Here is a 123,778-nt window from a genome sequence, read left to right on the forward strand (position 1 = left end):
AACTGTCCTTTGTAATATGATTTGTGCAAATCTCTCTAGTCTCTCCTTCCAAGTAATCCAGAAAATTTATATCCCAGATCAGCCACTAAATTTCAGATTCTATTCTTCTTCCTTGAGTTTAAAAGCTTCTATTTATAAGCTCTCCTTTCAACTAGGTGCTTCTGATGTACAAGTTATCCTCATATTGTTGATTCCTAGTATGAATGCCTCCCGGTATCACTCACTCTAATCTATCTGAAATTCTTCTATCCTATTTATGTCATTTTCCATCATGAGTGTATATGTATTTTCGAAACTGAACTTAGATCAAAACCACAAATTTGTTTCTATTTGAATCAATTATACTTCTGAAGGTAATCTGTATCTAGTTTTGTATTTCCTTTACTTTCACCTTTTCTTAATCCCTTTTGTACATTCTCCTCCTCCAGAAGGATATGCTCCAGGTAGCTATGAAAAAGCAAGAATGCGTTTTGCTCATGCAGAAACTCTCCTTCCCTTTTCATGCTTAATCGGGCTCTTTCTTGAAGAATCTGGTGAGTGTTAGTACAGTAGAATCATAGAATAGTTGTTGGCTCCTACTCTGTTTTTTTTTTTTTTTTTGATTGCTGCAGAGTTTGAACTGATACAAAGAGAGAAAAGCTTGGAACTCCCTCCTAAGCCTCCTAAAAATAGAAACTGGCGGGGAAGTATCGTGGCTCCTTTTGCTGGAAATAACATGTTAATCCTTTACAGCTGCCAATCGGACAACTCAAGCAAGTACTTTGTGCAAGTGCTACATAATGAACGCCCCATTGCATTGCCAGTAAGTGTTTCTGGATTCATATTATGGTGAATATGAAATGTTTGGTCCTTGCTTTGCAATTCGTCTTCTCTAATTACTAGGACCTGGAGAATTTTCACGTATCTTTTAATTTTTTTACAAAAGGCTTCGTTGGCAGCCTAGTCCCTGTTGCTGACTAGTGCTATTGTTCCAATCATTCATCTGATTTGATCATGTAAAAGCAGTGAACTTACAAGTTCATAAACCACCTTTTATTCTTTCTAATTGTGGGAAATACACAAACCCACCGGTACTTGTGAAACAGTTTGTGTAAGGGTTGCTCTAAGACAAGAATGCCAGTGTAAGCTTTCATTTTGGCTTTTTCTTTGCGTGTTCTCTTTTTTTTTTTTTTTTTTTTTTTTTTTTTTTTGCATATTGATAAGTTTTTCTAAAAGCATGACTAGGAGCTCACACTACTTAGAGAAATCACTTGTTAATATGCTGCTAACTAGTGTTACAGGTGACTTGTACTTTGTTCCCTTTGGGAAGTTTGGTGGGTTGTTGATTACTTGCTACTTTTGCTCATTTTAATTTGATGCTCCTCTCTTCTGTTAGGGTTGTAATGGTTCAAGTTTTTGTCCACTCGAAGTACTTAAGGTACTATTTTCACATTTCACCAGATGTTTCAATTTAGTCAGACATGGGCTATCTCTTAAGTCTGTAACCATTCTAACTCTTCTCTACAGGAAAGAATAGCTGCTCCTCACTTGAAACACGACTACAAAATGCTTTGCAACATAAAGGAACAGGCACAGAATTCTGCTTCCAGTAAGTTATCGCAAATACTTAGTTGGCTTTTGTCGCTGTGGAATGCTGGTTCATCAGCCAAGAAAGTGGAGTTATAGTTTCTCACTAGTTTCTCTTTTTCTTTTTTTCTTCCCCTTTTTGATGCCTGGCTGGTTGTGCCTTCTTATTAGCATGATTCAATCATTAGACCAGCAGATGGTCCTGGCAGGGTTAGGGGTAACTCAGTAAATAACTAGTTGATTTTTGGAGGTCTAAAGTAGGTAGCAAAGAAGGAACATAATCACTGAAAATCCTGATTAGTGTTACTTTGTCTGTTTTCTCATATATGAGAAATTTGTGTAATGACCAATTTCCCCAGAGTTTGTCATATGGCCTTTGATTTGGCTGGTCGGCTCTTGCTCAACGTAGTTTAACATAGATTTTGCCACAACCTCAACATAAATATGACGCACTCAAGCTTGGTCATTACTCATTAATCCAGTTTTAGTGAATCTCTTAGCTATAATAATATCATAAATATGGAAGTGCTTCTTTCCCAAGGATTGCAGCCAAATAGCATCGGGATGTGCTGTATGACCCATTTTTGCTAAGGAAAATCTTCTCAGATTCCTCTCAATTCCAAGCGTCTTCCATATTCCTTACCAAATTTGCGGCATCACTCTATTCCCCTAGAGATTTCCATTTAATTGACCGTTTTTAATCGAAAAACATTACAGTTCTTTCAGTTTGGGTTAAAAATCTTCCAAGTACTAATTTTATTTGGCAAAAAAATAAACAATTTTTTAGGTAAAACTTGACAAATGATGAGATAGGAAATTTGAACTTTTCATGAATTATCGGGTACTGACATAAAATTAAAAAAAGAATTAAAAACTAATAAACAACTTACACGCATTGCCAAAAAAATATAGTCAATTAAAGCAAAATAAAGAAGTGATTGTTATAAAATAAAACTAAACTTCAAATTTAAAGGTGAAGAATACTAACTTTTGTTTTTATATTACTTTCTGTTGTATTCCAATACAAACTAGCTCCTCTACATATATAAAAGGAAAAAGACTTCTAGGACAAGTCATAAAACTTAATGACCAAACTAACTTTGTGGCCAAGTTATCAACTTGGTGTCGAAGTAAAATGGACATACAATATAATATTTACAACACTCTCCCTTGAATGTCCATTAACAGATGATGTGCCTTATTAAAACTTTATTTAGGAAAAATCCTGTGGGAAAAAGTCCTAGTGAAGAAAAAAGCTAGTAATACGCTTTGAGAGCTGCCTCATTAAAAACCTTGTCAGAAAAACCCAATGGGACAAAACCTCGATTAAGGAAAAAAGAGTACCACACGTATTTCACTCCCCCTGACGAAGACCAAAATTTAGATGTCGGAGTCTTCGCATTCCAATCTTGAATATCATCTTCTCAAGAGTTGAAGTTGGTAAAGATTTGGTGAACAAATCTGCAGGATTTTCACTTGAACGGATTTGTTGCACATCAATATCACCATTCCTCTGGAGATCGTGTGTGAAGAAAAACTTTGGTGATATATGCTTCGTTCTATCTCCTTTTATGAAGCCTCCCTTTAATTGAGCTATGCATGCAGCATTGTCTTCATATAATACTGTGGGTATTTTTATATCACACTTCAAGCCACATCTTTCTATAATGAAATGTATGATTGATCTCAACCACTCACATTCTCTACTTGCTTCATGAATAGCTATTATTTCAGCATGATTCGAAGAAGTGGCAACAATGGACTGCTATGTAGATCGTCATGATATAGCAGTACCTCCGCATGTAAACAGATAGCCTATTTGAGATCGAGCTTTATGTGGATCAGATGAATAACCTGCATCTGTATAACCAACAAGATCTGTACTACCTTTGTTAGCATAAAACAGACCCATATCTTTAGTTCCCTTCAGATATCGCAATATATGCTTAACTCTGTTCCATGTCTTCGTGTAGGAGAAGAGCTATATCTTGCTAGCAAATTAACAGAGAACGCTATGCCAGGTCTTATAACATTAGCAAGATGCATAATTGCACCAATGGCACTAAGATGTGGTACATGTGGTACTTCAGGACCAAGAAGCTCTTCATTTTCTTCTTGAGGTCGGAACAGATCTTTACTCACTTCAAGTGAGCGAACAACCATTGGAGTACTTAACGGATGCACATTGTCCATGAAAAATCGTTTTAAAACTTTTTCGGTATAAACAGATTGATGGATAAAGATCCCGTCTGCTAAATGTTTACTTGCAAATCAAGACAAAGTTTTGTTTTTGCGAGATCTTTCATCTCAATTTCTTTCTTTAAATACTCAATTGCCTTTTGGAGCTCTTCTGGAGTTCCAATTAGGTTTATGTCATCAACATAAACAACAAGTATAACGAACCCTGATTTTGTTTTCTTAATAAAAACACATGGACAAATGGCATCATTTATATATCCTTCATTTATCAAGTACTCACTTAGGCGATTATACCACAGGCGCCCTGATTGTTTTAAACCATAGAATGATCTTTGTAATCTGATTGAATATATCTCCCGAGACTTTGAACTAATTGCTTCAGACATTTTAAATCCTTCAGGAATTTTCATATAGATTTCATTATCAAGTGAGCCATAAAGTAAGCTGTAACCACATCCATCAGATATATTTCAAGGTTTTCATGTACAGCTAAACTGATGAGATATCGAAATGTTATGCCATCCATAACGGGTGAATATGTTGCTTCATAGTCGATACCAGGTCTTTGAGAGAATCCTTGTGCAACAAGGCGTGCCTTGTATCTCACAATTTCATTTCTCTCATTCCTTTTCCGCATAAAGACCCATTTGTGGCCAACTGGTTTTACACCATTAGGTGTTGGACTACCGGTCCAAAAACCTCACTTTTGGCAAGTGAATTCAATTCTGATTGAACTGCCTCTTGCTATTTTGGCCAATCATATCTTCGTCGACATTCTTCGACAAATTGAGATTCCTGATCCTCAATGTCTTTCATAATATTCAGTGCAATATTATATGCAAAAACGCTATTCACCATAATCTTCGATCGATTTAAATCTATCCCATCACCAGAAGAACTCAATGATAGTTCTTTACTCACTTGAGTCTCGGGTTCCCTAATATCTTCAGGAGTATCAGGATTAACCAGATCTTGAATATCTTCATGATATTCTTTCGTAGTGTTATTCTGAACATTTTCGTGTTTTTTTTCTAGAATTTGTATCCTTAGAACGCAATGGCCTACCACGCTTCAGGAGTGTATGAGATTTAGAGGATATGACACTAGTAGATTGTCCCTTTGGGACATCAATTCGGATAGGCACATTCTCTGCAGGGATATGTGACTTAGTTATTCTTTTCAAATCAGTGAATGCGTCTGGCATTTGATTTGCTATTTTTTGCAAGTGAATGATCTTCTGGATCTCATGTTCACATATAAGGGCACGTGGATCAAAATGAGATAGTGATGAAACTTTCCACGCAATTTCTCTTTTAATTTCTTTTCCATCTCCCCCTAATTGTGGGAAGTTTGTTTCATCAAATCGATAATCTGCAAATCGAGCAGTGAATAAATCTCCCATTGATGGCTCAAGATAGCGAATAATAGAGGGTGATTCAAACCCAACATATATTTCTAACCTTCTTTGGGGGCCCATCTTAGTGCGTTGTGGTGGTGCTACCAGCACATATACAGCACAACCAAAGATTCGAAGGTGAGCAATATTTGGTTCATGACCAAATACTAATTGTGACGGGGAGTATTTATTATAATGAGTCGGTCTGAGACGAATAAGAAATGTTGCATGTAAGATAGCATGACCCCAAACGGTAGTGGGAAACCGTGTTTTCATAAGTAGTGGTCTTGCTATCAATTGTAGTTGTCTAATAAATGACTCAACAAGGCCATTTTGGGTATGAACATGAGCTATAGGATGTTCAACTTTTATCCCAACTGACAAACAATAATCATCAAAAGATTGAGACGTAAATTCTCCGGCATTATTAAGGCGTATAGCCTTAATGGGATAATCCCAAAACTGTGCCCTTAAGCGTATTATTTGTGCCAATAATTTCACAAATGCCAGGTTGCGAGACGATAAGAGGCACACATGAGACCATCTTGAAGATGCGTCTATTAGGACCATAAAATATCTGAATGACCCACAAGGTGGATGAATAGGTCCAAATATATCCCCATGTATATGCTCTAGAAAGGTAGGGGATTCAATGTCAACTTTCATTAGAGATGGCTTAGCTATCAATTTACCCTGAGAACAAGCGGCACATGAAAATTCACCACTTTCAAGGATCTTCAGATTCTTAAGTGGATGCCCATTTGAATTTTCAATAATTCGTCTCATCATTATTGATCCAGGGTGACCTATTTGGTCATGCCAAAGCAAAAAAGTACTTGAATCATTAAACTTTTTATTTACGATCGAGTGTGCTTCAATTGTACTAATTTCTGCATAATACAGGCCAGAAGACAAAGTTGGTAGTTTTTCCAAAACATATTTCTGGCCGGAGACATTCTTTATAATGACAAGATATTCATCATTTATTTCGTTTAATGTCTCAACATGATACCCATTACAGCGGATATCTTTGAAACTTAACAAGTTTCTAGGGGATTTAGAAGAGAATAATGCATCTTCTATAACAAGTTTCGTCCCATTAGGCAGAAATATAGTAGCTCTTCCGGAGCCTTCTATCAATTTCGAATTGCCAGAAATTGTATTAACATTTCCCTTTTTCCTAAGCAAGTGAGAAAAGTATTTCTCATATTTGAATAGGCATGCGTTGTTCCACTATCCATCACACAAATATCTTCATGTTTGGTCATTGATCCAAACAATATTTGAGAAATTTCCATATATTCTTCAAAATGAAAGAATAAACAAAGTGAACATTAAAACAGATATTATTATTAAACAAAGCATTACACAAACTTTATTTACATAACTATAGAAACATAACTATTATAGCTACTAGTAACAACATGGATGAAAATATCTAAACTATTACAGATCCATCACCGATCAGATGATCTATTTTTCCTTCAGGGAATTCAAAGAAATCTGCCACATCTAGATGCATGGGCTCAACATTATCTTCAGAAATAAAATTTGCTTCGGCATTCTTTTCTGCCTTTTTGAGGGAGGCTTGATAAAGCTCAAATAGATGCTTTGGCGTACGGCAGGTACGTGACCAGTGCCCCTTTCCTCCACATCGGTAGCATTTATTTTCTGAATCTTTCTTTTGCACAGCTTCATGCTTTTCATCCTTCTTTTACACTACTGGTGGTGAAGGGTATTATTTGGTGCAAGTCGAGAATCGTGATTAAAATTTCTTCCTCGACCACGGCCATGACCACAATTGGGGCCACGACCTCCTCCACACCTAGAATGGCAAAAATTTGCCTCATTCACTTCGGAGAATGGGGCAGTACCAGTAGGTCGGCTTTTATGATTTTTCATTAATAGTTCATTATGTTGTTCAACCACTAGAAGATGTGAAATTAGTTCAGAATATTTCTTGAACCTCATCTCTCGATATTGCTGCTGCAGGAGCATACTCGAGGCAGGAAAAGTGGAGAATGTTTTCTCCAGCATATCATGATCAGTAATATTTTCACCACATAATTTCAACTGAGAAACTATTTTAAACATGGCAGAATTATACGCATAGATAGTTTTAAAATCTTGTAGCCTTAAATGGATCCAATCAAAATGTGCTTGTGGAAGTACGACCATCTTCAGGTGGCCATATCTATCTTTCAAATTATTTCACAGCGTAAGAGGATCTTTAACAGTGAGATATTCCAATTTCAAGTTCTCATCAAGACGATGGCGGAGGAATATCATTGCCTTGGCACGGTCTTGATTTGATGCCTGATTTTTATCTTTGATGGTGTCTGCCAGACCCATTGCATCAAGGTGAATCTCGGCATCAAAAACCAAGATAGATAGCTATTACCGGATATATCCAAGGCAACAAATTCACGTTTAGAAAGATTCTCCATTAATTAAGAAAAAAGAAAATCAATACCTTCGAGGCTTTTAAAGTATTTGCTCGAGATGGCAGAATTTCGTGCTGATAACGTGTTATAAAATAAAACTAAACTTCAAATTAAAAAGGCAAAAGATACAGGGAGAGAGAGATAGGGAACAATAGTACTATTACTTTTGTTTCTACTAACTTTTGTTTGTATATTACTTTCTGTTGTATTCCAATACAAACAAGCTCCTCTATATATATAAAAGGAAAAAAGCTTCTAGGACAAGTCATAAAACTTAATGACCAAACTAACTTTGTGGCCAAGTTATCTACTTGGTGGTCAAGTTATCAACTTTTTTGTGTCCAATTAAAATGGACATACAATATAATATTTACAACAGTGATCAACTTTTCTTTTGTAGGTTTGCAAAAGGCCAGTTGCAAGTTTGAAATATGAGAGAAAGTGATTCTAAAATTGGAGAGGCGCGTTTTAGGAAATACAGGCAGGGGTATACATGGATCAGATTGGTTCGGGTTTTTCAAATATCAGATCAAATCATTTTGTCAGGTTTTTAAATTTATAAATCAAACCAGATCAATAAAAGTTGGGTCTTTTAACGTAGGGTTGTCTCAGATTTTTCGGTTTTCTCAGATTTTTTGAGTTTTTTCGGGCAAAGTCTTTATACAAAACAAATAACTTGTGCTTCAAATATATTTTTAGTCCTAATAAGATACAACTATCTAATTTAAAAAAAAAAAAGAAACTAAACCAAAATGTGAGATTAGTTATGACATTGCACTAAACTATTCAACAAAGAAAATAATGAAATAGCATAAAACAAATATTGCTAATTAATCAGGCATAATAAAAATGATCATAATCTAAAAGTACTAAGTCATGCAAAATTAAATACAGCTAGTTAGTATTAACTACATACTAAATATTAAATAAAAAATAAAATTAAGTTATGTATTTTCAATGTCTAAATTAATGCAAAATCGAAGAATATATATCCAACATTATTGTCATTTCTAGTGTTAGAATTGAATTTCTTTTGTTATCATTAGTATTGGTTTATTTTTTATTGGCTTTATTTGAGTTACTAACATCCATGAGTTATAAAACTTATTGGACCATGCAAAATTCTAAGTCTTAGCTTGAAATAATATGTAAAAGGACAAAAACTATGAAAAAGTTAAAGAAATATGTGTAAATTACATTACAAATAAATATTCTTAAAATTTGTATACATATAATGTCGGGTTGGTTTGGTTCGGTTTGACTTTTTTTAGTTAAAACCAAACCAAACCAAACTAATTATGATTAGTTTTTTTCTTTCCAATACCAAACCAAGTCAAACCAAACCACTAGTCGGATTTTTTCTTGGTTTGACTCGAGTTATCGGTTTGTCGGTTTTCTTTGTACACTTCTAGGCCGAAGTATGAGGAGTGATTCTAGAATTGGAGTGTCCAAATAAGCGTACAACGTCATTTACAATCCAGCTTGGGAATATTCTTTCCCAAGAACATTCATGCAACAATGAAATTGAAAACTTAGCTAAGTTATGAGCTACAACATTGAAACTTCTAGGAATTTTTACAAACACAACATGATCTAGATAGGAAGACAATTTTCAAATATCTTCACAAGCTACATCCACATCCCAGGTACCCCACACGTTTTTCTTCAATATATCGACGACCCCTTTCATATTAGAAAAGATATAACGTTTCCTCCATCCATTTTGTATCGCTTTTTTCCAAGGCTTGTCTAATTGTAAACGCTTCAACAATCATAGACTCCCCAACGAATTGAATCGGGGATCCACGGGCATGAAGCAACCCACCTTTGCTATACATAGCAACCAATCCAATGCCTACTTTCTTCGATTCAACCTGCAACCTTGCATCAACAAATAAACAAATCCCATATTTGGGCACTATTAGTTGATATTCATGAATTTTTTGTAAATTACCCTTTGAAGAATCAACCTGCATTATTTCAAGAAATTCATTATACTCAAATAAAGCTTTTGCTATAATGTCTGGAGGGTCAGTTAATTCATTATTAAAACACCAGGCATTTCTAGACTTCCATCTATGCCACATTATCATTACCGTCAAACTCAAAACACTAGTAGAATCAGAACATTTTTTGCCATACTAATCTTATCATTCCACCACAAGGAGAAGTCAGTAATGTTGTCAAGATCGTTCTAGTTAATAGGGCTCATTTTCTAAATTATTTAAGAATCATGACACTTGAAAAGGATGGCACGAGCAGTTGCCTTATGCTTTATTGGGATACCGCACCACGGCCAGAACTTCAACAGAAGCAACCCCATATCTACTGGTGTATGGTACTGAAGCGGTCATACCCGCCGAGATCGAGATACCTTCGCTGAGAATTATCCAAGAAGCAGAATTGGGTAATGCAGAATGGGTCTGAGCTCAATATGAGCAACTCGCTTTGATTGATGAAAAGAGGATAGTTACCGTATGCAATGGTCAACTATCCCGACAAAGGATGGCAAGAGCCTTCAACAAACGAGTCAGAACTCAACTTTTTCAAATCGAGCAAATGATACTCAAAAGAATTTTCCCACATCAAGACGAATTCAAAGGGAAATTCGCCCCCAACTGGCAAGGCCCCTATGTGGTCCGCAAAGTACTCTCCGGAGGAGCAGTAGTACTAGCAGAAATGGACGGACAAGAGTGGCCAAAGCCGATCAACTCAAACGCAATCAAGCGTTACTATGCATAAAGACAACTTTCTCAGTTTGTAATAGTACCTTTTTCTTGTAATCGTTATGTTATTTGCTTGTATTAGCTATTTTCTTTTGCTTGTAATCGTTTTGTAATAGATAGGAAAAATGAAACAACTTTGTATTATAAACTACGCAATGACCTGACTTCCCCATAGTGGAATACGGAGGCAGTCCATTGGGACCCAGTCGCATTATTAGTAAAACCAAAACTCATTTACTTTATCCCGAACTACATTTGACCTGATTCTTGGTGCGACAGGATACGTAAGCGCTCTTTGAGCTCGGTCGCACCAAAAGGAAAACCCAATAAACCCCTAGAAAGCCTTAGAGATAGGATTTCACAAAGGATGCAAGGATTGCCACACGCCCAACTGGGGCAGAATTCTTTTTGAGAAGATCTCAAAAAAATTCACGCCGCCAATCCACTACGAAGAGTCAGCCAACCCAGTGTTTCAAACTTGAGCAGAAATTTTGAGAAGATCTCAAAATTTCTCACTTGTTCAATATTGAAAATTGGGGCAGAAATTTTGAGGCGGCCCAAATTTTCCACGACTTAGAAGATTTGGCACGAGAGTTCGCCGATTAAGCTTGCAACTGGGGCAGAATTTTTGAGAAAGATCTCAAAAATTCCACACAAGGAAGCGTAGAACCCCCAGTCACAGAGGAAGGGATCCCCCTCATTCAAAAGCACATGTCATGACAATTAATCTTACAGTTTTCAAAAGAACAATGCGTTTATTTCCCTATAAATAGACATCCATATGTTTAGCTTTTACAAAAAAATGAGTTTCTGCATAATGAAAATAAATTCATTTTTTCAAATACCGGAGCCGAAGGGGTTTCGAGTCCAGAGAGTTGAAGATGCAATAGCGCCGCCACACGAATCAACTTTAATAGAAAAAAACTAACCTATTTCTGATGCAGGTCCCTAGGACATCAGAAGGACGATCCTTTTTCTAACTTTGTTTCATGTGCAGGAAATAGTTCACCAAAGGAAGGTCAAAACCGCTGCTGAAACCAGGGTTTTAGGAAAATGACGTACCCATAAGGGCAAATATCCGGCCATGAGGGCTAAAAGAATTTTGCCACAAGGGTAAACATCCGGCCACAAGGGCTAAAAAGGATTTAATTGCCACAAGGGCAAATGTCCGGCCACAAGGTCTAAAAGGATTTAATTGCCACAAGGGCTACAAAAAACATAAACGCCATAAGGGCAAATATCCGACCGAAGGGGTCATAGTAAAAAAACACAGTGTATTTGACCACGAGGGTCACAGCCGACATAAAGGTCGAAAGAAAGATGATTTAGCCGAAGGGGCCATATTTTTCATACATTCATATTTTCTTATTTGCCATGAGGGCCATTTGCATATTTCTTCTCTGTTGCAGTGAGGGCCATTCATATTTTCTTATTTGTCGTGAGGATCACTCATATTTTTTTATTTTCCATGAGGGACATTTGCATATTTCTTTCATGTCACCATGAGGGCCATTCATATTTTTTTATTTGCCATGAGAGCCATTTGCATATTTCTTTTCTGTCGCCGTGAGGGTCATTCATATTTTCTTATTTGCCATGAGGGCTATTTGCATATTTATTCTTTGTTGTCGTAAGGGCCATTCATATTTTCTTATTTGTCATGAGGCCACTTGCATATTTCTTCTCTGTTACCGTGAGGGTCATTCAGATTTTCTTATTTTCCATAAGGGCCATTTGCATATTCTTCTCTGTTGCTGTGAGGGCCATTCATATTTTCTTATTTGCCATGAGGGTCATTTGCATATTTCTTCTCTGTTGTCGCGAGGGTCTTTTTCTTTTCTGTTGCCAAGAGGGCCATTCATACAAACATCTACCGTGAGGGCCATTATTACACCCCGTAATTTCGTATGTTGAGATTCGAGCTACCTTTCAGGAGGTATGTGAGCTTATATGTGTTTGACTTATAGTTATAAGGATTTAAGTTCATATAGTAAGCTATGAAAGGATTGAAGGGCAAGTGAATTAAGGAAATCAAATTTGTTGGAACTTGGAAGAAAATTTGAGGGGAAATTTTCGCCCAACTTGGAGAAAGAATATCTTTTAGTAGATGAGGAGTTTTGAAGCAAAATGAAAGCCAAAACAATAAAGTTTGTCGTGTCTAGTTTCCAGTGCAACAAACCGCTCGTCGATACGGCATCGAAGTGGAGAATTATAGACGTTACAAGTTAGGCTGATAGAGCAGAAATGCTACTACAGTAATCGGGCTGCTACAGTAACCGAATTGCTACAGTACTGTACAGTGACCCGACCCGAATTTGACCCACTATTTAAGGATCAAATCTGATCCTAAACCTCATTTTTCAGCCAAGATTCTCCAAATATTTCCCAAATCTCCTAGAAAATTCTCCCAACTTCCATCCATTAGATTTTAACGCAAATTAAGGGAAATCCCCGAATTTAAGTTCGTACAACACATAGCTGTGATTATAATATCGAATTGCGGCGAAACATGGCTTGGATTCAAGGTGGTAATCGAAGATATTGCAATTCTAGCGGGTGAAAGGTATGAATCTTTCCTTATTATTATTGATTTAAGCTTATCTACGGAGGAAAAGTTACTAAATGAGCGTATAATGAATTTATGGGTCGAGAAATTGGATAAAACATCGTGTGGGATGTTTATGGAATATTTTGGTGTTGATAATATTATTGTTGATATTTGTATTGTTGTTGTTGTTGTTGGCTGCTGAATTGAGATTTTGGGCTAGGCATATAAATAGAGGAGATGCTGCCTAAATTTCGGCAGATTCTAGGAAGATTTATTTGGAGGCTTAGGATAAGTATATAACAACGAGCCTAACAATAGAATGAATGGTTTTATATCTAGATTTCAAGACAGAAGGTACGTTGGAAAGTCGAGAAGCCAGCTTCCAGATATGTTAAGGCTCGTCCCTTTCTTTCAAAGGCATGATTCCTATGTTTTGATTTCATACATGACATCCATAATATTTTACTCCTAAAAATGCCAGAAGTCAATAGTTTCTGAAGAATCTTACGATGACTCCAATCCTAGAGATTTTCAAGCCTAAGGTTCTAGATGATTTCAGGACGTGACTGAGCGTGCTATATAACATATGGCCTCAGCTTATGTCTGAGCGTGCTATATAACATATGGCCTCAGCTCCTAGGGGTCGTGACAGAAGTGGTATCAGAGCAATTCGTCCTAGGGGTTGTCTGCAAAGTCGTGTCCAGTAGAGTCTTGTTTATGGTGTGAAGCGCGACACATTTATAAACAGGAGGCTACAGGACATCTAGGATGGTTATCTTTCTTTCTTATCTTAGATCGTGCCGTAGAGCTATGTCATAGGTTATGAAATCCCAGGTCCTAACCCGGATGTCTTGATTATTGGTAAGTGATTGCTTATTTGGTTTTAAGGTTATTAGTAAGGATTGATGCTCGTATCAGAAAGGTATGTTTTCTGTCTATTGGTGTTAATATCTGAGAAGAATTTGGTATAGTTGAACTATGGATCGTTTGTATTTCTGCGGTTGCCCTGTGTGGCATTGGACTTGCTTTCTGAGCTGTGTGCAGGTTTGGGATAGTAAGAATTACAAGGGAAGCTCTGTTAAAAAAATCTCTCAAAGCTAAATCATGTAAGTATGTGTACCTTGCAGAAGTAAGGGAAATGGGATATGGAAGGGGACGTAAGGGATGACGATGCTACAAGTTCAAAAGAATGGGTACTGAGATAAAGAAAAAAAAGGTATTAGCGGTGGAATTGTGTCCTAAGGGCATTGCGGTTTATACGAGGGAAGAAGAGAAAAGCGCAGGTGATAAAGGTTATAGGATTGTCTATGGTAAGATGTGATAACCAAGAAGCGAATAAGGAAGAGAGAAAGAGTACGACAAAATAAGTCAAGAGAGATAACAAGAAGGACAAGGTAAATATACGAGATATATAGAACAAAGTGATGATATCGCGAAAAAAAAGGGAAAGTTTTGAATAAGAATGGAAGAGTGGATATTGACTTTGACGTTGAGGTAAGTTTCGTCTTAATTTAACATTCGAGGATGAATGTTTTTAAAGGGGGAAGGATGTTACACCCATAGTTTCGTATGTTGAGATTCGAGCTACCTTTCAGGAGGTATATGAGATTATATGTGTTTAACTTATGGTTATAAGGATTTAAGTTCATATAGTTAGCTATGAAAGGATTGAAGGGCAAGTGAATTAAGGCAATTAAATTTGTTGGAACTTGGAAGAAAATATGAGGGGAAATTTTGGCCCAACTTGGAAAAAGAATATCTTTTAGTAGATGAGGAGTTTTGAAGCAAAGTGAAAGCCTAAAATAAAGTTTGTCGTGTCTAGTTTCCAGTGCAACAAACCGCTCATCGATACGGCATTGAAGTGGAGAATTATGGACGTTACAAGTTAGGCTGATAGAGCAGAAATGCTGCTACAGTAACTGTTACAGTAACCCGACCCGAACAGTACTGTTACGTTACAAGTTCGTACAACACATAGCTGCGATTATATAACATATGGCCTCAGCTTATGTCTGAGCGTGCTATATAACATATGGCCTCAGCTTATGCCTGAGCGTGCTATATAACATATGGCCTCAGCTTATGTCTGAGCGTGCTATATAACATATGGCCTCAGCTTATGTCTGAGCGTGCTATATAACATATGGCCTCAGCTTATGTCTGAGCGTACTATATAACATATGGCCTCAGCTTATGTTATGGATCATTCAAAGTGAGATGTGATAGTGGTGATGATTATGGTAGTGATGAAGATCCTTATTATCCAAATGAACCCAGCAAATAAACGGATTCCGAAGACTCTATTCCTAGAAAGTGTAGGGATATTCATATCCTTGACCTCTTAAGTCCCGAAGAGGCATCCATAAGTTTTAAGTTTTCATAATGATGTCTAAATCCCGAAGGGGACATTCATAAGGTTTTCTCTCTCCTATGCATTTTACATTTAAATTTGGAGTCTCGAAGGAGACAAATGAAAAGGGGAAGAAGTTCCCATTTTTAAGAAAAGGGAAGAAGTTCCCGTTTTGAACTGAAAGTTGCTCCAAAGGGAGTCTTTTGACGGTTTCTAAAGATTTTCATGCATTTTCATATTTACATACATGCACGACATCATTTCATGGGGAAGGGGAAAAAGGCTAAGGCGTTATATACGCAAACCACCTGATCAGCTGGTAAACGATGATTATGATGCCCGAAGGGGCCATTATGCTATGATGCCCGCAGGGGCTGCGAGCAGGGTGAAGGCATGCATTATATATATATATATACACATACTCATGCTGCATCAAAAGTTCATATGCACATACATGTTTATCAGAGTTGGTTACAGGTACAGATTGAGCATGTTACACTTTTATCATCCGAGTCGAGATATATTGTTTCAGTTCTGCCTTACATACTCGGTACATTGTTCGTACTGACGTCCCTTTGCCTGGGGGCGCTGCGTTTCATGCCACGCAGGTGTATACAGATGAGTAAAATACATTAGCTATAGGATGTTCCCAGGCTATCAACTGGATTGGTGAGCTCCATCTCAGGTCGGAGTGTTGCCGAGTCAGAGTACTTATGTTATGGTATCTCGTGTATGTTAGAGACTTTTGCAGGCAGTGTCCTGTGGATAGTACGTCGAGGTGTCGACAGTTGTGTAAAGCGACCATATAGGTCGATGTGTTTTTATGCTTTATTTTTAAAGATTTTATTGTGACTAAAGACTTTCTTTGAATTAACGATAAGGGAGAAGTCTCTGATTTGACGAAAGAGTTTTATTGAAAAGTTTATTTTTACCTGACGAAAGCGTCATTTCGTAGATTAAAGGTTCACAAAAAGTTGTGACTCTTGGATGGAATAGTAGTATGGCAGTCTGCCGAGTAGGGTCTTGGGTGTCAGTCGCGGCCCTCCGGTTTAGGTCGTGACAGCCATTTCATACAAACACTGCCATGAAGGCCATTTTATATAACATACCGAGAGGGCCATTCATACAAACACTGTTGTGAGGGCCATTTCATACAACATGCCGACAGGACCATTCATACAAACACTTCCATGAAGGCCATTTCATACAAAAATGTTGAGAGGGTCATTCATACAAGCTACCAGATATAATCAAGATGGTAAAGCGATGTAAATCTGGTCAAATGATCGCAGTATTTGCTCCAAGAGGTAAAATGATGTAAATCCGGTCAGATAGCCACAATATTCGTCATCAGAACCAACCAACGTTACTCAGTAGGTGGAAGCAGATTTACAACCGCCAAATGAAGCAAGCTGATCAAATCAAATCCAAACAGATGCAGAGCAAACGTGGAATTTTTTCTTACGCAACCGGTCGAGGTAGGGTTCCTATGAGAGTCAAGCTCTCCGGCCAACACTTGGAAGATCGTTCTGCCCTACTCAGCCACACAAGAATACTTATTTTCTTATATGTTTTGTTTGTTTTTCTTTTATTCTGCAACCGGTCGGACACACACCAACACACACATAAAGGCAGTCCCGCATAAGGGATATCATTTTCCTCCGATCAAGTCGAACTACAAGTGATTTGATTCCTAAAAACAAGGATATATATATATATATATACGGACTAAATACCAGAGATTCAGTCACACTCCGACCAATCACAACAGACTTCCAGTTTGATAACCAGGAGATCCGAGATTTCCTTAAATTTGCTTTTAGAAGTCATAATTCAGTCGAACTACAAGTGGCCTAAATTCTCATGAAACTTGAGATATGTAGGAAAACCAGAAATCAGGGTTCGGCCATATATTTGAAAATCACATAAAACTGAGAGGCGGAATGAGCTGGGTCAGTCAAAAATCATGGTTAGTCAATTTTGTTGCTCACTGATGGCCTTACAGGTCCCAAACACCGAAGGGGCAATTGTTAACACCTAATTTTTGACCTCCCATAATTTATTTTAATTACCCAGAGTTCTTGGGTATTAAACAGAGCGAAATATGTATTTTTAGAAGTGAAAATGATTTTATAAAAATTATTCAGATAATATTTTACCATTTTATTTGGTAAAATAATTTCTAAAATATTATAAATCATTTAGAAATTATTTTACATATTTTTATATGTTATTGTACAATCATGATATGTTTGATATGTCTAACCAAGAGAAAAGCAATTTACAACAATTATTTATTTAATTGTCTAAATGGGAAAATTGTCAATTAGCAAATATTTTTAGGGAAAATACATAACCCCCCCCCCCCCAACGTATACTCGGATTAATTATGATGCACCCAACCTTTGCGGGCGACCAATGACCCCCCTGGCCTTATTTTTTCTGTATTTTTGTACCATTTTTGGCTGATGTGGCATCAAAAAAAAATTGAGGCGCGTTTTTGTTAAATTTATTCTTTTTTTCCTTTATTTAATTACAAAATTCAGAATAATATAAGCCCCACCCCCACTCCCACCCCACACCCTCGCTTTCTTCTTCATTTTTTCTCATCTCTCCCATATTTTTCTCTAAAGAAAAAACTAAACAAAAGCCTCCCCATCTCCCTAAAAAGCTATCACGAGCTCATCCCACTTCCACCACTGCCGGAGCTTCGACACGGATTTTGATGTTGCTGCTCGTTTGACATCAGCATTGACTAGTGATACTATAATTTCAGGGAGAAATAGAAGTTTTATGGAAGTGGATCTTGAAATTTTTGATCAGTTGAATTTATAATTTTCATAGAAATATCAATACAAACAAGGTTAGGATGAGAGATATCAACATGATTCAAGATTGACCGGAAAAAATGAAAGTTCGCCGAAAAAAATGGAAGCTCGTCGGAAACAATGGTCCTCGTCGGAAATAATGGTCTGCGCTGAAATTATGCAAATTGATGTGTTGGTGACGATAAAGAGGAAAGAGAGAATAAAGTTTGAGAAAGAATAGGGGAAAATAAGAAAAAGAGTAAAGAAAACCTATAAGGGAAAAGAGCGGTAGATTGTGTGTGTCCATGGCAGTTTTGTGCCATTGATGAGAAGAAAGAATGAAGAAAGAGCAGAAAAGTTGAAAGTTAAAGTGGGACCCACATAAATTTCCTTTTATCTTAAAAATAAAAGATCTTATATATTTATTAATTATTGTAAGGAATAATTATTTATTAAGAATTAAAATTTAAAATTAAATTTAGAAGATTTTTTACGTGGCGCTAACGTGGCACTGACGTGGCGCCGATGTGGCGGAGAGTGTGCAACACTCTCCACTGTGCAACTGGGCATCAAATTTTGATTGTGCCACGTCAGCCAAAAAGGGGTACAAAAATACAGAAAAAAAGGCCAGAGGGGTAATAGGTCGCCCGCAAAGGTTGGGTATGTCATAATTAATCCGAGTATACGTTGGGGGGGGGGGGGTATTTTCCCAATATTTTTACTCTGTTTAATTTAAGGAATTTGATTGATTAAAATAATTAATCGTTTTACTCCTTCAATATCAATTTTTACATATTCAATTATTAGAGTTTAATCACAATTAATTGAGTATTTAATTGTGATTAATTCTATAAATTGATTACTATATGAAAAATAATGGCTACAATTGAAATGATTAATTGTTAGTTCAAATATGACCTTAATTGAAATAACAAAATTCATTGGTATAAGTTAATTAAGGTCATTAGCCTTTGATTTGTTTGATTATGTCAATTATGGCCTTAATTTAAATAGCCAAACTCATGGTACTAGCTTAATTAAGGACATTCCTGCAAATTAGCTCCTAATTTGGTCAATTGATTATTATCAGGTCATAATTGAAATGTTCAATTAATGGGCATTACTTTAATTTTGATCATCTGTTAAATATTTGCATGCATGCCCTCCCCATATACAGGTATACATAGATATACACTTGTGTATATGTATACACATATGTACGTCTACATATGTGTATAGGACCAGGCCCTTTCCCCTTTATTTAAAATCTGGGCCGAGACCAACCTAAAAGGGCATGACCCGACCCAGATCAACGCATAACAGGGAAAACCCCCCTCAATTTCCTCATTTTGCAAAACCAAACACACCATGTACTCATCTCTCTCTCTCTCTCTCTCCCTCTCCCTCTTCCACCTCCTCATACCTTAAACGCTGCCTCTCTCTCTCCTCGTCATCATCGCTAAAAATGGCAAAGCCTCAGGCGCATCATGCTTTTACAGATCTGTGTGACCGAGAAAGGTAAAGCATTGAATGCTTCCGTCATTTCTCACCTAATCCAACCTAAACAGGGCATAAGTAACCTTTTCCTTTGCTTTTTATTCAAATTAACGGTCAAAACTCTGTGAATCCTCAATGGATTTTGTTTGTATTTGTTTAAAATTGTGAATTTTGATTGGTTCTTAAAGAACCTTTTGGGTCGAATCTGGCCTTTGATATGTCTGTTTGACTCAATCTCGACCCTTCGATACTCGAATGTGAAGAAGAAATCCAATTTTGTGGATTTGTCGCACATCGGTTCCAATCTGGGGTTTGAAGATTTTGGGGTTCTATAAATAAGAGCCCCAATCCTCATTGTTGAAGAGACCTTGACTGAATATTCATACACATTCACTCATATACTCGAAATACCTAAATTTCTAGGCAATTTGCTTTGAGATTTTAAGAGTTTGAGTTTAGTAAAATTTTAAAATTATTTTCTTTTCTTGTTCTTGTGTGGGTTCTGTGATTTCGAGAATTTGAGGTGAAGCACTGAAGTTTCCAAGTCCAAATCTCCTCTACGGCTGCACACACAAAAGGTAATTCTTTGTTCCTTTCATTTTTTCTGCATTTTTTAGTTTAAGTTGTCTGCATTTATGCGTTTATGTGCTAGTTTAGTTAAGTGTGTTTTTTGCATTAGTTTAACCTAATGTGATTTAATAGTTAAGCTTGTTTTATATGTTAGTTTTTTTAGCTTAGTTTATTTAGTCCTATATATTATCTTAGCTTAGTCTTATTCAGTTAAATATGTCTTATGTGTTAATGTAGCCTATTCTGTTAAGCATGATTTAGCTATTAATTTAGCCTGTTTTAGTTAAGCATGCCTTTAGGTGTTATTTTGGCTTAGTTTGTCTATGCTAAGCATGTATTATATGTTTTTCTCTAGTTGATCATGATTTATATGTTGTCTTGTTAGAACTACTTAAGTTGATTATTCTGTAGTGGAATTTAGATGTTGCTGGCTTTGAATCTAGTTGCAAAGTACATGTTAGGCTAGTCCTTGTCTATTATTTGCTTAAGTATAGTCTTGTTATTGGTTCTACTGGTTCATTAATGTGAGTGATGTGGTGCTATGGTTTGATCAAATGAGCTAATAATGCTATAAATGGATTAAATGTGCTAGTATTAAATATTCAGCCTGTTTTGCATAATGTCCTGACCCATTAAAAGTTGATCATGTTTTTGCTTCTAGACTTTTGTTACTTCCTTCTGGTTAAATGGGAACTGATGTTATATGTCTCCATACTGTATACTAGAGATCCTGTTTTAACTTGCTTGTTATTCTAAATGTGAGTCTAATGATCTGTGGCCATGCAATCTGATGTATGTTAAACTTGGTCAATGTGGCTAAAGTATACTAGACAAGGCATAAGTCTCCCTACTTGACACTATGATTAATATATTTCACCCTTTTGTCTATCTTAACTAGCATGTGAATGGGTTTTGACTGTTTTAAAACACATCTATACTTGTTTAAGTCAAGTTTGGAGTCATTTGTAACGTATGGTGTCTAACGTATTGAACTGGTTTCTCAATGACATATAATTTGAACCAAGATATTATTTACTTCCAAAACGTATTGCTAACCTTATAGTAGGACCTCTATGTTTGCTACCTTAAAACTACATCTTTTGAGACTAAAAGGACATATTAGTTGATTTGATAGTGAACCAGACCCTTTGTATGCTCCCCTAGTGACTTTGTTTCTTAAGTTATGAGACTTGTGCCATTAACTATTGTTGGTTGTTGTATTATAAGTCTCAGACTGTGTTTAAGAGAGTTTAAGCATGTTAGATCTAGCGTTAGCATATGTGAGCTTGTATTGATACTCTGTGAAGCTTGTAAATGAATGCTTGAGATGCCATGTTCATAAGATGTGCAAAGTATGTATATTGTGTGACATCAGTGCTAAAAATCTAAACTTGTTTACCCCTTCACTTGATGATATTCTAGGGAGTAGTTCAGAGCATATCTTCATGAGATGCCTGTTTGCATTTACCATCGTCATGACACTATTACAATATGATTTGGTTTTAACTTGGTTTTCGCCAAAACAAAGAGGGTTTAATTTGACTTAAATTGTTGTCAAATGAAACTGCCTTGGTTTTGATTAGTATTAGGGCTCGTATGTTGTTGTGTACTGATCCTATGTGTTGCTTGTTTTCACTTTGATCTTCTTATGCCTGCATAAGATTTTTCTTAGTGTTAAGTGTCTTGGCATGATTGCTTTTTCCTGTTTCTTCCCTTGCATGGTTGAATTTTCTGTGGTATACAAAGGGGATACACTCATGTAAACAAAATATATTCAACCCTATATATCTATCCCAGTATATATGCGATGGTATATCTAGTGTATATTAAGTGTATCATCCTAGACAGTTAATTTGTCTATAAATCTTGTTAATTTTGGGCCTTTCCCTTCTTCTATTTACCGGGGCCCTGACCAAGTGTTGAATGTGATTTTGTTGGGCCCAAGTTTATTCGCTCCCATGAAATAAATCATCTGGCCCTTGATTATTTCTCTGTTGTTGCTTGATTTGGGCTTGAACATTTTCTCTAAGTGTCCTATTTATTGTATTATGTGCTAATTTGGTTTATGTGCTTAATTTATTTAAGTATGAGATTACAGGCCTTAGTCTTGAAACACATACTAATTTTTATCCTTTTGTTGTTCTATGTGAATCCCACATGGGCCACTTGTGCCTTATCTTTGCATTGAAACCTGGTTGGGCCAGACGCCCAACATCATTTCTTTGATCGAGTCCGGGTAACATGAAAGGGAAGTTAATATTGTTCGAAGGCCCAGTCATTGGTGAAAACGACATGAAGGCCCAATTATGGGTGAAAATAGTAACTGGTGGGCTTAGGTAGGCCCACCAGCCTAAACCCTTCTTTTTTATATACATTCATTTTATGTGAAAATTGTATTTGTAAAAAAATTCTTGATAATTATTGAAACCCATGTGAATGTTTAGAACTTAGGGAATGATTAGATAATTTAGGAAAGTCGCCCAAAAAATTGATTTCTAAAGAGTAAAAATCATTTTTTCTTTTTTGACTTAATCACAGTTTTTAAAGGTTCAAACCTGTTTCAACAAATCACGATAAAGTACAAGAATAAAGAGAAAAATGAGATTTGATTGAGTTAAATGGGTTTAAGTTAAATAAAACAAATGTGTTCTTTTTCCAACTGTTAAAAGACAGATTCTGGGCCTTAAGCCCATAACTTGAAATTGAAATTGTTAGCAAATGGTATTTGACAAAAAAACTGCCTTTGAAAATTGGACTCTAAAATACTTGCAAATTTTATACACTTGAAGGACAATTTTTGGACCTGAAATGAGTTTTTGACAGCTTGAGAATTGGAATTGATATAATTTTTGAAAAAGGAAAGATCTTTGGGCTTGGAAGCCCAACACTAAATTTGGACCGAAAGAAATTGACTTATTGGACCAGTTAAAATCTTTTTACCCGATTTTTCTATAATAAATTAGGTGGCGATTTTAAAATATTAAAATTCAATTAGAGTACCAACAATCTCTTAGTAGTTTTTATGCGCCGGCATAAAAGTGAACTGTAACAGGTGGTGCCTGCAATCAGAAAAAATAGGGAGACAAGTATAAGTGTTAAGCTTTATGTGGTAAATGAGCTCCTTTGAATCTGTGTTGATCTGTATGGGAAGCAAATGTTTCATGAAGTTCAATTGGAGTCCATGTAGAAAAGCCAACGCTTCAGTCTCTAGTGTCGATGTTGTGGGTAGGTTACCCGCAAAGCCCGTTATCCAGTGTCCATGGGAGTCTCGTATGACTCCTCCAATTCCATGAAGCCCTTTGTCATGATTAAAAGCTGCATCTGTATTCAATTTGTAAAATCCTAAAGGAGGGGGCAAGCAATTAATACGGGAAATTTCGTAATATGACCCTTTTTATTAATTATGAGCTAGGTGACAGTATTCTGCTGCCATGTTGCAGATAATATTTGTGTTAGTCATTGCATTTGAATGAGAAAAAATATTATCATTACGTGTTTTCCATATATGCCAAATTGCAAAAAAAAATGAGAGTACTGTTAGGCATATCATAGGGAAAATGTTCTAGGTTTGCTGCCTATAAATTCTTAAAGAGACCGATGCATGTCAGTTGCATGGCCAAGTAGAGCAGCAATTTTCTGAAGTAAACCTAACTCCCCCCAACAGTGTAAAGACATTGATAAAGAATATGATGAACAGTTCTATTTCACCTTTAGAGCAGTGGGTGCATAAGTTACTTTGTAAAATGTGCAATCTGTGCAAGCGTGCATTCGTGGGCAAGCGTGCATTCGTGGGCAAGCGATTGTGAGAACAAAGCCAAATAAAGTACTTAATCTTCTTAGGAACAGCAAATTGCCATATCCACCTAAAGTTGTTGTAAGTAGATGGGTGTTGATCAAGAGAGGTATAACAAGACTTTACCGAGAAAGTAAGATCTTTAGTAAGTCCCCATACAAGAGTATCACATCTTGAAGGAAATTTTGGAAGATAGTAACTAACCACTGATCTTTGGATAAAAGGGAGCTCAGAACCATAATTACTTGAATATATTGATCAATTTGAGGTATTATCTTAAAATGAAACCTGCTATTGCATTAAAAACCCTCACATTGATAGCAATTGCAGTAGGTGTGTCCCTCTGCAAGGAACTCCAAACGGTCCACTAAGTTTGGCAAATACAACTTGAGAAAATTCTCCAGAACAAAATACGCAATTGTAGTAGGTGTGTCCCTGTGCAAGGAATTCCAAATGGTCCACTAAGTTTGGGCCACACAACTTGAGAAATTTCTCCAAAACAAAATACGCGTTTTCTACCAAATTCAACTTATACAAAAAGTAAAAGCAGCTAAGCCAAGAGGGTAGCTGCTTTTTCTCCCTCAGTTTCATCTCTTTTTCGTTTCTTCCCCTTCACTCCCATCTTCCCTGTTGCTGTTTTCGAAACATGTATAGCATACTTGATATTTGGTCTAGTGTCTGCTTCAAGATCCATGCAGTTGTATATCAGCTGTGAGATCTTAGATGCAGTTTCAGGATCAACTTCTTTGAAGCTTTCATAGACCAAACTTTCTTTGCCAAGTTCAGACGGATGTAAAATTGCATGCTCAATGTCGTTTTTGGCTATCAGCTCCAGCAGCAGGAGACCAAATATAAAAACATCAGATTTCATCGTCGGCTTACCTGTATTGATACAGAAAAACTAACATAAACTGCTTCTACTACAGAAAAGAAGATAAATTATGTAAAAAAAAAAAATGCTTATAATATTAACAACAAATACTAGAAAATTTACTCAAGAGCCAAAATTCTTAATTCATGAGTACTTATTTTCATTAGCGCTTTTCTGTTTCAGCCAGAAACCTAGAAATATGAGGTTACTGGCAGAGTCAACTGAGGATTAATGCACAGTATGTATAGGAACAAGGCATCACAAGACGTCTTTAGTATTTAACCGGGATATAACGAACCACAACCAAAATCAACTTGTAACTTGTAAGAGAGACAAGATGCTAGGGATGAAATGAAGGAGGCTTCAATATGGAGTAATGAAATCACCGAAGAAAAACAATGGTGCTAGGACTCTTAAAAATGTCCACGTGTGCGTGTCGGATGCTCCAAAAGTAGTGCATTTTTTAAAGGATCTAACATGGTGGCTGCAACAATTTTTGGAGAGTCCGAGCAACATAGAAGAAGTAGTATTTTATGATATCGGGAATAAAGGATGCAAGAAATCAGATTTTAAGGACGTTAGACAATTGCTCCTCGATGACTCAAGTAACAAATATGTTTTCATGCTTATGTTTTGGATAGCGATTTTAACAACTAGATTAAGGCATTGAGAAGAAAAAAATACAAAGAAATGAAAAGAAAAATGGTGGGCTCTAATTGAGGAAACCTAGACCTAAAAAAGCACGGTAAACATCATAGATGATGAAGCGTGAGCAAACATGCCTGTGTCTGGAGGTCCCCGGCTGACAAAAAAGTATACTTTTATATTTATTTCCTTCACCCAAAGCAATGTAATAACTCGTAAAAAATGTTCAAATATATTTAAGAGAAATAGGAAGTAGAGAAGACGAACAAGGGCTCAAACTCAACCTCATCCATCATAATGCATGATACATTAATACTGCCAACTACCACCCCCTTTTCATGCAACCATACAAAGAGGTCTGCAAGTTGAATTGCCACGTTTATCCGGTCGTCCCACCCAAAGTCATCTAACAAACAAGGGGAAAAAAAGAAAGTAAAAGAGTACGTTAAAAAGCACAGAAAAGTCACAGTGAATAATAGTCTGAGATGACTCAGATACCAGTAGGAAGCACATCAGACAAGACTCTGGTAAATTTTCCTTCATAGACAGCTGCAAGCCTTGTGTCACAATACAATGTAGATAATTTTGCCAAATTTGGATGCGTATTTGCATTTTTGTTTGTGAATAACTCAATCTCATTCTACAAAAGAACCCTTGACATCATTCAGCACAAGAACAAAAAGAAAAAAAAAATAGAAACCAAATTCAGCCATACAAAATAGCAAACATACACAAAAATAATGGGGACGGTAAATCTGTATATCTCTGTAAGGAAGGACAAAATCTCATGTCTTAACAGATGCTGATCGTTTTTCAGATCCTTCACCAATAATGCCATGGAAAAATCTTCCGTGGAGAGTCTTCTGGATAAATATATCACTATCCTTGTTGAAATGTGTAATCTGTTACAACTCGGAGTAGCTGCAAAGCCTCACCCCACCAACCATCTTTGTCTCAATTTGGAAGTTGAAGCTGCATGCATTTTGGCAAATAGACAAGGTCAAAACAAGTGTAGCCACATCATCCCAAGCAAGTTTGTTTGATTTAGGTACACAATTTTACTTGAATAGAAAGGGCCACACAATTATCATCAATCTTGTCAAAGGTAAAATAACATCAAACAACCTTTTGTTTTCGATTATAATTTTGAATTCCTAATCACTACACTTTGTTTGGATGGTTGTTACGTATTGTTTCATAATATATTGTATTGTGTTGTATTGTATCATAATTGTACTGTATTGTTTAGATGAATCCAATGTTTGGATAGATTGTATCTTTTCCCATCGTTACATAATTTTAGACATCAACATGTTGAAGAACCTACAAGAAAAGTAGGGTACAGTGTAGAGCTATCATAAATAGGTATATATGATGAAGGATAAAATATGATTCTTAGATATAAAAGTAAAAACAAAATGAGAAAAAATAAATAAGGTAACCACGTTACATAAAATGAGACTTTTCGTTGTTACAATAAAATTAAAGTAACAATGAAAACAAACATCTATATCTATATATTATTAAATACAGGATAGTTTTAGGACAAAAAATAGTTAGATTAGTTATTAATTAGTTACTCCATTAGTTTTTTTTTTAATTTAAAAAAGTGAACAGTTGGTTTTTAAGTATTGGTCTTGAAGACCACGTTTCTGCATTTCCTTCAAACTTTGGATTTTTTTTTATTGTAAAATTTAAACTAACGGTTTGCAAAATTTAAAAAAATCTTATCTGAATTAATATATTTTTTTTAAACAGTTATATATTGAAGACATGTGAATACTTCGGAATTAACAGAGCAATTAAAAGTGAGTATCTGTGTACAATGAACAAGGTTTTTTTTTTTTTTGGCTCCTTCTTAATAGCAAGTAATCTTTTTTTGTTCAATTCCTTAATTGCCATTAACCCACGTTTTTTGGCTCTTCTTTATAGCAAGTAATAGGTTCTATGTTTGAATTTAAAACAACCTCAAAAAAGTTGGACTCTTCTGAAACAATTGATACCAACGTTCTAAACCAACCAAACCTGCACACCACCAAAAACTTATCCCACATGCATGTCCCTTCTCCCATTACACTTCTCATCACGGTTTTATAACTTCTGCTCACGGTTTAAAATTGGAACTGCTTTATGGTTACTTAATCCGATAGACAGATTGAGAGTCACTTATCTGTCTTACATATTTGTAGTTTTTGTACGGGTTTCAAAGAGTGTAGAAAATTTATTTTCTCATGGTTGGAGTTTGTTTTGCAGTTGTCTTCAGAACTCTGGTTCCCCTTTTCTTTTTTCGTTTTCTGGCTTTTGGATTTAGATGAACAAATATGTTTTGCTATTGAATTAGGTAAGCTTAGGAGAGAAGAGAAAAGATCACTTTTGCATCCAAGTTCTCACTTCTTGTATTATCATTTTTGGCTAAGAAATATACTCGGTCTCGGAGATCTGATCATTATTGTGATTTTATTACTTTCCATTTACATTATTAACTTAGATAAATATCATTGCTTGTATCCCTCATAAGAAAAACAACTGCACCCCGAGCTCATTCGAGAGAGTCTCCGGATTGAATATGACCAACTTGTCTTTAAACCCGTAAAAACAAATCTCTAACTTCGTTTTTTGGTAGCTAACGGTTTTACCGGAAAACAAACTTGTTTATCGATTTAAGTTCCACCATATCACAAAAAATAGATTCAAGTTGTTTGCAACAAATTTTAATATGCGAAAATAAATTATAACCACAAACAAAATATGAAGAAACATATATTTTATTAATAAATATTGCGGGTACAAAATCTGTTTACTCCCTTGATTCTTCTCTCTTAATATTTCTCCATAATTCGAGGGCCGTTAGTAGCTATTTCTCGAACGTAGGATGATTTAGATTTGGATATGTAGACTTTCTTGGGATGTATTTGATCTCCATGAAAGGATATTGTGGATCTTCTTGAAGTATTTGGTTGTCAAAAAATATCCGGCCACATATTGACCTCTTCTTGAATACCCATGAGTTTATGGGATATCTGAGATCTTGATCTCTTTGTAAAATACCAAGAGTTTATGGGATATTTGAGATGTCTTTTCAAGGGAATGTGTGTCCCTTTATATAGGCTTAATCTAGGGTTTACGGTAGAGTAGCCTCCAAGAAATTCTAATGGACATTAGAGTTTGAAGATGGATTAGACTTGTCTTGTAGAGTTCTATTTCAAATACGGTAAAATTTCGATGTCTACAAATGCCCCTTACTTCAAATCTTGTCGAGGGTTCGCCGAAATCGAAGACACGATTTGAAGTAACAGTAAAGATGACAACAATCCCTCACTATACTTCTTTAATTTTCCTTCTCCAATTCGGAATGTGAAGGTCAATGCTCCAATTAATTTTTTTTTTTTTGAAGCATTCCGTTTTGATTTTTTTTTTTTTATTTGCAGTCTTTTGGCCTTTGCTTTGTAAGACTAAATACACTCACTCTGAAAAGGGATTGAAATCATCTCCCTTTTCATCAGAAGAGTAGCACTAAATCCAAGTAGAACAAACTTGTTTGGACTTTAATATGCACATGAGCTTAATTGAAACCCAATTCCCACAAACTCGAATAGACTAACTTTACCGAAAATCAGTCTTCTTAGATTACACCGGTCAGAGTTGCCTCCGATCACTTGCGTCCATTCTTGCGTTTTTGTGATTTTCATTTGAGAGAAGAGATGGAGGGCAGATTTGGTCCCACTAGGCATGCCAATTTGTTTGCAACAAATTTTAATATGCGGAAATAAATTATAACCACAAAAAAATTTGAAGAAACATATATTTTATTGATAAATATTGCGGGTACAAAATCTGTTTACTCCCTTGATTCTTCTCTCTTAATATTTCTTCGTAATTCGAGGGTCGTTAGTAGTTTATTTCTCGAACGTAGGATGATTTGGATTTGGATTTGTGGACTTTCTTGGGATGTATTTAATCTCCATGAAAGGATATTTTGAATCTTCTTGAAGTATTTGGTTGTCAAGAAATATCCGGCCACATATTGACCTCTTCTTGAATACCCATGAGTTTATGGATATCTGAGATCTTGATCTCTTTGTAAATACCAAGAGTTTATAGGATATTTGAGATGTCTTTTCAAGGGAATGTGTGTCCCTTTATATAGGCTTAATCTAGGGTTTAGGGTAGAGTAGCCTCCAAGAAACCCTAATGGATATTAGAGTTTTAAGATGGATTGGACTTGTCTTGTAGAGTTCTATTTCAAATACGTTAAAATTTCGATGTCTACATTTGTTTGCAACAAATTTTAATATGCGGAAATAAATTATAACCACAAACAAAATATGAAGAAACATATATTTTATTGATAAATATTGCGGGTACAAAATCTGTTTACTCCCTTGATTCTTCTCTCTTAATATTTCTCCGTAATTCGAGGGCAGTTAGTAGCTATTTCTCGAACGTAGGATAATTTGGATTTGGATATGTGGACTTTCTTGGGATGTATTTGATCTCCATGAAAGGATATTGTGGATCTTCTTGAAGTATTTGGTTGTCAAGAAATATCCAGCCACATATTGACCTCTTCTTGAATACCCATGAGTTTATGGGATATCTGAGATCTTGATCTCTTTGTAAATACCAAGAGTTTATGGGATATTTGAGATGTCTTTTCAAGGGAATGTGTGTCCCTTTATATAGGCTTAATCTAGGGTTTAGGGTAAAGTAGCCTCCACGAAACCTAATGGACATTAGAGTTTGAAGATGGATTGGACTTGTCTTGTAGAGTTCTATTTCAAATACGGTAAAATATCAATGTCTACAAATGCCCCTTACTTCAAATCTTGTCGGGGGGTTGATATGCTCAAATTACACCTATTATTGGAGTAAAGTGGACGTTGTCAAATATAGTAACCCAAACAAGGTTGGGGTCGAATCCCACAGGGAATATGGAGAGAAAAGGGTACTAATTGTATGCGAAACAAGTCTTTAAAGGCTTTAATCCTATTCCGAATGTTTTGAAAAGAAATTTGGTTTGTATTCGCTATTTTGAAGTGTTTGGAATTTGTTTGGATTTGGAGAACCAAAGTTGTGTCCCCGCGATGATTAGATGTTATGCTATGGGTGTCAATATGATATATTTTTAATGGGTCGGAGTTATGTATGCACTTAATCTCTAATGCACTTTCTAATAGTTTCCAATAGTTACAAAGTATTTCTTTTCATGATTTTCCCAAATACAGAAAAGTTGTAAATAAGATTGATTAAATATGCCGAGTAGAACTCACCTTATCCCTAAGCGAGTCCATTAAACGAGGGTTAGCGCCTCGAGTCCTTGTTATATTATTTCGAATCACACCCTAGTTCATCTTTCCAAATAACCTAGGGTTTGTGCATGAACAAGTGTTTGCAACCACTAATGAACAATGAATCTGAGAAATAATAAAACACATCACAACCCATTATATATATATATATATATATATATATATATATATATATATATATATACAATGTTAGACACCCATTACATAGCACCCATCATTTTGGGTTCACAACTTTGATTAAAGAAACTACTCACACATTATGGTCTCAAAAGTAGTAAGCAATAAATGAAATATAAAGCTTACAAAGTGTAATAAAGATGATGGATAATGGAATCTTGTTGTCTTCACTAAGCTCCAAAAGGGGAGTATTCAATGCTCACCCACCAATGGAACTTTGTTCACGTGGTTCTATTAAAAATCTGCTGCCAAAAATAACCTAAAATGTTCTTTAAATAGGCTCCAAAAAACGCACAGCAGCAACTGACAAAATTTCCCCCGATGGCAAGATCGATAGATCGTCGATCGTTCGACGATCCGTCGATTTCTCCATCCTTTGTACCTTCAGCCATGTGTTCCATTCGACGGTGTCGTCGACCAGTTCGACGCTCCGTCGAGTATTCCGTCTTTCTCTTCTCTTGTTGAGAGATCCTGCTTTACGACACAAACGACGAATTGTCGATCAGTTCGACGCTTTGTCGATGCCTCCGTCCTTCGTCGTCTTCAACTTTGTCATCACTAGAAAATCGAGCTTATCGACGCTTCAAAGGACAGTTCGTCGGCTGATCGACGGAACGTCGATTCTTCATTTCTGGCCAATTTTTCTTTTGTTCTTTGCTTTTTGCTTTTGGGCCATTGTTTTTCTAAAACACAACAAAACATATTAACGAGAACCAGACTTACTTGAAAACAACCAAAATTCATAGTAAAAAGGCGCCGAATGTGCCACAAATCTGCGACACATCAATACCCCCAACTTAGGATCTTTGCTTGTCCTCAAGCAAGTCAGACAAAACAACCACAAAATAAAATTACAACTATGCTAAAAATAAAGTAAAAGTGACTATACAATGGTGCTTGCTCATCGCTACCGGCATGTGCATTTTTCAAATCAACTCCCTCTTTCCTCATTCACAAACAGGGTTCTTTCAAAACAAACTTATTAGAATTAACCATGACGCTTCAATTGATGACATCACATTATTAGAAGCATTTATGCGTGCGAGTATTCACCATTATGCCCTCACTTAGATTAGAGAATGTCCCACACAGAATTTTACAATAAGAATCGGGACAATGATGGATGAGAATAGAAAGCACTCGCGCTCACAAAGAAGTTCATGATTTACAAGTGCAGATACTATATGCTTGCCTTTAATTTCAATGCCTAACACTTTCGGATGGTTCAGTTGTGATCACTATAGGACTTGTTCTTGGGTTATAATGTAGGCTCGGGGACGGGTAGGATACTCATTTGGGAATTAGTGACTCATCCTCCTCGACACTACAGATTTTGGCCTTTCTTCTCATGCCCAATCTCTTCATTCTTCAACTCATGACTAAGATGTGATTTTACTCTTACTAGAATTTACAATCTTTTTATGAGATATTATTATTATTATTATTATTATTATTATTATTATAAAACTATATATATACATATATAGACATATATATATATACATGATTTTTTTTATAAACTTTTCTCAAATTTAATCCGCTATCACATCCAGTTCTCGACTATGCAACTCACACACCCCCAGCTTTAGGCTCTTGGCCTTTACTTCACACATATACCACCCCCAGCTTAGGCGATTTGCCTCTTTTCTCTAATAGTGTCAAGGAGGGAATGAGTGCAAAGATGGAATGAATTCATGAAGTGGGGAAAAGGTTTGTTACAGCTAATCAAGAGAAAAAGTCAAAGGCTCAACGTGGGAACTAGTGATATTCATATAGAACGGGTTTTGGGCTTTTTAAGGCTGACGTGACTATTTAGAAGGAAAGCCTATGATCACTTCACAACCGACTATCCTAAGCAATATAGCACGACCTACCAGGCAAGTTCTGGATCCACATATGCTAACAATGAACACAAGAAGTTCTCACACTCACAATGGCATAAGGATTTGAACACTCAATTTAGCCACACTCTAATATCTATTATGTCACAAAAATAACCATACATGTCAATTCATTACAACCTGAGATACTCAATAAACTTTCGGAGGGGTCAATTTCAAATCAATCCATTTTCAAGTTCACAAATATCCTTTTTCGTTCAAAATTCATGCCAAAAGTTCACAATGCAACAACCATGAAAGTCACAATTACTTTAAATAAAATTTAACAAATGTATACTGCAAAGTACATCAGATTGCCCCACCTCCAGCAAAAAGAGGATACATTGTCCCCAATGCATCAAAAAATCATACCATCACCCTATGGTGGTGGGGCCGACCTGAAATGCTCTAATCCTGTTGTTTCTGCTGAGGTGTCTCCTCCGCAGCAGTGCGAATGGGGGCCCTCTCTATTGTTGGCTCAGTGGACTGAAGCGGTGGAGCTAACTGGCTCTGTGGCTGCAGGTCCTGAGGAGCTATCGTGATCGGCCTGACTGGTGCTGGGATAGCACTATTGCTGGAAGATGCGTCGGTGAACCTCATGTCCAGGCACGACCACCGAATACCCTCCTGAAGCTCGAGGTCGTCATCCTCATTGTCCTCATCCTCATCCTCATCATCAGCCAATTTGATAGGCCTCTTTCTGTTGTGACTCTCCTTAGGCTCATCCTCAGTCACCAAGTCAACTACTCGGATCAAATCGGAAATGTTGGCAATTGGTGCAGGTGGTGTCGGGTCATCCACAATAACCTGCTCTCTCGTCCGAAGGGCCGCAATCTCAGCTCGGAGCTGGTCAAGCTCGGTCTTCAAATCTCCCGAAGTACCAGACTCACTCTTCTTCTCAATAGTGAGTATCTGCATCTCTAAACTGTGAAGTCGTGCATTGACCCTAGCATGATGCCTCTCCACGGCCTCCTGAAGAGGCTCCAACTCCGGTGCAATCTCTTTCCGGACAAACCTACCCAAATACTGTAATATCTGGGTCACCTGCTGATCAGCACGCTCTGCCTTGATTGCAAACTCTCTGAAGTTGGCTCTGTTGAGGACAAAGAGATCCTCGGAAGCTGATGCTGTGGTTGACGGAGGAATAGGAGATGCAGATGGAACAGCAGGCCGAGGTAGCGCCTCAGAAGAAGGGGTAGCATCAGCTACAAATGGTGTGGAGGCCTCTGTTGTAGACAGTCCTTCCGTGCCTATATCAACTGTGCCCTGAGGGACTGAATCAATGACATGCTCAGCCTGCTCACCCATGAGATCTAGCAATGAAGTATTGGTGGCCTGAGATGTACGGAGGGTCTCATCCCTACTCCGGGTGATATCACACACCTTTGTTGCCGGGAGAGTAGCTGCAAATGTCTCAATGTGCCTCACCTGGGCCAACCTACATAATTGTGTGATAAGGCACGGGAATATTAAGGTTGTCGCCTCCTGTGGTGCGCATGCCCGAATGGCTCTACTGATCAGATCACCCAAGTTCATTGGGTACCTGGATAGCATAGCAACCACAACCATTGCTCTGTCCGGCGTGACTATGTTATCTGCTCCCGTGGGCAGAACCAGATATATGACAAAATTCCACCAAAATTTAGCTTCCAAGCTGATATCTGCCTTATGGATTTTGGCAGCCAAGTTTCTCACCCATGGGGCACCCATGGGGCCTGGTCCGCCGGCCCTCTAGCCATCACTGTCGCAAACCATTCCCGTGCAGATTGCTCATCCCTTCTTTCAAACTTATCATCATATCCCACTGTGGTCGGTGCCACGAAGTCATCACCAAAATAAAACCTGTTGATTGTGCGAGCTGAGATGTCAACATGGATACCCCGAACATACACTATGTCTAATGGAGGGGCGGCTTTCAAAGCTCTCTTGTTCTTGTGGAGCTGCTTGAGCATTACTCTGTAAGTAGCGTAGAATTCCCGAACCGTGGTCGGGCAATAATCCCCTGGAGGCTGTGTGAATGCCTCAAGATGATAGTGCTGGATGAGATCGGTAATCCGAGGGTAGCTCTCTAAGCCGCTCATACTGATTTGTTCTTCTTCTTGAATATTTCTCCTCGGATTACCCTCGCTAACTGTAGTGGCCCCTTTTATATAGTACTTTCGGCGCCCTTCATAGGGGAAGCGGATTGCAACTATCTCCATCTTTTGCAGCCGCAGCCGCTCTTGCTCCTCATCTGAATTTCGCTTAGGAGCGGCTGGTTGTTCTGTTGCTGCATCGCTAGAATCAGCGGATGTGGAGAATGAAGTCCCCTCTGTAGACTGAGAGGAGAGTAAAGTGGGTGATTCATCTTGGGGCGTGGTGGTCTGTGCCCTCGATCTAGTCGTTGGGACTACCGCTTAACGGTCAGAGTCACAGGGTTCATCCCTAAGAGTAAGAGTTATTTGACCCCGACCTCGGCTTTTTCTGGGACCACTACCTCGCTTGACTGGATTCTTTGGAGGCATACCTGAGAAAAAAACACACTTCATTGTTAAGACAACCATAGAAACATAACAGAATCAGACAAAAGTACAAGACATGCAATAATGTTAAAGCTGCCAGTGGTCCGTCGATGTGCTACAAGAGTCGTCGAACAGATCGACGGAGCGTCGAAGTTCCCGTCGAATTGATCGACGAGCCGTCGATCTCTTGTTAGCCAATAAAATTTTTGACTAAAAGACGGTGAGAAAGACGCCCCGTCGATCGATTCGACAGGCCGTCGATCTCTTGTTAGCCACTGAAAATTTCAACTGAAAGACGGTGGGAAAGACCCCCCGTCGATCGATTCGACGGGTCGTCGAATCCACCATCGATGATGTTTTGGTTAAAAACTTTTGATAAGGCTCATTCGATGTTGAGTAGGATGGTCCGTCGATTGAATTGACGGGCCGTCGAACTGAGCGTCGAATGTTTTCGCATGCTAAAACTACAGATCCCATACACTTCTTTGGCCGATGTGTCAATCGTCACGTATTTTAGGGTTACTAAGACTTCACCCCGTGTTGGCTTGGGTTAGACTAGGGAAAACACTTGACGGGCAAAACAACACGAAGGTCGTAATGCCCTCCAAGCCATCATGACACACAATGCCATACTTTGGCATTTCATCGAACAGTTGGTGGGCAAAACAACAACAACCTCATGAATGAGGTGTGTTTGTCGTAATACCCTCCGACTCGGCTAAAGATCAATGACCCAATCAACCACAAACAAACCAACAAACCACCCCCAGCAAAAAATATGAGCATACCAGGCGAAAATAAAATGATGCAAAAACAAGAAAAACAATCAAAATTAAGCAAAACAAGCCATGAAATGCAAAAACAAACAACATAAGGGAGCACACAATCCAGTAAGTCACATACCTGAAAATAGAATGAATATGATTTCAACTTTCTAGAATGGAAAAACTCCCGAAGAAGCACACACACAGAGGGATAGAGTAGTAGGGCAGGGGGAAAGTGGCGGTAGTGGGGTGGTTAAGGAAGGGGGAATTGGGTGGGGTTGGGGTAACAGTTATGGCAAAAGGAGGAGAGGTGGAGACAGGGAGAGAGAGAGAGAGAGAGGGGGAGGGAGAGAGAGACGTTATATATAAAAAATAAGAAGCAGTGCAACGGTAAAAAGACGGAACGTCGAATAATTCGACGCTCCGTCGAATGAACACCCCCTCCGTCGAATGAACACCCCCTCCGTCGAGTTTTTTTTTTTTATATATATATATATATATATAAATGAAAAAGAGAGAAGAACGCCCGTCGAACTGACCGTCGATCAGTTCGACGGAGCGTCAAACCTGTCGTCGAACTGCCATTATTTCCAGCGACCAATATTTCAGGCGATCCACTCGACGGTGCATTCGACATTTCGTCGATCAGATCGACGGTCCGTCGAATATGTCGTGTAACTGCTGTCCTAGCAATTTCTGGGTTCAACACTTAGGTTCCTCAACACATCAACAAACATTAAAACAGCACAACAACAAAAAGCAACGGAATGAATAATAAAAATATTACGAAAATGCACATGGGTTGCCTCCCAAGAAGCGCATAATTTAACGTCGTGGCACGACGTAATACCGCTTTTGATGCTAAGGTCCGGTGCCATGTTTCAACCGGTGAGCATCAACAATCTTGTCTCCATCAACCATCCAATGGTAGTGCTTTACCCGATGGCCATTTACCCTGAAAGTACGCGTCTCATCGTCGGACTGTAACTCCATTGACCCATTGGGTGACACACTCACCAAAGTAAAAGGGCCGGACCACTTGGATTTAAACTTGCTCGGAAAGAGCTTCAACCTTGAATTGAACAGCAACATCGAATCACCCGGTTGAAAATCTCGCTTCAGAAGTTTGACATCATGCTTCATCCTTTCTTTGTACAAACTCGCACTCTCATAGGCATGATACCGAAACTCATCCATTTCATTCATTTGAAACAACCGCAGCTTGGTTGCTTCGTCCCAATTCATGTTCAATTATTTTAATGCCCACAAAGTCTTGTGTTCAAGTTCAACAGGTAGATGACAAGCTTTACCGAACAACAACCGATAAGGAGAAGTACCAATGGGTGTCTTGAACGCTGTTCTATAAGCCCAGAGAGCATCATCAAGCTTAGATGACCAATCAGTTCGGTTTGCATTAACCGTCTTGGCTAAAATGCTCTTTATCTCCCGATTGGAGACTTCGACTTGCCCACTAGTTTTGGGGTGATAAGGAGTTGCCACCCTGTGCTGCACTCCATATTTCTCCAAGAGATTAGCGAATTGCTTGTTGCAAAAGTGAGTGCCACCATCACTAATGATTGCCCTTGGAATGCCAAACCTTGTGAATATGTTTCTTTTGAGAAATTTGGTGACACTTTTGCCATCATTGTTAGGCAATGCTACAGCTTCAACCCACTTGGACACATAGTCAACCGCAACAAGGATGTATCGCATACCACGAGAAATCACAAATGGGCCCATGAAGTTGATGCCCCACACATCAAATAGCTCAACCTCCATGACAAAATTCATTGGCATTTCGTGCTTCCTCCTAATTGACCCTTGGCGTTGACATTGGTCACACGATTTCACCATCAAATTTGCATCATGATAAAGGGTAGGCCAATAATAGTCACATTCAAACACTTTAGCTGCAGTGTGGTTCCCACTGTGATAACCCCCCACAGGAAAGTCGTGGCAAGCTTTCAAGATTTCCATGGCCTCGGATTCGGCCACACATCGCCGAATGATGTTGTCGGCACAAGTTTGGAATAAATAGGGTTCATCCCAATAGTATTAACGACTATCTCTCAAGAATTTCTTCTTTTGATAAGCCTTGATATCGTCGGGGATAAGACCCGTCACCAAGAAGTTGGCGATATCTGCATACCAAGAGGCAACCTCACAAGATACAGCCAAGAGCCTCTCATCGGGGAAAACATCATTTAACTCAAGATTTCCACTTGGCCTCCCAGCTTCCTCAAGTCTAGATAGATGATCCGCAACTTGGTTTTCATAACCTTTTCGATCTTTAACCTCAAAGTCAAACTCTTGCAACAACAATACCCAACGAATCAACCGTGGCTTTGCATCTTTCTTTGTCATCAAATATCTCAAGGCCGCATGATCCGTATGAACAACCACTTTGGATCCAAGTAGATAGGCCCGAAACTTCTCAAACGTGTAGACAATGGCTAGAAGCTCTTGCTCGGTGACGGTATAATTCATTTGAGCTCCATTGAGGGTCTTGCTAGCATAATAAATTGGATTCATGATTTTGTTGTGCCTTTGCCCAAGCACCGCACCAATAGTAAATCCGCTTGCATCACACATGAGCTCAAATGGCATTGACCAATCCGGAGATACAATAATTGGAATAGAGGTGAGCATTTCCTTCAACTCATTAAATGCCTTAAGGCACTTCTCATCAAATGCAAACTTAGCTTCTTTTTCAAGAAGCTTACACATCGGGTTGGCGATCTTAGAGAAATCTTTGATGAACCGCCGATAGAAACCGACATGTTCCAAGAAGCTACGAACCCCTTTGACAGAGATTGGTGGAGGGAGCTTGGCTATAACATCAACTTTTGCTCGGTCTACCTCGATACCCTTCTCGGAAATCCTATGGCCAAGGACAATCCCTTCTGTCACCATCAAATGACATTTCTCCCAATTAAGTACAAAGTTGGTTTCTTCACACCGCTTCAATACCTTACCGAGATTGGCAAGACATTCGTCAAAAGAGTCACCAACAACAGAAAAATCATCCACGAAGACTTCCAAGAAATCTTCCACCATATCTGAGAAAATAGACATCATACACCGTTGGAAAGTAGCTAGGGCATTGCACAAGCCAAAAGGCATGCGGCTGAAAGCAAAAGTGCCATAAGGACAAGTGAAAGTGGTTTTCTCCTGGTCCTCTAATGCAATGTTAATTTGGTTGTACCCCGAGTACCCATCCAAAAAGCAATAATAAGCTTTTCCGGCTAGCCGATCAAGCATTTGATCAATAAAAGGCATAGGGAAGTGGTCTTTACAAGTCGCGGTGTTTATCTTGCGATAGTCTATACACACTCTCCATCCGGTAACTATCCTTGTAGGAATCAACTCATTCTTGGAGTTAGGGACAACAGTGATGCCCCCCTTCTTTGGCACACATTGCACCGGACTAACCCATGGACTATTTGCAATTGGGTATACAACACCCGTATCCAACCATTTGATTATCTCTTTCTTGACCACTTCTTGCATAGGAGGATTTAGCCTCCTTTGATGCTCTACACTTGATGAACTATCCTCCTCAAGTTCGATTCTATGTTCACAAATACCGGAGGGAATTCCCCTAATATCTGCAATAGTCCACCCAATAGATCTTCGATAAGCCCGCAACACTTCAAACACCTTTTGAGTTTGTTCCTCACTTAACAAAGATGAGAGAATAACCGGTAAAGTATTATCTGGGCCGAGAAAAACATACTTCAAATGAGAGGGAAGTAGCTTGAGCTCAAGTTTTGGAGGCTCAATAATCGAAGGCTTAGTCGGAGGAGTGGTTCTTTTATCAAGATCAAGAGATAATTTCTTCGGCTCATAAGAGTACGAACCCCGGCCAATGAGAGAATTAACTATCTCAATATACCCCTTCATGTCATCCGCCTCGAAGTTCACCAAAATAGCCGAAAGTGTTTCGTCAAAGTGCTCCTCCTCTAACTTATGATCCACTGCTTCGTCTATCACATCGAAAGAATCAATGACCGAAATGCTCCCATAAGCACTAGGCAATTTTAACCCCTTGCTAGCTTGGAAAGTTACCTCTTCATCATTGATCCAGAATTTTATTTCATTCTTTTCTGAGTCCATTAGGGCTTTCCCGGTGGCAAGAAATGGCCTTCCCAAGATAATTGGGACTTCTTTGTCAACCGCACAATCAAGGATGACAAAATCTGTCGATAATAAGAATTCCCCCACTTTAACAAGGATGTCATCAACAACCCCTACCGGTCTTTTGATGGTTCTATTGGCCATTTGGAGACGCATGCTCGTTGGTCTAGGTGTTCCCAATCCGGCTTGCTTATATATGGCTAGTGGCATCAAATTAATACTAGCCCCATTGTCACATAAAGCACGAGCAAAATCATGATGACCGATGGTGCAAGGGATAGTGAAAGCCCCGGGATCTCCCTTCTTTTCAACCTTTGATGACGTAATAATAGCGCTCACACGGTGAGTGACTCCCACCGTATCATGCTTGATTGGCCTTTTCTTTGTCAACAAATCTTTCAAGTATTTAGAAAATCCCGGCATTTCTTGGAATGCATCAAGAAATGGGATATTCATTGACAACCCTTTCCATAGAAGCTTGGCACTTGGCATCCTCCATTCTTTTTATCAATCTTTGTGGGAACGGGGGAGGAGACTTATATGTTTGAGTCAAGGGTTTAATTGCCCCCATGACCTTGCTCTTTTGGGTGCTACCACCAGTAGTTTCTTCACTACTTGGCTCCTCGTCACCCTTGAGAACAATAGGGTGTGCTTCCTTCTCTTTCTCAACAAGAATAGGCACTTCAATTGGTGCCTCCATTTCTTCTTCAACTTCTTCCTCAATAACCTCATCAACAATCGGCTCGACAATGATAGGTTCAATCACTCTCTGATTTACCGCATTAAGGATATTTCCGTTTCTAGTAGAAATAGCTTTGCACGAGGCAATGTGATCACCTCCACTACCTCTTGGGTTCGGAATTGTGTCGCTAAGAAGGCCCCCTCTTTGTGGTGGATCTCGCATTTGTGACTCAAGTTTATGAATCGAAGCGGTGTGAGAGCCTACCACTTCGGTCAAATTCTCCATCTTCTTGTCACTCTTATGCTGGTTGTCCAGTATCCTTTCAAGCATAGATTCCATTCGAGAAGTCCCTTGATCATTGGAAGGACCTTCTCGCCAATTTTGAGAGTTAGACGTACGACCCTTTGGTGGAACATAGGCATTGGAATTCCGATTACCATAATTCTTTTGGTTGTAATCCCTCCTGTCCGAACCACCATATTCATTTCGATCATATTGATTGCTCTGTTGTTGGGGTCTCTATTGCTTTTGATAACCCCCTTGAGAGTGATCGATATAATTTGCATCCTCACGTTGTGGCTGCCCCTCTAGATAAGCTTCTTCCAAGACTTGGTACATCCCGGGTGCATGAGATGGCATCTCTTCGACAACATTCACACTTTTAGCTTCTTTCTCCGTAAGCCTCTTTGACAACAAATCCGCGGTGGTTTGTAATTGAGCAAAAGCATGATCTCGCTCATGATTTTCTTTGGCCATCGCAGCAGCAGAGGGACTACCATATGACAGGATTTCACTATCACTTGAGGGCCAAGCTTGATTATGGGTGGTGAGCTTATCGAGCAACCTGGTGATGCTGACAAATGATTTGTCCATGAAGCATCCCCCAGCTGCAGTGTTGACAGCAATTTGATTCATTGTATCGAACCCCTTGTAGAACTTCTCGGTGAGAATAGCATCCGGAAACCCATGAGTTGGAGATTGAGCTAGATAGTACTTGAAACGCTCCCATGCTGAATATAATTGTTCCCCCGGAAGTTATTTGAACTCAAAGATCTTATCCCGAAGCTCAGCCTTTTTTCTTGGTGGGAACCATTTCTTCAAAAATGTATTGGCTAACTCGCTCCAGGTATGAATAGAATTGCTGGGGAGCTTTTCATACCATTCTCTTGCTTGGCCAGCCAAGGAATATTTAAAGACTCGTAACCGAAGTGCATCAGCAGAAACAGCACCTTGGGATTGTTAAGCACACACATGCAAGAAGTTCTTCAAATGTCGAAGTGGACAATCCTCCGAAGAATTTCGGAAATAACCTTCAAGTTTCAACAGCTGATAGATAGAACTATCAATTTTGAAAGTAACATTTCGAGTTCTAGGGGGAACCACAGTAGAAGCATAATCAGCTTCATTGATGAATTCCGCAAATATATTTTCATCTTCATCCTCTTCTGGTGCAGGTGGGTTCACTTGGAGTCCACCTTGGTTTCCTTGATTCCGATTCTGTCTTCCTGCCATGTTCACCTGGTTCACCACAACAACAAACAAGGTGTAATGGAATAGAAAAAGTTTTAAAGAAGATACACAACAATCAGTAATTTTTAAACCGTATTCCCCGGCAACGGCGCCAAAATTTGATACGCTCAAATTACACCTATTAATGGCGTAAAGCGGACGTTGTCAAATATAGTAACCCAAACAAGGTTGGGGTCGAATACCACAGTGAATATGGAGAGAAAAGGGTACTAATTGTATGCGAAACTAGTTTTTAAAGGCTTTAATCCTATTACGAATGTTTTGAAAAGAGATTTGGTTTGTATTCGCTATTTTGAAGTGTTTGGAATTAGTTTGGATTTGGAGAACCAAAGTTGTGTCCCCGCGATGATTAGATGTTATGATATGGGTGTCAATATGATATATTTCTAATAGGTCGGATTTATGTATGCACTTAATCTCTAATGCACTTTCTAATATTTTCCAATAGTTAGAAAGTGTTTCTTTTCATGATTTTCCCAAATGGAGAGAAGTTGTAAATAAGATTGATTAAATATGTCAAGTAGAACTCATCTTATCCCTAAGCGAGTCCATTAAACGAGGGTTAGCGCCTCGAGTCCTTGTTATATTATTTCGAATCACACCCTAGTTCATCTTTCCAAATAAACTAGGGTTTGTGCATGAACAAGTGTTTGCAACCACTAATGAACAATGAATATGAGAAATAATAAAACACATCACAACCCATTATATATATATATATATATATATATATACAATGTTAGACACCCATTACATAGCACCCATCATTTTGGAATCACAACTTTGATTAAAGAAACTACTCACACATTATGGTCTCAAAAGTAGTAAGCAATAAATGAAATATAAAGCTTACAAAGTGTAATAAAGATGATGGATAATGGAATCTTGTTGTCTTCACTAAGCTCCAAAAGGGGAGTATTCAATGCTCACCCACCAATGGAACTTTGTTCACGTGGTTCTATTAAAAATCTGCTGCCAAAAATAACCTAAAATGTTCTTTAAATAGGCTCCAAAAAACGCACAGCAGCAACTGACAAAATTTCCCCCGATAGCAAGATCGACGGACCGTCGATCGTTCGACGATCCGTCGATTTCTCCGTCCTTTGTACCTTCAACCATGTGTTCCATTCGACGGTGTCGTCGACCAGTTCGACGCTCCGTCGAGTATTCCGTCTTTCTCTCCTCTTGTTGAGAGATCCTGCTTTACGACACAAACAACGAATCGTCGATCAGTTCGACGCTTCGTCGATGCCTCCGTCCTTCGTCGTCTTCAACTTTGTCATCACTGGAAAATCGAGCTTATCGACGCTTCAAAGGACGGTTCGTCGGCTGATCGACGGAACGCCGATTCTTCATTTCTGGCCAATTTTTCTTTTGTTCTTTGCTTTTTGCTTTTGGGCCATTGTTTTCCTAAAACATAACAAAGCATATTAACGAGAATCAGACTTACTAGAAAACAACCAAAATTCATAGTAAAAAGACGTCGAATGTGCCACAAATCCGCGGCACATCAGGGGTTTGCCGAAATCAAAGACGCGATTTGAAGTAACAGTAAAGATGACAACAGTCCCTCACCATACTTCTTTAATTTTCCTTCTCCAATTCGGAATGTGAAGGTCAATGCTCCAATTCGTTATTATTTTTTTGAAGCATTCCGTTTTGATTCTTTTTTTTTTTTTTTTTGCAGTCTTTTGGCCTTTGCTTTGTAAGACTGAATACTTTACACTTACTCTGAAAAGGGATTGAAATCATCTCCCTTTTCATCAGAAGAGTAGCACTAAATCCAAGTAGAACAAACCTGTTTGGACTTTAATATGCACATGAGCTTAATTGAAACCCAATTCCCACAAACCCGAATAGACTAACTTTATCGAAAATCAGTCTTCTTAGATTACACCGGTCAGAGTTGCCCCCGATCACTTGCGTCCATTCTTGTGGTTTCGCGATTTTCATTTGAGAGAAGAGATGAAGGGCAGATTTGGTCCCACTGGGCGTGCCAATTTGTTTGCAACAAATTTTAATATGCGGAAATAAATTATAACCACAAACAAAATATGAAGAAACATATATTTTATTGATAAATATTGCCGGTACAAAATCTGTTTACTCCGTTGATTCTTCTCTCTTAATATTTCTCCGTAATTCGAGAGCCGTTAGTAGCTTATTTCTCGAACGTAGGATGATTTGGATTTGGATATGTGGACTTTCTTGGGATGTATTTGATCTCCATGAAAGGATATTGTGAATCTTCTTGAAGTATTTGGTTGTCAAGAAATATCCGGTCACATATTGACCTCTTCTTGAATACCCATGAGTTTATAGGATATCTGAGAGATGTCTTTTCAAGGGAATGTGTGTCCCTTCATATAGGCTTAATCTAGTGTTTAGGGTAGAGTAGCCTCCAAGAAACCCTAATGGACATTAGAGTTTGAAAATGGATTGGACTTGTCTTGTAGAGTTCTATTTCAAATACGGTAAAATTTCGATGTCTACACAAGCATTTCATCAACTCCGAATAAGAAATCACAGCTCAAAAAATTAAAGCTCACATGCAATAATACTAGGTTTTGACAATTTTTCTTCCGGATTTGAAGCTCAAATGAAACAAGAAGGATTAATTTCAGCTTAGTAAAATCGACAAGTCAGATTTTGAATACCAATCCGTTTTAGAACTCAAACATTGATTTAACAAAGAACAATGATAAATTATGAAGGTTGCATAAAAATTACATTGCAAAATAACCAAATATATAATATACATCTACTATGTGTTGTTGTTGTTACATCTGCTATGCGTATAATATACATATTAGTGTATTGACTTTGTATAATGAAGTTTGGCCAACGGTACATATATGTAAGCTTCCCTATATATTATGTGCATATTTTGTTGCTGTATTAAATATCTCTTTGGTGATTGATTCTGGCCCATATAATAACAACAAATGGGCCACTTATTGCAATCTAATTTTGGGCCTAGTTCGTTTCACAGTTTGCAGGCTTTGAGCTCTGCAGAATTTGGGCTGTATGGGTATTAAAGGAAAATCACACAAATACAACTTTCAAAATGGTAATTAAAAAGATTATAACTATTTTCTAAAAATTACATAAATGCAATTTATTCAAAATTTTAACTTTTTAATTACAAAATACAACTTTTTACATTCCTAAAATATCGATAATACTTAATTTTAGGAGTTACAACCATTAATGCATATCCACTTTTTACTTTCTCTTCCCTTATCCCCCCCCCCCCTGCCCCCCCCCCCCCCCAAAAAAAAAACCCCCCAACCCCAAAAAAAACAATCTATGAAAAGGAAATGAGATAGAATCTAATTTTCCAAATAAACAAAACAAATCAACGTCAAATCCCATATTCCATCTATTGTTTAAAAAACAAATCTTTCATTTCCTCCTCTTTATTCTTGTTTTTTTATTTTCACTTAATGACTGGTGCAATTATTTTTTTTGTGACTAAAAGAAATTGTTTGAATTCATTAATATTAAGAAAATTACATGAAAAGATATGGTATATGAAAATATACCTAAAAAGGTATATAGTATATTCAAATTGAAAAATTTAACTGAAAAGATGATAACAAAATATTTGTGGATATAATAGTAGAAATTAGTATACTTAAGTTTGTATATTATATATAGTATGTAATATAGTGATACCTTTGGTGTATATAGTATATAATATTACAATATGCCTAATATATGAATATATTACTATGCGTGCCAAACAATTCTACTCTACAATAACATATACTATACAATATACAATATATAGATGGAATAATACATATACTTGTTCAAAAGATTATACAATATATATCAGATACAATAATATACTTGTTCATGAATTAACTTTTTTTTTTTGGTTAAAATTTATGAATTATCTTGCTAGTAGATTGTGCGGGAGCTTTTCTAGGTAAGCAATTATTATGATTTTATATGCATTTAATTATGTTATCACTAATATAGGGTATCTCCTTAGCTTTAGCTTTATATTCATAGCAATAATCTCCTTGTTTTTAGCTTTAAGTTGCATAATTTTTAATATCTAAATTAGTTGTATATTACATAATTAACTCTTATATATCTTGTATTTATGAAAGTTCCCCAGTATTGAACGGGGTCATTTGCACTTTAATCCCTCTTATCTGTTGGTCTTTAATTTTGTGACCTCACGGCAAACAATTTTCCGCGAGGCATAAATTTATATTTTCATATCATAATATCCCACAAATTATTTCTCGCGCATTTAAAGAACTTATGCGGGCATAAGTTTGATTGCTAAGGCCAAAAATTAAAGACCAACCCATTTGAAGGACAAAATTTAAAACTAGCCCATTTGAAGGACAAATCGTGCAATTTCTTCGTTTCAATTTTTTTTTCTTCTCAAATGGTTGATTTACTCAAATGTCTCCTTTTTAGGGCATCACCTAAATTTTGTCCCTATTTTTAAAAGTTGTGCAAATATAGCTTTTGAACTAACAAAACATTAAACTATCGTCTAATGTCTATAAAATTTTAGACTATTATCTAACGTTTTCTCATAAGATTTTCAATCTGCTCAAAGGGAATTTGAGATCTTTGTCCAAAAAGTTCATAAATTGCAAGAGAAATAAAAAGAGTGTCACTTACTAAACAATTGTATTAAAAAGGGACAACCTGCAATTGTTTTTTTTTTTTTGGTTCTGGTATCGATACTCCCATCTCTAGGGGTGTACAAAGTAAACCGAGAAACCGCACCAAACCGATAAACCGAGTCAAACCGAGAAAAAAACCCGATTAGTGGTTTGGTGTTGAAAAAAAAAACCCGACAATAATTGGTTTGGTTTGGTTTTAGCTGAAAAAAGTCAAACCGAACCGAACCGAACCGAACCAAACCAAACCAATCCGACATTATATGTATTCAATTTTTAAAATATTTTATACATAAAAATATTTATTTGTAATCTAATTTATAAATATTTCTTAAATTTTTTCGTATTTTTTTATTTATTTATTATCATATTATTCAAGCTTGAACTTAGAATTTTGAATGTCAATAAGTTTTATATCCTATGGATGTTAATAACTCAAATAAAGTCCAAACCAAAACCAACTCAACACTAATGCTAACAAAAGAAATTCAATTTACCACTAGGAATGATAATAATGTTGGATATCTATTCTTTAATTTTGCATAACTAGTTTACAGAGTGAAAATACATAACTTAAGTTTTTTTTATTTGTTATGTAATTTGTACTTATTAGTTGTACTTATTTTAGCTGCTTTTGGCTGCTTTTGGCTGCTTTTGGCTGTATTTCAGTTGTATCTTGCATTTTTGAAATACAGTGAAATATAGCGAAATACAGAGAAATACAAAACACGTTAGAGTATATTTAGGCTCTATTTTTGGAACATATTTTTTAAAAAAAAATTCTGGGAGAAAAAATAGTCTATATTTTTGGAACATAATATTCTTTTCCTTTTTAAATAGTAAGTCAAATTAAATCAATCATATTTCACACAAATCACTGAAGAGTAAAATCAGACCCTATTTATGGAACATTTAAAATATATATATATATATATATTATGGGATTCAATTTAAACCTTCCCATAAATCACGCATAACGGTTGTTCTTCCATAAAAGCTTACGTATCTCTCTCAACTTTTATCACTGAAAAATATACATTGAAATATAATGAAATATGGTTAATTGTTTAAGAAATATAAAGTTGTAGTATGCGTATATACAATGGAATACAATGAAATATATCAAAAACTGTTTCATAAATTAGAAATACAAAATGCAGAAATACATTGAAATACAGCGAAATACAAAAGTCGTGAAAACAAAGTGTAGTAAAAATCGGCTCTATATTTGGAACATTCACTATATTTACACCAAAAAAAAGATAAATACATTGAAATACAGCGAAATAATATACTAAAATATACTATTTGTTAATACATAGAAATACATTGAAATATATACTGAAACATTTTATCAAACACTTGGTGGGCATGAAGCTTCACAACTCTCATCAATGGTGTTCTCATGGGAAAGAAGCGAGTCGTCTCAGATTGCTACAAAAAGGATGTTATCCGAAGATAAAAACTTTCAATTGGACTAGTTAAAGGTGTGGGATGACTTGAGTGGATGTAAATTCTGATAGCTCATATCTACTAAGTCCATCAACTGTTTTGAACTCAAATTTACCTCAAACTTTTCCCAACAATCTCTAGATCTTTCTATCTTTGATAGAAGTCCAGCAACTAGAACAACAAAAAGAGGAAGGCCTTGGCACTTTTCTGCAATTATGTATCCAATTTCAATTAGTTCTTCTAACAGACAACTTTCTTTTGGGGATATCTTCAACTGGAGCAATTCCCAACATTCTTCTTTTGAGAGGAATCGAAGGAGATGAACGCCATCGCAATTAACTTGTGAAGCCACGTCTTGGAATCTGCTTGTGAAAACAGGGGTGAGGGAGAAAATAAATTTGGTAGGTGAGAGAAAATCAATTTAAAAGACTAGGTGATGGAACGGAGAGAGAAAGAGGGGTGAGGAAGAAAATAGATTTAATAGGTGAGAGAAAAATATTTGAAAAAAAAATTGTGGGTAAGTGGGAGAAAGATACTTATTTTTAGGGAAATACACTGCAGTTACAAAAACAAGTTATAGATGGTAATTTGATAAATAATTAAGCGACCAAATATAATTAAAAAAAAAGATAGTTATTACTAATAAATAAATCTTAGAGCTGGTTATGGGCTGTAAAAATTCCAATAAATTAGACCCTTAACCAACTCCAAAATTGATCGTATTTGAGGTGTAGTATTCTCATATCTTTTTTGGTAATCATAGGTAATTAAGTAATAAATGATTCTCATACTTATGCCCGCTCACACAATATATGGTTGAAATTGAAAGAAAAAAATGAATATTTGAAGATGCTGTAAAAACGTATTAGAAAGTTAAATTTTTGTTTAGACACGAATTTCACTTAAAAGAACGTTACTAGTGAAAATTATTACTATTTACTTGAAAATTTGCGAGACCATATTATTTAAGGATTTGATACGTAAAAAGAACATATTTCATTTAATTTAGCCCTTTCATGCTTACTATAACTAGTTATTTCGATTTTCTATTAGTGGCTTTAACTATAACCTCAGCTCTATTTATTGGTCTGAGCAAGATACGACTTAAAGTGGGTCGCCCACTTTTTGGTTTCGGCCAAACACTTTTTCTTGCTGGTCAACTTTCTACGAAAAAGCGATGCAAGAACGTATTCTTTTATCTAAGCTTCTTCCTGTGCATTAGCTCCCCCATCGTAGATGATTCAGCCACCCCGATGCCACGAAATGATCGAGAACTATGACGACGAGGTACGTACCTGAATATAATTATCACATAGTTGTGCTCCCTCCCTTTATAGCTAACAATTATACTAAATATTATACCATAGAAAACCCCTGTGATATATACAGTTGTAGACAATAAAATTCGCGTCGAGAAAATAATAATCAAGACAGGAAAATATCACAACAATCGTATTATTTGATTTCAAATATGAGTGTTACAATCTCTATGATTCCTCTGATTTTTCTTTACAAATATAAATTCAAGGGCTTTTGAGCTTGATCCTGAATTTAATGGATTTGATTTTGACTTGTACTTAAATTCAAGGGCCTTTGAGCTTGATCTTGAATTTGGTAGTCTTGATCTTGAACTTGTATTTGAATTCAAGGGCCTGAAGCTTGATCTTGAATATGGATTTGATTTTGACTTGAATTGATTCATCACGAACACTTTGATGACCACCACGAACAATAATTCTCAGACGAACAAGTGAATTTGATCTTGAACACCTTGGTATTTAATTTGCCTTTGTTGACTTTGATCGTGAGCCCCTTGCTATTTGATTTGCCTTCGTTCTTGATCTTCGGGTAAATAAAACTTGTGGACGAGTGGTTGAATGCTTGCAGCTTGTAGAAAACTTGTAGCGTTTGATCCACGAGCTCCCTCTGGCTTCTTGTTCTGAATTCTGGTCCCTTTTTTGAATTATGAGGCCCCCATTTATAGTTGTAGGATGGAGGAGTTGTGATAAGGACGGACTCCTTTCGTCCAATTAGATTTAAGTTGACATGGCAATATTTGATTGGTCGGAACATGTCACTTGTACACGCGACACATCTTCATTTGCCTTTGATTTGACTAGGCATGCTGCATCATTCTAACACGTGGCGTGATCCTATTGGCTCCTTCATTTGACTTGGCGTACCATGTCATTTGACACGTGGCACCAAAGTGGGCCTCTAGAATAAGATGACATTTTGGGCTTGACAAAGTGGGCTCATCATTTTTAGCCCAAATTAATGAACTAGCCCAGTAAAATTGGACCATTTTAATTAAATTCATATTTGTTGGATTTAAATAATTAATCCAATTATATTAATCTACAATATTTATTTGGACTAATATATCTTGAATTTAATATAATCATAATTTCTTGCGGATTTAAATTCAATAAAATTTTGTTGTCCACAAATGGCCCCTACTTCAAGACTTGTTGAGTACATGCTATACAAACTAGACTTGAAGTATGAATTTATTTGGACAAGACTAACTTGAAGTATGAATTTATTTGGACATGCATCCTCCGTATGGTATCCTTGAGTTCTCATGATTTTAAGAAATTTCATACACCATGTCTTGTTAATTGAGCAGGTTTAAAATTGTCTCATACAATTTACGTCTTAGGCTTTGCCTCCCAAGAAGCTACTTTGGAGTTGCGTCATTTTTTATTTGCCATGGATGTCAAACAGCATTCTTTTCTCAATGATGTCAAACTATACTATAACTTGTCCAACTCCAAATAGATTAGAAGACTTCCACCGCCCTACAGTGACGTTTTCAACTAGGACAATAACTCTACCAATTTGATTTTAACTCGGAGAAGGAAATGACCTCCCATACAGCTCTATAAAAAGACGTTCTCTCCAATTTGCGAATACCAACTTTGCTCCGCTGTTCATCTTTTGAGAGGTAATTATTTTTTTCAGCGTTTTCTTTCGGTGCCTTATTTCTTATCCCTTTTTTTTTTAGATCAAAATGACAAGTTCTTGTTCAAGGGAACGACTCATAAATGAAGAAGGTGTAAAGGCGTAAAGGGATGGATACTCGTCATTGCCTTAAGACAGTAAGGTAATATCACGGTGCAAAGGGATGTGTTCTTCTTCAATAATGATGGAGTATCCATAACGACGGAATGCCCATATCGATGGAGTGCCCTTATTGACGGAATGCCCTTATCGGTGGAATGTCCATATCAACAGCTTGCCCTTATGATGGAATGTTCATATCGACGGAGTACCCTTATCAACGAAATATCAAAGGACAAATCCACGACGCCAAATATCCATATCGACGGAACAACAATAGATAAATCCACGATGCCAAATATCCATATCGACGGAATATCAAAAAGACAAATTCACGATGCCAAATGTCCATATCAACGGAGTATCAAAAGACAAATCCACAAAATAATCAGCTTGGAGTGCGAGGGATTAACATTGCCTCCGACACCTTGAGACTGACAAGTAGAGCTTTCTTTTAATGATATATCTATGAAGCAATCAGCTGTGCGAGAGATTAACATTGCCTCCGACACCTTAAGATTGACAAGTTTGGCTCCTTTTATTGATGAATCCGCAAAAAGGCTAGCTTAAGGTGCAAAAAGATATAATTGTCCACCTTAAGACTAAAAATTCAGAAGGCCTCAGCTTGAAAACTATACTTAGGGAACTTTGAATACTTCAACTTGCTACGTGGTGGATTTGAAACTTCAACTTGCGGACACGGTGGATTTGAAACTTCAACTTGCGGACACGGTGGATTTGAAACTTCAACTTGAAGTTTGTCCGATTTGAAGAATTCAACTTGCAGATGTAGTGTCACGACCCAGCCCCGTGGGTCGCGACTGGCACCCTACCTGGGTACCCAGACCGAATCAGACATTCATTTTCAAATCCAAACTTATTTCATAATTTTTCGAAATCATATCGAACATAATTGATATCAAATATGTCTTAAGCGGTCGTGCCAAATCAAAATATCGTATCAAATACAAACTGAGCGGCGGAATGGACATCGCCGGTCAAAAGTGCAAATATAAGCATAAGGGTCATTTGGGGCCAGCATAACAAACAGACCGCCTTAAGACCAGAAAAAGGAATCAGACAAACATACATAGGACCCTCGCCCCACATATATGACTACAGGCCTCTACGAACTCAAAACAAAGACATATGGCGAGACAGGGCCCCGCCGTACCCAAATAGTCAAATATACCGAATATATACAAAGCAAAAAGAGTCTGTACCAAAAGTGGACTCCGGATCAAATAGGAGTACTCCGGAATAGCAAGAAGTGAAGCCTACTGCGGAGGATCACCGATATCTGCACCTGCGGGCATAAAACGCAGCCCCCGAAGAAAGGGGGTTAGTACGAAATATGTACTGAGTATGTAAAGCACGGAGTATAGAAATATGGATCAAAACCGAAAGCAAATCAAATGTCAAAGTGGAGTACAAATGGGTAGATCAAAATCTATATCGAAATCATATACGTATACATAATGCAATGAATCATGCAAACGCTTAGGAACGTGGTCGCCACTCCGACGCTGGCGCCACACACAGCATAACACCAGAAGGTTTCAAATCTCCGTACATCCCCGAACACAAGCATAATCATAGGTGAGCGTATCGCATCACGAGCCATATCACAGCATAATTCCAAACGGAACCCGGCCCTATGGCGAAGCCTCGGGAACCGTAACACAACATACGGCCGAATTATCATAAGGCGCACGAATCAAAACCGGCCCGGGAACCGGTGAACGAAGTCATAATAAGGCACGAGCGGAGTCGTGAGCAAACCAATGCAATTCGTACTTCAAAATAGTTTTCCAAAACGAAGTAAACCCATAAGTCATATCATAATGCAAAATAGTCGGATACTTAGCCGATATAAAGTTTCATTTCACAAAACATTTCCAAATAGTACGTATAGCTCAAAACGTAACTTAGCGTATCGTAATATTCAAAATACATCTCATAGGAGGGAGTTTCACAATCGAAAGTATCGTATCCAACTTTATTCACAAAGATAGCCCAATAAGGCAAATAGGGCGTTTCAGGGTAGCGGGCCCACCTCGAGTCAAAGTGAGGTGGCGAACTTATCTTTACGAACATTTATATGCCAAAGGTCATACATGGTCATTTCTAGGTTACCCGACCACATTTCGATAGGTTTCGGACGAGTGGTGGCATTCTAGCCAAAATAGAGCCCTTAGGCTTCAATCGAATTGAATGAATAGTAACTTTTCTGTGGATCGGGTTTCGAGGAGCAGAAATGCTCCGGAAGTTCTCATATTCGCCTAACATACTAAGATATGCCAAATAAAGGAGTGGGAAGCTTTACATACCTCACAGACGTCGTATGCTCTTCCAAAAGTCCAGTCCCGTTTCGTCAAAAATCTGCAAATGGTCAAAGTTACCAATTGAGATTCTTAGGCTTAAAAATGCCTTTAACTCCAATTTTGCCTACCGAAATTTCGGCAGCATTTCCCCTATAAATCTAACATCCCGAGGCTTAGCTCGGCTCAAAATACATCAACCACAACAGCCCACACGTCAACAAACAACACAAACACCAATCAAACCATTCTAGCTTCAAAGTTCTACTTTGTTATCTAAGTTGGCAACTTTCATTCAAACTTTCAAAACTCCAATTCTAAATCTACATAATTGTATTCATTTCCACATTCAAACTTATACAATCACATCCTAACTACAATCCAAGCCATACACGAAATTACACCAAAATCCATCATTTTCCAGAATTCTTTAAAATATTAAAATTCACGACGAACATTCTAATTCACGTCGTTTCATTCCGAATTCATTAACATCATAATAACTTCACATCTAAAGTCTCTAGCACCCAAAATATACAATGATATACATAGTGATACCAAGGGTATACGCTTTCCGATAATATCCAAAAATCATTTTTCAACGCCAATTTCATTCATCAATTAATCATTTACGACATAAGGGTCACAACAACACATTATACCAACTTAACCAAGATCAATTCACATCAATTTTCCTCTCTATGGCTCACGGCCAATACACACTATACACACACACCCACGGCTTTCTATTTATATCAAAATTACGGGATTCTCGTCTATTTCCAATCCTTAACATATTCATATCAATTCTAGAACATTAAAAGGGCAAAATTCTCACCTTTTCTTGAAACCCCGACTTGCCGCAAACGTAGTTCTTGTGCCCAACTAATTATACCCCGTTGAAGAGGGTCTTGAGCACTTCACAACTATGGGAAGAACAAGAATTTTTGATTACTACAAAGCTTGGAATTTTTTTCTTTCTCCTTTTTCTCTAGCTACGGCCGAGAGCTCTATTTGGTTGGTGTTCTTCAATTTGATTTTTGATCTTGAAAATTCTAAGTGTGTAGTGATATTTATCCACATAATTGATCATGTGCATAGCACATGATCACTAAGGAAGAGGCTTGGGCCTATAGACATGGCCGGCCACTTCCATTGTTTGGGCCTCAATTTTGGGTCATAATTTTCCTTGGCCCAATTAGTTAAAGTCTCGTTTTGTAATTCCCGAAACTAATTTCCGAAATTCCAAATTTATTCTCGGCCTTCCCCGAGGTCTTAACATTAAAGATTCCACAACCAACATAGTCACATTTACTAAAATCAAATTATGTCCTTCTAACACCCAAGTCGTAATTATTTCTCGATTTCCAATTATACGAAAACACGGGACATAACATTCTCCCCCCCTTAAGAACATTCGTCCCCGAATGTTAGATTAATCTTATAAGGTCTTATGATCAAGGCAGGAGTGTCCCTTTTTAATAATGACATACATAATTCATTTTATCAATCCACACAACAAACTGAAAAAAGAAATTAGATTACCTGTGGATGTCGGAAACAAGTGGGGATATTTCTTCTTCATCTCGTCCTCCGCCTCCCAAGTCATCTCCTCCCGATTATTGTTGCGCCACAGGACTTTGACGGAGGGCACTTCTTTAGTGCGTAGTCTCCGCACCTGTCGATCCAGAATAGCTACAGGCTGCTCGTCATAAGATAACTGCTCCGTCACCTGAATGTCATCTACTGGGAATATCCTGGCAGGATCACCAATACATTTCCGCAACATAGACACATGAAACACCGGGTGTACGGCCTCCAAGTCGGATGGTAAGTCTAGCTCATAGGCGACCTCGCCTATCTTTCGCACGATCTGATACGGCCCAATGTACCGGGGGCTCAACTTACCCTTTTTACCGAATCTCATGACACCCTTCATGGCCGACACCTTCAGGAATACCCAGTCGCCAATCCGGAACTCTAACGGTCGACGTCGTCTATCTGCATAAGCTTTCTGTCGACTCTGAGCAGCCAATAATCGTTCTCGAATAAGCTTTACCTTATCTACAGCCTCCTGGATCACATCTGGCCCAATCAACTTAGTCTCGCCCACGTCAAACCAGCCAATAGGAGACCTGCATCTCCTGCCATAAAGGGCCTCGTACGGAGCCATCTGAATGCTGGAGTGATAACTGTTATTATAGGCAAACTCAATAAGCGGCAAATGATCATCCCAGCTGCCCCTGAAATCAATAACGCAGGCCCGCAACATATCTTCGAGCGTCTGAATAGTGCGCTCGGCCTGCCCGTCGGACTGAGGGTGAAAAGCTGTACTGAGACTCACCTGAGTCCCTAATCCCTCCTGAAATGACCTCCAGAAATTTGCTGTAAACTGGGTACCTCGGTCAGTAATAATAGATATAGGGACTCCGTGAAGTCTGACTATCTCTCTGATATACAATCTGGCATAGTCCTCAGCCGAATAAGTAGTCCGAACCGGAAGGAAATGGGCTGATTTCGTCAGCCTGTCAACAACAACCCAGATAGAGTCGTACCTGCGTGGAGTGCGCGGTAATCCAACAACGAAATCCATATTAATCATCTCCCATTTCCAGGCTGGAATTTCCATCTCCTGCAATAATCCACCGGGCTTCTGATGCTTGATCTTAACTTGCTGGCAGTTCGGGCACTGACTAACAAACTCAGCAATATCTTTCTTCATGCCGTCCCACCAATACAAACACCTGAGGTCCCGATACATTTTAGTGGAACCAGGATGAACAGAATACCGTGCATTATGGGCCTCGCCCATAATCTGCCGCCGTAAGCCCGCAACGTCTGGTACACAGAATCTGCCGTCATATAATAATACCCCGTCAGGCGAGATCTCAAACTGAGTCTTTGCTTTATTAAGGGCCACATCTCTGTACTGCATCAAAAGAGGATCCTCAAACTGGCGCTGCTTTACCTCCTGAATAATAGATGACTCAGCAACTGGACGAACAGAAATCCCAGAATCTCCAGAATCCACCAAACGAACTCCGAGGCTGGCCAGCTGATGAATATCGCGAACCAAATCCCTCTTATCAGATGGAACATCAGCCAGACTGCCTACGGACTTGCGGCTAAGCGCATCAACTACCACGTTGGCTTTCCCTGGGTGGTACAGAATATTGACGTCGTAATCCTTTAGTAACTCAAGCCATCTCCGATGTCGCAAATTTAGCTCCTTCTGCTTAAAAATATACTGGAGACTCTTATGGTCCGTATAGATATCCACATGGACCCCATATAAATAATGCCGCCAAATCTTCAAGGCATGAATCACCGCGGCCAACTCAAGATCATAAGTGGGATAGTTCTTCTCGTGCGGTCTGAGCTGCCGGGAAGCATAGGCTATGACTCGACCGTGCTGCATCAATACACATCCTATCCCAATACCAGAGGCGTCACAATAGACAACATACCCGTCAGATCCCTCTGGAAGAGCCAAAACTGGTGCTGTAATCAATCTCTCCTTCAGCATCTGAAAGCTGCGCTCGCAGGCATCCGACCACTGGAATTTCGCCGCTTTCTGGGTAAGCCTCGTCAGTGGTGCTGCAGTAGAAGAGAAATCCTCCACGAACCTGCGATAATACCCAGCCAATCCCAGAAAACTGCGCACCTCTGTCGGTGTAGTAGGCCTGGGCCAATTCTGCACAGCCTCAATCTTCTGCGTGTCGACCCGAATACCGTCTGCGCCGACAATATGGCCCAAGAATGCTACAGAAGTTAACCAGAACTCACACTTAGAGAATTTAGCATATAACTTCTGCTGACGGAGAATGCCAAGTACCGTCCTCAAATGATCTGAATGCTCCTCGGCTGATCGCGAGTAAATCAAGATATCATCAATAAACACAATAACAAACATATCCAGAAAAGGCCGAAATACCCGGTTCATCAGATCCATAAATACTGCTGGAGCATTAGTCATCCCGAAAGACATAACTCTGAACTCATAATGCCCGTACCGGGTCCTGAAAGTAGACTTCGGGATATCTGACTCCCGTACTCGCACCTGATGATAACCAGAACGCAGATCTATCTTTGAAAAATATCTAGCACCCTGCAGCTGGTCAAAGAAATCATCAATCCGGGGGAGGGGATATTTATTCTTAATAGTCACCTAATTCAGCTGCCGGTAGTCAATACACATCCGCAACGACCCATCCTTCTTTCTGACAAACAATACCGGCGCTCCCCAGGGTGATGTGCTGGGCCTGACAAAACCCTTATCCAGCAAATCTTTCAGCTGCTCCTTCAACTCCTTCAACTCAGCTGGTGCCATTCTGTACGGAGGAATAGATATAGGCTGCGTATCCGGCATCAACTCGATAGCAAAATCAATCTCCCGCTCAGGCGGAAGGCCAGGAAGCTCGTCAGGAAAAACATCTGGAAACTCACTGACGACCGGAACGGACTGAAGGGTAGGTACCTCCGCGGCAGTATCGTGCACACGAACCAAATGATAGATATACCCCTTCTGGATCATCTTCTTAGCCTTGAGGTATGAAATAAACTTACCCCTCGGCGATGCTGTAGATCCGAACCACTCTATGACTGGTTCCCCTGGAAACTGAAAACGGACTACCTTTTTCTGGCAGTTGACATTAGCATAACAGGAAGACAACCAGTCCATGCCCATAATGACGTCAAACTCGAGCATGTCTAACTCTACCAAATCAGCCTTAGTGCTACGATCATAAATGGTCACAGAACAATCCCTATAGATTTGTCTCGCTACAATAAAATCCCCAACTGGCGTAGCTACCTCAAATGGCTCTATAGGCTCAGACACTATCCCAATCTTACTAGCAACGAGCGGGGAAATATATGATAAAGTAGAGCCAGGGTCAATCAATGCATATACAGATTTGGAGAAAACCAGCAATGTACCTGTGACGACATTTGGCGAAGCCTCCTGATCCTGGCGGCTGGCCAAAGCATATATGCGGTTCGAGGGACCGCTAGAACCTGAAGCGCCACCGCGGCCTCGACCGCGTCCTGCCGGTGCTTAAATACCTCGCCTTCCAGGGCGTGCAACTGATGGAGCAGAAGAAGAACCGGCGGCTGACCCTGTCTGCTGAGCAGCACTACCAGAACCGCTAGCCAAAGGACAATCTCTCATAAAGTGGCCCTGACCACCACACGAAAAGCAAGCTCCAGTCGCTCGATAACACTCCCCGGGATGAGACTTCCCGCAATGAGGACAACGGGGTCTGGGTGGTCTGGCCTGGCTGGGACCCCTGGGTACCTGTGAACCTGCCACTCTGGAGCTCTGACCGGCCCCAGACGGTCCTATACTATCGAATCTCCGGCTGCCTGACTGAGTTCTCCGGCCGGACGAAGGAAAATGCCTATCTGACTGCTGCTGCTGAGGCTGTCCGCCTCGATAATCTCCAGAATAACCTGCGGACCTAGCCCTCTTGGGCAGCCTCCTATCTCGATCTCTGCCAGCAGGATCAGACCTGCGACGGTCCTCCATACCCATCGCATAGGCCTGAAGTCGGGCAATGTCCATGTCTGCCTGCAATGACACTGCCATACAGCTATCAACCAAATACCGGTCCAATCCCATAACATATCTGTACATCCGATCGGACATATCTGCTACCACGGCCGGTGCATATCGGGCCAGAGAATCAAACTCAAGGTTATACTCGCGAACACTCCGACCCCTCTGCTGCAGACGTAAGAATCGATCAGCCCGCGCCCGCCGTAACTCTGGGGGCAAAAAGTGGCGGGTGACTGCTGTCACAAACTGATCCCAAGTGGCTGGAGGGGCACCCTCTCCCCTAGAAAGCTCCCAAGTCTCGTACCAGTGGGTAGCCACATCTCGAAGCCTGTGCAAAGCCAGCTCAACTGACTCGGTCTCTGAAGCCCTGACCAAGTCCAGTGAGCGTCGCATGCCCCGAATAAAGTCATGGGGGTCCTCATCGGGCTTAGACCCGAAGAACTCTGGAGGGCCACATAGCAAAAACTCCCGAACTCTCAGGCTGTCCCGCCTGTCATCGTCATCGTCGTCCCTCCGCCCGCGTCTGCGAGCCTGTCCTGCCACCAAGGTAGTCAACAACTGTACAACCTCCCTCAAGGTCCTATCCTCCGCCCCTGGTTGAGGAGCTGGAGTCTCGGGTGTGGGTACACGGACCTCTGGAGCTGCTGAAGGTCCTGCTCCAGGCTGTACTAGTGGGGGTGTAGCAGACCCCTCAGAATGAGGCACATCCTCAGGCAAATCATAAACACGAGCCCGGGTAGCTCGCTGTGCCTGGCTAGTCTCTTCAATCCTCGCCTTGCCCTTCTGGGCCGCCGTTGCCTTCTTCGGAGGCATCACTGCAAACACAAAGGTGAGTCAGATCAAAATCATCCTAATAGCACAGCTCTATCGCACGATCTAAGATTCCAAAGAAAGTAACATCCTAAATGCCCTGTAGCTCCATGTTTATAGATGTGGTGCACAACACATCGATAAACAAGACTCTACGAGACACGGCCTGTAGACATTCCGAGGACAAACCGCTCTGATACCACTTTTGTCACGACCCAGCCCCGTGGGCCGCGACTGGCACCCTACCTGGGTACCCAGACCGAATCACACATTCATTTTCAAATACAAACTTATTTCATAATTTTTCGAAATCATATCGAACATAATTGATATCAAATATGTCTTAAGCGGTCGTGCCAAATCAAAATATCGTATCAAATACAAACTGAGCGGCGGAATGGACATCGCCGGTCAAAAGTGCAAATATAAGCATAAGGGCCATTTGGGGCCAGCATAACAAACAGACCGCCTTAAGACCAGAAAACGGAATCAGACAAACATACATAGGACCCTCGCCCCACATATATGACTACACGCCTCTACGAACTCAAAACAAAGACATATGGCGAGACAGGGCCCCGCCGTACCCAAATAGTCAAATATACCGAATATATACAAAGCAAAAAGAGTCTGTACCAAAAGTGGACTCCGGATCAAATAGGATTACTCCGGAATAGCAAGAAGTGAAGCCTACTGCGGAGGATCACCGATATCTGCACCTGCGGGCATAAAACGCAGCCCCCGAAGAAAGGGGGTTAGTACGAAATATGTACTGAGTATGTAAAGCACGGAGTATAGAAATATGGATCAAAACCGAAAGCAAATCAAATGTCAAAGTGGAGTACAAATGGGTAGATCAAAATCTATATCGAAATCATATACGTATACATAATGCAATGACTCATGCAAACACTTAGGAACGTGGTCACCACTCCGACGCTGGCGCCACACACAGCATAACACCAGAAGGTTTCAAATCTCCGTACATCCCCGAACACAAGCATAATCATAGGTGAGCGTATCGCATCACGAGCCATATCACAGCATAATTCCAAACGGAACCCGGCCCTATGGCGAAGCCTCGGGAACCGTAACACAGCATACGGCCGAATTATCATAAGGCGCACGAATCAAAACCGGCCCGGGAACCGGTGAACGAAGTCATAATAAGGCACGAGCGGAGTCGTGAGCAAACCAATGCAATTCGTACTTCAAAATAGTTTTCCAAAACGAAGTAAACCCATAAGTCATATCATAATGCAAAATAGTCGGATACTTAGCCGATATAAACTTTCATTTCACAAAACATTTCCAAATAGTACGTATAGCTCAAAACGTAACTTAGCGTATCGTAATATTCAAAATACATCTCGTAGGAGGGAGTTTCACAATCGAAAGTATCGTATCCAACTTTATTCACAAAGATAGCCCAATAAGGCAAATAGGGCGTTTCAGGGTAGCGGGCCCACCTCGAGTCAAAGTGAGGTGGCGAACTTATCCTTACGAACATTTATATGCCAAAGGTCATACATGGTCGTTTCTAGGTTACCCGACCACATTTCGATAGGTTTCGGACGAGTGGTGGCATTCTAGCCAAAATAGAGCCCTTAGGCTTCAATCGAATTGAATGAATAGTAACTTTTCTGTGGATCGGGTTTCGAGGAGCAGAAATGCTCCGGAAGTTCTCATATTCGCCTAACATACTAAGATATGCCAAATAAAGGAGTGGGAAGCTTTACATACCTCACAGACGTCGTATGCTCTTCCAAAAGTCCAGTCCCGTTTCGTCAAAAATCTGCAAATGGTCAAAGTTACCAATTGAGATTCTTAGGCTTAAAAATGCCTTTAACTCCAATTTTGCCTACCGAAATTTCGGCAGCATTTCCCCTATAAATCTAACATCCCCGAGGCTTAGCTCGGCTCAAAATACATCAACCACAACAGCCCACACGTCAACAAACAACACAAACAACAATCAAACCATTCTAGCTTCAAAGTTGTACTTTGTTATCTAAGTTGGCAATTTTCATTCAAACTTTCAAAACTCCAATTCTAAATCTACATAATTGTATTCATTTCCACATTCAAACTTATACAATCACATCCTAACTACAATCCAAGCCATACACGAAATTACACCAAAATCCATCATTTTCCAGAATTCTTTAAAATATTAAAATTCACGACGAACATTCTAATTCACGTCGTTTCATTCCGAATTCATTAACATCATAATAACTTCACATCTAAAGTCTCTAGCACCTAAAATATACAATGATATACATAGTGATACCAAGGGTATACACTTTCCGATAATATCCAAAAATCATTTTTCAACGCCAATTTCATTCATCAATTAATCATTTACGACATAAGGGTCACAACAACACATTATACCAACTTAACCAAGATCAATTCACATCAATTTTCCTCTCTATGGCTCACGGCCAATACACACTATACACACACACCCACGGCTTTCTATTTATATCAAAATTACGGGATTCTCGTCTATTTCCAATCCTTAACATATTCATATCAATTCTAGAACATTAAAGGGGCAAAATTCTCACCTTTTCTTGAAACCCCGACTTGCCGCAAACGTAGTTCTTGTGCCCAACTAATTATACCCCATTGAAGAGGGTCTTGAGCACTTCACAACTATGGGAAGAACAAGAATTTTTGATTACTACAAAGCTTGGAATTTTTTTCTTTCTCCTTTTTCTCTAGCTACGGCCGAGAGCTCTATTTGGTTGGTGTTCTTCAATTTGATTTTTGATCTTGAAAATTCTAAGTGTGTAGTGATATTTATCCACATAATTGATCATGTGCATATGCTAAGGAAGAGGCTTGGGCCTATAGACATGGCCGGCCACTTCCATTGTTTGGGCCTCAATTTTGGGTCATAATTTTCCTTGGCCCAATTAGTTAAAGTCTCGTTTTGTAATTCCCGAAACTAATTTCCGAAATTCCAAATTTATTCTCGGCCTTCCCCGAGGTCTTAACATTAAAGATTCCACAACCAACATAGTCACATTTACTAAAATCAAATTATGTCCTTCTAACACCCAAGTCGTAATTATTTCTCGATTTCCAATTATACGAAAACACGGGACATAACATGTAGTGGCTTTGGACTTCAACTTGAAGACCTGGTAGATTTGAGGACTCGAACTTGCTGATTTGAGGACTTCAACTTGTTGATTTGGCAACTTGCTAAGAGATTACAGTCATCCCATCGGAGAAACCCATTAGCCATGCAGTTTTTCCCCCATCGAACAGTCAATATTTGGTGAAGGTTCAAATTTCAACGAAATAACGCCTGTATATATGATCTGCATGTGCCTTGGTAAAGACCGCCTCTTGCGAGATTTTCAACCTAGCATATATTTTTTTGTTTGGGGCCGTGCATAGTTTATACCCTTGCAAGCCATGAGTAACATGAAGTTTATACTCGTATGTCAAGGAGTGTTTTAACTTGAAGGTTTAGCTCGACTTGAAAAGCTTTGCAACTTGAAGATTTAGCTCAAATTTGAGGAGCTTCACAATTTCAAGATTTAGCTCGAATTTGATGAGCTTCGTGATTTGAAAATTTGGCTCCTAATTTGATGAGCTTCGTGACTTAAATATTTAACTCAAACTTGAGGAGCTTTGTGACATGAGATTTAGCTCGAATTTGAGGAGCTTCTCGATTTCAAGATTTAGCTCAAATTTGAGGAGCTTTGCCACTTGCGATTTAACTCGAATTTGAGGAGCTTTGCAATTTCAAGATCTAGCTCACAATTTGATGAGCTTTTTGACTTGAAGATTTAGCTCAAATTTGAAGAGCTTCGTGGCAGGTAGTTTCAGCTCGTGTATCAAGGAGCATTATAACTTGCAGTTTGGGCTCATGCGTCGAGGAGCATCGTACCTTGCAGTTTAGGCTCCTGCGATGAGGAGCATTGCAACTTGTAGTTTAGGCTCATGCGATGAGGAGAATTTTAACTTGCAGTTTAGGCTCGTGCGATGAGGATCATGGTAACATACTAAGACTCTTCTGTTTCATCTTCAGATTCACACTTTTCCCCACTATGGAGTTGTTCTATATCTTCATCTTTGCGAGGTTCAAAGATCGGCCAACCATTGATATCTACTTGTAGCCATGCTCAATTCCATATCATGTGCACAGGTCACCAACTCTTCAAATGTATTGGGATTTATTCCTTGCAAGATGTAGTGAAGACCCCAATTCATGCCTTGAATGCACATTCAATGCTAGAAGATTCACTAAGGCTATCTTTGCAGTTGAGGCTCAAGCTCCTCCAGTGATTGATGAAGTCAATAACTAGCTCAACTTTGTGTTGGCAGGCTTTTGTGATTGAACGAACTGCTTGACAAGATAATCTCCATAAGTCCCAGCTGTCACGACCGGACTAGGGGCCATGACGGGTACACAGAGCTAACTACCGAGCACCACTCAATAAGCTAATCATCATACCCAACCTGAACATGCATAATCTCCAAGGAAACACATACATATATATATATATATATATATATATATATATATATATATATATATAAGCCCTCACGACTGCAATAATGATATACAAAAATATACAATGATGTATCCATGAGACAACAACTACCCACACATACATATCTACGAGCCTCTACTAGAGTACGGAGACATAAGGACGGGACAGGACCCCGTCATGCTCGAATATGTACACAAAATAATATATATATATATATATATATATATATATATATATAAACTGCACCTCCGGAGTAGGGAAGTGTTCCTGTGCAAGCTGATCTGGCTCCTACGAATCTGTACCGTCCCTCTGTCTACCTGTGGGCATGAACACAGCATCCAAAAAGAAAAGGACATCAGTACGAACAATGTACTGAGTATGTCTTGCATACACGATAACATAATAAGGAAATGTAGAAAGCATAAGAGGAAAAAGATAACAGTAATTGCTTGCCTCTTGAGGCGGAATCATACATGCTTACTTTTTACCTTTATAACATATCACACATACATACATGAGCTACCTGAATCAATAACCTCATTAGCCCGTGTCCGGGGTAATCACGTCACGCCGCCCACTAGTGGTGTCATGTTCGGCCACATAGGCACGGTGTAATCATAAGCCGCTCGCCTTAGCGGTGTCATGTCCGACCATCTAGGCACGATGTAATCTCATCATTATACGCTTATCATAAGACATGCATAAGAACTCAAGTAAAAGCTACAACTTTATCGGGGTGACATAAGGTTAAGAACCCCCGATTCAATTATGGAGTAGTCATGGTCATCATGCCTCACCTTGAAGGAACTAGCATTATAAGGTGAGCCTAACAACAATGAATGACATCAAGGAACCATATAAGGATCATTAGCTTCATAAGACTATCATATCATAAGCTTTAGAGTCTCTAGACTTAGATTCGCCATCATCATTGCCATATTCATAACATATCTCTTATATTTGTCTCATGAGAAGCTCTTGATAATCATAGACTTATAGTTTACGGAATATAAGAGAGTTATGGAAAGATAAAGGAAGTCATATTGTAAGGATCATGCCTTAGAAAAAGAAGGGACTAGCCTTACATACCTTTTCGTCTCCTTAACTCTATCAACTAAATGGTTTCCTTCGAAGCTGGTGATTCTACATTCAAAAGAATTCATACTGAGATTAGATAATCGATAATATACAAAAGTTTAAGCTAAGCGACTAAAAACTATTGAAAATTGGGCAGCATTTCCTTTGTTTCTACAACTTTCTCCATATAATAAATAACAACTCCCAAACATCAACAACGACATCCACAATATCGTAATCAATGATCTTCACCGAGCTATACATCATTCAATTCTCACAATTCTATTTCAAAGTCATCCATAACCATAGCTACAATATAACACCATATTCATCCTCATATAATGCTTCTTTAACATCATTTATAACAAGATCATACTCACAACATGTCAAGAACTATAATTCAAGTCAAGTCATAATTCAAGAATATTACTATTTTCATATTTGCACTCTATATCCTCCTTCCTTCCATAATCTAAGTCTTTTAACCTCTCAATACTCTTAATAGCATGAATTGAACATAAAACTTACCTTTGATGCTGTAGGAATAAACTTTGGATGAAGATTCTTCACTTAAAGAAACTCCAACTTTAATTTAAAAGGAAATCTTGGCTTCCACAAACCCTAGTGGGCATCCACACCCTTGATTCTACTAATTTATGATGATTATTCTTTAATTCCTCTTGCATTTGTGATAATATGACATGGAGAATATTCTAGAGCTTTCAGGACTGACAGAAAAAGTGAAATCTGAAAATTGTGGAATAGGGTCGTGTATTTATAGCTGGGACTGGAAGATTCCAGATCGGTGGTTCGACGGTCGGGTCGACGGGCACGTCGACGTGTCGACGGTTCATCGAATTGCTCCATTGACATGCCTCTGCAGATCAGAAGTTGCAGAGTCATATTGACAGCGGAGAGCGACGGCCCGTCGACGTATCTCGTCGATCTGCTTCTGCAGGTCAGAATTTGTAGAACATAGTGACGGTGCATATTGACGGTCCGTCGGCATGATCGACAGTCCATCAATAATACCTGATGTGTGCAGACTTCCCTGAATCTGCTCAGCTGGGTCAGTTCAATCCGTTCATCTTCTAATCCTGCAATAGGCCTGGAATACCTGCTAGTACCTCCATACACGGGGTAAAAATACTTAGCATCTCAAATCTCGGGTACAAATCTCCATTTCAAGGCATACTCAACTAAGGAGCCGTAAGTTTTTTTCTTACAATAGAAATGAGAGGTGTAACATTCTCCCCCCCCCCCCCCCCTCCCAAAGAATATTCGTCCCCGAATGTTAAGTTCTCGGGGATTCTATAGAGATTTTGCGAGTTTTTCCTATAATATGGCACTACCACCCTGTCACAACAACCCACAATAGCATCACCTCAGTGGCTACAACACAATGGAAAGAAAATGTGGCCACACACGACCAAAAGTATTTAAAACAAAGCATTACATACCTTATGATAATTGTGTTTCATCTTGGATCTTTTCCGGGGGTGGAAACAAATGTGGATACTTGGACTTCATCTTTTCTTCTGCTTCCCAAGTCATTTCGTCTCGGTTATTGTTTCTTCACAAGACCTTAACCGAGGCTACCTCTTTATTTCTAAGCTTCCGGACTTGTCTATCTAGTATGGAAATGGGCACCTCTTCATAAGCCAATTTCTCAGTAACTTAAACATCATTTACTGGGACAATCCTAGCTGGATCTCCAACACATTTGCAGAGCATTGACACACGAAAAACTGGATGGACAGATTCAAGCTCTGGAGGTAAATCTAATTTATAAGCCACAAAGCCCACCTTACGTATAATCTTATAGGATCCGACATATCAAGGACTCAATTTTCCGTTCTTTCCAAATCTCGTCATGCCTTTCATCGGTGATACCTCCAGGAATACCCAATCATCGACTTGAAACTCTAAGTCTCGTTGACGGTTGTCCGCATAAGATTTCTGGCGACTTTGGGCTGTCAACAATCGATCTCAAATAACCTTGATCTTTTCCACTGCTTGTTGAATCAATTCTGTACCTATTAATTGGGTCTCCCCGACTTCAAACCATCCAAGTGGCGACCTGCACTTTCTTCCATACAAAGCTTCATATGGAACCATCTGGATGCTTGAGTGATAACTGTTGTTGTAGGCATATTAAATAAGTGGCAAATGTTCATCCCAATTTCCTCCGAAGTCCAGCATACATGCCCTCAACATGTCTTCTAAGGTTTTAATAGTGCGTTCAGCTTGTCTATCAGTTTGTGGGTGAAATGTTGTGCTAAGTCTCACTTGAGTACCCAAACCTTCTTGGAAAGACTTCCAGAATTTAGCAGTAAATTGTGCTCCCCTATCTGTGATAATAGATACCGGGACACCATGAAGTCGCACTATCTCCTTAAGATACAACCCTGCATAATCTTCTGCTGAATATGTGGTTCTGACGGGAAGAAAATGGGCTAATTTTGTGAGTCTGTCAACAATCACCCATACAGAGTCATACTTACGCCGGGAACAAGGCAAACCTAAAATGCAATCTATGTTGATAACTTCCCATTTCCATGTCAGAATTTCCATAGCTTGCAATAATCCTCCAGGTTTTTTATGCTCAATTTTCACTTGTTGGCAATTTGGACATCGAGCTACAAATTCTGCTATGTCCTTCTTCATTCCATCCCACCAATATATTAGCTTAAGGTCGTGATACATCTTTGTCGCTCCTGGGTGAATGGAATACCGTGATTAATGAGCTTCTTCTAGAATTCAATGACGTAGTCCCGCAACATCTGGAACACATAGCGGTCTCGGTACCTAAGAATTCCATCTGCAGAAACTTCAAATGGTGACTTCTCTTTCTCCGAAAATGTATCCCTATAGTGACTCAACTGGGGATCTTCATATTGGCGCTCTCGCACCTCCATTTCTAAGGATGAGACATCTGGGTTGTGAATACCAACTCCTGCATCGCCTGAATCAGCTAGACGAACTCCGAGGCTAGCTATCTGGTGAAGCTCACAGATTAATTCTTTCTTCTCCGAAGGAACCTCATATAGACTTCCCATTGATTTGCGGCTACGTGCATCAGCTACTACATTCGCCTTTCCAAGATGATATAAAATACTCATATCATAATCTTTTAATAGTTCTAACCACCGCCTTTGTCGTAGATTTAACTCCTTCTGCTTGAAAATATATTAGAGACTCTGGTGATCTGTATAAATATCAACATGTACACCATACAAGTAATGTCTCCACATTTTTTGCGCATGAATAACCGCCGCCAATTCGAGATCATGGGTCGGGTAATTCTTCTCATGTTTCCGCAACTGCCTTGAAGCATAGGCAATAACTCTACCGTGCTGCATCAATACACAGCCTAACCCAACACCGGAGGCGTCACAATAAACAACATAGCCTTCTGACCCTTCCGGAAGTGTCAGGACTGGGGCCGAAGTCAATCTATCTTTCAAATCCTGGAAGCTGCGCTCACAAGCATCGGTCTATTGAATTTTGCTAATTTCTGAGTTAGCTTCGTCAATGGTGCAGAAATAGAAGAGAATCCTTTCACAAATCTTCTATAATAACCTGCTAATCCTAGAAAGCTTCGAACCTCTGTAGGCGTTTTAGGCCTTGACCAAGTCTTCACAGCCTCAATCTTTTAAGTATCAACTCGAATGCCATTAGCTGAAATGATATGGCCCAGAAAATTTACCGAATTCAGCCAAAATTCGCATTTCAAAAATTTAGCATACAATTCACGAGCCCGAAGAATTTCGAGGGCAGTACGCAGATGATCCGCATGTTCTGCTTCAGTTCGAGAATATACTAGAATGTCATCAATGAACACTATCACAAATAGATCTAACAAAGGTCTGAACATATTATTCTTCAAATTCATAAACACTGTCGGGGCGTTAGTTAGCCCAAACGATATCACCCGAAATTCATAATGACCATATCTGGTTCTGAAAGTTGTCTTTGGAATGTCTTTTTCTCTAACTCTCACTTGATGATAACCTGACCTCAGATCTATTTTGAAAAACCACTTGGCACCCTATAATTGATCAAACAAATCATCGATTCTTGGAAGCGGGTATTTATTCTTCATCGTCACCTTGTTCAACTGCCTATAATCAATACACATTCGTAAAGAACCATCTTTCTTTCTTACGAATAAGACAGGTGCTCCCCATGGCGATGAACTGGGTCTAATGAATCCCTTCTCGAGCAAGTCTTTCAATTGTGCCTTTAGCTCTTTCAATTCTGCAGGAGCCATTCTGTAGGGAGGAATAGATATAGGTTTGGTATCCGGCAACACATCGATAGCGAAATCAATCTCCCATTCCGGTGGAAGGCCTGGGAGTTCTTCTGAAAATACACCTGGGAACGCATTTACTACCGGAACAGATTGGAGGGTCGGTGGCTTTACTTCGGTGTCATGAACCCGGACCAAATGATAAATATAGCCTTTAGCGATCATCTTCCTCGCTTTGAGATAGGAAATAAACCTACCTCTTGGATATGTTGTGTTACCCTTCCATTCAAGCACTGGTTCTCTTCGAAATTGGAACCGAACTATCTTCGTTCTACAATCCACATTAGCATAACAAGAGGCCAACTAGTCCATACCTATAATCACATCAAAATCCAACATTTCTAGTTCAATCAAATCAACTGTATTCCGGAAATCACATAGCACAACCACACAATTTTTGTATACTTGTCTAGCTATTACTGGATCACCAACCGGAGTAGATACCTCGAAAGGTTTAATTGGCTCGGGTTTCACCCCAATACGGCCAGCAATAAAAGGAGTGATATAAGACAACGTAGAACCCGGATCAATCAATACATAAACATCATAAGAGAACATGGTCAATATACCTGTAACCACATTTGGGGAGGACTCAAGATCCTGGCGTCAGCTAGAGCATAAATACGGGGCTGCTGAGGGCCACCTGAACTGGATGCTACCCCTCTGACCTTGCCACGACCTGCTGAAATCTGAGGAGTTTTCCCTACGGGGTGCACGGACGAAGAAGAACCTGCTGCTGATCCCGTAGGCCGAACCCCACCTCTACCGTGCCACGAGGGATAATCACGCAGCACGTGCCCAGTCTGTCCGCAAACATAACAAACATCTGAACCTTGGCGACACGTGCCCGAATGTAACTTTCTGCACTGACTGCATCGTGGAACCGGTGGCCTCCTCTGGCTAGGATCACCTCTAAAATGGGGACCTGAGACCCTCGAACTCTGACCTGGACCCGAATAAATAGGGAGATCAAATCTTCTGCCCGCGAATCGAAGCGGCGCACTAGTCGCCGACTGGCCTGAATACCCACAGTATGACTGCTTCGATCCCCCTCTATACTCGCTACTAGCACCAATGGATCTAGCCCTCTTACTGTGCCCTCTATTAACATCACACTCATCTCGGCGCTACTACTGTTGCTCCTCTAAGTTCTGGGCGTGGGCCTAGACACGGGAAATGTCCATCCCCTCCTGTAGTGAAGCCGTCAAACAATCCTTGAACAAATGTGGCCCTAAGCCACTCACAAATCTATGTACTCTATCTCCTATATTGGCTAACACAGTCGGAGCATACCAGGCTAATGAATTAAAGTGAAGGCTACACTCCCGGGCACTCATATTCCCTTGCTTAAGATTCAAGAATTTATCAACTCTGGCCCGACGGACCTCGGGTGGAAAATAATGACAAATAAAAGCTTTCACGAACTCTTGCCAAACCGGGGGAGGCACATTTTTCCCTCTTGAAGAAATCCAATTGTTATACTATAGAATCGCCACATCCCACAACCTATAAGATGCCAACTCCACTGACTCGGTATCCGATGTATGGATAATCCTCAACGTCCTCAACATCTCATCTATAAAACCTTACGGATCTTCATCTAGCTTCGACCCAAAAAATTCTAAGGGATTTAAACGCATAAAATCACGGGCCCTTGCACTCGTGGCTCTATCACCGGGACCCGCACTTTGCTGTTGAGCCTGAGCGGCAACCAACTGAGTCAATAACTGAATGGCCTCGGTCATCTGTTGACTCGAGCACCCGGTGGAGGAACTGGAGGCATAGGAGCTAGAGTAGAGACCCCTTCTTGTTCTCCTAGAATAGGCTGAGTGTGGGAAGTATGGGATTGAGCCTTATTATGGGATTCACCTTCTTCTATATTCGTTGGTGGCTCCCTTTCCATCCGCCTTGCTGTCGTAGCCTTTCCCTTCTGCCTGTTGTGGCTTTCCTCCTTACCGACATCGCAGAAATCATAACGCACAATTAAGGAAGAAGGAAATCTTATAACATAGCTCTGTCGCACGATCTGATAAAAAGAAAGACGGTCATTTTTCCTAAATGCCCGCAGCCTCTTGTTTATAAGTATGGCGCGCTTCACACCCATAAACAAGAATCTACTGGACACGGCTCGTAGACACACCCTAGAACGGAACTGCTCTGATACCACTTTTGTCACGACCCGACTAGGGACCATGACGGGTACCCCGAGCTAACTACTAAGCACCACTCAATAAGCTAATCATCATACCCAACCTAAACATGCGCAATCTCCAAGGCAACACATATATATATATATATATATATATATATATATATATATATATATATATATATATATATATATATATATATATATATATATATACATAAGCCCTCACGGCTACAAAAATGATATTCAAAATATACAATGATATATCTATGAGAAAACTACTACCCACGCATACGTATCTACGAGCCTCTACTAGAGTACGGAGACATAAGGACGGGACAGGACCCCATCATGCCCGAATATGTACACAAAATAATATATATATAAAAATTGTACCTCTGGAGTAGGGAAGTGTTCCTGTGCAAGCTGATCTGGCTCCTATGGATCTGGATCGTCCCCCTGTCTACCTGTGGGCATGAACACAACGTTCAAAAAGAAAAGGACGTCAGTACGAACAATGTACTTAGTATGCAAGGCATACATGATAACATAATAAGGAAATGTAGAAATCATAAGAGAGAAAAAATATAACAGTAACTGCTTGCCTCTTGAGGCGGAATCATGCATGCTTATTTTTTACCTTTATAACATATCACACATACATACATGAGCTGTTTGAATCAATAACCACATTAGCCCGCATCCGGGGTAATCATGTCACGTCGCCCACTAGTGGTGTCATGTCCGGCTACATAGGCACGGTGTAATCATAAGCCGCCCGCCTTAGCGGTGTCATGTCCGGCCATCTAGGCACGGTGTAATCTCATCATTATACATTTATCATAAGACATTCATAAGAACTCAAGTAAAAGCTACAACTTTATCGGGGTCACTTAAGGTCAAGAACCCCTGATTCCATTATGGAGTTGTCATGGTCATCATGTCTCGCGTTGAAGGAACTAGCATTATAAGGTGCCTCACAACGATGAATGGACATCAAGGAACCATATAAGGATCATTAGTTTCATAAGACTATCATATCATAAGCTTTGGAGTCTCTAGACTTAGATTCGCCATCATCATTGCCATATTCATAACACATCTCTTATCTTTGTCTCATGAGAAGCTCTTGATAATCATAGACTTATAGTTTACGGAATATAAGAGAGTTATGGAAAGATAAAGGAACTCATATTGTAAGGATCATGCCTTAGAAAAATAAGGGACTAGCCTTACATACCTTTTCGTCTCCTTAACTCTATCAACTAAATGGTTTCCTTCGAAGCTGGCGATTCTACATTCAAAAGAATTCATACTAAGATTAGATAATCGATAATATACTTAAGTTTAAGCTAAAACGACTAAAAGCTATTGAAAATTGAGCAGCATTTCCTTTTTTTCTACAACTTTCTCTATATAATATAACAAACTCCCAAACATCAACAACGACATCCACAATATCGTAATCAATGATCTTCACCGCGGTATACATCATTCAATTCTCCCAATTCTATTTCAAAGTCATCCATGACCATAGCTACAATACAACACCACATTCATCCTCATATAATGCTTCTTTAACATCATTTATAATAAGATCATACTCACAACATGTCAAGAACTATTATGCAAGTCAAGTCATAATTCAAGAATACTACTATTTTCATATTTGCACTCCATATCCTCCTCCATTCCATAATCTAAGTCTTTTAACCTCTCAATACTCTTAATAACATGAATTGAACATAAAACTTACCTTTGATGCTATAGGAATAATCTTTGGATGAAGATTCTTCACTTGAAGAAACTCCAACTGCACTTTCAAAGGAAATTTTGGCTTCCACAAACCCTAGTGGGCATCCACACCCTTGATTCTACTAATTTATGATGATTATTCTTTAATCCCTCTTGGATTTGTGATAATATGACATGGAGAATATTCTAGAGTTTTCAGGACTGAGAGAAAAGTGAAATCTGAAAATTGTAGGCTAGGGTCGTGTATTTATAGCTGGGGCTGGAAGATTCCCGATCGGCGGTTCGACGGTTGGGTCGACGGTCCGTCGACCTGCCTCTACAGATCAGAAATTGCAGAGTCATATTGACAGCGGAGATCAACGGCCCGTCGACGTATCTCGTCGATTTGCTTCTGCCGGTCAAAATTTGCCGAACATAGTGACGGTGCATATTGACGGTCCGTCGGCATGATCGACGGTCCATCGATAATGTCTAATGTTTGCAGACTTCCCTTAATCTGCTCAGCCTGGGTCGGTTCAATCCGTTCATCTTCTAATCCTGCAATAGGGCTGGAATACCTGCTAGTACCTCCACACATGGGGTAAAATACTTAGCATCTCAAAACTCAGGTACAAATCTCCATTTCAAGGCATACTCAACTAGGGAGCCGTAAGTTTTTTTCTTACAATAGAAACGAGAGGTGTAACACCAGCATTCTTGCAAGTCTCGCCGAAGTGCGCTATATGTTGTTTGGGATTTCCATTACCATCAACTTGTTGCAACTTAGGAGGTTGATAGACAGCATGCGTCTTCAAGTAATCAATTCGTCGTGTATAGGGCTTTACATATGTGAGAGGTGATTTGGATGAGGACTCAAATTTATCTTAGATGGACCCTATGATAAAGTTCTTCAATTAGTCAACAAGAATCAAACCTTCAGCGGATACTTGGATCTCTTTGATCGTTGTTGTTCGCTTTACAGAAGACTCTCTTTTCTCTTGAATTTCAGGAAGCTTTATAGGTGTTTGACCCTATTCTCTCTCAGCCATACTTTCCATCTTATTTGTCATCTTGGAAATCTTAGCATTCTGTTCTTGCACGTGCTTTGTCAAGCCTTCAACTGCCTTAGTCAAACTTGGAAGTTGTTCTTCTTTAGTGGATGCGTCAATCATCATTGCCTGCACGACCATCATGGAGGATGAAGAGTGATATTGATCACTACTCGAATAGATCTTGAATTAGGGAGTGACTTGATAGGAAGTTGGAGCATATCCATCGTTTAGGGCATCATCATCTTCTTCCAGGAAGGGGTTGTTCGACTTGCAATGGCGTTCTTGCGGTAGATTAAGTTGAGCCAAAGTTCTTTCAAGCACCTCAGCAATATTATTCCCTTCTTCTAGCATGCAGGATGAGGATATCAATCCTTTTGGAGAAGATGAAACAGAAACATGAGTTGGCTTAGATGATACTTGAAGCACTTGTTGTCCTCGCATTTCGATTTTACTCCTTTTGATTTGTCCAATGATCTCTATGGCAACTTCCAATCCACTTTTAGGTTGAGCAGTTGCAATAGCATCAGATTTGGGGTTGGTCTTCATTTGAGTCATTTTGATGCTCTTCAACTTCTAATGGAAGAGATGAGGGGTAGAAATTGTCCCACTAGGCGTGCTAGAATTTGTAGATAATAAAATTCGCGTCGAGAAAATAAAAAACAGGACAGGAAAATATCGCAACAATCGTATTATTTGATTTCAAATATAAGTGTTATAATCTCTATGATTCCTCTGATTCTTCTTTACAAATATAAATTCAAGGGTTTTTGAGCTTGATCTTGAATTTGATGGATTTGATTTTGACTTGTACTTAAATTCAAGGGCTTTTGAGCTTGATCTTGAACTTTTATTTGAATTCAAAGGCTTGAAGCTTGATCTTGAATATGGATTTGATTTTGACTTGAATTGATTCGTCACGAACACTTTGATGACCACCACGAATAATAGTTCTTAGACTAACAAGTGAATTTGATCTTGAATGCCTTGGTATTTAATTTGCCTTCATTGACTTTGATCTTGAGCCCCTTGCTATTTGATTTGCCTTCGTTCTTGATCTTCGGGTAATTGAAACTTGTAGAGGAGTGCTTGAATGCTTGCAACTTGTAGAAAACTTGTAGCGTTTGATCCACGAGCTCCCTCTGGCTTCTTGTTCTGAATTCTTGTCCCCTTTCTGAATTATGAGGCCCCTATTTATAGTTGTAGGAGGGAGGAGTTGTGATAAGGACAGACTCCTTTCGGCCAATCAGATTTAAGTTGACATGGCGATATTTGATTGGTCGGAACATGTCACTTGTACACGCGACACATCTTCATTTGCCTTTGATTTGACTAGGCATGCTGCATCATTCTGACACGTGGCGTGATCCTATTGGCTCCTTCATTTCACTTGGCGTACCACGTCATTTGACACGTGACACCAAAGTGGGCCTCAAGAATAAGATAACATTTTGGGCTTGGCAAAGTGGGCTCATCATTTTTAGCCCAAATTAATGGACTAGCCCAGTAAAATTGGACCAATTTAATTAAAACCATATTTGTTGGATTTAAATAATTAATCCAATTATATTAATCCACAATATTTATTTGGATTAATATATCTTGAATTTAATATAATCCAAATTTCTTGCGGATTTAAATTCAATAAAATTTTGTTGTCCACAACAGTAAGTAGAAATTAACACGTCATTAACATAATAAAGTGAAGAATACATAAAACATGAACCAAACTTTCATTTAAACCTTAAAACACAAATGACAATGATCAAACACGTAGTACAAGTTACATATATAATTAAAGACTACACCATAATGTTTATTACTTAATCATAATTTTAAGTGGTGAATTCTTTTACTAGTGAAAAATTGACATGCATGCATGAATTTAGTTGCCACCATTTCCTCCACCATAACCTCCGCCGTGTCCACCTCCGTATCCACTACCACCGGACCTACCTCGATTTCTAGATCCAGAACCGACTCTTGATCTAGTGTATGAACCTACCTTTGAATCACCACCTCCTCCTCCGGACGAGGATGAGCTAGAACTAGAACTCGAGCTTGAACTTGAACTTGAGCCAGCTCCTGCACCGGCACCCGAACCACTTCCACCACCTAACCCCAACCCAATCCCAAGACCAACACCAACTCCTACCCCACCCAAATCCAACCCTAAATCCATCCTTGCCACCCTACTTTCAGACATCACAACGAGGCTTGAAAAAACAAGCAAAACAAGAAGGGACAAAGCCTTAAACTTACCCATACTTGAAAAGTAGGACCAAAATAGCAAAGCCAATGTTTGTGTACTATTTTTAGCTAGTTGTGGTAGGATGTTTTTGTTGCTGTAACACATAAGAAATCTTGGGGGCTATTTATAGTTGTAGTGGAGACATTTTAATTAATTAATTGTTGTGCTAGGCATACTAGTGATGAAAATACAATGTTGAAATTTTATAAAATTGGAACCAAAATTTGTGGATGAGAATGATAAGCATGCAATACAAAAAGCTTACTGTAGTGCTGGTGTGATGGTGTATACTATGATGAGATTGTGCCAACCCACAATTCCAATATGGTAGTGGAGGTATTATTTCTAATAGAATGTAACAAAATACATAGGGTGGGATATACCTTGTTCCAGGCGGTGTCACGAAACATTGCTTCAATATTCTTTTATTAGATATGTATATATAGATAATAAGAACAATATAATTATTGGGTAAAGACTATTTAAAATGATACTGCTTGTCATTATAGTAAATTATTATTAGTTTGTTTCTTCAAAGGTTGACACCGTTTAAGAAAGAATATAAAAAAGTATATACAAATTAAAGTGGAGATATGATTAATACAAAAGAAATGTGCCAGGAGGAGAATTGGTTAGTAAAATGTTTTAGAAGGAAAATTTTAAATGCATGTCGTTTGATTGGAATGATGAGAATTATAACAAAATGAGAGACAGGAAATTAGAGTTGTAGATCTAGGACTTAGGTGTGAAAATAAAAAAGGATCCTTTTATTTTCTATCATCATTTTATTTTTACTTATTATAGCAAATAACATGTCACTACTAAAAAAACAGGTTTTTTCGACCGCATAATTTCGACCTCACTTTTTGGTCGAAAACAAATCAACCACATGAGGTCGAAATTTTCAGTTTTTTTTTTTTTTTGAATTTCGACCTCATGAGGTCGAAACTTATTTTTGTACAAATAATAAAGGAGAATTTTTTTTTTTAAAAAAAATAAATTATATAAATAAAATAACTAATAAAAAAGAAGAAGAAGCATATTTCGACCGCACGCGGTTGAAATAATAAACTTGTAAAATTTAATATACTCCCCCAGTCCCCCAAACTTCAATCGTGCAATTCCCATTTCCAACAACCAAAACCTAATTACATTAAAACTTCCACCCCCACCATACCTCTACCCTGCCGCCGACACTCCACCCCCGCCACACCCCTACCCCGGCGCCGACGCTCCATCCCCACCACACCCCTCCCCGCCACTGACGCCCCATCCCCACCACTGCGTGTCCTCCGTCGCCGCCGTTGCTATCCGCCGCCACTAAAGGTAAGTCATTTTTTTGCCATTTTTTTCAATCTCATTTCTATCATTATTAGTTACATTACTTTGTAATTGTAGTTTAATTAGTAGATTACTTATATTTATTGTTAAAGTTTGCATTTGTATCTATTTGTTAAAATTTTACTAAGTGTAAATTGAAATTTATTTGCTATTCTAGTAACAAGTTCTTCACTGTAAGTTTTTTTTTGTTTTTATTTAGTTATTTTCTCTTTTCCCCAGAATATCCATGTGGGTTTCTTAGTTTGTCCCTCATTGCTTAAAGTTTGATGCCTAAATAACCAGGATTTTGGTTTTTATATGTGGGTTTAGCAGCTTTTTCTGTTCTTGTGATTCTTCTTATTTTTTTACTTTAGAATATGCTCTCTTTTTGCCTATTCTGCCTATCAGTGCTTTATCTAACCTATTCTTGAACGGTTGTCTTGGATTGTGGTTTCTTGGTATGTTCCATTCTTACTCCCTCCCAGGTCACAAAAATGGAAGAAAAGAAAAAATTGCCCTAAGAAAGATGTAATGGTGACCTAATCAACCATGGCAAAAAAATAGAATTTTATGTCCAACTTGTGTGATTAAGGAGTATTTGATGATTTTCTTTTCCTATCTGTCCTTTAATTATGTTTATAGGACAAGAACATTACAATAGATTAAGGCCACTGAGCTACCGAGGAGCAGATGTTTTTGTCCTAGCATTCTTCTTGGTTAGTCGTGCGAGCTATAAGAACATACGTAAAAAGGTGTGTTCTGTTGAAACTATCAACTTTGTGAGTTTATGTCAAATGTCTTTAGGTTGCTGACAGTCGATTTTTGGTCGGTGGATTCCTGAGCTTCAGCATTATGCTCCTGCAATTCCGGTGGTATTAGCTGGCACAAAACTTGGTAAGTACTTAACATGTTTCCTGATTTTGCAATTATAACAAATGCTGATTCTTGAATGTAAATGCTTGGGGTGTACTTGCTAAAGTGCTAATATGTCTACTTATAAAAAAATAAAAATAAAAGTTGAATGTGTTAGATCGTCGCTGCCCTTTGTAGTTTTGGTAATACTGTATTCAATAGCATACATAACATAATGCGTTTGGATGATGGAGGTAAAAAGACATAAATAGAGTATTTTTTATTAGCTTTGCGGTCACTATAACTCGTATTGAGATCTGGAAATGAAACGGAGGGAGTATTGCTATATAAGTCGTGCTATATAAGCAAAGAAAGCATTGCACAGTCAATTATTTTACCAGCGCCTTATGCTGTGGCGCTTTCGATTATGGTGATGTTGATTGTTAGTCAAGTAGACAAGTAATGCATATGTCTATCTCCATCACTTATTTACTTATTTTCTTCTCTCTTTGAACAAATTCACATGGGTTACTCTTGCTATTTGGCAGTAGAAATTATTTTTTACCCATAATCTGCTTCATTTATTGGAGGTGAATTAATCTCTCTTTACTTCTTTTATCTTCTTCAAACAATTCACATCATCACATGGGTTAGTCTTCAATCATTAATCGTTAGGTACATGGCCCATTAAAGAAATTCTTTTGAAAAGGTCATCCTATGTACTGCTGCTATACATTAGAGGTTGATGTTTTTGGCAATGAAATCATGAACTGTTTATCCCACAAGGACCACTCTATGTAATGCTGCTAGTAATAATATACAAATAACATCTCTTGCATTGGACAGTTTCGTTGACAAGGAAAGAAAAGTTAAAAAAACGAAGAAGCTGATCCTGCATATCCAAACTGCAACACTATCACTGCCAAATATGGTATTCCTTCCTTCACTAACTTCAATAACCTTGTTGGCATGCTTCTTTTTAATTTGTATACTAATCAGTAGGCCTGTCAACCGGTTCCAACCGGAACCGGACCGGGAACCGGTTAGGAAACCGGCCGGTTCCGGTTTAACCGGTTCCGGTTAACCGGTTTTAAAGTCCAAACCGGAACCGGTCCGGTTTGGATTGGTTAAAATATTTTTTTTTTTGTTTTTTGTATTATATATATATATATATATTATAGTATTTATTTGTATATTGTAAGTATATTTACATATGTTATACAACTTTATAATTAAAGTTTAAATATTTACTGACTAACAGCCTAACAGCAAGTCAGCAATACAGAATAGTGTTTTTCGTACACATATATATGTATAACTTACATATACTTATATATATGTATAACTTAATATATATAATATATGTACTTATATATATATGTACTATATACTATATATAGGTATAGCTTAATATATATATATATATAGGTATAACTTAATATATATACTATATATACAATATATACTTAATATATATGTACTTATATACTATATACACTTACTTATATACTATATATACTTGTATACTATATATACTTACTTATATACTATATATACTTGTATATATGTACTATACTTATATTCCTAACTTAATAAAAGTAAAAATATGAACACAAGTAAATAGAAGAAAGCTCAATGAGCCATATATTTTATTCATTCTTGGATAACATTTATTTGCAAGTTGTATTTTTTTTAACTTGCAAATAATACATGAGTTATACAAAAATAGTAGAATAATAAAATCACCAATTTTGAACCATTTCGTTAATTTCCCCCACATCATATTCAGTCATGGAAATATCTTCAAAGTCTTTCATTTGGTCCGGTCCACTAGCTATCAAATCTTCAATTTCTTCCTCTTTGCCTTGCTCCGCTTCTGAGTTTTGGTTGCGTCGCTCCGATCTAATCCAATCTCGAATGCACACTAGTACTTGCAAGCTAAAGCCGGATAATGAATGTCTATGGTCTCCAATTTGTTGTCTTCCTTGGCTAAATGCGCTCTCCGAAGCCACGGTTGATACTTGAACCGTAAGGATATCTCGAGCCATTCTTGAAAGTACCGGATAGCTTGCCTTGTACTTCTTCCACCGTGCTAAGACGTCCAAGTCATCCTTGATATCCACATTTGGCTGCATCAAATAAAAGTTAAATTCATCAAAGTTTGCAGTAGAAGAAGAAGTTGGCTGTGAATGTAAAACTTTTAAACCCGACAAGCCCTTTTTGCTACTCTGAGAAGTAGTAGGGCGTGGAGCAACGGGTGTAGCACGTTCTTCCAAACTAGAATAATGAGTAAAAACTTTTCTAAACTCATCATCAATAGCGAGATCGGCTTCAGCTAAAGATGGTTGAACTCCCTCTTCAATTTCTAAAAATGTATAAATTTGACTAACCAAATTTTTAGTATAAGACACTTTTAAACAAGGATTTAAAAGGGAACCCAATATAAATAAAGTTGGGATGGGAAAAAAATACTTCTTAAATTTGATTATCATTTCAAAAATAGCCACTTGATAATCGGGTTTATATTTATACTCTTGTAAAACTCTAGCTATTTCCGCTAAGTAGGCTAAAATTTCGGTTACCGTGGGATAGAATTGTCTAGAAAAAGCAAGAGTTGCATTATAAAAAATTTCTAAGAGTTCAATACATTCTTTAACATCTTCCCAATGCCTAAAAGTTAACCAATCCTCACTATCAATATTATATTTGTTGTGAACTTGTTGTATGGGAATCCTATACTCATATGCTTGTTGTAGCATAATGTAAGTGTAGTTCCACCTAGTCTCAATTTCTACTTGAATTTTCCTAGGTCTAAGGTTATTTTTCACACAAGCATTCTTAAAATCTCTAATTCTTCCCCTATTAGCATTACAAAAAAGAAACGCAACAGCATTTCTAACTTTTTGAACAGAATCATCAAAATGCATAAGACCATCTTTAACAATTAAATTTAAAATGTGACAACTACATCTTACATGAAAAATATTTCTTAGAGGAGGGTTTATTTCTCTTTTTAAAAGACCAATTGCCTTTGTATTATTAGAAGCATTATCTAAAGCAATACAAAGTGTTTTTCTATAAATGTTAAAAAATCTCATTATAGTAGACATTGAATCGGCTAAAACTTTTCCATCGTGACGACCTTTTCCTTCGTCGTATAAAAAAGCTATAATTCTTTTTTGCATAACCCAGTTGTCATCAACCCAATGACATGTAATAGCAAAAAAATCTAAATGGTTAATACTAAGACCCAAATCAGCGGTAAGACAAACATTACAATTTAAAGAATTAAATACATGGCGCAAATAAAATCTATATTTTTTAAACAAATCTATAACATCGGCTCTACAAGTACTTCTAGGAATACCCTCAAATAACGGGTTATAACAACGTTGAATGTAAGTAACAAACCCCAAACCCGAGGGAAAGGAAAATGGTAAACAATCATAAGCTACCATTTTAGCTATTTCTACGCGTTCTTTTTTCTTGTCATACTTAAAATTTCTACCGGTTCGTGGGTCTATCGTCATTTGAATCCCCCCCCCCCCCACATTTGAACCCGTTTGCTCTCCCCAAACATCCATATGTTTGGTTCTCATATGAGCATTTAGTGTACCCGTTCCACCATCCTTACCAGTTCCTTGCTTAAAACTAAATACTTGTCCACATAGGGTACATGTAATTGATTGGTTTTCCCTATCCTTAGTCATAAATTTCCAAACTTTAGCTGTTGGCTTACGAGTTCTAGGCGGTTTGTCTTGTGTATGTGATTGTGCAGGACCTGTATCTCCTATGGGATTTTCGGGGGGTTGTGTTTCATCATCATCATCATCTAAGTCTTCATTAAAAGTGTCGGTAAAATGTTGTTGCATTGCCTCATGACCTAAAAGTGGATTATTTCCACCAACATCAATACCTAAATTAGGTGTTTCTTCCACAAATGTTTCCTCATTAAGCGCACCCTAACAGTACGACTACTACTACCGGTACCACGTCTTAATCTCTTTGACATTATTAAATAGAAATAATTTAAATCACAATCAAATAAATCACAAGAAAATAAATTACAACAAATTAAATTGCTAGAATTAAATTGCGTAAATTAAATTTCGAAAAATAAATTGCTAGAATTAAATTGCGTAAATTAAATTTTGAAAAATAAATTGCTAGAATTAAATTGCGAAAATTAAAGATAGAGTTGGAACGAAGGTACCAAATTGCCGGATTAATTTCCAGGCGGCTAGAATTGCAAATCCACCAAAGCTACTTCGGATTGTTGCAAAATCACCAACTCCACCAACAATATTATAATTGCAAAATTAATAATTGAAAGTTGAAACTATAATAAGACTTTGTGGCTAATTATTGCAAAGTAACTATAATTGAGAGATTGAGATTTGAGAGAAAGATGAAGAAGAGTGAATTGAAATGAAAATGAAGAAGGGTTTATATAGGGGTGGGGGAGGGGTTAAAGTGTTAAAAAAAAAAATTGGGGGCCAAAAATTAAGAAAATGACCGTTTGGCAACGACCATTTTTGCAAATGGACCGTTGCCAACGGTCCATTACCCTTTTTTTTTTTTTTTTTTTTAAATTTTAACCGGTTTAACCGGTCCGGTTCCGGTTAAAAAAAATTTGGAACCGGTCCGGTTACCGGTTAAAACCGGTTACAATGAACCGGTTGACACCTTTACTAATCAGTAGCTTTCTTTAATTATAAAAGGATAGAGCTTTGGTTTTTGTACCTCTTTCACAAACACCGTCGTGTGGTGCTATATATAGGCTCCAAACAAAGCTATCTAAGCACGTCTCCACATCTTAACTCTATATATGGACTCCACTATCGTCTTATAATGGAATCATTCATTCATCAGACACTTCTATCCTTCTACATAAACACTAACTAATGTTTTAAAAGTTTGTTATCATGATACTAAATTCATAAGTCATCTGTACGTGAATTATTAGCCGTGATGTGTACACCACTTTGCTATTTGGAGTTCACTTGAAGAAAACTGGGAAATTCAAGTTGGGTTAAATAAGGAAAAAAATCCTGTTGTTTTTCAGGTATCTTTTTGCTGTTTTTCTTCTGTTTCTTTCTGCTGCATTACTGTTTGCTGCTAGTTTGGTGTTGTTTTTCTGCTGGTTTTGCTTTGTGCTGATTTTCTACTGGTTTACTTGTTTTTTCTGTTGGTTTACTATTTTATTTTTTTTGCTGTTTTTCTCTGCTGCTTTGCTATTTTTTTTTTTTGGGTTGCTGGTTTCAAAAAGTTTGGTGCTGTTTTTCTGCTGGTTTACCAGCTTTTTTGCTAGTTCTTCTGTTGCTTTGCTGGTTTGTTACTGAGTTGAAGTGTTTAAATTCTCAAGGTGGGAAAAAGAAGAAAAACAAATGCTTTTAGGCAATTCTGAGTACTTTTCATTACAATTAACAAACATACAAGACGTGTTTAATACAAGATGTTCAAAGCGAGTGTGATACAACATAAAACGATTACTTGTAGCTCCCATATTTCATTTTTAAGATTCAAAATATCTCCCATATTTCATTTTTACTCGTGGCTCGTTTGGATATGAAATTAGTTATTAATCTGGATTTGTTTGTAGACGCTCCAGGGGTCAGGAAGTACCTCAAGATGAAGTTGTCACGACCCAGCTAGGGGCCGCGACGGGTACCCGGGGCTAACCACCGAGCACCGCTCGTACTATTACTTCTTAGACTCATTCAACAATCATTTATCGATTTCATGCTCATTTTACAAAAGAAACTGTTTTTCATTACAAAACATAATGCTTTTGTACAATAACGTATATCAATATATCTACACAATATCCACGTCGTGAAACCACATAACCCACACTGAGTATCTACGAGCCTCTACTGGATTACACATACAACTGTACACAAAAGATTCATCATAAGCACCTCCGGAACAGGGGAGTGCTTTCAGTCAGCTAACAACTTCTAAGAGTCCGGAGCAAGATCACCTCCCTGTCTACCTGTGGGCATGAACACAGCGTCCAAATAAAACGGACGTCAGTACGAACATTGTACTGAGTATGTAAGGCAGGAATGAAATGAACAATGTCATAGAAGCATCATGCATCATAAGAAAAGATATAACCTGTTTGAATGTTATAAGCAACATACTTTTTACATATATCATATTTTACATCATCATAGTATATGTTTTGTCATATCCCATATATCATCACATTCATCATCACATACATCATCACATACTTCATCACGTACATCGTCACATCGTACTCCGCATCATTACCCGCGTCCGGGTAATCCTCATATGCCGCCCACTAGTGGTGATCATGCCCGACCCTCTAGTTTCGGTGTAAACATAGCAGCCCGCATTAGCGGTGACATGCCCGTCCATATAGGCGCGGTGGAATCATACGCAGCCCGCATTCGCGGTGACATGCCCGACCAAATAGGCACGGTGGGATCTTATCATCACAAAATCAATCATAACACATCACTATTACACATCTCGTAACATAGCATCATCTTATCATTTCTTGGCATCTTATACATGTCATCATCGTATTACAAACTAGCATTGTCAATCATCTTATAGACATATAATATATTAGCATTAAGAGCATACGTTAAGCTTTAAGGGCAACCATACTATGTCGGGGTGACGTAAGGTCGTGAACCCCCGATTATATTATGAACGTTTATGAGTATCGTGCCTCGCCTTGAAGGAAATAGAGCATAAGGCGAGTGTTAACAAAGATAACATCATTAGCCTTATAGGAACATCATGCCACAATTTCTTGAATCGCTATACTCTAGCTCATTATCATCACCATCATATTCATATGTAATTCAATATATTGGAGGACTCATAGGCTTCGTTTTGTAGAAGGATTATATAAGACTTGAAGGATTCATACCTTTTGAAAGAAAAGATAAGCATCACATACCTTTGTCGTTTAACTATGCTATCGTTTGCTTGATTTCCTTTGATGTCACGTCTCTACCTTCAAGAGAGAATTTGTACCATTGTTAGTCAATCGACGAGAAGAACGCGCTACTATTTCTAGGGAAAATTGGGCAGCATTTCCTTTGTTTCTACTACTTTTCCCATGTTTAATTTCAACTACCAAACATTCACAACATCGTATCAACAATCGTCATTTATCTACATTTACCACATTCCACCATTTTTCTCCAATTTCTCCACATTTATGGGTTTTAGCTCATCATCACATTTTCTCATACATCACACCTATTTCATGGTCTACACGTCATTTATGGCATATTTATACTCCCAACTCATCAACATTCATAATTCAATCCAACTATCATTCAACTATGACACTATTCACATTTTATGACCCATTTACTACACTCTTCTATAATCCAAGTATTTCAACGTATAAATACTTCAATCATCATGAGAAAGTCATAAAACTTACCTTAGATGTGGTAGGAACGAGCCTTGAGTAGCAATACTCTTCTATACCAAAAACCCTACTTCACTTCCTTTGCAATTTCTTGGTGTAGATGAACTTTGATGAGTTTCACACTCTTGATTTCATAGATTTAGTGTTGTTGATCTTGATTTTCCTTTGATTCTCTTGTGGATGAATATTAGAGAGTATTCTAGATGTTTCTTGAAGTGTGGAGTGAAAATGAAATGAATGGAATGAAAAAGGGTCCCTTATACTTAACTTAAAATCTGATTTTTATGAACAGTAGTCGAAATGCACAGTGGACGTAAACCCAATTTACAGGCCGTATTCTGGTTTACGGTCCGTCTTTCACGACCGTATTTAAGCATAACAGAACCAGAAAGGTTTGCTGGAGGTCATGGTGGTTTAAGGTCACAGTTTACGGACCGTATTTCGATTTACGGTCCGTATTCTGAGTCGTATTTAACCATTTAGACATTTGGCAGAAAGTTGAAGTTTTGGAGTGTTGAACGACGATAGCAGTTTACGGTCCGTAAACCAGTTTACGGGCCGTATTCTATTTTACGACCAACTAGGCCGAACTGCAAATCTGGAACTTTCGCATTTTCAAAACTCGTAAGTAGTCATCCCCTTCTTAGTAAAACATCGTACACTCATACTCTTCGTTGGTCTATTCATTGTACGTTCACAGAGAAATTTTCGAGGTGTAACATTCTCCCCCCTTTTTGGGACATTCTTCCTCGAATGTTAATTCAGCGAGGATTCTAGAAAGAAAATTGCCCGAGTTTCCTTTATAATATGGCACTACCATCCTGTCACAACAACCCATACTATCACATCACTGCTTCGCAGGGCCATAACACAATAAAATTCTGAGAAATGATGGGAGTAGGGGTGTTCAGATACTTTAATTGTTACACTTCATTTAATGCATGCATACCTTACGTTGTTGGCGTTTCACTTTGAATTTCTCCCGGGTGTTGGAATAAATACGGGTATTTGGATTTCATCTTTTCTTACGCTTCCCAAGTCATTTCTTCCCTGTTGTTATTTCGCCACAACACTTTGACTGAAGCTACTTCTTTATTTCGAAGTCTTCGCACTTGCCTGTCCAGAATGGCCATAGGCACTTCTTCGTAGGTTAGCTTTTCTTTCACTTGAACGTCGTCAATTGGAACAATCTTCGTAGGATCTCCAACACACTTACGGAGCATCGAAACATGGAAGACTGGATAAAATGATTCAAGTTCTGAAGGCAAGTCCAATTCATAAGCTACACAACCCACCTTACAGATAATTTTATAGGGTCCAACGTACCTTGGACTTAACTTCCCTTTCTTGCCAAAACTCATCACCCCTTTCATTGGCGATACTTTCAGAAATACCCAATCATTAACCTGGAACTCCAAGTCTCGTCGGCAGTTGTCCGCATAAGACTTTTGGCGACTTTGGGCTGTTAACAATCGATCTCGGATCACCTTAACTTTTTTGACAGCTTGTTGAATCAATTTGGGGCCTATTAATTGTGCTTCTCCTGTTTCAAACCACCCAATTGGAGACCTACACTTCCTTCCATACAAAGCTTCATACGGAGCCATTTGAATACCGGAATGATAGCTATTGTTGTATGCAAATTCAATAAGGGGTAGATGCCATCCCAACTACCATCAAAATCCAGCACACACGCTCGTAGCATATCCTCCAAGGTCTGAATAGTACGCTCGGCTTGTCCATCGGTCTGCGGATGGAACGCCGTGCTAAGCTTGACTTGAGTACCAAGACCTTCTTGAAAGGACTTCCAGAACTTGGCTGTAAACTGTGCCCCTCTGTCTGTAATAACAGATAATGGAATTCCATGAAGTCGCACAATTTCTTTTAAATACAACCTAGCATAATCTTCCGCTGAATACGTGGTTCTTACTGGAAGAAAATGAGCTGCTTTTATGAGTCCGTCCACGATCACCCATATAGAATCATGTTTCCCTCGTGAACGGGGTAATCCCACAATAAAATCCATATTAATCACTTCCCATTTCCATATAGGAATTTCCATCGCTTATAATAAGCCCCCTGGCTTCTGATGTTCGGCTTTTACTTGTTGGAAATTTGGACATTGTGCTACAAATTCTTCTATGTCCCTCTTCATGCCATCCCACCAATATATCAATTTGAGATCATGATACATTTTGGTCGCACCTGGATGAATGGAATACCGAGAATAATGTGCTTCCTCTAGAATTCGCTGGCACAATTCTGCCACATTCGCCACACATAGTCTGCCTCGGTACCTAAGAATTCCATCAATAGAAACTTCAAATGGAAACTTCTCCTTTTCATGAGATAGGTCTCTGTAATGGCACAATTGGGAGTCTTCATATTGTCGCCCCTTCACTTCTACATTCAAAGATGAAACTGCAGGATCGTTAATGCTGACCCTCGCACTACCTGAATCGACTACACGTACTCCAAGATTATCTAATTGATGGAGCTCACGAATCATTTATTTCCTTTCTGAAGGAACTCCACATAGACTACCCATGGATCGGCGGCTAAGCGCGTCGGTTACTACATTCGCTTTTCCGGGGTGGTACAAAATGTTCACATCATAATCTTTCAGCAATTCTAACCACCGCCTCGGCTGTAGGTTCAACTCCTTCTGCTTGAAAATATGTTGGAGAATCTTGTGATCTGTATAGATATCGACGTGCACACCATACAAATAATGTCTCCATATCTTCAACGCATGAATCACTGCAGCCAATTCAAGATCATAAGTCGGATAATTCTTTTCATGTTTCCGCAGTTGTCTCGAAGTATATGCAATAACTCTCCCATGTTGCATCAATACGCATCCTAATCCCACTCCGGAAGAATCACAATACACAACATAGCCATCTGGCCCTTCTGGAAGTGTTAAAACTGGAGCTGAGGTCAATCGGTCTTTCAACTCTTGAAAACCACGCTCACAAGCATCGTTCCACTGAAATTTTGCTGACTTCTGGGTTAGCTTCGTCAATGGGGCTGAAATAGACAAGAAACCCTCTACGAACCTTCTGTAATAACCTGCCAACCCCAGAAAACTACGGACTTCTGTAGGTGTCGTAGGCCTTGGCCAAGTCTTCACAGCCTCAATTTTCTGAGTATCGACTCGAATACCATCATTTGAAATGACATGGCCCAGAAATGTTACAGAATTCAACCAGAACTCACACTTTGAAAATTTCGCATATAATTCCCGGGCTCGAAGAATGCCAAGAACAATTCGCAAATGATCTGCATGTTCTGATTCAGTGCGAGGATATACCATAATATCATCAATAAATACTATCACAAATAAGTCCAAGAGAGGCCTGAATACATTGTTCATCAAGTTCATAAACATGGTTGGAGCATTAGTCAATCGAAATGACATCACTCGGAATTCATAGTGGCCATATCTCGTTCTGAAAGCCGTTTTGGGAATATCCGCTTCTCTAACTCTTACTTGATGATAACCCAACCTCAAGTAGATTTTTGAAAACCACTTGGCACCTTGCAGCTGATCAAACAAGTCATCAATCCTCGGGAGAGGATATTTGTTCTTTATCGTCACCTTGTTCAGCTGTCTGTAATCAATGCACATTCGTAGGGATCCGTCTTTCTTTCTCACGAACAAGACTGGTGCTCCCCACGGTGAGGAACTGGGTCTAATAAACCCCTTGTCAAGCAAGTCTTTCAACTGTGCCTTTAGCTCTTTCAATTCTGCCGGAGCCATTCGATAAGGAGGAATAGAAATGGGCTCGGTGTCCGGCAACACATCAATGGCGAAATCAATTTCTCTTTCTGGGGGAAGACCTGGGAGTTCATCTGGAAATACATCTGGAAATCCATTCACCACCGGAACAGACTGAAATGTTGGCAACTTTGCTTCTGTGTCATGCACCCGAACTAGATGATAAATATAGCCTTTCGCTATCATCTTCCTCGCCTTAAGGTAGGAAATAAATCGAACTTTTGGGGATGCCGTGTTACCCTTCCATTCAAGTACGGGCTCTCCCGGGAATTGAAATCGTACCACTTTTGTGCGGCAATCAACATTTGCATAACACGAGGCCAACTAATCCATACCCATGATTACATCGAAATCTATCATTTTCAGCTCAATCAAATTAGCTTTGGTCTGACGATCACATATCACAATGACACAATTTTTGTACACTTGCCTTGCTATCACGGGATCACTAATCGAAGTGAGTACCTCAAAAGGTTTACTTGACTCGGGTTTCACCCCAATACAACCAGCAACATATGGAGTAATATAAGAGAATGTAGAACCGGGATCTATCAATGCATACACATCACGGGAGAATATAGACAATATACCTGTAACCACATCCGGGGAGGACTCGAGACCCTGTCGTCCGGCTAAAGAATATACGCGGGGCTGGGTGGCACCTGAAGTAGATGCTGCCCCTCTGCTTCTACCTCGGCCTGCTGACACCTGGGGAGCCTGCCCTACCGGGCGTGCTAACGAGGAACCAGCTGCTGAGCCTGTAGGCTGAACCCCACCTCTACCATACCGTGAGGGACAATCTCGCATCATATGCCCAGTCTGCCCACAAACATAACAGGCATCTGTGTCCTGGCGACATGGCCCTGAGTGTAATTTGCGGCACCGACTACATCGTGGAACTGGGGGTCTCCCTTGACTATAATCACCCTCAAACTGGGAACCTGAAGCCCTCGAGCTCTGACCCTGTCCTGAGCGAAAGGAGCGGTCAAATCTTCTATCTGGAAATCTGAGAGGTGCGCTAGTCGCCATCTGGCCTGACTGCCTAGAATAATTCTGCCTCGATCCCCCTCTGTACTCGCTGTTCGCTCCCATAGATCTAGCCCTTTTGCTTTGCCTCCTGTCCATATCACGATCACTCCTCGATGGTTGTTGTCGCCCCTCTAAGTTCTGGGCATGGGCCTGTATACGGGAAATGTCCATCCCATTTTGCAATGAAGCCGTCAAACAATCTTTGAATAAATGTGGTCCCAAACCACTCACAAATCTGTGAACACGATCTCCCATGTCAGCCACCATAGCCCGGGCGTACCTGACCAAAGAATTAAATTGCATACTATACTCCCGGGCACTCATACTTCCTTGCTTCAAATTTAGAAATCTATCCGCCCTAGCTCGGCGAATCTCGGGTGGTAAATAGTGATGAATAAAAGCATCCACAAATTCCTGCCATATGGGTGGAGGCGCATTCTCTCCTCTTGATAATACCCAATTATTATACCATAAGACTGCCACATCCCGGAGTCTATAAAAGGCCAACTCCACGGATTCAGTCTCGGAGGCATGAATAATCTTTAAAGTCCTCAACATCTCATCGATAAAGCCTTGCGGATCCTCGTCCGGCTTTGACCTAAAGAACTCCGGAGGGTTTAAAGTCATGAAATCACGGGCTCTAGTACTGGCTGATCGATCACTCGGGCCCGCATTTTGCCGCTGTGCCTGGGGGGCAACCAACTGTGTCAATAACTGAATGGCCTCGGTCATTTGTTGACCCGAAGCAACCGGCGGAGGAATTGGAGCTGGAGCTCCTCCTTGCTCTTCCACATTAGGCGGGGTAGAGGAAGTGCTAGATGGAGTCTAATTTTGTGACTTGCCTTCTCCAATGTTCACCGGAGGCTCTCTTTCGACCCGCCTCTTTGTCGTAGTCTTACCCTTCTAGGCGGCTATAGCTTTTCCCTTGGGCGGCATTCTGAAATCACAACACACTATTAGGGAGGATAAAATCTTATACACGGCTCTATCGCACGATCTCAGGAGAAGAAAGATGATCATTTTTCCTAAATGCCCCGTAGCCTCTTGTTTATTGATGTGGCGCGCAACACACCATAAACAAGACTCTACTAGACACGGCTCATAGACACTTCCTAGGACGAACTGCTCTGATACCACTTCTGTCACGACCCAGCAAGGGGCCGCGATGGGTTCCCGAGGCTAACCACCGAGCACCGCTCGTACTATTACATCTTAGACTCATTTAATAATCATTTATCGATTTCATGCTCATTTTACAAAAGAAACTGCTTTTCATTACAAAACATAATGCTTTTGTACAATAACGTATATCAATATATTTACACAATATCAACGTCGTGAAACCACAAAACCCACATTGAGTATCTACGAGCCTCTACTGGATTACACATACAACTGTACACAAAAGATTCATCATAAGCAACTCCGGAACAGGGGAGTGCTTTCAGTCAGCTAACAACTTCTAAGAGTCCGGAGCAAGATCTCCTCCCTGTCTACCTGTGGGCATGAACACAGCGTCCAAATAAAACGGACGTCAGTACGAACATTGTACTGAGTATGTAAGGCAGGAATGAAATGAACAATGTCATAGAAGCATCATGAATCATAAGAAAAGATATAACCTGTTTGAATGTTATAAGCAACATACTTTTTACATATATCATATTTTACATCATTATAGTATATGTTTTGTCATATCCCATATATCATCACATTCATCATCACATACATCATCACATACTTCATCACGTACATCCTCACATCGTACTCCGCATCATTACCCGCGTCCGGGTAATCCTCATATGCCGCCCACTAGTGGTGATCATGCCCGACCCTCTAGTTTCGGTGTAAACATAGCAGCCCGCATTAGCGGTGACATGCCCGTCCATATAGGCGCGGTGGAATCATACGCAGCCCGCATTCGCGGTGACATGCCCGACCAAATAGGCACGGTGGGATCTTATCATCACAAAATCAATCATACCACATCACTATTACACATCTCATAACATAGCATCATCTTATCATTTCTTGGCATCTTATACATGTCATCATCGTATTACAAACTAGCATTGGTAATCATCTTATAGACATATCATATATTAGCATTAAGAGCATACGTTAAGCTTTAAGGGCAACCACACTATGTCGGGGTGACGTAAGGTCGTGAACCCCCGATTATATTATGAACGTTTATGAGTATCGTGCCTCGCCTTGAAGGAAATAGAGCATAAGACGAGTGTTAACAAAGATAACATCATTAGCCTTATAGGAACATCATGCCACAATTTCTTGAATCGCTATACTCTAGCTCATTATCATCACCATCATTTTCATATGTAATTCAATATATTGGAGGACTCATAGGCTTCGTTTTGTAGAAGGATAATATAAGACTTGAAGGATTCATGCCTTTTGAAAGAAAAGATAAGCCTCACATACCTTTGTCGTTTAACTATGCTATCGTTTGCTTGATTTCCTTTAATGTCACGTCTCTACCTTCAAGAGAGAATTTGTACCATTGTTAGTCAATCGACGAGAAGAACGTGCTACTATTTCTAGGGAAAATTGGGCAGCATTTCCTTTGTTTCTACTACTTTTCCCATGTTTCATTTCAACTACCAAACATTCACAATATCGTATCAACAATCGTCATTTATCTACATTTACCACATTCCACCATTTTTCTCCAATTTCTCCACATTTATGGGTTTTAGCTCATCATCACATTTTCTCATACATCACACGTATTTCATGGTCTACACGTCATTTGTGGCATATTTATACTCCCAACTCATCAACATTCATAATTCAATCCAACTATCATTCAACTATGGCACTATTGACATTTTATGACCCATTTACTACACTCTTCTATAATCCAAGTGTTTCAACGTATAAATACTTCAATCATCATGAGAAAGTCATAAAACTTACCTTAGATGTGGTAGGAACGAGCCTTGAGTAGCAATACTCTTCTATACCAAAAACCCTACTTCACTTCCTTTGCAATTTCTTGGTGTAGATGAACTTTGATGAGTTTCACACTCTTGATTTCATAGATTTAGTGTTGTTGATCTTGATTTTCCTTTGATTCTCTTGTGGATGAATATTAGAGAGTATTCTAGATGTTTCTTGAAGTGTGGAGTGAAAATGAAATGAATGGAATGAAAAAGGGTCCCTTATACTTAACTTAAAATCTGATTTTTATGAACAGTAGTCGAAATGCACAGTGGACGTAAACCCAATTTACAGGCCGTATTCTGGTTTACGGTCCGTCTTTCACGACCGTATTTAAGCATAACAGAACCAGAAAGGTTTGCTGGAGGTCATGGTGGTTTACGATCACAGTTTACGGGCCGTATTTCGATTTACGGGCCGTATTCTGAGTCGTATTTAACCATTTAGACATTTGGCAGAAAGTTGAAGTTTTGGAGTGTTGAAAGACGATAGCAGTTTGCAGTCCGTAAACCACTTTACGGGCCGTATTCTATTTTACGACCAACTGGGCCGAAGTGCAAATCTGTAACTTTCGCATTTTCAAAACTCGTAAGTAGTCATCCCCTTCTTAGTAAAACATCGTACACTCATACTCTTCGTTGGTCTATTCATTGTACGTTCACTGAGAAATTTCCGAGGTGTAACAGAAGTCTTCAAGATTACTCACACGACAAAGGCGAAGAACGCCGATGGTACGGACCAATGGATTGAGCCTAGGGCTCAGCAAACCTATGTAAGTCACTAACTAACAATAATAACTACTTTTGTTTTAACTAAATTTACCTACTATCATTGTATCCTTCAATTTCAGACCGAGTTTTAACAACACAAGTTGGAATATTGTGCCAGTCAGCCAGCCGGGACGTCGATGACCAACGAGATAATTGATCAGCAGTGGATGGAGAAGGTAGCTCCCCCGACAAGGTATGGGACAGTTTATGGGATGCCTAATCGAGCATGTCGTCAATTTCCGTCGTTCCTTCGAGGTGTAGGTGCTACTTTTGAAGGGGCAGTGGATCCTAAAGAGTACCAAGAAATGAAGCAGAAAGTTACTCAACTAAAAAGTACACTTAGTGCCACGGAGGCAAGGATGTTGCATATGCAGGCCCAAATAGACAGCTTACTCAATTCGGACCCTTCTAATATTCCCCCGTGTCCCGGGGATGCTCGTAGGTCACAGCCCAGTAGACGACGTAGGTCACAGGCCAACGTAGTTCATGCTCTTGTTGATGAGGATAGTGGGGAGGAATCAGATCATATCTCTAACACCCAACGTTGACTTTTTTGATTCGTATACTTTTGGATTGTAATATTGCTATGTTTTCTTGGATATGTATATGATATTTGATTATAGTTTTTAATTCAAATTAGATGTACTTTTGAAGGTGAATTTGATTGTAGAATGTGTAGTTTATGATTGTAGAAGTACTTTGATGAATTGGACGTGTTCATGAATTGCGTTGTTGATTTGGTCGATGAATGAGATTGACAGGTGGGCTGCTGTAAAAGCAACTGAATGCTGGAAATATATTTCCAGATTTTCGACCTCATGAGGTCGAAATCCACTTAGATATTGATAATTTTTGACCTCATGAGGTCGAAATTGTACCCAGAAATTTAAATTTCTACCGCATGAGGTCGAAATCTGGGCAACATTTTGAATTTCGACCTCATGAGGTCGAAATCTGGCAACAATATTGCCAAATTTCGACCTCATGCGGTAGAAATTCTGAAAATAATTTTTTTATTATTTTTATATTCTATCATATTTCGACCACAAGAGGTCGAAAACTTTAAATAATATTTATATAAAATAATATTTTCGACTGCATGCGATCGAAATTTTATATTAAAATTTAAATAAAAATAACTTTTTCGACCTCATGTGGTCGAAAACTTTATATTCGTAATTTAGGTAGAAAACAATTTTCGACCGCGTGTGGTCGAAAATTTTCGACCATGGGAGGTCGAAAAAAAATTCACCCTACCTATTAGCGACCGTGCCTTGAGGTCGAAAATTGGCGTTTTTCGACCATGTGTGGTCGAAAATTCTGGTCGAAATTCACTATTTTTTTAGTAGTGTGTCTTGTTTTGAAAATTATAAAATCGGTATTTCAAGGAGACTTACATGTAGATATCCTTTGGACAACAATTAATTTACCGACATACATAGTTATTTTCGGCAGAGTTGATTCCATCGTGTTTTTTTCTTAATTAGAAATCCTTAATTACCAATGGTGTTCCGTCGGTTTTTTCCCCTTGGCAAAACATATTTTTTCAATAGTGATATAAAAATGCTTTTACACTTGATCACGCCAACTCTAGTCCTAAAAAGGATAAGTGGCCGCTGCAAATATAATCTGGTCTATAAGTCCGGAGTCAAATCCCACAGAGAACTAACGTTAGCTATAACTGTTTAATATCACTAATTACAAGTTCGAACAATTTTATGAATTATAACGATTAATATTTATATTTTAAACTACTTAACTAATAAATAATAAGGTATTAAAATTATCAACTAAAGAGGATGAAATTGAAAACAAGATTAAGGAGGCCTAGGCTTATGATTTCCCTAATTACCAGAACCATTCTCGCTATGTTATCTATAATCTCGCTGAGTTATTCTCTACTGATCGTGAGAACTCAATTTATAGTAATTCTCTCTCGAGCAATCATAATAATTTACTAGACATATTCTCTCGAACTACCCTAGCTAGTAATTTACTAGACATATTCTCTCGAACTACCCTAGCTAGTAATTTCTCACCGCTCACTATGACCACGTCAAAGCTTTGTTATCTCTAATCCCACTTTTAAACCCGCCGTATTAATCTCTCATATACCTAAGGAGTGACATCGTTCAACAACTACCTAAATATGCATTCTCTCTCGAGCAACACATAATAAATAGGAACAACTAATCGATCGCCATTCAATCAACTGAAATAAGCACGTAGTTAAACAAGTAGAAAATCCAACCGCTCAATTATATAAAAACGTAACAAGAACTCATCCTACAAAAGGTTCCATCAAAACCCTAGATAGAAAATTAGTTACTCATAAAAGTATGTTAAAACACAATAAAATTCATAACCAACAATGGAAGATAGGAAGAAGAAGGGAAAACTCGTTGCCGAATCTTTCCCGTAATTGCTCCACGGAGGGTCCAAAAGTGTTGTTGCCGCGTGCTGCTATCGTCCCCTCGAAAAACTGCTCGAAAAATAATATGGGCTCCTCTCCATTTCCCTTCTCTCCATTTTCCCCAAGTTCTAGCTTAGATTAGAGACAAATGGCATGGGTTAGAATTAATGGCTAAGATTTAATTGATTCAAACAAGGCCCTAACCATGATTACATAATTAATAAATTATCCACAAATATATTAGAATATTGTCTCTCTCTTCCAATTTTAATATTCCATCTTTTTTTCAATCATGACAACTCTTTAATGGTGATATTTTCCAGAATATAGACAACTCTTTCAGAAATATACAATTACCAATTGAATAATGGGGTCTATATTATGTAAATTAGTAAGTATCATAATTGAAAAAAAAAATGGAAAATGTTACCAATTGAATAATGGGTCTATTAGGGAAAAAAAATTAAGTAGCAAAAAATAATCGTATAAATTAGAAAAAATATTTTACTAGGTAGGAAAAGTAAATAGGAAGAGAGAGAAAAATACTCTAATATATTTATGGATAATTTATTAATTATGTACTCATGGTTAGGGTCTTGTTGTAGTCAATTAAATCTTAGTCATTAATTCTAATTCATACCATGTGTCTCTAATCCAAGATAGAACTTGGGGAAAATGGAGAGAAGGGAAATGGAGAGGAGCCCAATCCATAACTTGTTTATGTAGGGTATAAATCAGCTCTGGACAATTCTGCCCCTGTCCCAATTATGCTGGGCTTCAGATTTTCTCGCGAGCACGTGGTTCGATTGCTACGGAATTAGAATACTTCTGGTTCAGTCAAATGAGTAACCTGATGCAAAGCCATACACCTTGCTCCTTTTTTTAAAAAAAAAAAAAAACTTTAACGTGGGACCATTGTTTTAAAAGGCAGTGTCAGGACTCGCCCCGGGGCTCGCCTCGGGGCAGGGCAGTGGCAAAACGCCCTGGGGCTAATGTGCGGGGCTTAGTTCCTATGAGGCTTACGCCCTAAGCGCCCAACCGTACGCCCTAAACACGCCTAACGCCCAACGCCCAGGGCTCGCCTAACAGTTCTTACACAAATTATATTTTAAATTCCTTAATTAAAATCATTCACCCTCATAATTGTTTAACAAAATAATGATACTTAATAGTTTTTCATCTATAGAAATAGAAGATTGGGTGTAACTCATATAATAAGTCGTAGTATTGGATATTTACTATTTGAGAACGTCGTGAGGGTGAATATCACTTATTTTTTTAAAAAAAAACACAGCGAATTGTACATTTTCACTTGTCATTGGTCATAAGTCCTATGTATCAGAATTATCATATAATTTTATTTTTTGTTCGTGAAAAAGTTATGTTTTAATTGTAATATTGTTAAATTTTATTGATTATTTGCTTATAGGGAGATAAAATGAATAGTATGATAGTAATAGTGTTTTAAGAAACTGTGTTTTTTTCCGTGTTTGAAAGTTAAAATGTTAGAATTGTTTTGCATTTCATAATAGCTTTTATTTCGTTGTATTGTTTATACTTGTAAAATTATGTTATATATAATTACAAGTTATAAGCGGTGTATAATGGGCTTTGATCATTTTTTTGTGAGGATCAAGCGCGCGCGCGCGCTCACACACACACATACAAATATATATTTATTTTAAGAAATACTAAAAATTAAATACCCATGGGGCTTACGCCCGGTGCCTCGAGGCTTACGCCTCGTCGAGGCGTATGTAAAACGTCCCGCCTTACGCCCCCGCCTTTTAATAAAACATTGCGTGGGACATAATGATCTAAAAACAATCTTCTCAAGCCTTTCCTTCTTTGAAGTCTATAATCCATAATTGACAAAAAGACAATTGTGATTCCTCTAGCTAGGTGCTGCTCTTGAAGTGCATCCTTTTTAAGTGCATAAACTTAACCATTTTAATTGCAATTTAATTTCCCACTTACATCAGTAGCTCGCGATGGTGCACGACTTTTCCTTACTCCACTGTTTTGTGTGAGGATTGAAGTTCCTGGCTTGTGTAAACTGCTCGCGAGGCGAGGACGCGAGACGAGCTCGGTTCTTTTTCGATCTTTGTTTTCTTCTCAGAACTTGCACCAAATTATATCTTTTCGATCCGTTTTCATCCAACATACTTCCTACACATATGAGACACGTAATAAGCTCAAAACGTCCCAATAATCATGTAAACCACGCACTTATAATCAAAGTATGAGGCGATAATAAACTCGAAACATAGATTTTTAGCCGAATATCAAGACTAACGATACTTGTAAATTAAACCTTTATGATATTATGTAATGAAATTCAAGTAGTATACACAAAGTGGAAAATAAAATACAATGTGCCACGAGGAGAACTGATTAGTAAAATGTTTTAGAAGGAAGTTTAAAATGCATATTATATTGTTGAATGGAATGATGAGAAAGATCACAATAAAGGAGAAATAATAAATAGGAAAGTTCTAGATTTAGGACTTTTATAATTAACTAGGAGCCCGTTTGGATTGGCTTATAAGTTGGCTTATAAGCTGTTTTCAGCTTTTTTGAGTGTTTGGCTGGCCAGCTTAAAGTCATTTTATGCTTAAAATAAGCTCAAAAAAATAATTGGACCCATTTGACTTAGTTTATCTAAAGCAGCTTATAAGCTGAAAACAGCTTATAAGCCAAAAAAAATAAGTTGGACTACCCCAACTTATTTTTTTCAGCTTATAAGCTGCAAACAGCTTTAAGCTGTAAGCCAATCCAAACGGGCTCTAGGTGTGAAAGTAAGGAGGGGTTGCGTCTTGTGTTGCTTCAATTATTTAGTGGCTCTAGGTTATAGTTAGGGCACAAGTCAAATGATATAATATATGGTCATATAAGGTCTTTTGTTAGTGAATGGATTTTTACTATTTTAGAGCAAGATTGAAATGAAACAATCACTATCAGAAATTGACAAGTGATGCAGGTCGGTTATAGCTGAACGGAGTATACGCGTACTTCTCTTTGAGACATATCCACAATTTAAGTCTAATGAATTCAACATTTTTTTTTTAGGGTAACTTATTGTAATTTTCAAATTATAAGTTTAGACATTAATATTTGATGAAGTAGTAGTAGTAGTTTTCACATATATAAATATATTATGTCTCATAAATACTAAATTCAGTTGAATTCATAGATGATATATGTTCCATCCACCTCTCTACCGGTGGCAAAGACCGCCTTTAGAAAGGGGAATCATTGGATATTATCGCTATGCCAACTATTTTTTTCTCCATATCGGGCGACTCTCATTCGATTGGAATCTGGAGAAGCGTTCTCAGCGGCGGACCAGCCCCAAGTCTCCTGGAAGGGGGTGCCAGAGAGGGTGAGAGTCCCGTTGTGCCCCTCCAATCCATTCATTTTTATCTTTTTTGAAAGGAGGTTTATGTATAACTTCCTTGAGATACACAATTAAGGGTTGAAAGGTCTATGTTCTGTCGGACGAATCACGTGGCTCGTGCCATGGCATAGCCAACACACATACAGGCACGATGCAAACGCCAAGTTTGATGGCAACGTGCGTTAAGAATACGGCCCAGACTTATGACATGTCAAAGGAAAAGCCAATGATTTGCCGATAGATACAATAAGCTGACACCGTTAATGAAGCAAATATTTTTACAGGACAATAAATATAGTTTTCGAACTAATATAGTTCTAGACTCGAGAAATCTTAGTAGCTCAATTGGTTGGTTACCTGAACTTTCACCTTGTTACGTTGGTGAGGGTCCGATCCCCCACCTTGTAATCCTCTTCCCCGTTTCCTCGTCTCCCCCTCCCCCCTCTCCCAAAACAAAACAAAAAATTTCTAGACTCAAACTCGCACGAAGATTCTAAATAATATGTGAAAATAGAATCATCGACAAGATGTTTATCAGAGAGATTTTCTTATGGGATACAATCGAAGGGCTCATAAAATGCAAAACTTGAGAAGTAAGGGAATATCGATGGCCTTTGTTGAACGGAGAGCGAACGGACGACAAGTGACTTTGATCTCACGCTGGCCTTTACTTCGGCTACTAATAAGGGGGTTGGGGTTTGACAAAAAGAGACTGGGGCTTCGTTTAGCTGCCTATGTAGTAAGAAAAACGCTGAGTTTGCCGTTGAATAGCCATAGTGAGTTCATCACCAGTGGCATAAGCAGAGGAGGCATATGGGGTGGGGAGAAAGGCAATTTACCTGACTTCTTACAATTCCAGTTGAACCCGCAACAAAGCCAGCGTTGCTTTCGTGGGATCAACTGCTCGTTTTCGATATAGAACTGGATAATCAAAAACTGCGACTTGTTTTTTTTTGAATTGAGCGAGATGATATGCTGAAACAGGTGCTAGCTTGAAAACCGCCGCAGAACGAAGCAAGGCTGTCGGTTGAGGCCTCTCCGGGCTTTCATAAAGCAGTCTCTCAACAATCAGTATTTCTTATGAATAGTAGGGCACTGAGGGAGAACTTATCGACGACAAAAAAGACGAGGTTTCTGTTGGAGGGTCCCTGACGCCCCGAGTCAAATGGAATTGAAAAGACTTTTTTGATATTTCAAGGTGGCATCTCGAAAGTGCCGCTAGTCGGTTTAATCATGGAACGTCCAAAAAGCCTGGTCAAATGCGAACATTATTATTAGAAAAAGATGCCCTAGAACATGTTATTGAATTGAGTGAGAGGTCCCTTTCTTTCCTACTACTGAACCCGGAAATTGCGTAGATTGCTTTGCTTGGGATTCCCTAAGTAACCAAACCAATCCCTGTCATTTCACACGGAAAATGGTCTGTTTTGAGCGTTTGAAGTGGACGAACAATCAGCGTATGTAATCGAGTTTCATGCCATCATGTCTTTCTGCCCAGCAGCGCTGGAAACCGCTTTCATGCGTCTTGGTTGTTGGTGGAGAAGAAAACCCGCCTGAAAACAAAGATTCTATTTTCAATAGTTTCAAAGGCTTGAAGGAGCGTAGCCTTATTCAAAAGGAATTGATAGGATTTTCTCTCTCCGATTATCTCCTACAATAAGATAAGAGGTAAGAAGCAAGGAAGACTGTTTATGAATAGCCCTTTTCAGTTCCAATGCGCGGAATCAAAAAAAGACTATCATTCTTTCGGGGTCATAGATCAGAGAATTCCCTCTTTCAAGCTTCCTTATAGGCAAAAGAGTTAGCAAAGGTACAGACAGCCCGATCTAGCCAGTAGTGAGCAAGCATGTCCGCTTTCGATTCTATATCTTTCTTAACACCCGGAAAATTATATGTCCCTATAGTAGCTTGCAACAGAATGCATCTATTTCTAACGGATAGCTTTGTTAGCTAGGCCACCCGCCTGATCAGGGTTTCCGTCCGAACTAGTGTCTTGACCAGTAAGGCAAATGCAATTTTGTGGTAGGGTATCGTATATAAGAGAGATGCAAGTGAAATTATGATAATGGACTGATACCGTAAAAGGTTGCATATTCCATTGTACATAAATGTTAGAACTCTATTTTGCCTTGTCCTCTCACCCATTTTGGTGGGGATACAGCAAGAGGTGGATGTTATCACATTCACTTTTTCAGAGTGCTTTGTTTGTTCAGAATGGAAAAGAATAGAAAATAAGAATCTTAAGAGGAAAGGGAAATGATGAGAATGGTATAAAGGAATTACTACTATAAATAGAAGTAATTTCTTTCATGGACCAAAGAGAAAGTGTATATTGTAAAATTGTAAACAAGGATATATGGACGTAGTCAGGGCCAACTGAAGCCTAAAGCCACCAAAACTGGTGGCTTTAGGCCCCAAATATATTAGGGCCCCAAAATAATTTGTATTATATATATGATTTTAAAAAATTATATATTTATTATTAGTGATATATAATTTTCTGGATCATTTTACGGTCAATTATTTATCAATTATTACATATATATATATATATTTTCAAAGTTTATGCTACTTTTTAGAAATATGATTGATGTAATTACAGTTAGAAGTTGTAGTCAATTAAATTTATAATTACTTCCTACTTTGTAATATGGTTTAATTCACTTCAACTTAAATCAATCTAGTTTATAATTTTGACTTTGTAAGATCTTCTATAACTCTTTGAGCGCCTTTTTAGATATTTTTCAAGCTCAAGCTAAGTAGATTATTAAACCATTAGAATAGAAAAGACATTATTAAGCCCTTAAATATTTTTTAGGCATAATAGTCACTGACGGTTTTAATCTATTTTTATAGTTATAGTGATACAAAAATATTTATATGTAGAAGATGATACTCTTATTGGCCTGAAGTCTTACTTCTATTTTTAAATGTTTCCGTTGCTTATAAAATAATTTTGAAAAGTTTTTTGTAACAATCGCTTGAACTAAAAAAAAAAAAAAAAAAAAAAATCGATGAAATGATCGTAATACAGAATATAAGATTCGTGATTCAGTTAATGTCTCATGAAAAATTACACGAATTGACTATATCGTCAATTGAAAAAAAAAAAAACACTTTAAAAAAGCTATAAGAATAAATAACACACAAAATATATTAAAATTATAATCATTCTTAACTAGTCCATAAGAAGTGATTCCTTTTAGTTCATTGAGTTCGAAGAAAGACGAAAGATCTTGAGCGATCGATCCGGTAGAACAACTCAAAGGATAAAAAATCTCTCCATACTCATTCTAAGCTTGAAAAATCATTTGTACAAATGAATCCCTCACATTAGATAAGGGGTTACAATTACAAAATAAAAACCAAATATATGTTTTATAGCACATCACTACTAAAAAAAAGGCTTTTTCGGCCTAAAAATGTCGACCACATTGAATTTAATTTTTTATAGGATTTCGACCACATCGGGTCGATTTTTTAATGGGAAAAGTGAATTTTGACCACGTGTGGTCAAAATTAGTTTTTGTACAAATAATAAATAGAAAAAATACATTTTATACATAATTAAATTATATCAATATAAAAAAATAAAAATCTGATTTCGGTGATCGAAATAATTAAGTCAAATTTAATCAAATTTGACTTAATTTTGTCAAAAAGTCCAATAGATTTAGACCCCATCGGGTCACTTTCTTTTTATTTCTCCTTCCCTCTCCTCTCTACGCACCCCACTGTCCCACCACGCCACCTCCTTAGACGCTCAACGTCGCACGCCACCTCCGTTTCCGATCAGCGCAGGTATTTTGTTTTATTTTTCAATCTCACGAACACAAGCCCCAAATTGAACTAGTTCTCAAGTATGTATTTCAATACCATGTTATTAATTGCATTACCTTCTATATTGAGTAGATTTGATAACTTTATTTAGTGTTCATTAGTTTGTTTTAGGGTTTATATTATGTTATTTCTTTTAGGGTTGTGAATTGAAATGGAATGAAATATTGAAATTGAATGATGTTGTTGTTGCATTTTTAGCAAAGCTAGGGGTAAATGAAGTTGAATGTTGCATTTTTACACTATGGTAGTCACTACAGAGCAGAATTTAGTTGATAGCATATGAAATTTGTTAGTTCCATCATTTTCTGCCAAATTGGCATCACCTAAAGAATAAAGGCACCGATAACGAGACTTATTGTTAAAGCAGAAATTAAAACAATTCAAACTTGTAAGGAAAAGTCATGGTAATGTTCATTTGGATTTCAGATAAATGACAAGATGAGAGTTACATGTGAATTTAAATGGAAACTAGTACGTATGATTTTAGATCTAGATCTAGATCAATTGCAGACTCTACTGAACAATAGCAAAGTCCTCGTAGTATTCTTTATAAAAGCTCCAAACTTAATAAAAGACCTGTTACACCAATTTAGCTGCAAATTTTACCTAAAAATTGCCAGTTGCAGTGTCAGTTTCATAGAGGAGAAAGATAAATTCCACTCACTTTCTTAGTTGAAGCATTCATTACTGTAAGTCTGTAACAAATACAAGTTTACATTTGGTTTAAACACCATCACTTCATTACTGTAAGTCTTTTTTTTCCCCTTCTTTTATGTGTATTTCATGTTCTTTTTCTCTTTTGTTTCTTCTCCATTACACAGTTTACAAATGAAATATTGTACAATATGGGACACGTGGGTTGTATATATAGTTATTAATGGAAGTTAAAAAGATTTAGGTACTTTATCTATCGAGTTTCAAATAGGGAGACTTAGCCTTTATACTTGTGAAATAAAATTCGTTTACTAATCATATAAACTAAGTTCAAACTTTGTGTGTAGATGGAATCTCATAGTTGGATGTACGATAGAACTAATCCTGGTCGATTTGGGTTGAAGAATGAATTTGTAGCCGGTGTTTATGGTTTTGTTGACTATGCTAAAATACTTGAGGATTTTACAATTCATGATGTGGTTAGGTGTCCTTGTTCTAAATGTGAATGTATGAAATTCAAGACCCCAGAGATTGTTAGGCGACATCTAATGGAAGAAGGTTTTAAAAGTAATTATACGGTTTGGACTAGTCATAGAGAAACGCGTAACAGTTTGGGTAGATTTCAGAACTTTGTTGTGGTTGAAAGTAGTAGGGCGGTAGAACCTAATGTCCAGAATTCTAGAATGCACGACATGGTTCAGGATGACGAAGAATGGTCAGAAGAGGAAGAAAATGATGAAAATTAGCATGTATTTCATGACTTGTCTCTCCATGCTATTTTATCATGACTTCTTTGCCCTTGTTATTTCTCATTTTCGCATTGCTTTGATTTGCTTGTCGGTATCTGAATTTTTCCCCTTGTTTTCTTGTTTTGTTTTGAGCCGAGGGTCTTTCGGAAACAGCCTCCCTACCTTCCAAGGTGGGGGTAAGGTCTGCGTACATTTAACCTTCTCCAGACCCACACTGTGGGATTCAACTGGGTATGTTGTTGTTGTTTAGTTTTACTTAAGTGATTGTAAGACTTATAAGTATTTGAATCTTAATTGATTGTAAGACTTATAAGTATCATAATTGACTTATAAGTTAGTTCTCACTTTTAAAGATGGCTTTTGCTGTTGGATGGATCTTGGGGTTTAAGTATGTTGGCTGGATAATTTGTTACTGTGTTATTTTTCAATTTTGTTGATAGATTAGCTTTTGTTTTCTTTTGTTTTTCATAGTATATGTGATTTCTGGGTATCCAGATCTCTTTACTTTGGCTGCAAATTAAATTCATATGTTCTAGTTAAGATATGATGCTACAGATACCATTTTTGTTCTATTGTACACTGGTTTTTTAAGGTAATTGAGAGGAACTTTTTTTTTTGGGTATATTTGTTTGTTGGTGATGATTACAGAGTTTTTAGGATTTATATAGTTAGGAGATGACATGTTATTTGGTGGTTGGTTAGATGCAAATATCAGATTGTGTTATGTACTTTTGATCTGCTTTTGGATTGGCATCTGAAATTAAAACTTTAGGAGATATACTTGTCTAACAAATTGGTAATTCTTCCTTATTTATCTTATGATATATGATGACCTGATTCTCAATTAGTCCTTTCTTCCCTTGTTCAGGTTGCCTGTTAGCTAACATCGAAACTTTTATGTGAAAAGTAACTGTAGCTGCAACTGTTGTTTGTGCTTGCCAGAGGCACAAAACAGGTACTTTGCTATGATGCATTAGCTTCACTACTCAGTTCACATGGTTTTCATTCCTAGCCCGTGATCCTGCACCCCAAATAGGGTTCACCTAGATAATAAATTAGTTCTTATTTGCTTTTGTTTTAATCTATATTCCAATACTTCCATATATTTATTGTGTAGATGGCGGGTGATAAAAGGGGTAAGGCTATTGCGAAAGCCCCGAAAAAATCAAAAAAAGAAGTCCTTATATACCACCAGAGGGCATAGTACCAGGTCCTCTCCATTCTAACAAATTCTCAAGGTTCTCATATGCAATCACAAGAGTATTAAATGTTTGTTAAATGAAGCTATGATTGGGTACTTCACTTTAAGCTAGCATACAAGGAAGCTCTTTGTGATATATCTATCTTTTGTCAATAAAACAAAGAGCTTCCTTGTATGCTAGCTTAAAGTGAAGTACCCAATCATAGCTTCGTTTAACAAACATTTAATACTCATATTCTGTTCACCAAATATGACAGCTGTAGTTATCTATCTTTTGTCAATAAAACAAAGAGCTTCCTTGTATGCTAGCTTACAGTGAAGTACCCAATCATAGCTTCGTTTAACAAACATTTAATACTCTTGTGATTGCATATGAGAACCTTGAGAATTTGTTAGAATGGAGAGGACCAAGGCCAAGAATATTCTTTGATGGGGTACTTTGCATGGATCCTTGCTGAAAACAAAAAGAAACAAAAATATGCTGTATATTAAAATGATCCACATGAGATAAAGATCCATATCTTATAGTCTTTCTTTTGCAAGTCTACCAAATTTAGACTTTTCGCAAGTTTGTATTTTTTGTCTTGTTGGTAAATTTTTTGGTGTGATATATCTTGCTACAGATTTAAGGAGGCATGTTTTATCTGAGTTTAATAGAACACACACTGAGATTGCCGCCTCATTTCCTAAGTCTTCCACTCAATGAATCAATCAGAGGAGAACTTGAGGGTCTCTTTGTGGATAAGGTTTGTTTTCTTCTCTTTTGAGGCTGCATTTTTGTTTTCAATCCATTTCCTAACTCAAAAATATTTAGCATCATTAAAAGAGACTAACTTTTGGACATGATGCTTAGGTTATTGCAAATTTGGGCCTCGTGATATCTATTTGTGATATTCGCTCCATAGATGGTGGTTTAATTTATCCAAGTGAAGGTGCCTCAACATATACGGTATTCTACTTGTTGCGGCAGTTAATTATTCTTAATTTAAATTTAATGGATTATGTAAACATGTATCATTTTTCCTCGTGAGAGATTCCCGTTTTCCATCCCAATAACATGATTTTCAGTTGATAAGTTCTTTGGCTTTATGAGCATCACTGCCCCTTACGGGAATTGAAAGTGCACTTTTTTCTTGCTCTAAATATGAAGGGTGATTATTGTGATCTTACCAAAGCCACAACTTTGTTCTAAATTAAATCCCCCCTTAACCGATCCAACCAAAAAAACAAAGTCTCCCTCGATTTTTTAAAAGATTAAGAGATGTGATAAGGGTAAGTATCTTTGACCTCTAATAAATCTGTTACCACCTCCTTGACATGATCTATATAAAGATCTGATGTCTCATTCTTTGAAAAAAAGTGCTCGATATCCTTGTTTATGCCTACAACAGAATGTTGACCTTTCAATTAGAGGAAAAATGATGAATCCTGGCTGGACAGCACAATAACGAAAGAACAATCGATTTTTACTATAGTTTATGAGCTGGTTCTGAAATAGCATTTCAGTTTTTTCAATTGTGTCATGCGACTAAGGGGTCGTGTGGTTCGAAATAAGTTATGCTGGAATTGGTAATGCTGGGATTAATTATGCTGTCATTATTTCTTATCGACCGTTTAGGTGGTTGTATTAAAATAACATGGATTGCATAATTTCTGAATAGTATTGAATAGAGTGTAAGTATAAGAACAGCGCTGGTATTGTTAATGCCATGGTTTAGAGCATGTTTGGATGGGCTTAAAAAAAGTAGCTTATAAGCTGGTAACAGCTTATGAGCTGCTTTAGATAAGCTAAGCCAAACGGGCCCAATTAATTTTTTGGGCTTATTTTAAGCACAAAATGGCTTTAAGCTAGCCAGCCAAACACTCAAAAAAACTGAAAACAACTTATAAGCAACTTATAAGTCAATCCAAACGGGCTCTTACTATGTATAAGAATAGTATGAATAGAGTGTATAAGTAGCATTGGTATTAGTTGTACTAGACTTATATTCAACCAAACATTGTACTAAAATGTTATACCAGCATTATTCACCTAATACACCCTACCAAACGACCCCTAAGGGCTATAATAGTCAGCTTTCTATTATTTGTAGTTTTTTCTGTGATAGTGTGCTCATTAATACAGAATAATCATGGTATCTTGCAGGTCAAGTTTAGACTGGTAGTGTTTCGGCCATTTGTAGGAGAAGTAATAACTGCTAGACTCAAAGAGTCCAATGCAGAGGGTTTGCGCTGTAAGCATTAATTTATTCTCATCCAACTTTTCTCTGTCGAAGTTTCTGTCATACAGTATATGTTTTGAGAAACATTTATCCCACTATTGTTTTTTTCTAATTGATGTCTACACGACAACTATCTAGCACTGAAAACTATTACTTGTTTGAACCATGCAAATATTGAAGGATATTTGGGTCATAGTTTCTCAATCATTTAAAATATGTAGTGTTATTAATACTAACCAAAACTTGATGAAGACACATTTTTCTAGTTCAGGAATTATATACTGGGAATATTTTTATTCGCTACTTTCTACTTTAGTTTGGCAGAGGATAACTAAGTTTTTGCATAATGAAAGGCTTATGCTCCCGACTATCATTTGTGAAATTCATGTGCTAGTATAGATTTTCCTTTTCATTAATTTTTTTTCCAGTGATATAACGTGCATGTTAATTGATGAGGATAATCTTTCAGAAAAGGCATCTTAATATTTGTTTCGCTTTGTGCTTGGCAGTGTCGCTTGGATTTTTCAGTGACATTTATGTACCCGCACCTTTAATGCCAGTTCCATCACGTTCTGAACCTGATCCGGAAAACCAGTAAGTGTTTTCCTGTCTCAACATCTAATCTTGTGGTGTGATCGCATCTACTACTTGGTCTTTCTAATAGGCCTTACGCGGCGCGAATCTTGATTAGTTGTGCCCCAGTGCGGGTCTTTGAAATTATCCCTTATTCTTTCTAGAGGGGCCAAATCTTCAAAAACAGTAAGGGATAATAACCCTTTTGGTTCTTCAATTATTGGTAAACTTTAATTTTGGTCCTTGCAGTATATGATTCAGCACATTTAACCTTCAGTGTAATAAACATCAGTGGTTTGATCCCTTTATATACGAAATATATTATATTTGAACTATTTTTAGAACTTTATCACTCTCAAATATGGAGTAACAATGCAAACTTAACATAACATATGGCTAGTTAGATAATGTAATAGTATATAATGCGTAAAATCTCTGAAGATTCACAAGAAAGGGATCAAAAGTGCACATTTTAATTAATTGAAGGTTGAATGTGCTTAGCTAAATATCAGAAGGATCAAAACTGGAATTTGTCAATATCTAAGGGACTAAAAAAGTGCAAACTTCCCTTTTCTCAACATCTAATTTTGTGGTGGGATCTCATGTGCAGTTTGATCTTTCTGAATCATACATCTTATGTTTCTTTGGTTTAATTGTCCATTTCAGGAACCAAGTCAGGTGGATATGGATGTTTGATGAACAAGAATATCCGATTGATGGCGTAGATGAGGTTGTTAAACCTAACAATTTTGCTAATGTCGCAACCTTTGTTAAATGATGTACTTCAATTTTTTGACATTGATTATATAAATTGCAGATTAGGTTCCAAGTTCATAATGTTAGTTATCCATCAATACCTCTTGAGCAAGATAGAGATTCAAAACCATTTGCACCAATGGTTATAAAGGTATGTCAATTCTTAACGTGTTGTATATTATCTTTTTCCTTTCCTACAATGAAATTGATATAATCTCGTTGCATAAGTGGTGCTCGAGGTGTAATTGTTTTCGTGCGCCATAGCCCTTACATAAACTCTTGAAATCGAGGTAAAAATGAATGATGATGAGCATCAATAAGTTTGACCGAGGAATTAAAATTCCTATGAAGCAGGTCGTTTAAACGTTGTGTCGGATTCAAGTCTCAAACTGGTACTTTTTTTTTTTTTCAATAATGGTGATGTCTGAGCCAGGTTGCGTGCGTCGGTTATTTTACTGATTACCTACTACCTCCCACCAGCATAACTATCAGATAACTTTGATATCAAGACTTAGGCAGATAGAAATATCACCTAGTATTTTTTCTCTCTTGCTGGGATTTGAACCCTGGTTTTCAAGGCCTGCAACGACTTCATTGGCCTCGAGGCCACACCCTTAGGTGCAAATTGGAACTTTCAATTAGGTTACCTAAACATCTTGAACAATAATAGTGGGAAGTCTAGTGGAAAAGATTAGGGTTGGTTGTCCATACCTAGTAATCTCATATCACAAACTTACATGGAGGGGGTCAATGGGCTATCAAGAAGACCCGTAGCCTAGGTTGATGACTTTCTTTTTGCTTTCAATGGTGCTCGCTTAAGGCGGCCCAAGTGGTCGAGGGCCTATCCAAAACCTTGTAGTCTCATATCAGTGATCCTTAGTAGATAGTACATTCATGACCTTTGTTTTGTAATGTTGAAATGAGAGATTTTATCCCCTTTTCTGTTAATCATAACTCTAAAATTCTCTTTTTGTTCTACTAGGGATCTCTTGATGCTGATGGTCTAGGACCAATTTCATGGTGGATATAGCGGAATTGCTGTAGAATCTTTGACAAGGAACCATACAGTTATTTTTTTTGTTGATGGAGAGAAACAGTGTAATTCACCTCATGAGAGAGCAGCAAAATGAGATCTTTTGAGTTAATTCAAATTTCTTTCGTTTGGTTTAGGTATAAGCAAAGTTCATCTTGGTTGACAAATCGGTATTGCTTTATAGCATGTTTGGTTTCCGGTATTAAAATCACCATAAGTTATGCAGATTTTGATACTGAAAACTAAACATTCTATAACTAATACGGGTACTAGTTGTAAGAGAATCTAAGTATTATTTTATACGGGATAGAAGGTGGAATAACTAATACATGAATAAGAGTATCTAAAGATGAAATATCCTTACAATAGGAAATTTCTAAAAATTAATTCCCATATTTTTTATTCCACGTAACAATCCTTATATCATTTATTATTCACATAACAATTTTCGGACACACAATCCTTGTAAGACCTTATACATCAAACCAAATGACCTTTTAACAATTCCTCAAATACATAGAGATATAATTTAAATGACGGAAAAGGCCAAAATTACCCCTGAACTTTGAGAAATAGTTTATCCATACCCTTCGTTATACTATCGGGCCAATTATGCCTTTATCATTATACTGTGGTTCAAATTTATCCTTAATCTAAATGGATTGCTACGTGTCCTAATCCTACACGCCCAACCCATTTCCCCCAATAATTTCATCCGGATCAAATAATTCTCTAAATCCGACCCGGATGAACTCACTCAACCCATTTTTGCTTATTTCAAACCCAAATAACACTATTCCCCCCCCCCCCCCGGCAACCCCACCCACCACTCTCCACCCAACAACATTCTGGTAAACAAAAGAAAAACTGCACATTTCTCTGAAGGCCATATTTTCTTGTCTTGTGTTTGTTTTGTGTTACACTTTGAAAATTTCGCGTTGTTTGCATTTTAAGTAAACTAACGCAAGCCTAAAGTGGATATGAAGCCCTTACAAGGTTAAGGAGGGAATCTAATAATTCTAAGTATGTACCTTAAGGTTTCGGAATCAAATGAATCGGCGGAAGTAAGCTCGTTGAAGGATTGGAATTTGAGTCATGTTTTGGGAAGATTTCGTATCATTTGTGTTATACATTGCTTAACATCACCTTGAGAGGAAGATATAGGGCTCCTTAGAGGGTTAATGAAGTTTTATACAAGTGCCAAGAAGGTTCCATAAGGATTGGAGGTCAAACGAATCGAAAAGAATGCATTTTCGCGAAATCGGAAATTTGGGGCAATATGCGGCCGCATACTTAGTATGCCGTGCAGCATATTGGACGCAAACTCCCAAAAATTGGGGGCTTCACTGACCAACATCTTCCCCAAGGAAAGGAGGGGAGATGTGGCCGCATACTAAATATGTGGTGCCGCATCTCCACCGCAAATTGAAGAGGGAGGACAATTTAAAACCCCTTTTAAGTTCCAAAAGATCTCATTCCTCACACCCACTTTCCACACTCTTCTCTCCACATTATTAGAGGGTTCTTGAAGGTCTCCAACATTCCAAAATCTTCCACACCATTAAAAGAGAAGATCAAACATCAAAACCTCAAGATAATCCATGGAAGATGATTGTTCTTGCTTCCTTTCAATGTTGTGATGAACTTGATCTTGGGAGAAGTTGAGTGAGGTGAAGTCCTTCTGTTATAAGGTCTGTTCTCCATCCTATTTATGTGATTGAGTTGATTTAAAAGTTTAGTAACTCTTGGAAAGGAAAAGAATCAAAGTGGAGAAGTCACAAAGTATTGAATTGAAGTTGACGACTATGAGATGAATTTGAAAGGAGATTTTGGGTTGAGTTAAGATTAATTTGAATATAATTCATTGACTATGGTATTGTTGATGTTATTATTGTTATTTGGGAGTTGATTTGGAATTTGGTGGAAGTTGATAAAATAGGGGAAGCGCTGCCCAAATTTTGCTAGCTCATTAATTACACTAGTTTGAACTTATGAGTGTTTTCAAGACTTAACCTTAGCATGAATCTCTTAAATGTAGATTTGTGGGCTTGGGAGGAGAATGTTAAGTAGTTAAGGAGACGTAAAAATATGTTAAGGCTAACCCTTTCTTTCTTAAGGCATGATTCCTTTGTTGTGAACCTACACATGATATCCAATTATCCATAAAATCCCTATTCCTAAAAATGCTAGAAGCTCATGATTCTCAAGGTTCTTATGCTATTATTGATAAATGTTCTTCATGATGATGATGAATTCATTTCTAGAGATACCAAAGCTTATAGTTCTTGATGTTCTTATGATATTATTGAGCTTGTTCCATGACTATTGATGTTATTCATTGTTGTTGATCTCACCTTATGGTAGTTGTTCTTTCAAGGTGAGATATAGCGATAATGATGATTCCATAACAGAAATCGGAGGTTTACCGACCTTACGTCACTCCGATAGAGTTGTAACGTTTTATTTGGGCTCTCATGCATGTTTTATATATATGTAGCTATTTTCTTACATCGAGCCGCGCTATAGTTGGTCGGGTACGGCACGTAGGTGTGCACACCACTGCAGTTGGTACGTTATCATGTTAACTTGGACGCGAGATGCCCAAAAGCGGGATGATGTGATATATGGATCGGACTGCACGTTCCGCAACACTAACATTTATGGATCGGGCTGCACGTTTTGCAGCACTAACACTTATATTATATATGTATGAAAATATTTTTTTAAAAGCTAAGCATGCATGATATCCGCCTTAAGAGGCAATCAAATGTACAGATTATTTCTCCTATCTCATGTTTCTTCCATATTTTCATTATGTTGTTACTCATGCCTTTACCTACTCAGTACATTAATCGTACTGACGTCCTTTTGATTGTGGACGCTGCGTTCATGCCCGCAGGTAGAAAGGGAGACGGACCAGACCCCCAGGCTGCTTCATCAGCGACTATACAGGAGCGCTCCATTTGTTCTGGAGCTTCAGTTCAGCTGGTACTATTCTTTTGTGTATACATGGGCATGGCGGGGTCCTGCCCCGTCTTTATGATGTCATGTACTTCATGTAGAGGCTCATAGAAAGATGTATACAGTTAGATGTCCTGTAACGTTATCAGTTCATATTTTGTAAATCATTTTTGGCAACCTCGTCGGCTTGCATACATGGGTATAGTTGATGACGATTATATTGATGTGCTTTTATCTTTTGGACTCATGCCTTTACAGATTATGATATTTATGAGTTATCTATTGTGGTCCACCTAGATACGATTATGAGAAGTATGCTAAGAGCTGCTCGGTAAGTTAGCTCCGGGTACCCGTCATGGCCCTCCGGTTGGGCCGTGACATTTTGCTTGGAATGCACAAATACAACTGCTTGGTTTGAGATGTGATTTGTCAATAGTAACTTAGCTCCAGCATAGTGTTGACAGTCCAGTAAAGAGGTTGTTACTCGAATTCGGAAGAAACTTTGGTTAACTTTAGGGTTTGAAATAAGCAAAAATGGGTTGGGTGAAATAATTTCATCCGGGTTGGATCCGGAGAATTGTTTGATCCGGATGAAATTATTGGGGGGAAATGGGTTGGGTATCTAGGATTAAGACACGTGGCAGTCCGTTTAGATTAGGGGTAAGTTTGGACCAAAGTATAGCGGTAAGGGCATAATTGGCCCAATAGTATAACGAAGGGTATGAATAAACTATTTCTCAAAGTTCAGGGGTAATTTTAGCCCTTTTCCGTTTAAATAAAATAGGTCTGCCACACTGTTTTCGTACACATGGAAAATATAACACTTAGTAATTTTTTATGTAATAAATCAAAAGCTACTAATGGCTGAGAACTTTGGGATAAGATCCTTCACTAAGTACTCAGAAATTTGATAATAAGTTGATTCAGTTGGATGAATGTAATCAAAGAAAACATATTGTGAAGTATTTGAACAAATTGGAGATATTCTTGTACACAAGGGTCCTGCTTCAAATAATCCAGTTCCGCAACAACCCCTTTTGGTTTCTTTGAATCCTGTCATAATTATGTAAAATAAGAAACCTTTTTTGATTCACAAGAAGAATAAAAAAAGCGATTGGGGGAGGTTTGTAAAGTGTAAACTTGGCTGAAAATTGAAATTGAAACCCACTTATGTGGCTTAATGATTAATGAAGTGAGTGCAAATCTTGAATATCAGAGTTTAAATTACAACAGAGATAAAACGGTGATTTATTCCTATCCCCCCAGGACACATTTGTTATACGAGTTTCGCTTTCTGGAAAAACCTCTTCGCAGATGGTTATTCACTACAACGTAGAAGATTTAATATATATATATATATATGTATTTTTTACTTATTTACACAATATAATTTTTTGATGAAAGTTGTTCAATTGTCCACCCTTTATTTTATATGATTACACCACTAGATAGACAAAGTTATTTGGTACGGATTTTGGTAAAAATAATAGGTATTTAATAAAATAATTAAAATGTACACGAATTAATCCGTAAATTACCATCGTACAAAAAGAACCTCGATTAAAATTGTTCAGAAAGTTCCCACATTTGCAAAAAGTGGATTGTCTATTGTCTATATAAGACAAAAACTATGCATATACATGGGAACATGGAAGGTTTACATAGCATTTGCACCCTTTTTAGTAATAATTTTATCTCAATGTCTCAATACTAACCACTTTGAGAAACTAAATTTATTTAAAAATCATTTGCTACTAAAGACAAAAAACAAGTCATTCGTTACATTTTTACAAATCAACCTTACGTTCCAACTAGTCCGTATAAATTAAGTGAGATATTTAAGGAGAGTTAAATGATAATCTAAATAATTATTTTTATGATTAAGGCTATTAATATAGATTAAAAAAACCTACGACTATGCTTAACTTTTAAAAAAAAAGTCTTTTCTAAAATGGTGTGTAAGAATACTTTAGGATAGATAATATGGAACGAGAATAGTATAAACTAGTATTACAACGATTCACATAAAGATAGCAATTGAGGAGTTTGTCCTGAGGCAAACTATCAATGAGAGTAGAAAGCAGAAGGTGACGAGGTTCAACTACATCATATGGGTCGAACATATCTAAGAAGAATTATGTATTTTTAAGAACTCTTGAATAGGTTGGGGAAAGGAGATAAGGAGAAGAACCAAATTGATAAAGGGTTACAAATTTTAGGATTTGTCAGAGGTACAAAGAAGAATGGGCTCCTCTCTACTTTCTTTCTTGTTTTATTTTATCGTTTTATTAGTATCATCATAGAGTGTGCTATAAACACCGTGATGCTCATAGAGTATCTGGCATGGTTCGGTTTGGGTCGGTTATTGATTAAAACCATAACCAAACCAATTTAGTCGGTTTTAAAATGTCTAAAACCATAATCAAACCAAATAAAATAATAACCACCGATTTGGTTATAGTCGGTTTGGTTTGGTTTGGTTTGGTTCAATTTGGTTCGATTTTTCGATTTATGACTAGCAGCCATGAGATTTATCAGTAAAACATTAAAAAGTTGAAAAAAACATGTCTTGTTTTTGTTCAAATGATAACTTTTATTTATAGTTTAAGGTGGAACATACATCGTAGAAACATTTTCACTATTAGTGATAGTGTAGTACTCAAGTTACCCAAAATTACTAAACTATTACATATAGAGCTAAAAACCAACTTAGTAGTGGCTGCACCATTTTTGTCATCTTAATACACATACTTGGAAATAAAGTAGAGCATATATAGAAGCTTTTAGTTGTTGTTACAAACATACATATTAATTAAACATAAAGACTACCTAAAATTAAAATGAAAATATATGAAATAAAAAAACTTTATGTAATGATCCCAAATTTTGGGGCAGTACTTGCATTTTGCCTCAATTCTCCCATTTTATTAAAACAAAATTGTGTAATGATTTCAAACTTCAGATGTTTTTCTATCATTATCCCCAAGGCTAGGGTCTCGACTACAAGGAGTTGTTCGTTTCTGCTTTTTAGGAGGATTACCCACGGAAGAAGTATTAGGGCATTATTATGTGCTTGAGTTGCAGCAAATGCTGATGTTACTGAAGTATCTTCTATAGGAACCTCCAAATCAATAACCTCTGTCCTTTTCATATGAAAAATATTGAAAGTTTAGGACTCATTCAGACAACAAAAAAGAAAGGTATAAAATCGAAAAAAAGAAGAAGAAACAACTTAAAATCAAATGGCTGACAAAGAAAGGCTAAAAAATTAAGTTAAAGACATTAGACTCTAACGTGAGCTTCTGTTAGTAGGTTTACACTCAACACTTAAAAGAGTTAAAAGACTTAAAGACATGGGTTTGGACATATTCTTAAAAACATGTGCCTTAAACAATCATGTGAAATAAGTAGACCAAAAATCAAATTAATGATTAAAAGGTATAAAATATTTATAATTATTTATGAAAAAACTAATATTATACATATAAATAATTATAAAATTTATGTATATAATTTATCGGTTTAGTTCGGTTATTTATTCGGTTATTTTTTAATAGAACCATAACCAAACCAAATATTATCGGTTTTTAAAATTTAAAACCAAATCAAACCAAACCAAACCAAATGTCGGTTTTTTTATTCGGTTTGGTTAAATTTTCGGTTTGATTTTGGTTTTAACCAAAACCGTGAACAGCCCTAGTATCTGGTTCTTTCCAGTTCTTATTTGTTACATGCTTGCTAGTAATAGCAAAGGTGTTTGACCTCATTAAGATTTGTAAGGTAAGGCCTAGCCCCCCTTACTTGTAATTAATATTTTTTGAGATTTTTTTATTATTAATAAAAGGCCACTCAGGGTGAATCCCTGAGTGGTCCAATATTTGCTAGCAAAAAAAGAGTTACAGGATATTTAAAACAATTACTCTTATGATTAAGACTATTAAGATAGATTGAAAAAATCTTGATTATGCTTAACAATAAAATAATCTTTTTAGTGCGCTTATAAAAACCTTAAACAACCGATAATATAATGCGAAGATAATATAATTAGTTTTACAATGTATTCACACAAAGATAGCAAATGAATAACTCAATTAAAGCATCGACAACTATATCATTTCGGACTCTCAAAAAATGCTATTGTTGTCTCATACTCGTGTCGGATCCTAAAATATGCACTATTTTTTAAGGATCCGACACATACCTTACAATATATTTTTTAGAGAATCCAAGTAACATAATTGAAAACTTACCATATTCTTGTGGATTATCGATGATGTTAATATATTTTGCTTCCTGAAAGTTGTGCTTGTAAATGAGTCAACAATTCTTCAAGTGTCTTATTATAAGATTGAGAATCTGAGTTCTCTTTTTCAATGCAACTTCTATGAAATGGAGATTTTGCTATCATTTGAATTGGAAGACAACCAATTGGAGGAAACCCACTCACTATAATCTCACGACATCCAAGTTCATAAAGTTCATAGTAAAATAATATAAAATCAAAAAATTATTATATATTAATTATATGGTAATTATATGTAAATATATATGATAACTAAGTATTAATGAGTGTTACTTATATACATGTAGCAAGAATGTAAAGTAATTATTATACTATCGGACCGTACAAAAGATATTTACGGACAATTCTCTATAAAAATAAGATTTATAATCTTAAAAAAAGACAGATTACATGTTATAACGGATAAAGATAATGTGATAGTGTAATTTCCTTACATTGTTGGTTTGTATGTGTTAAACTCAGTACTAAGTAGTAGCTTGCTAATCATCAAAGATGTAAAACTCATCGATAGTTAAAAACTTTTTATATTTTTAAACTATTAATGTATTTTAACATATTGTGGTAACAGTATCTTATTTTGATGTTACCAAATTCTATATTTTATGGACAGTTATCTGTAGTATCTTTCAGATAACTTAATATTATAAAAATTAGTTTACACTATCAATTTATAAAACTACATTAAATTGTAGAGCAAAGTCTATCAATTCAAATGAATCTTCTGATAGTATTAAGAAATCCTTTATCTATTTTTTTTTTTTAATTAGAAGATAGGAACAAAAGTCAAGGAAATGAAGTAAAATAATAAATTTTATTAATTATACATACTTTTTTCATACTCAAACATATCAAAGATTCTTCTTCTTGTATATTCTATATGGATATAAATGTGATTCTATTTTTGTCTTTTTATGAAAAAAATCTTCTCATTTACGATTAATATCCTTTGGATGATTTTTTACACTCTTAATATATTTTAATATGTTGAAATATGTAACCGATCTTACTTTTTATGTTATTAATTTTATTTTTTATGAACGATTATCTAGAATTGTAAATTTTTATATGATTTGATATTGTAAAAATTACTTTACTCTGTTAATGGTAAAAGAACTATGTGATAGAGAATTACCTTGACAAAACTTTGCATCTTGTCTAGAATAAAATCTTGATACTGTTTCATGCCAAAATTCAACTCTTCTTGTTGGAACATCATAGAAATTTAAAATAAAATCATTACTCCCTGAACTAATAAAAACCAAAGCACCTTTTACTAGTTTGGTTTCCTATAATTTTGAATTATTATTTTTAATTATGGTGTATTTGACTTCTTGACAATCTTTTGTGCAGTATTATCTGGAAAATGAATATGCATCTTTCCCCGTGTGTTTGGAGAGAAGTTTGATGTCTAATGTTGTGCAGGGGTGTCAACGGTTTTTCAAAAACCGATTGAACCGACCGAACCGTACTGTACCCTACCGAATTGATTTTTAGGTTCTTTTTAATAAAATAAATCGATAACTGTACCGAATAATTAGGGTGGGTTTTTTATTGTATAAAAATACCGAAAAAATACCGAACCGAACTGAATAAATACATATGTAGAATTTTATATATCATAATTTATAATACATAGCTTTAGATATTTTGTCCTTGGGATGAATTTAAATGGAGAGGGCTATAACTAAAACTTAAACCTACCCGTCGACCCTATTGAAACCAAATATATAAAGTCTGGAACACTACTACACGATAATATCATCAACTGCTCCAAAAGAAGAAAAGGTTTGGTTTCTCCTCCTCTTCTTTTTGTTTCTATTTTTTCTAAAATTTTACAGTTCTTATTCCAATTAGCGATGGTAGTAACTACATATAACTTCATATTGCAAATTCTTTAATTAATTTTTTTAGTACAATTACTCTTTCTCCACTGGCACTGGAACTTATATGACAATTAATTTATATAGTTCTACTTTTCAATAATTTCTTATGATAAAAATAATTTTTAAACACTAATTATCATGTCTTGATACAATTGTTGTTGCCTTGCTACCTGCAAGATCCATCAATCCATTGCATAATTTCTAGTTTTTAATAATTTTAATATTCTTTTTGAAGCAACGAATATACGTATTTATCGTGTTGTGTGTTCCTTCTAAGTTATAAGTAGATGTCGTTGTATTTGTGAGCATCAATAATGTAGTGTTTTCAGTTTGTTTTCTTCCATAACTTTTTAATCCTTGTTTTGTATTGCATTAGGTGATTTTAAAAAAAATACCGAATATTAACCGAACCGTACTGATACCGAAGAAAAATCGATCTCATTGGGACGGTTTTCAAAAGTTTAATTTTGGTTATATATAGTAGAGTAACCGAAAAATTGGTATGGTATAAATTTTTGCAAAAAACCGGCCGAATTGAACCATTGATGCCCCTAATGTTGTGTTTCATGTATATACTATTGCAAAAGTTAGGTTAAGGCGCATTTCGTTGAAAAAAAAAGGATAGGGTGCCAGTCATAAACGGGAATATATGTTAAGGGTGTAAAATGCAAAAATTCAAACTCGGGTACAAAAGTTGCGCTTCTTTCATGTTTTCTAAGGGCAATTCGCAGGAATGCCCTTCAAAGGCACCGGTCTTTAATTTTTGTCCTTCACCTAAAACTTCTAGGTTCCGAGTTCGAACCCTCACTCAGTAAAAAATTTAAAATAATTTCGCAAGGTAAAGTTTGGATTCGCAAGACGGAGTTTGGTTTTGCTTGTGTGTTTCACCATCTTGTTCCAAATTGTGTCCATATGTACATTTTTGTTCTTAGGCACTGGTAATCTTGCGTGATTTCTTATGTTAGCAACTTATATAAATTTTATATTTGTGACCCGTGTTCCTGTAATTAGGATAAACTAGTGCGTTTTTGTGACACATGTTTAAGTAATTTGGAGAAACTGCTGCATTAAGATTGCTTGTGTTGTTTTGAATTATATGCGAAGAATACTCGTGACCTTTTAGCATATCTTAGTGCATTGTTATTGCCTTAAGGCAAAAAAAGTAAAAAAAAATTATTTAGCTGGAATTTTACAAACCTCTGTCTTAAGGTCTAACTTTGGCCCAAATAGGCCTAATTTTACAACAAACCTCTGCCTTGCGATTTTTTTTTTACTGAGCCGAGATTCAAACCCAGAACCTCGGGGTATTAAGAGAAGGGCGAAAATTAAAGACCACCACTTTGAGGGGAAAAAATTAAAGACCAGCGCCTTTGAAGAGCAATCTGCACAAAATCGGGTTAAATTGATACAAGACATGAGTTGGTTAATTAAATGAGTTTGGATTGGGTTGTGTTAGATGGATTTGATGAACTAAATTAATTTATTATTAAATAAAATAGAATTTTATGTGAAATGGCGTGCCAACTAGGAGAGAATGAGGATTTTGTGTGTTTAGTATATTTTGAGGAAAATAGTGAAAGTTAAGTGATATTCTAGTCCTAAAACAAACAAAAATGATATTTGTAGGTAATTCCAATACATGAGTGACCTTTTAGGGAAATTACTCTTCGAATTGACTTTGTAATTATTTTAAGGGAAAATGACGATTTTAGTCCTTGAGTTATTGCTCAATTCTATTTTTAGTCCTTGTATTATTCGACTTAGAATACTTGACCTTCAATTAAATAAACTGTGCAATTTTAATCCCTGTAGTAACGGAAGCTAACTTAACGAAATCTTACTTGAAAAAATCAGAAAAATGAAAAGCAAAACAAAAAAAGTAAATGAAAGAAAGAAAAAGAGAAGGTAGATAACAATACTTCACCATGACAAGTAGCTAGCAAACAAGATACTCCAATAGAAGTGAAGCTACCTAAAACGAAAGATGGATGATTGCTCTATTTGAATGCTTCTTCTAAACAATCAGGAAGAGAATGTTTAGAATGTAACGAGACTATACTTATGGAGTAATCTCTTACTATAGATGTTTTCTCATTAAAAATGGAGTTATATTATTAGATTTCTTAATATTCCTCACAAGAAAAGTTCATATATATATATAAAAAAAAAGTTTAGAAGAAGAAGCTATAGACCCTCTGGCAACAAGCTCTTTAAGATTAATAAAAGTTCCTAATAAGCAAGTTCATCGAAACTTCCCGCTTATCCCTCGCCGCATCTTTACTATGCTCTTCTGAAGTATGGAATGGATCCCTCAACAAAAT

At 37.7% G+C, this 123,778-nt stretch overlaps 3 protein-coding genes, 1 long non-coding RNA gene, 1 other non-coding gene and 1 pseudogene across 20 annotated transcripts in view; 4 read left to right on the forward strand and 2 right to left on the reverse strand.

Annotated features, from left to right (window-relative positions):
• LOC132609102 (uncharacterized) overlaps positions 1–8,055 on the forward strand; it is a 15,307-nt gene extending 7,252 nt beyond the window's left edge. The window contains exons 8-13 of one of the 10 annotated variants that reach the window (XM_060322947.1): positions 429–533; positions 612–802; positions 1,376–1,417; positions 1,507–1,588; positions 3,034–3,191; positions 3,289–3,519. In XM_060322947.1, coding sequence (XP_060178930.1) covers positions 429–533; positions 612–802; positions 1,376–1,417; positions 1,507–1,588; positions 3,034–3,158 — 545 coding nt within the window. In that variant the 3' untranslated portion in view covers positions 3,159–3,191; positions 3,289–3,519. Of the gene's footprint in view, positions 1–428; positions 534–611; positions 803–1,375; positions 1,418–1,506; positions 1,935–3,033; positions 3,192–3,288; positions 3,520–3,539; positions 4,021–6,649; positions 6,769–8,005 lie in introns of those variants that run through there. The other 9 variants (XR_009570682.1, XR_009570681.1, XM_060322948.1 and 6 more) reach the window with 9 other exon arrangements.
• Positions 8,056–41,823: 33,768 nt separating this feature from the next.
• LOC132612463 (small nucleolar RNA R71) lies at positions 41,824–41,929 on the forward strand. Its single transcript, XR_009571822.1, has one exon. It is a non-coding gene; the product is annotated as a small nucleolar RNA R71 (small nucleolar RNA).
• A 34,587-nt stretch (positions 41,930–76,516) lies between these two features.
• LOC132611214 (glycine-rich protein DOT1-like) lies at positions 76,517–77,427 on the reverse strand. Its single transcript, XM_060325624.1, has one exon. The coding sequence runs from the start codon at positions 77,349–77,351 to the stop codon at positions 76,971–76,973; it is 381 nt and encodes a 126-aa protein (XP_060181607.1). The 5' UTR covers positions 77,352–77,427; the 3' UTR covers positions 76,517–76,970.
• Positions 77,428–78,468: 1,041 nt separating this feature from the next.
• LOC132611216 (uncharacterized) lies at positions 78,469–80,504 on the forward strand. Of its 2 annotated transcripts, XR_009571510.1 has the most exons (4): positions 78,469–78,662; positions 79,299–79,408; positions 79,505–79,550; positions 80,355–80,504. It is a non-coding gene; the product is annotated as an uncharacterized LOC132611216 (long non-coding RNA). The 2 variants fall into 2 exon arrangements; XR_009571509.1 differs by lacking the exon at positions 79,299–79,408 and having other exon boundaries at positions 79,461–79,550.
• A 3,896-nt stretch (positions 80,505–84,400) lies between these two features.
• Positions 84,401–112,512, forward strand: LOC132609105 (uncharacterized). 6 transcript variants are annotated; one of them, XM_060322961.1, is made up of 9 exons: positions 84,401–84,573; positions 107,394–107,480; positions 108,350–108,472; positions 108,580–108,675; positions 109,873–109,960; positions 110,458–110,542; positions 111,188–111,251; positions 111,339–111,428; positions 112,260–112,512. In XM_060322961.1, exons 3-9 carry the CDS (start codon positions 108,362–108,364, stop codon positions 112,305–112,307), a joined length of 582 nt encoding a protein of 193 aa, XP_060178944.1. In that variant the 5' UTR covers positions 84,401–84,573; positions 107,394–107,480; positions 108,350–108,361; the 3' UTR covers positions 112,308–112,512. The 6 variants fall into 6 exon arrangements, with proteins under 6 accessions (XP_060178944.1, XP_060178940.1, XP_060178941.1 ...); XM_060322957.1 differs by lacking the exon at positions 84,401–84,573 and adding an exon at positions 104,932–105,083; XM_060322958.1 differs by lacking the exon at positions 84,401–84,573 and adding an exon at positions 104,984–105,142.
• Positions 112,513–116,118: 3,606 nt separating this feature from the next.
• Positions 116,119–121,640, reverse strand: LOC132612048 (GDSL esterase/lipase At2g24560-like; annotated as a pseudogene).
• Between the last annotated feature and the right edge of the window lie 2,138 nt (positions 121,641–123,778).

Source organism: Lycium barbarum, chromosome 9, assembly GCF_019175385.1.
Source record: "Lycium barbarum isolate Lr01 chromosome 9, ASM1917538v2, whole genome shotgun sequence".
Lineage (NCBI taxonomy): Eukaryota > Viridiplantae > Streptophyta > Magnoliopsida > Solanales > Solanaceae > Lycium > Lycium barbarum.

Excerpts from the sequence above, each read along its gene's own strand:
- LOC132611214 (XM_060325624.1), bottom strand. The coding sequence starts at position 77,351 with ATGGGTAAGTTTAAGGCTTTGTCCCTTCTTGTTTTGCTTGTTTTTTCA.
- LOC132609105 (XM_060322961.1), top strand. The coding sequence starts at position 108,362 with ATGTTTTATCTGAGTTTAATAGAACACACACTGAGATTGCCGCCTCAT. Across the intron at positions 108,676-109,872 it reads AAGGTGCCTCAACATATACG|GTCAAGTTTAGACTGGTAGT; the intron begins GTATTCTACTTG and ends GGTATCTTGCAG. Across the intron at positions 111,252-111,338 it reads CGATTGATGGCGTAGATGAG|ATTAGGTTCCAAGTTCATAA; the intron begins GTTGTTAAACCT and ends TATAAATTGCAG.